Here is a 126,625-nt window from a genome sequence, read left to right as displayed (position 1 = left end):
AACCTTGACTACCCCCTTCTCTGTGACTTCCGAGGACCTTGTCTTAAGAAAGCTTCCTAAATAATGGTCCAATTTCAACTTCATCTCTTCTTGAAGAGTGCTTTTTGCAGTCCATGTTGATGGTGACTTACCACGGCCCCCGTGTTTATCTCCCGTGTTTATCTGGATGGTGCTGCTGAAATTTCTGGTGTGTTAAAATACAGAAACTCAAAATAGTGTTAGCCAAAGACAAGGTGGGTGAAGACACGGACACAGACTCTCGAGCAGAGGTTCCCAAAGTTGTTTCCTGGGCCCCTTTTCAGGGAAAAGTAAAATAAATAAAAAATATATTTTTTTATGCTCTCCCTTGGAAATTATTTTCTCTTGAGGTTGCCAAACAAAAAAGCAAACGAATGAACTTCTAAGAATAAACTTCTAGAGTTTAGATATCTTCAAAACTCAGATACCTAGAAAGATGCTTGCAGTAGTTGACACTATATAGTAGATTCAGCTGATACATGCCACCCGTGGCCCACACGTGAATGTGGCTTAATTAACACGATTTGCAGTACTGCCTTCAAAATGTCAATCCATAAATCTTCCTTTAAAATACAGGTTGGGGCCGGAGCGATAGCACAGCGGGTAGGGCGTTTGCCTTGCACGCGGCCGACCCGGGTTCGATCCCCGGCACCCCATATGGTCCCCCAAGCACCGCCAGGAGTAATTCCTGAGTGCAAAGCCAGGAGTAACCCCTGAGCATCGCTGGGTGTGACCCCAAAAGCAAAAATAATAATAATAATAATAAAATAAAAATACAGGTTGGTGGGGCTCGAGCCATAGCAGAGTGGGTAGGGCTTTTGCCTTGCATGTGGCCAACCCGGGTTTGATTCCCAGCATCCCATATGGTCCCCTGAGCACCGCCAGGGGTCATTCCTGAGTGCAGAGCCAGGTGTGACCCAAAAACAAACCAAAAAAAAAAAAATACAGGTTGGAAAATTAATAGAAATATGGGCAACTCCCTGAAGTAAAACAGCTGACCAAAGTCTTCTTGAAGTAGATGCCGAACTACAGTTTATCGAATAGAAAACCTGTAATTAAAAAAAAATTCCGTCCGATCATCGAAAAAGATTGGGACCGTGCTAGCAAAGCTGTAACAGAATGGAAGAACCCAAGGACCAGGTAGTGGCGGGGTTTAAGGACGGCCTGTGTCCTGCTGTCCCTGGCCTGAAGCACCATAGCGGGCTCCCTGCACACCACCAGGCTCACTTCTCAGAACAAAGTCAGAAATGGCCTCTGAGCACTGCTGGGTGAGTCCCCCTCCCACCTGACCTGAAAACGAAACAGAATTTTTTAAAAAACCCAAGTGTTCATATCCTTTAGCCCAGGAATTTTACTTAATGGAAGTTTCCCCATTTGTGGAGTGGGAGGTGAGACCATGGATCAGACCCACGGCCTTCTAAGGACTGGAGCACTTACATCAGTGGCCCTATTCTCGGAGTTTTTCCTCAAAAATTATCTGCCAGGGACCAAATGCCAAAGGGAAGCGTTTGTTTGGACAGAGTTGATCCAGGTACAACCCCTGACGTCACACAGTCCCCTGCGCCTGCCTGGAGTGATCCCTGAGCACAGCCCAGTGAGACCCCCCCCCCCAAAAAAAAAAATTGCTGTGTACAGGGCTGGAGAGAGTACAGCAGGTAAGGCACTTGCAGTCAAGCCAGCGGTGGTACCAACACAGATGCCCTCCACCCCTCCCCACGTCAGTAGAAACAAGCATGTTGTGGTAAGGAAAACGATAAAGGTAAATGTACAAAAACATGGTTTGGAGGCATCATTTGTGAACAAGTTCAGTGTCGAAACATTTAGAAATCAAATACACATCGTTAAAATATTAAAAACTGCTTTTGAATAATAAGGAAATATTTTTTAATAGTCTAAAGTAATAGTTTGATGCTGGGTTGTAGGGCTAGAGGTGATTTTATTTTATTTTATTTTATTTGCATTTTGGGTCACACCCAGCGATGCTCAGGGGTTACTCCTGGCTTTGCACTCAGGAATTGCTCCTGGCAGTGCTTGGGGGACCATATGGGATGCCGGGGATTGAACACCTTGTCAGCCGTGTGCAAGGCAAATGCCCTACCCGCTGTGCTATCGCTCCGGCCCCAGGACTAGAGGTGATTTTAAACTTCACTGGATTTTTCTGATTTCCACTAGTGACTTGATAATGGGAAACAAAAAACAAGGAAGGGGGGAAACCAAAGGAAAGGAAAGCCTCAGCTACCCGGTTACGGAGGCCCCAGGAAGTTGGGAGTGATGTGTACAAAGTCTTAAATCAAGAGTTCTGTAGAACCTTGAGTTGTCCTTGGGCCCCCTCCCCGAATGAGAAGCTGCCTCTCTAAGCAGCTGCCTTGGCGTTGGCCGCCGAGGAGGGTGTGGGAGGGAAAACGCTCCAACGCACTTATGAATGGAATGTTCGTTTTGCAAGAGGCCAAGTTGGCAGTTTTGGCTTCCAAAAGGTGGGAGCATGGGCCGGAAGACAGAGTGTGCGGACTGGGGCCAGGAGGAGCCTCGTGGTCTGGGTCTCCCTGCAGAATCCCAGAACCCACCCAGAGACGCGTGGGGAAACTTCTGAGAAAACGGTCTTTGTTTTGTTTTTTCTAGCAGCACAGGGAATCCTAATCTGCAGTGATTCTATACTTGGAAGAGGATTTTCGGCATAAATGGTATTTATTGAAAACAATTCGGGCTTTCTTTCACGAGGGCAACCTTATGAAGTAGGTACAAAGGCTCCCATTTTAAAGATGAGGAAATGGAAAATAATTCACATATAATGCACAGTTCTGTCATTTTCTATAAATTGAGTCACTGCAGTTTCACAATGATTAAAAAAAAGATTCTACCTAACTTTAGACAGTTGTGGAAATGGGTTCAAGTCAAGTTCAGTGTTCCCCAAGAATCTCAAGAAGCCCTAGGTCTGAGTAACTTCACAATAATAACACATTGCTAACTATTAATAATAAAAGCATTTCTGTTCCTTTGATAAGTAATATCAGTATAATGTATACTAATAAGTACTCTTAGAGTTTCAGAGGTAAATATCAGCTAAGTTCCCTTAGTGCTGGAGGTCAGCTAAACAAGGAAACACTCAGCAACACTCAATTTCAGATTATTTTGAAGGCCTTGCAGCTGAGGTTAGAAGTACAGCAGGGCAACTTTCCTCTTTACCACGGGTCTTAATTTGTCACGTCTCAATCGGAAAAGCACTCCAGTTCCAGCCCCTGATTGCACCTTGCATGGAGCAGGGTTTTAGGGTTACATTGAAAGAGTTGAATATTGTTTCAAACGCCCTACTTTGCTAATTTTAAGTAGTTTTATTTTCTAATGAGGAAAAATAACATGCTAATTTTAAAAGGAAAAACAAAAAATACCAGCCTACACACCAAATGCAATTAATCTGCCAATCACACCAGCTAGAGATAGTTATTCAGCATTTTGGCACATGGCAGCCTAGCTTCTGTGCCAAGTCTCCGAATATCTTCACCTATTTTCTGTACCAAAATGGACTCAGCTTTACATTCAGATCCCGACTCTGTACAACATATACTGTGAATGTATAAGCCCATAAATTTTCACAACAGTTCTGGAGAAATGTACTAGTACCTATAGACAATAATATGAAGTAATTTATTCAATTTGACACTAAACACAGGAAATCAGAGTCAAAGGCAGTCTAAAACTAGTTAAGAGTTAATTACAGGGGCTGGAGTGATAGCACAGCGGGTAGGGCATTTGCCTTGCACGCGGCTGACCCGGGTTCGGCCCAGCATCCCCAGCATCCCATATGGTCCCCTGAGCACCACCAGGAGGAATTCCTTAGTGTAGAGCCAGGAGTAACCCCTGTGCATCGCCAGGTGTGACCCAAAAACCAAAAAAAAAAAAAAAAAGTTAATTACAGATCTCTTCCACTATAGAGATTTTATTTAGATACATGTTTACATGGACTTTTAAAAAAAATGGTCTGCTAGAATTTCATTGCAGTAATTCTGTCTCCTCCAAACAAGGTTTTGTGATACTATCCTAGAGGGAAGAGGCTCCCAAATTCATGTGGCTTGCTTCTTTTCAGAAAAGGGAACGGCCCACCACCCGGGACATTCACCTTCCTTAAGCAGACAGCCCCCCCCCCCTCGTTGTACCAGCGGCTACCACAGACCCCTGTCTTCCCAGTGGCGCCCCGGGTGGAAAGAGGGGCATCACCACTTTGGAAAGACACTATAGGAAAAGGCTCTACCAGTCTTAAATGCTGGGTCCCAGTGTACAGAGCAATTTACAAGGCATGCAGTATGTTTTGTACATCAGAGTAAAGCATCCTTCATATAAATGGGTGAGTTTCGACGAGTTGTATGCCTATGCCCCTGTCCTTTCGAATCCAGCATGGTAACAGTTTGAGAATTGATGTAGACGACTGGAAGAGAAACTTGCAGTTCTAAAATATGGTGTGGTGGAGGCACCTAGTGGTGAAGGTTGACATTACAGTCTTTTTTTTTTTTTTTAATAATTTCTTATTAATGAATCACCATGAGGTACAGTTACAGACTTACAAACGTTCATGCTTAAGTTTAAGTCATACAATGGTTGAGGACCTATCCCTCCACCAGTGCCCATTCTCCACCACCAATGATCCCAGTATCCCTCCCACCACCATCCCCCCGCCCCACCCCGCCCTGCCTATGGCAGGGCATTCCCTTTTGCTCTCTATCCTTATGGGTGTTGTGGTTTGCAATAGAGGTTTGGAGTGGCCATCGTTTGGTCTATAGTCTGCTTTCAGCATGCATCTCCCATCCCGAGCGGGCCCTCCAAGCACCCTATATTTGGTGGTCCCTTCTCTATCTGAGCTGCCCACTCTCATTCTAAAGGCACTTAAGCATGGGATTGGGCAGGCCACTTGGGAATCACCCATTAATGTTTGTCCCTGTCCCCACATTCAAAGCAAAGCAAAGAGAAATGAGCAAAGAGACATAATTTGTCTATGATATTTGAATTTCAGCTAACAACAGGGCTTTTTTTTCTCTCTTTTTGGTTTTTTTTTTATGCTTGTTTGTTTTTTTAAGTATGAAGCACTAGAGTTAGTTGGTGAGTAGCTCTAGAACTGACCATCGGGGCTCAAATCCTAATTGCTTATTTATTGGCTGTGTAAGTACAGTTATATCACCTAGAAGCCTTTTTCACCACTAGAGAGTCAACAGCTTCATCCAAAAATACGTATAACAGTTCATTAAATATTCTCACAGAGTGGAATTCTTCCACCGATGGCTCACAGCTCACGAATCCTAGGAAGGACACAGGATTTCAATGCTGGGTTGGTAAATTTAACTGTAACAGGCTTCTTGGAGTTTTTTTCTGTTTTAAAATTCTTTATTATTGAAATTTTTCCAATGAAACCCCCCAAATGCATATAAGAGCATTTAGGACAGTATCTGACACTCCATAAAGGTTTGACAAATTAAAGCACTTATTCTCAATTCTAACAACTACTAGAAATATAGGGATTAAAAATGCATAAGAGGGGCTGAAGTGATAGCACAGCGGGGAGGGTGTTTGCCTTGCACGTGGCCGACCTGGGTTCGATTCCCAGCATCCCATATGATCCCCTGAGCACTGCCAGGAGTAACCCCTGTGCATCACCGGGTGTGACCCAGAAACCAAAAAAAAAAAAAGAAATGCATCAGAGTCCATATTTAAGGTGGAACCCATTTTCTTGCTACGACTTCCTGAGCCATTTTTACCCTTCACAGTTTTCTGTTGGCATCATGGAGACAGCTACACAGCCCATAAAGTCAGATCCCACGGCAAGTTTATAGTACAGAGGGTTCGCTCTGGGTTTGTTCACTATGACTACAGAAAGCGAGGCGTAACTTATTTATTTATTTTTTTTTGGTCTTTGGGGCACACCTGACTGTGCTTAGGGCTTACTCCTGGCTCTGTGCTCAGGGATCACTCCTGGCAGGGTTCAGGGGAAGCGGATGTGGTGCCAGGGATTGAATCTAGGTCTGCCATGTGCAAGGCAAGTGCCCTACACACTGTATCTCCCCAGCCCCCAAATGTCACATCTAGACGGTTTTCTCACCGAAGGATGTTTTGTTTCTGGAATTTTCTCCTGATTTAACAAATGTGCAAATGTGTCTTCAGATCCTAAACCTTTTTTTTTTTTGCTACCTGACCGCCCCCCACCCTACCCCCATATGTCTTCCCTCCAAGCCTGTATAACAAACACCCCAGCTACTACTAGAAGGAAATTTTTGGCTTATTGTTTTAATTGACTTTCACAACAGAAAACTGAAATCTAAGTACTCGACCTGGAATCTAAAGACCCAGGTGTTTTCTAACCCTAACCTCTCTGTACGCTGAGAAGTTCTATCAGGGGAAATCTCTTCTCTTCGAGTCCATCCTTTTTATAATGAGAAAGTTCTCTTGGCAACGCTGGGTCACTTTTTAACCTCTTGCTCTTAGCCTACCCACAACCTGCATTATAGACGTCTAAGTTTTTGCATCGAGAGTGAGTACTCTGAGAAACACTAATTTGTTTCTCAGAGACAACAATTCTCTCAAACAGCCTTACGGGAATGGGGGGAGGGGAGCCATCCCCAAAGTAGCTTGAGAAGCATGACACAAGAATTTTTTATCAAGAAATAAATTCCTGATCCAGCCTCCTGATCAAGGCCTGAGGCATATTTTACCAACTGGAGACCTTGGATTTGGGAAAGGATTCTAGAATGTCAGAATCCTTTTTTCTTTGAACTTCTCTTTTAGTTATATATAAGTGAATCACCGTGAGGGTACAGTTACAGATTTACACATTTTCATGCTTGTGTTTCCATCATACAATGTTCGAGAACCCATCCCTCCACCAGTGTCCATTCTCTACCACCAATGAACCCAGTATCCCTCCCACCCTCCAATCCCATCCCCCCACCCCACCCCGCCTCTGTGGCAGGGTATTCCCTTTTGTTCTCCTTCTCCTTTTGGGTGTTGAGGTTTGCAATAGGGGTATTGAGTGGCCATCGTGTTCAATCTATAGTCTACTTTCAGCATGCATCTCCCTTCCCGAGCGGGTCCTCCAACCACATTTTACTTGGTGTTCCCTTCTCTATCTGAGCTGCCTTTTCCCCCAGCCTGTGAAGCCAGCTTCCAAGCCATGGAGCCAACCTGCTGGTACTTATTTCTACTATAGAATGTCAGAGTTTTAAAAGACCTTGTTTTGTTTCCTTTTGTGTCCACACCCAAGAAATGTTTGGGATAATTCCCAGAGGTGCTCCAAGGATCATGGCTCGGGCTCAAAGCCAGGCCTCCTGCATGCAAAGGTTGCATTCGACCTACTGAATTACCTCTCCAGCCCTTAAGGAACCTTCAAACTACAATTCAGTGATTTTTTTAACTGTTCTCAAAAGAGTCACTGCCTTACCCCCAGTTCATCTACCAACTCACTTAGTCTAAAACTGTCTCCTGGGTCCCAGCAGTACTGGAAGCCACCTGGGGTCACATCTGGAGGTGTTTGGGGATCAAATTCAGATTCCAACCCTGTCTCTGAGCTACATCCCTGATCCCTGTTCTAGAATTTCTTGAACATTTTTCCTCAGCGGGGTTAGACAGCTTGGATAAGGAGACTAGCAGCTGATTTTGTCTATTTTTTTAATTTTTTTTATTGAGATACTGTGATTTCTTTAGCCTACTTCTCCCTCTGGGAGAAACTGGCAATCTTCTGAGAGTTTCCTGCCCACATGGGACAGCCTTGCAAGCTTCCCATGGTGTATTCATATGCAAAATCCAGTAACAAGCTGGATCTCATTCCCCTGACCCTGAAGAGCCCCCAGTGCAACATTATATTAATTATATATATACATGTATATATATATATATATGTATATACACTTCTCGGAGAGCCTGGTAAGCTACCAAGAGTATTCCACCTGCACAGAAGAGCCTGGCAAGCTCCCCATGACGTATTCTATATGCCAAATACAGTAACAATAACAGGTCTTATTCCCCTGACCCTGAAAAGAGCCTTTGATTGTTGGGAAAAACGAGTAAGGAGAGGCTGCTAAAATCTCAGGGCTGGGACGAATGGAGACGTTATTGGCGCCCACTCAAGTAAATCAGTGAACAACGGGATGACAGTGATACAGTGATATCCCCCCCACCCCAAAGAAAAAAAGAACAGAAAAGGGGCATTTTAAAAATACCAGTTGAGACTAGACTGTCCTGATTTTAATCAACAATAGCATGCTGATCCCCAGAGCTCGCAAACCATCTGCAGCTAGCCCCCTTTCTTTTCTGATCCCAAGTGACACTCATTCACTTACCTGAAGCCCTAACGGCCTTTTGGACTCAGGCTAACAGTGTCTGAGGCAGCCATGGACAGCCGTAGGGTTAGAGCATCCCTGCCTTTCAGCTCCCAGTCCCCGGCATGGAGAACATTCAGAGCCCATGAAACTGACAAAGGCTTTGAATTCTCAAAGCAAGAATCCCCACCCAACCTGTTATTAAGGGTTAAGAAAGCTAGTCACAGGGCTGGAGCAGTAGTGCAGCAGATAGGGCATTTGCCTTGCACACAACCAACCCACGTTCAGTTCCCAGCATCCCATATGGTCCCCTGAGCACTGCCAGAGTAATTCCTGAGTGCAGAGCCAAGAGGAACCCCTGAACATCGCCGGGTGTGACCCAAAAAGCCAAAAAAGAAAAGAAAGCTGGATCAAAGGGCTGGAGAGCATGCCTTGCCTGCAGGATCCCAGAGTTTGGTTTCTAGCACAGTGTGGTCAGCTGAATCTTACATCAACATATTGAAACTGTGGTGTTTGGGGTTTTTTTTAATTTTTTAAAAAATTTTTTGCTTTTTGGGTCACACCTGGCAATGCACAGGGATTACTCCTGGCTTTGCACTCAGGAATTACTCCTGGCGGTGCTCAGGGGACCATATGGAGGTCTGGGAATTTCTTTATTCTTAACATACACACACACACACACACACACACACAAAAAAAAAAAAAAAAACCCAGAGGGCCCAGAGGGAATACATTATACATCTTGCCTTGCATGCTCTAATCATGGTTCAGTCCCTGGCGCCATCTCCGTTACCCCAAGCGCCTCCAGGAGTGATCCCTGAGCACAGAGCCAGAGTATGTCCTGAGCAACACCAGGAGTGACACGGGCACCTCCCTTCCCCGAATCAACCCTAGAGAGAAAGTCTAACTGCTTAAATAATAAACACAGGGTGCAAATCGGATAGTTTATAACACTTGACTCCAGGAAAGAACACTGGTAACTCAGAGAAGCACCACCGATATGGGAGAGTCAGATAGAGAAGTAGAATCCCATTTGAGATAGTACCGTGAAAGAAAAAACAAATGCCAGCCCTTCCCTATAGTATTAGATATTCCTTTTCCCCCAATGCATCATTCTCAAAAGAGAAAAGATATCTTGAGAGAAAGAGAGTGTGAGAGGCGGGAGGGGGGGGGGCGGCAGAGAGATTCATAAGGCAGAGTTTAAGGAAGCTTAAGGTCCTTGTTATACTACAGTGAGTTTGTAACAGAGACTAGGACACAAAACCCCAGAGACCAGAGGAAAAGATTCTGTGCACCCACACCAACATAAAACCCAGAAACGGTTCCAGGAAAGGGACAAGAAAATTTGTGGAGTTTTGTATGCCATTGGGACTCTTTCCCTGAGTCCGTAACAGAAGAGGAGACCTTATGTTTAACAATTGGCTTATCCACAGGCTGGAAAAAAACAAAAGCAGGAATTGTGTGGGGACTGCCTGAGGGACTAGTTTCTGTCTCAAAGCAGTGACAATACCTTTGTAAAAGCCAAACAGGTTCAGCGCACTTACACACACACACACACACACACACACACACACACACACACACACACACACACACTCACTCACTCACTCACTCACTCACTCACACTCACTCACTCACTCAGATATGATACATCCTCAAAACAGGTTCAAGAGCCCTAGAATTTTAGGGGGGTGACTGGTATAATTCTCCTCTCGCATGAAGTCAGACTGTATAAAGAAGGGAGAGAGAGCATGTTTCTTTATGCAACAAGAAAAATACATCAAGGCTTAAAAGAAATGATGAAAAAGAGCCAAACAAACAAAATAAGACTTAAGAAACATGGGAGAGGGGCTGGAGTGATAGCACAGCGGGTAGGGTGTTTGCCTTGCACGCGGCCAACCCAGGTTCGATTCCCAGCATCACATATGGTCCCCTGAGCACCGCCAAGGGTAATTCCTGAGTGCAGAGCCAGGAGTAACCCCTGTGCGTCGCTGGATGTGACCCAAAAAGCAAAAAGAAAAAAAAAAAAAAAGAAACATGGGAGAGAAGAGCTAAAAGAGAACAAGGGTAGCTCATGAAATGAAGAAATCAGTACATGGGCGAGGTGGGGGTGTGGGGAGATAATCTAAACAACTGTGATATAGACAAAAACAAAACTGAAATCCTGGAGCTAAAAAATGCCGTAAGTGAATCGGAAAATTCACTAATAAGGTTCAACACCAGACCTTACTAGGCAGAAGAAAGAATCAGCAGATTTCACCGCAGATTATTTGTAGTTATCACACCACAGTAAAGGAGTGTGGGGGGGGGGGGATGAAGAAAACAGAAAAGAGTTTAAGATGCTATGAGAACAGCATACTCGGACTGAAGGAGAGAGAAAGGAACAGAGGAACAACGGCTGGCTGAAAACTTGCATCTGTGAGGAAAGAAATGGACATACAAATTCCACTCACAAAACCCCCAACCAGGTCAAATCCAAAATAACCTCCAGAAAGACAGATTAAAAATCAGAGTATAAAAAGCACACACGGCTCAACCTTTTACAACGTGTTAGTGATCTCTCAGGGAAGGGCTTTATGGCTCCTGGGTGAAGTACAACAACCTCCACACTCTTTCTTCTAAGGATACTTTTTTGTAGCATTTTCAATGGTTTTTCTTTTGGTTTTTTGGTTTTTGAGTCACACCTGGTGATGCTCAGGGGTTACTCCTGGCTCTGCACTCAGGAATTAACTCCTGGACAGGCTCAGTGGACCACGTGAGATGCTGGGAATTGATTTTTTTTTTTTGCTTTTTGGGTCACACCTGGTGATGCACAGGGGTTACTCCTGGCTCTGCACTCAGGAATTACCCCTGGCGGTGCTCAGGGGACCCTATGGGATGCTGGGAATCGAACCCGGGTTGGCCGCGTGCAAGGCAAATGCCCCACCCGCTGTGCTATCACTCCAGCCCCTCAGCGGTTTTTCATAACAAACAATACAAAATATATTATTTTAATTCTGCTCTGGGGCAGGGGTTGGGGTTCAGGATGGAAACCTCCGAAATATGGTGGTGGGAAGGTGTCATGGTGGCGGGATTGGTATTTAAATATTAAATGTAATCAAATATTGCGAACTACTTTATAAAATTTAAAAAAATAAAATAAAATAAAAAGTGGCAGAAATTAGAGAAAGGCAAGAGAGAAGCTTCCATAAGATTTTTTTTTTAATTTAAATTTTATTAAATCACCATGTGGAGGGTTACAAAGTTCTCATGATTATGTCAGTTATACAGTACTCAAACACCCTTCCCTTCACCCGTGCCCATATTCCATCACCAACCACCCCATGATACCTCCCGCCCCCTCCCACCCCCCCAGTCCCCGCCCTTGTAAGTGATAAGTTTCACTTCGTTTACGCTTTATCTTGGTTACAGTCCATGTTTCAACACATAATTCACTATTGTTGCTAGGGTTTCCCCCCAAAAAAGAGAAGACAGTCCCACTGTCAAGGAAGCATTTGATGGCTCTCCATTGCTGAGAATGTAGAGATATTAAGTCCCGCTGTTTGTTACATAACTTTTCTATTTTTTTCCCCCCTCGTCCCGCGCCACCGAGATCACGCCTGTTTAGTAATCACCACGCTGCCTGACAAAGGGAAACAAACCAAAAGAGATGGTTATTTCTCGTCATCAGCCGGCGTGGGGCTCTAGCTTAGTTGATAGTCTGGTATAATGTCTGCAAGCAGTTTCTGGAACCAAAAGTAATACGCTGGTATCGGCCCCGGCTCAAGGTTCCACCAGCGTCCCGCTGTTCCAAGTACATAATAATTTATTCCCTTGCATCCGATTCCCACGCCACAAGGTCCGTGTCAGCTTAATGGACATCATACTATGGTTAACGCCACGCCGCATTTTTTCCCGAGAAAGAAGGATATTTCTTCTCAGCCGGCGTGGGGATATGGCTTAGTTCAGTCTATAGAGATGGCTACCACTTTGGTGGCCTTCAATATTTCAGCAAAAGACTTACTATTCTTGTTAGGATTTCCCACCAAAGTCCGACCCGTTAAAGTCCAGGGAAAATTCTGCCTAAAATTCTATCGCTACAATCTTTTACCCTTTAACAAAAAACTTAGTACTATTGTTTGGAGTTTCCCCCCACGTTAAGCCCTGCCAAAAAGGAACATTTACATGTTGCTGACAATCAAACAATCAAAAGATATTAGGTCGCGCGGCTGCCATAGCAGCTGCGCGGTTTTGGATTTCCATATGAAGTCCAAGGAAGATTCTTTTGGTAATTGCATCACTCGCTGGCAACGCCTGGGCCAGAAGCTCCCAGCACACAGTTTGGAGGCATTTTGGGTGTGCCGCTCGTGTCCAAAGTGGTTCAGTTGCCTCCGGGGTCGATCTCGCATGGGGCCGCAAAGGAGCGTCCCCACGTGGCTCTGTGCTTAAATGTCGGCCTGCACAGGGCGGATCCGGGGGTCCCGCCCATCGGCTATCCCGGGCTTCCTGTAGAGTCTAAAAACCGGCTATAGCCTCGCTGCGTTCAAACAGATAGAGTTGAGAGAGAAAAGAGCATACCCTGCCGGCAGCGCCTGGGCCAGAAGCTCCCAGCACACAGTTTGGAGACATTTTGGGGGCGCCGCTCGCGTCCAAAGTGGTTCAGTTGCCTCCGGGGTCGATCTCGCGCGGGGCCGCAAAGGAGCGTCCCCACATGGCTCTCTGCTTAAATCGCTTCCATAAGATTAACAGGAAAATTTTCAGCAAAAACCATGCAGATCACAAAGACATGGTATGTTCAAAGAAAGATAAACCAAGAAGGCCATGACCAGCAAAAAATGTGCTTCAAATATGGATGGAGAAATCAAGATTTTCTTAGCTTGGGGGGCCGGAGAGATGGGGCAAGAGGTAAGGCACTTGTCTTGCTTCAGGCAACCCTGGTTCAAGTCCCCGGTACTACATATAGTCCCTGGGCACTTCCAGGTAACTCCTGAACATGAAGACAGGAACAGCCCCTGAGCACCTCTGGGTGCGGCCCTGAACCCCCCTTTGTTGCCCCCACACACAATAAAAATGAAGGACATTAAAAAAATACTTATCCTTGGGGCTGGAGAGATAACACAGCGGGTAGGGTGTTTGCCTTGCACGCGGCTGACCAGGGTTCAAATCCCAGCATCCCATATGGTCCCCTGAGCACGGCCAGGGGTAATTCCTGAGTGCAGAGCCAGGAGTAACCCCTGTGCATTGCCAGGTGTGACCCAAAAAGCAAAAAACAAACAAACAAACAAACAAAAAATACTTATTCTTTCATATTGGAGCAGGAAAAGCCAGTTATAGCTAACAATCTGTAAGAAATGCAAAAAGGAAAGAAAATGCAAAAAGGGAGTTCAAGATGAAAAGAAAGGAAGAATATTAGATATAACATAAATCCATACAGATATAAAATCCTCCAATAAAGGAAAATGTGCAGACATAAAAAGGTAAGTGTAAAAAACTAAAGCATGCTAACGGGCTTGTGCACTCACGGGCTCTCCGGGCGGCTCTGTCTCACCGCCCGTATTCGGTGCTCTGGAATCGCTGTGTGCGGGCTGGATCGGGACGGTTGTTGGCCAAGGACAGGCGAAGGAAGAACGAGGACCAAGCTGGTTGCTGATTAGTTACCGTTTATTCAATCTTCCATCTTTCTCATCTCCTGCACTCCCAGCTCTGTCCTCTCTCTGGGTCAACTGCAGCTCTGGATTCTCCCTCACTAATCTCTCCCCCTACTTGTCTCTCCCACCTTGCCCTCTAGGCTACACACAGCCAGGTAGCAAAATCAACATAAGAAAGCCCTTCCTGAGGGCTGCCAGGTTCAAAGGGAACACTACTAAGGGCATTCCAAAGCCCTTCCTGACTCTTAGGGTGTTTTTCTCCTTTCCTTAGTTCAAACACTTATTAACATTTTAATACTAGTTATTTTTGTATGGACATAGCAAGAGATACTTTGAGGCTTGCAAGGCAGCTCTCCTGGCAACATCTTGCTACAGACTCAGACCACAGCACTCAGGCCAGATTAATCATTCCTCACCCTAGCAGGGTCTGAATGTAGTTATCACTGTTTGGATCATGACAGCATTTGTCCATGACCAAGCTCTCAACTTATAGTTAAGCATTAGGCACTTTGGCCAGGCCCATCTCGATGCCAGGGTAGCACACAGCTCACCGCTTGCCCTGGGTCCATCTTGTCCCTCGGCGGGACCCTGCTTTTGGGGGTGCTAGGAAGTAAGGGCAGCTGAGGCTTAGGTTGAGAGAACAGATGCCCAGGAGGAAAATATCATGTAGTCAAAAGACTCCCAGGTTACAAGAGCATGGCATTTTCTAAGTCTTCCTGTGTCCATACAAAAAGGACATGGCTCTGAATAAACTATGCAAAGGACTCAAGGAGAAGAGAAAACCAATATTTACAAGTCAACAGAACATTAAGAAAGAAACTACAAATAAACACAGAGGAATGGGAGCACTGTGACGGGGGGTAACCCATAAACCTAAACTACCTGAGGCTATGTTATCCTACAGGTAAGTTCAAAATTGTTGATAAATTTTAAGGCATAACTTCACTTGAAGTTCTTTTTCAGAATTTAAATGACAGAAACATGAAAAGAACTGTATATATGGGACTTCATTAAACAAAAGTGTAAGCTATGACATCAGTAATATTTGCTTATGTAAATTATTAACAATAAACAATAAAACTAAGCTCTTAAGTTCCAATAAATGGATGGACTGGAACTTAAGAGTTAGGTTTTATTGTTATGTTTTAAATAAAATGTTATAACTTTTTAGCACTTTTATTAAATTTCAATACATCTGCAAAGCAAAGATCTAGAATATATGCGTGAAAAAATGGTGAAACCAAAAATGTTACTACAGAAAATTTTTTAATAAAGGAATACAATATGGGAAGAGAGACATGCAAAAAAAAAACTACAAGACATACAGAAAATTATAAAGCATTAATATCGAATCAAGTCCTCCAGTTCAGGACTTTCTTTAGAAAATGTTTAGCAGACCAAATTCAGGAGGACAAATTAGTGGAAATTACTTATTCTTAGAATGCAAGAGTAGCTCAACAATGAAAATCATTCCATCTGACATAGCACATTAACAGAATAAAGGACAAAATCACAGGATCATCTCAATTGATGCAGAAGACACATTTGGTACAATTCCATGCTCTTTCATAAGAATAATAAACAAACTAGGAATGAAAGAAACTACCTTGACATATTAACAGCTGTGTATGAAAAGCCCATAGATGATATGTACCAAAGGTGAAAGATTCAAGTTTTCTTTAAGATCACGAACTTGACAAGTTTCGCTGATTCTCACAACATAGTTTAGGAATCCTAGTCACAGCAATTAGCCAAAATAAGCAGTTGAAGGAGCAGAGATACAAGTAACATAAAAATATTCATATACCCAACACTTTCAGCTGTAGGTGAGAAAGTTCAGAGAACAGAACTGCAAACGCAACTCTGGACTCATTCTATAGTGAGTAGACAAAACTAAATCTATTTTGGATGTAGTTTAGGTTTGAGCTGCATCAAACTTAAATGGACAAGTTGATGTGTTTTGGCAATCAATATTCCCTAGGTGGAAAAGGGACATGCAAATATAAAATAAGGAAAAGGAAGAAAAAATCTTCAATGGGTTAAAATGAAAGATATTGGTAAGTAAATCACTATATCACTGTCATCCTGTTGCTCATTGATTTGCTCAAGTGGGCACCAGTAATGTCTCCATTATAAGACTTGTTACTGTTTTTGGCATATTGAATATGCCACGGGTACTTGCCAGGCTCTGCCATGCGGGCGAGATACTCTTGGTAGCTTGCTGGGTTCTCCAAGAGGGACAGAGGAATCGAACCCGGGTTGGCTGCATGCAAGGCAAACTCCCTACCCTCTGTGCTATGGCTCCAGCTTAAGGTAAGTAAAAATAGTCCTAAATTTTATGTGTGCCTCTGTGTACAAAGTGTCTATATGCACATATATTTATGTATGTGTATCTTTTCTAATTTTTTTCCATAAACAATTCAAAAGTAAACAAGTAAAATACCTCAAGTAGCACTGCACTGTACCACTGTCATCCCGTGGATCATCGATTTGCTCAAGCAGGCACCAGTAACATCTCCATTGTGAGACTTGTTGTTAATGTTTTTGGCATATCGAATACGTCATGGATGGCTTGCCAGGCTCTGCTGTGAAAATACCTCAGTAGCAACATACACAAACAGCACCCAGATCTTGGAATTTGTTTTTTTTTTCTTTTTGGGTCACACCCGGCGATGCACAGGGGTTGCTCCTGGCTCTGCACTCAGGAATTACCCCGGCGGTGCTCAGGGGACCATATGGGATGCTGGGAATCGAACTCGGGTCAGCCGCGTGCAAGGCAAACGCCCTACCCGCTGTGCTATTGCTCCAGCCCCAGATCTTGGAATTTTAAAGCCAAGAAGAACTTGGCTTCATTGTTGTACCAAAAAGATAATAATAAAGAAAGCTAAGGGAGCATTTTACAAGAACAGAAGGCTAATTTTAAGAGTCTGTTACTAGTCAAATTTGAGAAATTTGAAAACTGAAGCAATTCAGTATAATCGTAAACCATGTATTATAAAGAATCCATAAGTCTATACTAAATAAATAAGCATGGACTGAGTAATAATAAAGCAGGTAAAAGGTTTGCCTTGCACACAGCCCACCTGGGTTCAACATCTTGCACCCTAGATCGTCCCCTGAGTCCACCAGGAATAGTCCACGGGTTTTTACTAAACCAAAGGGCGCCTGTTTTCAGTCTCAGAGATCTCTCTTGATGGGGCCCAGGGGATCGAAAGGGATGCCAGGGATCAAATTTGAGTTGGCTAATGTCATGCATCCTACCTGCCATACGATCACTGCATCTGTCACTGTCACTGTCATCCCGTTGCTCATCGATTTGTTCGAGCGGGCACCAGTAACGTCTCTCATTGAGAGAACTTATTGTTACTGTTTTTGACATATCCAATACACACGGGTAGCTTGCCAGGCTCTACCGTGCGGGCTCCATACTCTCGGTAGCTTGCCGGGCTCTCCGAGAGGGGTAAAGGAATCAAACGTGGGTCGGCCATGTGAAAGGCGAAAGCTCAACTGCTGTGCTATCACTGCATCATTTTTATATTTAGTTTACTCTCAACTGGTTTAGAAAACAAGATGGTACAGAAGGAGAGAGAATCGAGTGAGAGCATAAGCCAACTAGCACACACACACACACACACACACACAGACACACACACACACACACACAACAAATGGGCCAGGTTATTAACAGAAGATGATTCTAGACAGAAGGTCTCTAGAGGTTCCTTATGAGTCATAAAATATTTTATAAATGTGAAATTATGTCCAAAATATTAAAAAATAGAGATCTTTAACAAGATGACATAAGTTTATGCTTTAATGTATCACTGATTCATATACACATCAATTATATATATAATGAGAAAACCAATATATGAGTCAGCCTTCAAAAACAGACAAAACATCTTCATGAACCCGAAATAGCAAAGAATTTCAAGATGATGTATAAGGTTAATGCCACAAGCTTACTGGGCTCTGGAAGCAGAATCTGGCAGCTGAAAGTTCTGCGCAGAAGGATTATTAGGACTAAAAGTATTTTTTGCAATCTATGACAGAGAGGCCAAGTTTGCTTATATGGTAGCTTGGAATACAGGTGAAAACAAGCTTGACATTTTTTCCCCAAGGGGAGGTTGTTTTGTTTTAGGAGGCCACGACCGGCAATGTTCAGGGGTTACTCCTAGCTCTGTACTCAAGAATTACCTCTAGTGGTGCTTGAAGGACCATATGGGATGTCAGGGTTTGAACTCAGGTCAGCCAAGTGCAAGGCAAACGTCCTATCTTCTGTACTATTACTCTGGCCCCCCAAGGTGACATTTTAAATGACTTACAGGCGATAACTGCCCTCTGCTCTGAAAGCAGTCTCCAGGGAGAGAGCAAGTCAATCACCTCTTTATTTGAAAGATACTTAATAGACAATTTTTGGAAGATGGAGCGGGTTACAAAAAGGAGATGCTGACCCATCAAGTCTAAGCATCTTAAAAACTGCAAAGAGGAGAGCAAAGTTAAGCATCACAGATTTTCAATAACCTGAAAAATTTCTCTACCATTACAAGGTCTATATGGTAGGTACTAGTAACACGAGTCGGTTATTAATTTAAAATTCCATTTTCCCCCTTAACATCCTATGACAGTATTACAGGATTTTAGGGCCCTATCTCAACACTTCTACTTGTGTATAGGATTCACTGCACCCACCTCCCACCATAAAGACTCCAATTCTACCCATTCTCCTGACTCGACCTATTCTTCCCTCACCCTCTTCTCATTCTGGTAATCACCGGTTTTCTCTGTGCCAAGGAGTTAGTTGTTTTTGTTTCTTTGTTTGCTTTAGTAATTTATATTTTACACAAGAGTGTAGCAATCCAGCCTTTCATTGCATTTTATGTAATAGTCACACATACTCCATTCTGTGAACCCGACTGAACAACATACTTCATATATTTGTAAGATTTGTATCATATTTCCACCTCTGAGGAAAATCACCCAAGTCATTTTCCAAAGAAAGTAATGTTCTATATATATAAGGAGAGGAATAATTAATAGAAATGTACTCAAAGTTCCCAAGTCCAAGGATCTGATACACTAATTATAGTGTGAAGACAAATCCCTTTTGATCCTTTTTTGTGTTTTGCTATTTTCCCCCAATCTGAGAAACACATAAAGGCTATAATGACTCACTATTCTAGCACCTCTGATAATGTTATTTAGTTCAACACATTTCTGTGTCTTACACTAAACTACTCACTAGAGTCAGAACATTGTAAAAATAGATACAACATAGGGCACAGATAATATTTTCCCCCTCCGTCATTTTTTGTTATTGAAGAATGCCGCCCACATTATTGAAAACTTTAAAAAAATTATTTTACTTTAGTTATCTATTTTTTTGCTTTTGGGGTCACACCTGGCAATGCACAGGGGTTACTCCTGGCTCTACACTCAGGAATTATTACTCCTGGTGGTGCTCGGGGACTGTATGGGATGCTGGGAATCGAACCTGGGTCGGTCGTGTGCAAGGCAAACACCCTACCTGCTGTGCTATTGCTCCAGTCCCTGAAAACTTGTTTTTAAAAAAACTCAGGAAGAAAATAAATCCCTAGGTTTTCTTGTTAAATAAGAAATGGTACTCCTGTCATCTATGCTCTTCTTAAGTACTGAAAAACATTACCTTGTGCTTGGCTGCCCAACTACTGTTGTATTTCTTGGCTCTTCGTTTGTTGCTTTCAATTCTTGTAACTAGCTAGTGCTTTCAGATTTACTTCTGCAATCTTGAAGAAACATGGTAAAGCTCATTTAATTTTTTATTTTTAATTTGGCTTTTTGGGTCACGCCTGGTGATGCCCAGGGATTACTCCTGGCTCTGCACTCAGGATTTACTCCTGGCAGTGCTCAGGGGACCATATGGCCTTTGCAGATCGAACCAAAGTCGGCCACATGCAAGGTCGAGGGACCATATGGGATCCAGGGATCAAACAGGGTCTGCCCGAGTCTGCAAGGCAAATGCACTACCCGCTATACTCTCATTCTGGAACCTCACATCTAACTTCTTACAAAGCATATGACAAGAAGAAAAATCCATGGAAAAAACAAAACCATGGAAAAAAAAAAAACAAAACCATGGAAAAAAAAAAACAAATCCATGGAAAAAAAAAATCCATGGAAAAAACAAAAAAATACACACTCAAATGACATTCTCTCCCACTGCATACAGTGACTTTGCCTGGGCTGGCTTCAGTAGTTACCAGATGGTTTCTGGCTACTTAGCCAAGAATGCAAACTGTTACCAGCTGTTGCATGAATATGGGAGAGGGTAAGCGGTGCTAAATGAAAAGGGATGGCAGTGTGTTTCATCATTCATTCCGTAGCCACCTTAAATTTACTTCTCTGCAAACGTGCAACTTTTGAAAATGATAGAAGAATGCATTTTACAGAAACATTTTTTAAAGTTTTTATTTTATTGAATCATCGTGAAAAAAAAAATACAAAGCTTTCAGGTTTTTTTGTTTTGTTTTGTTTTTATTTTATTTTATTTTTTTTTATTAGTTTATTTTTAATTAGAGAGTCATCGTGAGGGTACAGTTACTGATCCATACATCTTTGTGCTCATGTTTCCCCCATACAAAGTTCGATAACCCATCCCTTCACCAGGGCCCATTCTCCACCACCAGTAAACCCAACATCCCTCCCCCCCTCCCCAGTCCCGTCTCCCCCCACGCCACCCTGCCACCATGGCAGGGAATTCCCGCCTGTTCTCTCTCTCTGACTAGGTGTTGTGGCTTGCAATAAAGGTGTTGAGTGGCCATTGTGTTCATTCTGTAGTCTGTATTTGGCCTGCATCACCCTTCCCCCACATGACCTCCAACCACATCAAAATAACTTTTTAAGGTTGTGCCGGTGCAAAGCTTTCAGGTTTAAGTCTCAGTCATATAATGATTGAACCCCCACCCCTTCACCAGTGCACATGTTCCACCACCAAGAACCCCAAAATATGCCTCTCCCACCCAGCCCCCACCTAAGTAGCTAATGATCTTCACTTTATTCTCTCTATGCTTTGAATACATTCAATATTTCAATAGAGTATTCACTATTATTGTTTGGAATTTCCCCCCAACAATCAGGCCTGCTTTAAAGGTATCATTTAATAATTTCTTTTCACTGCTGAGAATGAAGACTCTATGAGCTCTTCAGGTTTGGGATTTCTGATATTTTAGTTCAGTTCACAATCTAGATGCATTTCTGTAAGAAGCCGCTCTGGGTGCCAAAATGGGTTAGAAGACCTCTTGGATCATAGTCTTTAGGAGCAGAGGGTCCGTTTCACGCTCAGCACCTCCGGATCTTATCTGGGCCAAGGGCGTGCCGGTAACGCCCCCGTCCCATGATGGCCTATGAGCCACAAAACTGCAAAATTCATACCTCTGGGTTGGGAATCTTAGAAGGTGGCTCTCTCCACGTGAATGTTGCCGCTGCCGCCATTTTCCGCGTAGGAAAACAGGATGGAGAGGGAAAATCCATCCCTGGGTGGCACGGAGTTGTAGCACAGCTCACAGTCTAGATGCATCAGAAACATTTTTTTAAAGTCTTTTTATTGGTTAATAAAAATGAAGTCTACTCTAGGTAATTCTATCGCAAGAGACCACTTGGAAGTTGTCATGTAGAAAGTGAGCCACAGACTTTTAATTTGTAATTGTTTTAGAATCACAAATGGACGAATGGGGACCTTACTGGCACCCCCTCAAGCAAATCGACGAGCAATGGATGACAGGTGATACAGGTGATTTAGGATTACAAAAAAATTATGAAAATAGTAGAGATCCCATATACAGCACACCCACTTTCAACTATTCATAATATCTAAGCTAGAATGGTAATGGTACATTTGATACTAATAATCATTACTGACCCAACTATTAAAGTTCATGCTTCACGCAGATTTTTTTAGTTTTTAACAAGGTTCAGATATGACCACTAGAAATTAAGTGGTAGCCTAATAGAATGCAATCACTGTCTCTCTCTTTTTTTTCTATAGAATCACCGTGAGATACAGTTACAAAGCTTTCATGTTTGAATTTCAGTCATACAATGACTGAACACCCTTGCCTCCACCTGTGCACATTTTCTACCACCAATGTTCCCAGTACCTGCCCCCCCATCCCAACTCTCCCCGTGTCTCTATGACAGACAATTTTCCCCATACTCTCTCTCTACTTTTGGGGAATGCAATCACCTTAAAATGTCATCCCATTGCTCATCGATTTGTTCGAGTGGGCACCAGTAACGTCTCTCATTGAGAGACTTATTGTTACTGTTTTTGGCATGTCCAATACGCACAAGTAGCTTGCCAGGCTCTGCCGTGCGGGCTCCATACTCTCGGTAGCTTGCCAGGCTCTCTGAGAGGGGCGGAGGAATTGAACTCGGGTTCGGCTGAATGCCCAACCGCTGTGCTATTGCTCCAGCCCACCTTAAAGTGTAATTTGATCAATTGAAGGAGTGCCAGAGATTGTTTTGGAAGGAATACTTACGGTTATTCCTCTGGCTCAGAGAGAGAGCTCAGCAGATTAACCATGTGCTTGGCAAGTGCAAGTCTTGGGTTTGATCCCTAGTACCACATGGTCCCCAAGCACCACTGGGAGGAGCCCCTGAGCACAGAAGCAAGAGCCACCCTGAGCACTGCTGAGTGTAACCTCAAAACAAATTCCTGCTTTGAAAATACGGTCCTCCCTTGTCCTACTTATATAATAGAACAGATTAGATATATAACTAGATATGAAAAAATGACTATCTTTTAATAAGCTAGATATTTAAAGATATTCACAAAGTATGCAAAACTATTCTATCCCCCTTTTTTGGGGGTGGGGGGGTGGGGTGACGCTTTTTATGATAAAAACGTATTGTGTTGGGGCCAGAGAGGCAGTACAGGAGTTAGGACATTCGCCTTGTACACAGCTGAACCTGGTTTGATCGCCCATACCGCACATGGCCCCCTGAGCATTGCTGGAGTGATCTCTGAGCACAGAGCCTTGAGTAATCCCTGAGTACAGCTGGGTATCACTGTATCACTGTCATCCCATTGTTCATCGATTTACTCGAGTGGGCACCAGTAACGACTCTATTACACTCAGCCCTGAGATTTTAGCAGCCTCTTCTTACTCGTCTTTCCCAACAATTGGAGGCTCTTTTAGGGTCAGGGGAATGAGACCTATCGTTACTGTTTTTGGCATATTGAATACGCCATAGGTAGCTTACCAGGCTCTGCCCATGCGGGCGGGATACTCTCGGTAGCTTGCCGAGCTCTTTGAGAGGTATGTATATATCTTTTACTATATTTGGGATATGAATATGCCATGGGGAGCTTGCAAGGCTCTCCCATGCAGACAATATAGACTCTTGGTAGCTTGTCAGGTTCTCCAAGAGGGAGAACAAGGCTAGTAGATGTGGCCGCACGCTTCCAGGAGCTTGGTCTTATAGTCTCTGGATGTTGGCCATTGGTGGGATTATACGGCACCAGGTGCAGTTTGTGAGTGTGGCTGCCAAGCTACTGGAAAATGGGGGATCTGGGTGGAGAAGGCCCAGTCCCAATCTGAGCAGGCTTGGAGATCTCAGCCCCGGGTCCCGCACACCTGGGTTCCTCTCCCTTCATGCTGAGGTTTGTCTGAACATATGGAGAGTGGCCTAGAGCATGGTGTGAAGTGTCAAATCTTAAGCAAATAAGAGAGTATCCATACAGTGGTAAGAAGAAAACTGTAAGGCCTGGAATCAGATGTTTGCAGTAAAGGGTCATTTATGCTGAAGGATGATTGGGACAACACATAATTCAGAGCTTGAACAGGGTGTCCATGGGAGAGAGAAAACTTACATAAGCGAATGATTTACATCAAGGTACAGGATAACAAGAGGGCAAACAGCATAAGGAGTATGTGAGACAGTGGCAGCAATTAAGGACAGATTAAACATATTGAACTTAGTAGGAGTCAGTTTTTTCATAGATACATGAGTCATAAAAAAATGGAAGAAGAAAACTTGAATGACCCCTGTGGAATTGAGAGTGGAAACACTGAAATGAATCTGTTTTCACGGTTATGAACAGATGCAGAAAGATGTTCAAATGTAAACTTGTGTACTTTATGTAAATATTTTCTAGCTCTCCATTGAGTACTGACATCCCAGTAACAATAAGCACATCTGAAAGCCAGATCTTGAATTTTTAAATCTCATTCTCGTTTGACAGCCAGGGGGTTGGGGTTGTTTCAAAAGCAGTGTTGATATGAGGGCCTGAGTCAAATCCCCTGCTCATGCTTCTTCTCTACCACCACGACCTGGTATAGTCCCTTAAAAAAATAAGTAAAATTTTAGGAGAAATGACTGATTTTTTTGACTGAGTAGGAAGAGCACAAATGAGCCTAGAACATCTTTTTTTTTGTCCTAGAAAATGGAAATGTGCTAAGAATGATGGGATTATGTCAGAAAGAAACAGAAGTTGACTTTATGATCAAATCTGAGATATTTTAAGCATTAAGAAAATAGTAATAAATTATAATTCATTTTATAAAATAGATAATGAGTTCATGGTGATTTAAAAATGAATTGTAGGGCAGGAGCGATAGTACAGCGGTAGGGCGTTTACCTTGCACACAGCCAACTGAGTTCAATCCCCAGCATCCCATATGGTCCCCCAGCACTGCCAGGAGTAATTCCCGACTGCAGAACTAGGAGTAACCCCTGAGCATCGCTGTGTGTGACTCAAAAAGAAAAAATATCATAACTTTAATGAGAAAATATACCCCACAAAATTACAGAATAACTTTAGAGAAATTTAGTACATACAGCATCATCAAAGTATCAAGGGAAAAAATCAAAATTGTGTACAACCCAATAAAATGCAACAGTACAGAGTATTGCTTCTATAAGATTTGTACTAAAAATGTCTAATAAAATCTAATCAGTGACAAGAAAGATAATCTTGAGACAGTCTACAGAATAACTGACCTTAGACTCTGAAGTAGTAAGCTTATAAAAGTGTAGAAAAAGACAAATTATTTGAATTAAAGAATAGATGGCTAAATCTAACACCTGATTCTAGACTAGCTTTTTCTAAAAAGAACATAATGGGGACAGAGAGAAACTCGAGTGGGTTTTGAATAGCAATATACACATGCTATTTTCTGATTTTGATGGTTGTGCACTGTAGTTATATAGGCTTCTTTGTTGAAAATATATTCTAAAGTTGGAACAAATATACACTAAATTATAAGGAGGGAGTTGAGGTTGGTTGAAGCATTGTGTCTGTCTAATATTGGATGAGGGTCATCTGTTCTTGCAAACTTTGAGTGTGAAAGTGATGAGATTGTCAAGTTCCTCTACCCTTCTAAATCTTTTTAAAAAGGAAAAGAAAATATAGTTTTGTCAGTGTGATAAGAAGGGGGGAAATCCCATTTTTGTTTTTGGGCCACACTGGTAGTGGTTTTGGGGCAGGAGAAAGGAAGAAAGAAGAAAGAAAAAAAAGATAGAAAGAAAGAAAGAAAGAAAGAAAGGAAGAAAAGGAAGGAAGAAAGAAAAAAAGAAAGAGAAAGAAAGAAAGAAAGAAAGAAAGAAAGAGAGAAAGAAAGAGAGAAGGAAAGGAAGGGAGGAAGGAAGGAAAAGATGGAAAGAGAGAGCGAGGAAGGAAGGAAAGAAAGAAAAGAAGGAAGGAGAGAGGAAAGAAAGAAGGAAGGGAGAAGAGAGGAAAGAAAGGAAGAAAGAAAGATGGAAGGAGGGAGGGAGGAAGCAGAGAGGAAAGAAAGAAGGAGAGAGGAAAGGAAGGGAGAAGAGAGGAAAGAAAGGAAGAAAGAAAGATGGAAGGAGGGAGGGAGGAAGCAGAGAGGAAAGAAAGAAGGAGAGAGGAAAGGAAGGAAGGAATAGAGCAAAGAAAGGAAGAAGAGGAAAGAGAGGAAAGAAAGAGGGAGGGAAGGAAGGGGAGAGAGGAAAGAGAGAAAGGAAAGGAAGAAAGAAAAAAGAAAGGAGGAAAGGAAGAAAGAGAGGGAAAGACGGGGAGAGAGGGAGGGTGGGAGAGAGGAAGGAAGGAAATGAAATGCGGAAGGAAGGAAAGAAGGAAGGAAGGAAGGGAGGGAGGGAGGGAGGGAGAAAGGAAGGATGGAAGGAAGGAGAGAGGCAAGAAGGTAGCTAAGACAGAAAAAGAAAGAAAAAGAAAGAAAAGAAAGAGAAGAAAAGGAAAGAAAAGAAGAAAAGAAAAGGAAAGGAAAGAAAAGAAAAGAAAAGAAAAGAAAAGAAAAGAAAAGAAAAGAAAAGAAAAGAAAAGAAAAGAAAAGAGAAGAAAAGAAAAGAAAAGAAAAGAAAAGAAAAGAAAAGAAAAGAAAAGAGAGGAGAGGAGAGAAAGGAAGGAAGGGCGGGACGGAGGGAGGAGACGCCAGGGGTGCCCGGGAGTCCCCCGGCGCGGGCTTTTTGAGAGGCCGGAAGTGGCGGCGGCTTCCGGCGGGCGCGCGGCCATGGCGACCAAGAGGCTGGCGCGGTAGGCGGCGGGGCGGGGGGTCGCGGCGGCCCTGACCCGGCGGGTGCACCGTCCAGGGGGAGGGAGCCCGGGGCCGGGGACCGGCGCTCCGGCCGGGGTCCTGGCGGGGGCGCGGGCGGCGCGGGCTGCCCCGGCCGAGGGCGGCGGGCGGGGGTCGGGGGGCGTCTCGGGGGGTCCCGGCGTGCGGGCTCGGGCCGCCTGCGGGCGCAGGCAGCGAACGGTGAGGAAATCAACTTTCCTTCCTGGCTCTGCTCGGGAGCGCCGTCAGGGAACCGGCGCAGAGGGTCGGGGGTGATTTTCTTTTTTTGCTTTTTGGGTCACACCCGGCGATGCACAGGGGTCACTCCTGGCTCTGCACTCAGGGATTACACCTGGCGGTGCTCCCGGGACCATATGGGATGCTGGTTTTGTTGTTGTTGTTGTTGTTGTTTTTCTTTTTGGGTCACACCTGGCGATGCACAGGGGTTACTCCTGGCTCTGCACTCAGGAACCACCCCTGGCAGTGCTCAGAGGACCATATGGGATGCTGGGAATCGAACCCGGGTCTGCCACAAGGCAAACGCCCTACCCGCTGTGCTATTGCTCCAGTCCTTTTTTTTTTTTTTCTTTTTAATGATGCCTGGAGCCATCCGGGTTCTCAAGCACCCACCCCTCTCCCCCAGGCGTCCCTGGTGACATTCCACATTGATGATCCTTTCGCTTAGGGCCCCGCCCTGGCCCTGCCTTGTCCCCGTTTTGTCCAGCCTTATCTCCCTCTTTGGGAGCAGGCACACGCGGTGTGCAGTACCAGCTTCTGTCCTTTTATCTAGGAGCACCCTATGAGCGAGTGTCTTCCAGGGCGTCAGGGCTGCGGGGTCCCGCGTTCGCACAGCAACTCTGTGGTCTTTGGCAATTTGCCGCCTCCGTTTTGCCCTTCCATAAGGCACAGGTAGCAAAAGTGACGGTTCCCTACAGTTGTTGAAGGAGTCCTCAAGTGTCAGTGCTCTCTGTGTCGGGAGCAGTCACCTGTCGGCTGTTCATTTCCCAGCTCCACTTAGTAGCTGTCATCCTTTCTTTCTTTCTTTTTTTTTTTTTTTTTTAAATTTTATTGAATTGTGGTGAGATAGTTACAAGCTTTCATGTTTGGGTTACAATCTCACAATGATCCAACACCCATCCCTCCACCAGTGCACATTCCCCACCACCAATATCCCGGGTATACCCCCCTTTCCCATCCTCCCCCTGCCTCCGTGGCAGACAATATTCCCCATACTCTCTCTCTACTTTTGGGCATCATGGCTTGCAACACAGACACTGAGAGGTCATCGTGTTTGGTCCATTATCTACTTTCGGCACACACCCCCCAACCCGACTGATTCCTGCAGCCATCATTTCCTTAGTGATCCCTTCTCTATTCCAGCTGCCTTCTAGAAGCTGTCAGTCTTAGACTCCAAAAGGTGTCTATCTCCATAAACTACCCACTTTACTTTTCAAAGTAGTTTGTCACACCTGCTCTGTGTGTGTATATGTGTATATGTGTGTTTGTGTGTGTGTGTGTGTGTGTGTGTGTGTGTGTGTTGAAGGGGTGGAAGGGGGTGTGAGGAGAGGGACGATATTGGGGCGTGGATAGGCCACACTTGGCTGTCTTCAGGGGTTACTCCTGGCTCTTTGCTCTGGGGTCACTCCTGCCAGCTCAGAGGGACCTTATGTGGTACCTGGGATCTAAAGCAGGGTTCGAAGTGTGCGAAGAAAATACCTTCCCCTCTGGACTGTCTCTGGCCTGGCACAGTATGAGGTCATTCTTTGGACTCCTTAGCCTTTGCTTTGGGGGATATTTATCATGTTACTTTATCTTGGGTCTGTACTTTATTTTTTTATTTTTAAATTTATTTCTTTTTAATTAGTGAGTCACAGTGAGGGTACAGTTACAGTTTAACATATTTTCGTGCTTGAACCGGATGACCACTCAAGACCCCTATTTTGGAATCACAACACCCAAAAGGAAAGAGAGAGATCAAATTGGAATGCCCTGCTACAGAGGCGGGGTGGGGTGGGGGGGATACTGGGTTCATTGGTGGTGGAGAATGGACACTGGTGGAGGGATGGGCTCTTAAACATTGTACTTTATTTTTGTTGTTGTTAGGGGGTCACATCTGGTGGTGCTCACTCCTGGCTTTGTGCTCAGATCACTCCTTTTAGTGCTCAGGAGACCATCTGGGGTGCCAGGGATCGAACCCAGGGCTGCTGTGTGCAGGGCCTTCCCCGTTGTGCTATTGCTGTGGTCCCTTCACTCTCTGCTTACTTCCTCATCATTATTATGAAATAGGGGAAATAATAGCATAATTATGCAAATGTGAACTTTGAGGCCTATGCAGATACAACGATTACTAAAACCAAAGGAGGGTCATTTTCCTCAAAGTCTGATTCCATTCTCTCCTCCCCTCCCGACCCCCCACAGACACATACACACAGTCCCCAATCGTGAATATGTTATTTTTTCAGTCTGTTCAAACAGGAGTGTGAATGAACATCTTGGGATGTTTTACATTTTTCAGGCAGCTTGGATTAATTAGGAGAAAGGCAATTACACCAACAAATGGAAATCAAGGGAAAAGCAAATGCAGTAAGTATAGTGTGCTTTGTTTACATGTTGTAACTGTGCAGTTTTCAAACAGGTAAAGCCTAAGGTCACCCTGATCTTTTGCAGGACAGTTGTTTGACTACTTAATAGTCATTGATTTTGAATCGACATGCTGGAATGATGGGAAACGCCACCATGACCAGGAAATAAGTAAGTCTGATCCGCCAGTGATCTAAGCTAGCATTAGATGTGTCACTTTAAAGTTTGCAGAGACAAACCACTCAACAGTTAGTTTAAAGAATTAAGATCGCTTATGAATTGGTACAATATTAGCACTATTATATATTGCCATACTTTAAAACTTGACTGGACAAGGAAAGGGAACAAAAATCTAAATAAATGTCTCATAATTGTTTTAGATCATGATCACGATCACGAAATCCTGTTAATCACCGATTTCTTGGGTGGGCTCAGTAACATCTCATTTCGTCCTTTCCCTGAGATCTTAGAAGTCTACCTCAATTCGACCCTCCTAAGGACATTGCACTGGGGGCTCTTCAGAGTCAGGGGAATGAGATCCAGCTTGTTACTGGATTTTGCATATGAATACACCATGGGAAGCTTGCAAGGCTGTCCCATGGGGGCAGGAAACTCTCAGAAGCTTGCTAGTTTCTCCCAAAGGGAGAAGTAGACTAAAGCACTTCTAAGAGCTTGCTTTTAACATCTCTGGATGTTGGCTGTTGATGGGATTACACACACCTGGGTTCCTCTGCTGGTACCTTCATGCATGAGGCCTGTCTGAACGTGTGGAGAGGGGCCTCCAGCATGGCTGTAGCTAGGTTCCAGTGGTCTTCGGCCACCGGGAGCTCTGCTCGGGGTGGGGAGGGAAGCTGGAGCCCATCCCCGTCCAGGGGCCCCGGGGAAGACAGCCAGGTGTTCGGGCAGGAGACTGCATCACTCTCTTCTGAGAGCTTGCTTTTGTAATCCCATCAATTGTTTGAGTTACTTTAAATTTCAAAAGCATATGACAAAATGCTACTTGACTATGTATTCAAAAGCTTTCTTTTTAGTCGTTATAATTTTAATATTTCTTTCCTTTTTTTAAGATGCTAAAACTGCATCATGTTGCTTTGGTCATTTTTATATGCCCTGACTAAAACAATGATTGTTAATGCTATATGATAGCATTTAATTTAAAATGATTATAGCATCAATATAATAATTATATATCGAAATGTCAATTAAACATTTTTCATTTAGTTGAATTTCCAGCAGTATTGCTGAACACATCGACTGGAGAAGTTGAATCTGAGTTCCATGCTTATGTTCAACCTCAGGAACATCCAGTGCTTTCCACATTTTGCATGGAACTGACAGGCATCAAGCAGGTATGATATAGATATCAAAATTCAGAAATCAGTTTCGAAAGGAAAATAAAGACTCTAACTAAGTATATATCTGCAACTTAGAATTAAATATATTCAGTGTTGGCAGAATGTCTCCTCCAGAATTCCAATGAGGCTCTTAAATATTACAGTAATGTAAAACTAATAAATTTGTTTCTGGAAATTAAATAACATTAAATTTCTGCCTAGATTTAATTATTACCTTTTTAATCTTTTTATGTTTTTATTCTTATAAGTTGTCTACGATGATTTATTATGTTCATTATTCCAATGCCAATCCCACCACCAATATTTCCAGCTTACCCATCACCACCCAAGCCTGCTCCAATAGCAAGCCCGAAATGATTTATTTTTATATTGCTTGTTAAAAAAATAACTCACTAAAATGGTCAAAAAAGATGTTCTAAGAAGAAAGTGTGTGAAGATTGGTGTTTCTCACCCTGGAGCTATTAAGCCCTTATTTAAGAGATTACTAACATGTTGTTACGGGTTAAGCCTGGTATGTTAATATTTTCTTAATCGAGGTTGGTTGCTTTCTGCTGTTCATCCCATCCTACATGGTGTGCTGCTCCTGGTATATCAATGGTGTAGAGTCATTATTACCTCTTTTAAAATCTGATTTCAGATTGATAAGCCTAATTTTTCTCAACTTGAAAAGGTCTAATCTTATTCTCTCTCATGCATTTTAACATATTCGTTCTTCATTAGACCTTTTGTTGTATTCTCCAGTGGTGCTTAACTATGTACTCAGTATATGCTCAACAATTATGGAATTCAGTGGTTGAATTTAGATTTTGTGATTATTCAGGCTCAAGTTGACGAAGGGGTCCCTCTGAAGATTTGCTTATCTCAGTTTTCTAAATGGATTCATACAATTCAGGAACAGAAGAAAATTATTTTTGATACTGGAGTTTCAGATCTTTCTACTTCTGAAGCAAAATTGTGTGCATTTGTTACTTGGTCAGGTAAAAATTAAGTTACACCTAAATCGCTTAATCACTGTGTAATTCTTTACTTTAGTAAGAATTGTTAGTATTAATCTCCTGAGCCAGGAAAGAAATCCCAGTTCTTAACCAGATGTTAACTATAAATTTATGTTTTTTAAATTACCATTCTGGGATGTTTTAAAAATGAAAGCCTTAATTTTAAGAATTTTTAAAGATTGTTTCTCTCTGTTCTTCTGAATCCAAGCAAAGATGATTTTGTAAAGATTGTGTTATTTTTTTGCAACCTTAAAAATAGAGTCCTCATTCAACTCATATTTTTTCTATGCTTTTGTGTTTTGACACATACTGATACAGACATGAAGGAAAAAATGAGTCATTTAAAGTAGATCTTTTATAGTCTCATGACATAGCATTGCTATTAGTAGTCATTGATAGCATGGTTGTGCTATTGATAGCTTAGCATTGGTAGTCATAGTTGATTTCTAAAGATAGTAGATTGATGTGCCAGAGTGATAGCACAGCGGGTAGGGTGTTTGCTTTGCACACACGTGGCCGACCCAGGTTTGATTCCCAGCATCCCATATGGTCCCCCAGCACCGCCAGGAGTAATTCCCGAGTGTAGAGCCAGAAGTAACCCCTGAGCATCGCTGGGTGTGACCCAAAAAGCAAAAAATAAATAAATAAATAAATAAAGATAGTAGATGCTAAAAGATCTTTGGTTTTCCTATTTTTTTCCTTAGAATGTTGGACGAAGATTACCTCCATGTTGACCATGCAATTTAGCTCTTTTTGGAGAGTATTCTGAGATACTTAGTGTACTTCATTAAGTATTCAGGAAATATTATGAAACTTAGATACAATCTAATTTTTAAGAGGTTATTTACAGTGAATAGTTGTTATATATAGCAAAGTAAAACATATTGGGATCATTAACTTTGTTTTAATATATTTCATGCAGATTGGGACTTGGGGGTTTGCCTGGAATATGAGTGTAAAAGAAAACAGCTCTTAAAACCCACATTCTTAAATTCTTGGATTGATCTTAGAGTAACTTACAAGGTAAGAGTCAAAGATGGAGATACCCTCATGTTGAAAAGTGATTTTTAGTTTTAAAAAAATGATTAAACCTTTTTCCATAGAAATCATGGATTTTTTAAATAAAATATTTTCTTTTGAAACATTAATTTTAACACATCTTAAAATATGTATTTTTTGGGGGGTGGGGGGTCACACCCGGTGGTGCTCAGGGGACCAAATGGGATGCTGGGATTCGAACCTGGGTCGGCCGCATGTAAGGCAAACGCCCTTCCTGCTGTGCTATCACTCCAACCCCTAAAATATGTATTTTTTAAAAAAAACAAAAATGTAGGAGCTGGAACAATAGTACAGTGGGTAGGGTGTTTGCCTTGTATGTGGCGGACCTGGCTTCGATCCCCAGTATCCCATATGGTCCCCTATGCACCGCCAGGGGGTGAGTATCCTGAGTATCTCCAGGTATGATCCAAAAAAAAACAACAATAAGACCCACAAAAAAGTATATTCTAGTTAATAGAGCTAAAAATTATGAAAAATAAGACATTAATCAAAGTCTTTCAAATAGTGATAAACTTTTTAGAAATTGTCTTCTTTTATTCTATTAGCAATTCTACAGGAGAAAACCAAAAGGACTAAGTGGTGCCCTGAAGGAAGTGGGAATAGAATTCCTAGGACGAGAACATTCCGGTTAGTATAATGACGTTCACCTCATTTTTATAAAAGCTAGAGGAATATCTTCTAGCTTTTATAGAACTCCTGCTGTGTGCAATTCAAATTGTTTCTAAGGCTTTCAGATGACCACATTCATAAGTTAAACACTGCCACCTAGTTTCTTTTCAGTTGTGTGAAAGAATGAAAATAATTAGACAAATAATGTCAGTTAATTAGTGGAAAACTGAACAAGACTTATGCTAGAGAGACAGTTGAATACATATGGGAAGTGTGGGTGTGTTCCCTGACACCCACCAGCGCTACTGGAAGTGACCACCAAGCGCCACTGGGTGTAGGTAGCCCCCAAGCAAAGAAGCCAAAAAACCCAAACAAAAAAATAACAAGACTCTTAAATTATTTACAAATCATGGTCCCTTCAGGAAGTTGATGACATTTTTGAGTCTAACAGATTTTTACCTCCTCTTTAAATGTGGGAGGTCACGTCTTTCATTGGGTAGTGTTGCCACAGCTTTCCACATGACCAGCTTACCATCATTAAAACTAACCATATGTCCTCACTTATGTTTAAGTGATGGCTTTTCCCCCCTGCAGTTCTTTATACTCGCACCACTTTAATTCAGTGCTGGCGATATATTTCTTTAGGGTTGGATGATTCTCGGAATACTGCCCTTCTTGCTTGGAAAATGATCAGGGATGGCTGCCTAATGAAAATAACAAGGTCCTTGAACAAGGTTAGTATTGTTTGTCCCTTTGTTCTGACTTTTTTTTTTTTTTTTTTTTTTGCTTTTTGTGTCACACCCAGCGATGCACAGGGGTTGCTCCTGGCTCTGCACTCAGGAATTACCCCTGGCGGTGCTCAGGGGACCATATGGGATGCTGGGAATCGAACCCGGGTCGGCCGTGTGCAAGGCGAACGCCCTACCCGCTGTGCTATTGCTCCAGCCCTGTTCTGACTTCTTAAACTGCTAAAGTTACCATAGGTTCATTGACATGATTTCATATGTGCAATCATTTGTAAATCAATTGCACTTTTTTTTTTTGTCTTGTCGTAGGGGTATTAAAGAAATGATGAACACACAGATTTTAAAATTGATAGATCTGTCTGTGTAATCACAGGTTCCCACTAAGAAGAATTCTAACATTTTGGTTAGAAATTTGAATGCAAATCACGTTGACGAAACTTCAATCGGCAAAAGTAGCATTCAGTCCGTAAGCGTAAATGAAGGGGAATCAAAAAATGAAATAAGTTCTCATAAAGAAGTTCGGATGAAGTCAGTTGGTCTGAATTCTCCTATCAAGGTACAGCAAGATCAGTTACTACTAAAAAGCAGTGTAAAAACAGGTCTTCGCAGTGTCAAAAGCGGCTTTTCTCCTTTTAACACTGTATCCTCTGCTCCTCCGGGGCAATTGCAGTCTACCAGAGTGAATTTACCTATTTCTCTGCGGAAGCAAGAACAACATGGACATCTTGCTTTTAATACCAAATGTAAGTCTTCAACAGTTGGTTCAGAATTGGTACTTGTTTCAACTACCCTTTCATCTGTCAATCATGTTTCTGATGTGGAAATGAGTTCTGCTTTTGATTGTCTACCTATGTTGGCCGATTGGGAGGACGTTGCTTTACTTCCAGCCTCTCAGCCTGAGCAAAATACAGACTGTATGCCTCCCATTAGTGACTCAAACATAGATGTCTCATTCAATTCTGGAGAAGGAGTAACGGTTTTAAAAGATTTTGAAATGCCAAATCATGAAAACTTTCAAGACATGGAAGAAACTCCTCAGGAATATGAGACTTCTAAGTCTATTGTATATAAAAGTTCTCACACAACTATTTATAATGTGAAAGAAGCCAAAGATCGGAGTTCAGATGTTTCTGACTTTAAATTACCGGAATGTAAATCAAATACTCTGAACAGTGTTCACACTGCTATTTCTTGTCCTTCAATTTTGGGAAATCATCCTGGAGGTATGAAAAGGAATTCATCAAATCCCCCAGCTTTCCCCCCAGCCAAAAAACAGACCTTCACTATTCATGAAGAAAAGCCCACAGCACATGAAGTCTCCCAAGTGAGAAATGCGGGCAAGAAGATTGTCCCCTCTGTCTTAAACTCTAATGTTCATCTACGAGATCCTTGGAAGCTTGGGAAAATGACTCCTCCTTTATGCAAATGTGGCCGAAGGTCTAAAAGACTTGTTGTTTCTAATAATGGACCAAATCATGGGAAAGTCTTCTACTGTTGCCCTATTGGGAAACACCAAGAAAACAGAAAGTGTTGTGATTATTTCAAATGGGAACATACGCTTCAGAAGGAAAAAACCAATAGCAGAGTTCTTTCTCATTCCCCCAGGGGGCATAATTTAAGTGGTCCAGAGACGATGTGTAACAGAAGTTTGAATTTGTCTACCCCAAATTCATTGAGACTTAGACCTTCAATGAGAAATTGATGCACTTTTTTTATACCTCAAACTTTTTTATTTGTGATTTTCAGTGTGGTTAAAAAAATGAAAAAAAAAAAAAAGAAAAATTGTGTGGGGAAAGAGCTCGGAGCATGTGAAACACAGGCTTGGCAGGCAGGAGGCCCTGCCAGAGCGCCTCAGATGTAGCCATGGGGCCCCCTGAGAACTTGGTGTGGCCCTTGTGACTCTTCACACCACTAGGATGGTCCCAGGAGGCCCCGACACCACCAGTTTGAGTAGCAGAGTATCACCAATTTGAGTATTAAACTGTCAAGCCAGTAATTCTAGACTGAGCATTGGCAGAAGTGGACCCCCTCCCTCCTGCCCCGAGCACTCCTGGGGAGCGCCTCTTATTTATTTTTTTAATTTATTTTAAGTGAATAGACCTTCAGTATGAGGACTTACCATTTATTATACTGTACTGTCAAACACACGTAGGGACTGGAGAGATAGGACAGCAACGAGGGCACTTACTGCATATATGGCCAATGTGGGTTTGATCCCCAGCACCCCATAAGATCCCCTGAGCCCCACCGGGGGTGATCCCCTGAGCACACAGCCAGGCATAACCTCTGAGCAGGGTTGGGTGTGATCCCAAGCCAAAAAACACATAAATTGAAAATAAACTTAACAGGCTCCTAATTTTATTTATCAGTTATCTAATATGTCTTCTGTTTATGAATTCTGGTTGTTCCTGAAATTCCTAAACATGAGTATTTTGATGTCTTACATATTTATATTTCATATATTAACATTTGCCGATTGTATCATGCACTTTTAAAAAGAATCAAAGGATTTAGGTTGTAAGCAAATTTAATATGTATTCTTTTATAGTTAGCTTTGAAACAAATATTTTTTGTTTGGGGGCCACACCCAACTGTGCTGAGGTCTTATTCCTGGTTCTGTGCTCAGGGGTCACTCCTGGCAGTGCTCAGGCAATTATATGGGGTACTGGGGATTGAACCCCAGTGGCTGTATGAGAAGCAAGTGTTTACTTGTACTATCTCTCCGACACCTGAAACAAAATTTCAATTATTTTACAGAGGTTTGAAAACTAACGGGTCAGAGATTTGGTTGAGAAACTGCTTTTATAGCACAAATTTAAATTTTCCTTAACAATTGATAGCACTCTTTTATGACCAAATTATAGAAGCACTAATGCAAAGGAGTGTACTGAGTGTTTTATTTCAAAATTCAGACTTTGATGTCATAACCACAAGATTATAGATCGCCAGGTTACTGGCATATTATCACCTCTATATGATCTTATGGTCTTCAGGGTCCGTCTTTATCTTGTACCATGATAATGGAATGAATTTAAATTGTTCCCCATTCTTTCTTCTTCAGTTCTTTTCTTTTTATCTTCCCACTGATCGTCTTTGGCAACTCTTGGATAAATTCTATCTATCAAGGGAAAGAAAATTAGAACAGAAATGTTTTATCTTTAGACAAAGTTAATTACAAGAAGTTCTGCTGTGAATTTTAGGTGAAAGGATTAGGGCCCCCACTGGGGTGAGTTCTTTGTAAGAAATTAAAGAGATATAAGTCTGGTAAGCCAAAAGACCCAACAAATTTAGCCAGGGAATTCATCTTAATATCAAGATTCTGACTTCTGTCTATGTCTTTAGTTCACTTTGGAATATCTGGTACAACGTGCTTTGAGAGTATTGATAATAATGAAAATACAGATAATGCTCTCCTGAACAAATATAATTAAGTACCTACCTTTCTGGGGTATTTGTAAGGTGCTGTAGATTTTTTTACATGTTCCTGAATCTCTTTTTTCAGTTGTTCTTGATCATGTGACTTGTACTCGGGGTTCAGAACAATAAAAGCCTTCACTACCTAAAGTGAATATATAAAACAGGAGGATGAATTGTGAATTTTTATTTTGGTCTGTCTCGTGTGCTTTCCCTGACTAGGACTCTAAGTGCCTGGTGGTGTGGCCCAAAGGGTTTAAACAGGCATTGAGCATAGCTTCTTACTCTTCCCCCTGCCACTTAATCCCAGAACTCTGTTTCTGTTCCTGGTACAGGAGACCTTCTGGGACTCCTACTTGACTCTCCACACTGTTCACTTTCTCACAGTCTGCACTCGATTTTCTGACCCGCTTCTGATTACTTCTGCTCAAAACTTGCAGAAACTTGGCAGTGTGCAAGCAGTGTTTTTATCTAACAATCTGGCCCTATCTAGCCAAGTTCCTAGATTCACATCCCCCCTGTGGTCCTCTGATATCCCTTTATTCACAATTTGCCATATCCTTGCTGAAGAAAGCAGCTGAAACCAGGAACTCTATACCCGACACCTGTTGATTTAAGACTGTATTTTTGAAATGCCACCAATGCCTGGGAAATCCAGCCTAGTAATGGGAAAAACAAAAAGGTCATGGCTCCTGTAGCCACTATTTTGGTTTAAATAATCCGATTACAGTAGATTGCATTGATGTGCAAAGTTACTGCTTACAGCTGCCACTGAAGTACCCATGACCCCCAGCCCTGCCATGCCACCTCTGGTCTGATCTTCCTTCTCCCCCACCCCCCCTTGGTTGACAATTACAGTTTTGATAACCTCACTTTACCAAAACCACCATCACCATAGTCTCCTAGACTCCACCTCTTTTCAGGAAGGACAAAGTTTTGCGTTTTGCTACAAGATGTATAGAAATAAAAGTTTTCAAGTTTGTGAAACAAGTCAAAAGGAGGACAAATACAGATGATCTTATGTGTATGTGTGTGTATTTTTATACATTTAGTTGTAAGCATATAATATCATTTTTTTTTTTTACATAAAGTCACCTACAGCTAGGTCTGCAGATGTTTGTTGTTTGGAGTTTGTGTGTGTGTGTGTGTGTGTGTGTGTGTGTGTGTGTGTTTTGGGTCACACCAAGCCACTCCTCGTGGTGCTTGGGGGACCATAGGGAGTGCTGCGTATTGAACATGGATTGGTTGCGTGCAAAGCAAACACCCTACCTGCTATGCTGTCACTCCGGCCCCTGCTGCAGGTGTTTTAAAATGCAGATAAATTAAAAACTTGATCTTAGAGAATATCAGAGTGGGAGACTAATACCCAAGAACCGTAGAAATAAGTACCAGGAGGTTGACCCCATGGCTTCGCGGCTGGCCTCACGTTCCGGGGAAAGGGCAACTCAGAGAAGCGATCACCAACTACATTGTAGTTGAAGGCCATGTGGGGGAAGGGAGTTGCGGGCTGAATGAGGGCTAGAGACTGAGCACAGCGGCCACTCAACACCTTTATTGCAAACCACAACAGCTAATTAGAGAGAGAGAACAGAAGGGAATGCCCTGCCACAGTGGCAGGGTGGGGTGGGGCGGAGATGGGAGTGGGGAGGGTGGGAGGGACGCCGGGTTTACGGGTGGTGGAGAATGGGCACTGGTGAAGGGATGGGTTCCCGAACTTTGTATGAGGGAAGTATAAGCACAAAAGTGTATAAATCTGTAACTGTACCCTCACGGTGATTCTCTAATTAAAAATAAATAAATTATAAAAAAAAATAAAATAAAAAAAAATAAAAAATAAAAACAAATATTTCTGAAAAAAAAATAAAAACTTGATCTTTGTTTTGTGAATTGTTTAAAACTATGTTCATATACACTTCTGATACAAACTATCAGAACTAGTGTTGATAGTTACCGATTCGCATAATGATGCTTTTGCACCTTGGATAAATTATGTAAAGTCTTTATAAACTATGTGGCTGGAGAGATAGTACAGCAGGTAGAGCATTTGCCTTGCACACAGTTCACCCATGTTCGATCCCTGACATCCCATATGGCACCCTGAGCACCCTTAGGAGTGACCCCTGTGTACAGAGCCAGGAGTATGCCCCCACCCGGCAAAAAAGTATAAACCATTCTAGAAAATGAGAACACTTATTTGATTACATGAATGATAGCACGAACTCTGATAACTTGGGTCAGTCACACATCATTGCGTAATCTTGAGTAAACTAAATGACTTCACTGTTACTCTATAAATAGAGGTTGTGAGGATTAAGGTTGCATAGATACGGGTTTTCAACAATACCCAGAACATAGTCACTCAAAACATTAAATATTAGTTGTAGTATAATAAAAGTACAGAATTTTCAATGTACTCAAAAGCTATAACCACTTAAAACTTCATTGAAATTCTATGCAAAATTTTCTAAGTTTTAGGAAATGAGTTTATGACTGCTATTCAGTGTGGTAGCCACTTGCCACATCTATTTCACTGAAAACAATTTTCCCATTTTCTGTTGTTCGTACTGTTGCCTTACTGGTTATTGTATTCAATGGGCAAGTTCAGAACATTTACATTATTGAGCAAATACAGCGGTGACCTGGGGCATTTCAATTGCAAAGGGGGAGGAGAGGTAGTTGAAAGGACGAGTGCACATTTTTGCATGGGAGAGTCCTGGGGTTCAGTCTCAGCAATTCATGATCCCCAGAGAACCCCCCAGGCCCCAAAGCAAAAATAATTCCCCAAAAGAAGTATCACCCCCACCCCACTCCCTAGAAAATCCCCAATGACCTAGACAAATTTGTCTTGTCGATTTCACCTTCCAATGCAAAAATAGTATCTAAACTAGGTTACTGGGGTTTTTTCCCCAGAAATGACAAAAACCATTCCTTGATCCCTATTAGAAAGAATTCAAATCACCTAAATAAGGCTTTCAGGAAGCACGATTTTTAAATTGCCAAAGTGATAGCTAAATAAATTATGACTCAAGATGATTTTTTAAAATCTATTTATTTATTTATTTATTTATTTATTTATTGCTTTTTGGGTCACACCCAGTGATGCTCAGGGGTTACTCCAGGCTTTGCACTCAGGAATTACTCCTGGCAGTGCTTGGGGGACCATATGGGATGCCTGGGATTGAACTCGGGTCGGCCGCATGAAAGGCAAATGCCCTACGCGCTGTGCTATCGAGCAGGCCCCTCGATGATTTTTAAAACAAAGCAACCCCTATGAAATTCCTAAAAACTATGTTAAAGTGATCCGAAGGAGACAGAACTATGATCCACAAGTTCAATTAGAGAAGTCATCATCTGAGTATAAATGAAATGCTTCTAGCCTTGATACTTAAGGGCAGCCTAGCCTCAACTATTCTAGAGACTAGGTCCAGACCTAGGTAACAAAGGACTAGAGCCATAGCACAGCAGGGAGGGTGTTTGCCTTGCACGCAGCCAACCCGTGTTCGATCCCTCTGTCCCTCTCAGAGAGCCCAGCAAATTACCAAGAGTATCCTGCCCGCACGGTAGAGCCTGGCAAGCCACCTGTGGCATATTCGATATGCCAAAAACAGTAACAACAAGTCTTGCAATGGAGACGTTACTGGTGCCCACTCGAGCAAATCAATGAACAATGGGACAATAGTGCTACAGGTAACAAATGGACTCTTATCTGGCTAACTTTTGACGCATCCATCTTGGTTTGAGCCTGGGTTCTTGGCACTCCCCATCATCTTTGCTCCATAGAAAAGATGAAAATTTTTTTATGTATATTTGCATTCTTACAATGTAGCAGTTATTTCTGGCTTCCATATTCCTGTCAGACTTGTACATTTAATACATGATGTTTTATCTGGAAAAACATGTCAGTCAATCCCTGGTGTAGTTCTGTTTCAATGCATGTGTCAGACTGCCAGTGAATGATAAAGTTGAGATGAATCAAAATTTTTTTTTTTTTTACCTCTCCTCTGAGGGCGTCTGGGCTGCTCACAACGGCTGACTCGACAACTGCAGGGTGCTCAATCAGAGCACTTTCGACCTCAAACGGTCCAATTCGGTAACTGGGAAATGAAGCAGACAGCAGGAATTTATACAGGTCACTCACGGCCTCATTCCAGAACACCGATGATCCATTAGCACGGACATATGCATCAAAGAAGAGCATTACCCAGAGGATAATATGACATCGTCTGCTCTTGCAACAAACCAGAAGTACCCGTCCTCGTCCATATAGCCCTTGTCCCCGGTGATATAGAAATTGCCTCGTAAAGTTGAAGCTGTTTTTGTAGGATCATCCTGTGAGACAAATAGCATTTTGTTAATATTGCGAATGTGAGTCTTCTGTTGAGTTGGAATTTTTTTTTTTTTTGCTTTTTGGGTCACACCCGGCAATGCGCAGGGGTTACTCCTGGCTTTGCACTCAGAAATTACTCCTGGCGGTGCTCAGGGGACCATATGGGATGCTGGGAATCGAATCCGGGTCAGCCGCGTGCAAGGCAAACTTGCTGTGCTATCGTTCCAGCCCCTGGGTTGAGTTTTAGAGTGAAAAAGACAAAGGCATATTAAGAGGCTCCTATCCTCTTGCCTTCACGGGCTTGGAGCTCTAATAATCTAGCCTAGTTCTGGGACAAGTGTATTCCTGTATTTATGCCCTATCTAAGGGATTACATTCAGTACAATGAATTTCTCATTCATTGTACTGAATCTCTCACCCGCACAGCAGAGCCTGGCAAGCTCCCCGTGGCGTATTCGATATGGCAAAAACAGTAACAAGTCTCACAGTGGAGCCGATACTGGTGCCCACTCGAGCAAATCAATGAACAATGGGATGACAGTTCAGTGCTACAATGAATTTCTCAAGAGGGACCAAGTATCTGTCATATGTGTATTTTATGGACATAGAGATACCAAGTACTTCTTAGAAATAAACAGGAAAATCAGAGGTTATTTAATAAGTCTCTTACTACGTAATAAGCAAAAAGGCCAAATGGTCGATCGGGCAGAACTCGAATGCCAATATCTCCTTCTTGTCCAGGAGGGAGAACATTGCCGTTTGCATCTAAAATCTAGGATGGATAAAACACATCAGTTTACTTAAGGGAATTTCAAGTGTCTTTTCCACAAAAATACAACACTCTACCCACCACAGCGTCCACTTCTCTGCTCTAAAGTTCCAGAGATTCTTCCATTCACATCTCTCCCCCATCCAAATAAGCTCAGGTCCGCAGACTAACTCTTTAAGTTTCTGTTGCCCCTTTACTATGTTTCTTTGTTCCCCGCATATAAGGGATCATTCTGAATGTGTCTCTCTCCTTCTGACATACCATCCCCTAGTTCCATCCACATAGTGACCACTTGCACGGTTTCATTTTTCCTCAGAGTTAAGTAGTATTCCATTGTGTATTTTTACCAGAGTGTCTCTATCAAGTTATCTGTTCCTGGGCACTTGGGTGTTTTCCAGATCTTGCTATTGTGGACAGTGTCGTAGTGAACACGGGAGCACAGATGTCTTTTCAAAATAGTGTTTGTCTGTGCTCCTTATGAATGTCATCTCTTGGATCTTCACCAGAAGCCGGTGAAATCAGTTATGTTATCCTTGGGACTGTCAACCATGATGGTGGCCTGGGTTTTAGGCAAAGGGATGCCCTAAGACATCTGATCCTCAGTGCTCAAGTCAAAATGTATCATCTTGTCATAGGAAAATTTGGGACAAGAAGTTATCTCATCCTGTTTAACCAATTAGGAAAATCAGACTTTTATAGTTTCCCCAAACATACTCAGTTAGTGAATGGCAGAACCAGATCTGAACTACTAGGCCCTATAGCAAAGTTAAAGTAAGACGAAGGACTGGTTCTTCTCCAAATAGTGACATCGACATTCATTCTTATCTGAACTTCCTCAAGATATCTAATCATGAGAATGACTTGTGGTGTTTGTTTAAAACACAGGTTTCAAATTTCCCCTAAATCTGTCCAATCAGATTCTCTAAGAAAAGGGTCTGGATATTAGCATTTTTTTTTTTTTTTTTTGCTTTTTGGGTCACACCTGGCGATGCACAGGGGTTACTCCTGGCTCTGCACTCAGGAATTACTCCTGGCGGTGCTCAGGGGACCCTATGGGATGCTGGGAATCGAACCCGGGTCGGCCGCGTGCAAGGCAAACGCCCTACCCGCTGTGCTATTGCTCCAGCCCCTGGATATTAGCATTTTAATAAATGTCCACGAGATCAGATAAACTTGGAAAATACTGACCGAATCTACAGCTATCTCCCAATGAGAGGTTTAGGCTCTCTATTCTGAAAACTCTATTTTATGTTTATTCTTATTCTGGTTGTCTGCTATGTATTAGTGTAAGCTCATTTGGCTGGGTTTATTGGAAAATAACCATAATCCTAAACTGAGTTCCATAGGATATTAGGATGCTGATGGGATTGTGTTCCCCAGGGATTGGTGGCAACGCTATCAGTGTTTACATAGAATCAGGAATTGTCTGGCCGTCTTAAGAGAGAAGTCTGCAGTTACTGGAAATTATGACTCGTCTGGTGTGTTTGATCTTTTAAAGAAGTCTTGACCTCCAGCAATAGAAGGGGGGCTGTGTGACCATTTGGTTAACAGTTAAGTGTACTGCAATCAAAAGCTTGAGATTTAGTTAAGGAGGCAAGGTATACAATCCTTGCATTCAATTTATCCCAGGCATAGCATTTAGTCTCTGCATCGCCACCAGGGGTCACTCCTGAGCACAGAGCCAGGATTAGTCCCTGAGCACCTCTGAATGTGGCCCCAAACCTACAAATAATTGCTTGAGATTGAATGCCAGTCCTAGCCGCTACTGAGTGCGCAACTTGGGTGAGCTCCTGACCCTTTCTCAACCTAATCTGTAAAATGTTTCTAATTTTAGTATGCCTCAGGTTCCTTCTGGGAAATAACATGATTTAATATTTATAAAATATTGCATGCTGCAGGCACTTATGCCCCCCAAATGAAAAATAAAATAAAATAACATTTCTAATCCATTTTTATTTTTTACATGGAGATATTATTAACATATTATATTGTGAAATAATTCCTAATACCATGAGTCTGATGGAGAGGAAAGGTAGTAACAGTGGTAAACAGATTGGATTATAATTCTCCTAGAAAAAAATTAAAAAGAAACAGAATATTATCCTAGAAGGGGATATACAAACCTTCACATCAAAAGCTGGAGAAGGCTTTCCCATTGAGCCAGGCTTAATTTTCATTCCCTTAAAATTCCCACAGATTAGCACCTAGTTAAGAAGAACAAAATAATAATGCCAGTAATTTAAAATGTATTCATTAATTCACCATGCCACCAATCATCAAAGAATTACTGAGCACTTACTATGAACCAAACTTGAAATAAAACAGAGATATTGTGGGCCATAAAGATATAACTGGGGCTGGAGTGATAGCATAGTGGGTAGGATGCTTGCCCTGCATGTGGCCGACCCGGGTTCGATCCCCAGCATCCCATCTGGTCCCCCAAGCATCGCCAGGAGTGATTCCTGAGTGCAGAGCCAGGAGTAACTCCTGTGCATCGCCAGGTGTGACCCCCCCCCCAAAAAAAAAGCAAAAAAAAGCTATAACTAAACAAATATATAATAGTTATAGCATAATAAATTCATAATTACTAAAACATCCATATTCATAAATATATTTGTACTCATATCAGCTTGTACTTGTTATGCTGCTTCTTTTATAAAGATGTACATTTTGGTTTCTATTTTATTAGTACTATTATTAGTACTGTAGCACTGTCGTCCTGTTGTTCATCAATTTGCTTGAGCGGGCACCAGTAACATCTCCATTGTGAGACTTATCGTTACTGTTTTGGGCCTATCAAATACGCCACGGAGAGCTTGCCAGGCTCTGCCATGCGGGTAGGATACTCTCGGTAGCTTGCCATATTAATTGTTTTTTTCTTTTTGGGTTACACCTGGTGATGCTCCAGCCCCAGTAGTATATTATTTTTTAACGAGGCACTGTGTTTTCATTGTTTAGAAACGTACACATTAAGAAAAAGCACTTGAAAAAAATTTTTCTTTCATCCTTTCCATACTTGCTTCATCTTACCCTTCCATTTTTATCATAATAATAACTTTTTCTTATCTCCACAAGATATTTAAATCGTCTTTTTAGAGTATTCTTGCCAAGGAGACGTTGTCTAGCAAACAGCATCTGAGGTGACAAGAAGCTCAGTCTTCCATATTTGAGGCAGCCATGAGGAAGCTCCCAATTATTGAGGCGTCGTCTTCCTGCAGGTGTTTATTTTTAAATAGTTCCATCTCTTCACCCTGATCTGTATTATAATCATTTTTCTCGATGCATTTACACAACTATCTGTCACAGATCATTTTTTACAACTGGTTCCCCTCAAACTTTTTATTTTTCAGTTGTTCCACTCCTCAGCTCCTGGTTTTGCTTTTTTTTTTTTTTTTTGCTTTTTGGGTCACACCCAGTGATGCACAGGGGTCACACCTGGCTCTGCACTCAGGAATTACCCCTGGCGGTACTCAGGGGACCATATGGGATGCTGGGAATTGAACCCAGGTCGGCCGCGTGCAAGGCAAGCGCCCTACCCGCTGTGCTATCACTCCAGCTCCCTGGTTTTGCTTTGAACAGCTGTACAGGTACAGTACACACGTTGGTTCTCCTTCCCTTGACTGGGTTGGCCTGGCCCTTCTCCCCCGAGAGGTCGCCTACCGTTTCAGTCTGTCCGTATCCCTCATAGATATCCAGACCGGTCCTCTGCTTCCACTGCTCGGTCACCTCAGGGTTGATGGGCTCCCCGGCACTCACACAGTGCTTTAAGTGTTTGAACTTGTAGCTTTTCAGAAAAATCAAATAACAAGTGAAATTCAGGAGGAGAAATGTAAATTAGGATTCCTTGTGAAATGTGTTTTCGTTCTTTTCTCCCATCCAAGTACTAGCCAGGCCAGACCCTGCTAAGCTCCAGAGATCAGACGAGATGGGCTCATTCAGGGTGGTGTGGCGTAGACTTTAGTTCCTTTCTGACTCTCTCAAATACAAAATAAACAAATCATCCTCATATCATACAATGGTCCCTTGGACCCCACCCCCTCCCTACTTAGCAGCCTTTTTATTGGAAAGAGCCTATGTGTGTGTTTATATGAGTTATTGAAAAAGAAAAGAAAAAAGCCACACCATCCCTAAAAGGCACCACCTAGTGGCATTTAAAACCAGTCCTAATAGTATTTAAAATCAGTGATTAAGGAGGGTGTTTGTGTTGCACGCGGCAGACCCAGGTTTGATCCCCAGCATTCCATATGGTCCCCCAAGCACCATCAGGAGTAATTCATCAGGGCAGAGACAGGAGTAGCCCTGAGCATCGCCAGGTGTGATCAAAAAAGACAAATGTAATAATAATACATAATCAGGGATTAAATTAGCCTATTGTCTGTTTAAACGGAACATTAGGGATCAGAGAGTTACTACAGGTGCATGACCTACATCCCATTGACTGGGTTCAAATCCCCAGCACCACATATCATCCCCTGTGCACAGCCAAGGGTCACGCCTGAGCACAGAGCCAGAGCCAGGGCTAGCCTCTGAGCACCGTCAGGTTGGCCCAAAAACGAGAAAGAAAGAGAGAAAGGGAGGACAGAAGGAAGGAAGGAAGGAAGGAAGGAAGGAAGGAAGGAAGGAAGGAAGGAAGGAAGGAAGGAAGGAAGGAAGGAAGGAAGGAAGGAAGAAGGGAGGGAGGGAGCAGGAGGGAAGAAAGAAGGGAGAAGGAGGGAAGGAAGGAAGGAAGGAAGGAAGGAAGGAAGGAAGGAAGGAAGGAAGGAAGGAAGGAAGGAAGGAAGGAAGGGAAGGAAGGAAGGAAGGAAGGAAGGAAGGAAGGAAGGAAGGAAGGAAGGAAGGAAGGAAGGAAGGAAGGAAGGAAGGAAGGAAGGAAGGAAGGAAGGAAGGAAGGAAGGAAGAAGGAAGGAGGGAGGGAGCAGGAGGGAAGAAAGAAGGGAGGAGGGAAGGAAGGAAAGAAGGAAGGAAGGAAGGAAGGAAGGAAGGAAGGAAGGAAGGAAGGAAGGAAGGAAGGAAGGAAGGAAGGAAAAGGAAGGAAGAAGCTGGCTGTGAAACATTTATACACCGAGATACTATACAACTGTGAAAAACTGAGCAAGTTACTGGAACATCCTGCTGCTATGGAAATGTTCATTAACATGCCCTTTCCATTACATTATTCTCTAGCACGATATGGTTACTGAGCACTTGAATAGGGTTGATGCAACTGAGGAACAAAATGTTTTATTTAATTAATTTAAGTAACTATATGTAGTTTGTGATTACTCTATTGTATCCCATGTTGTTAAATAAAAGGAAGGTATGAGAATAGGGAAATACAGGATTCCATTTATGTTTAAAAAACGGAGGGAGAACACAGGAAAACTGGCAGATATAATAACAGATTTCAGAGAGAAGTGAGATTTAGGACAAGGAAGACTCATCACTATATACACTCATAGGAACCAAAAGTTTTATGTCACACAAAATATTTCCTATTCAAAACTTAAGTAAATCAATTTGAATATTTGCCAATCTACCTAGTCAATGGAATCAGTCACTGTTACTGTCACTGTCATCCCGTTGCTCATCAACTTATTGAAGCGGGCACCAGTAACGTCTCTCATTGTGAGACTTGTTGTTACTGTTTTTGGCATATCCAATACGCATGGGTAGCTTGCCAGGCTCTGCTGTGCGGGTGCGATACTCTCAGTAGCTTGCCGGGCTCTCCGAGAGGGGCGGAGGAATCGAACACGGGTCGGCCGGGTGAAAGGCAAACGCCCAACCACTGTGCTATCGCTCTAGCCCATGGAATCAGTATTAGAGAAAAAGACATACCTCTCCTTTCCTATTTACTGGTAGAGAGTTCTGACTAGGGGCAAATTCTCTGCATTCTCAGCCCAGATAACAAACATCATCCGAAAGATAAATACTTTGGCATCTATAACCATGGAAGTTATATAGACCTGAAGCTTCTGTTTCTTCTCCTGACTTAGGGGTGCTTTCCTTCGACATAGAATTATCTTTTTTTTTCCTATTCTTTTTTTTTATAATTTATTTATTTTTAATTAGTGAATCACCGTGAGGGTACAGTTACAGATTTATACATTTTTGTGCTCATGTTTCCCCCATACAAAGTTCGAGAACCCATCCCTTCACCAGTGCCCATTCTCTACCACCAGTAAACCCAGCATCCCTCTCACCCTCCCCAGTCCCATCTCCCCCCCACCCCACCCTGCCACTATGGCAGGGAATTCCCTTTTGATCTCTTTCTGATTAGGTGTTGTGGTTTGCAATAAAGGTGTTGCGTGGCCATTGTGTTCAGTCTCTAGTCTACATTTGGCATGCATCACCCTTCCCCCGCATGACCTCCGACCACATTTTACTTGGTGTTCCCTTCTCTGAGTTGCCCAGAATGAGAGACCAGCCTCCAAGCCATGGAGTCAGCCTCCTGGTACTTATTTCTACTATTCTTGGGTGTTAGTCTCCTAGTCCATTGTTCTATATTCCACAGATAAGTGCAATCTTTGACATAGAATTATCTTTTTTAAAAAGTGGGGCCTGAGAGATAATATGGCCAATAAGGCACTTGCCTTGCATGTGGTCATTACTGGTTGGATCCCTAGCAGTCCATTGGTTCCCTGCTAGAAGTGATCGCTGAGCACAGAGCCAGGAGTAAGCCTTGAGCACAGCTAAGCATGGCCCAATTCACCCCACCCTCCGAAGGGAAAAGAAAAAGAGGGTGTTAAATCCCATTCCCTAGCCTGGAGCTTCTTTTGTTAGGCAGAGTTTTTATTTTATCGCTTCCTTTTTCCTTTCCTCACCTCCCTCCACTAAGTACCTATATATCCACCTCGCTTACCTGCTCATATCATCCTGTACAAGCATGCGGTACCCAGTCGGCGCTGAACAGAAGACTGAGATCGGAAACTTGGAAAGTGTCTGCAATTTAGAAGTACATTCTCAGTCTTACTAGAACGGAATACCTCAACATCTACGGAAGGCATTGAACAACTTAAACATTTTAAAATTCCAACACAGGGGCTGGAGCAATAGCACAGCGGGTAGGGCATTTGCCTTGCACGTGGCCAACCGGGGTTCGATTCCCAGCATCCCATATGGTCCCCTGAACACCGCCAGGAGTAATTCCTGAGTGCAGAGCCAGGAGGTAAGCCTGGGCATTGCCGGGTGTGACCCAAAAAGAAAAAAAAATAATAATAATTCCAACATAAATGTGCTCACACCATTCCTCTCTACATCTTTGGGGGCTTATCAATTCTAGATCATGTCATCTGCTCTGACTTCTTCAAGTTACCTCATTTGCCTGTACTATCGGTGCCACTGTCAATACATTTGCTAAATGTAGATCTTAAGCTCTGCCTTACTTCCAGGATGTCAGTTGACTCAAAACGTGGTAAATAATGGGTAAAGACGCATGCTCCCTGGGTCCATGGAGCAAAGACACTGCTCCACGCTGACTTTGCCCAGCCCGTGTCTGCAGTATTCCACATCACATCTGAAGGTGTCAAATCCAGCCAGAACCTGGGAAAACAACCAACAGCCCTGACGTGCATAGGGAAAAATACCAAGACCCATAGATATTTATCACCACCTTTGTGCTTTCAACACTTCAAGCTGTGGTTCAGTAGAAGTACCTTCCATTTATCGATAATCCTAAACCATAACTGCTGTGAGTGTGTCCAGTCATTTTAGGAGATCCAGTTGTTCCACTGGTAAAGTAAATGGCCATGAGCTCATCGTGCTTTGTCTTCACACAGGTGTGGGTATCACTGACATGCCTGCAAAAGAAGAACTGCAGTGATTACAAAAGTCATTCAAAGGTAAAAGCCGTTGCTCTCAACACATCTCTAGGTACTTCCTGGAATCAAGTTCAAACTCCCTTCAAGAATTTGAACTTGGTTCAAATTTGTAACAACTGATTTTATCACTTTTCACTATATAATAAAGAGGAGACAAAGTACTTCAAGGTTTTATTATATTACCAGCTGAACGGATTCCTCTGTCCCTCTCGGAGAGCCTGGCAAGCTACCGAGAGTATCCCGCCCGCATGGCAGAGCCTGACAAGCTACCCATGGCGTATTCGATATGCCAAAAACAGTAACAACAAGCCTCACAATGGAGACGTTACTGATGCCCGCTCAAGCAAACTGATGAACAATGGGATGACATTGCTACAGTGCAGTGTAATCGTATGATTATAAAGAACTGTTCCTTCCCCTTCACTCTAAATATTTACAAATAGGACTATGTTAATAGAAGTCTTGAATAATTGTGCAAAGCAGGAGTCAGTAAACTACATCTTACTAGTTATATTTAGTATGCTTTTTAATTTTTATTTTATTTTATTTTTTGCTTTTTGGGTCATACCTGGCGATGCACAGGGGTTACTCCTGGCTCTGCACTTAGGAATTACCCCTGGCCATGCTCAGGGGACCATATGGGATGCTGGGATTTGAACCCGGGTCGGCCACGTGCAAGGCAAACGCCCTACCCGCTGTGCTATCTCTCCAGCCCCTAGTATGCTTTTTAAAATATAAATAAAGTTTTATTGGGATACATCTCTGTCCATTAACTTACACATTGTTTATAGCTGTTTTTACTCTAGGACAGCAAAAATAAATAAGTTTTGGCAGAGACTGCATGGTCTGTAAAGTCTTAAAAATTTACTACTTGTCCCTTATATAGAAAACATTTGCTCACCACGGAAAGGAAGTGGTTATTTTCCTGTCAAAGAGAATCTATGTAATTCTGAATACAATTAGCGATACTGAAGAGGATAAAAGTATTCATCCAGGGAAGGAAGGATGCCGCTTAGAGAAAAAACACATTTTTGTTTTCTGAAGGTTAATTGGGCTTCTCTTAAGACAGATATTAAGGAAGTTGAGAACTGGTAAACTGCACATTCATTGTGAAGGAAACAGATTTCTGGCACTGATGGCGAAAGAATGAGTAAATAAGAAATATCCAGGTTATAGTATTATAAACAAAACCGTTTTTAAAACCTAATACAGCTAGACTGAGTGTTTAGTCTATGATTCCATAATTATGTTTTAAAAAATAGTACTTATAGCTGTAGACCTATTATAGATAAGATTGTGGCAGCCCATCGTCTCTAAATAGATAAACAGATAAGATTGTTTTTGAAAAATCCTTCAAGACAGGGTTATTGTAAATCTTTCACTACTAATGCCACAATTTGAAGTGTGGGTTCAGAAGACCTATAGCCTATGATTAAAACCCAGCTCTGCATGATACTTATTTATATGTATAATTACAGGTATAGTTACAGAATTTTAATAAATTTTATCTGATGTTCTTGGAAAAGCTTTTGACCTCCAAGAGAGCCATATAAGTGCTAGCAATTATTGCAATTATAACATTATTTTTATTTGTATATTAACCCGCCTTTGATAAGGACTCAATAAATGTTAGTCATTATAGAAGAGACAGGGACCAGCCTGTAGTTGCAAGGATGTTTTCAAATTCTTGAGTAAAAGTAGAGAGCTCATTTCATAATTAGCTGCCAAACTGAAACTAAGATATTCCCCATTGCCCGAAAAACATTTCAAATGAGACAAGGAAGCAATCCATTAGCAAGGTTTGAGCAACAATATAATTCAGTTTTATAACTATACCCTTTAGAACAGGAAAAACTGTTCTTTTTCCTCCTTTTCTCTTTTGTTTTTTGGGCCAGGAAATGTAATTGGGTCACTCCCAGTTCAGTGCTCAGGGAATGATATGATCCTGCGAATGGAACTGCAGGATAGTATGTACAAAGTATGTGGGTTAGCAAGCTTAACTCTCTCATCAACCCTGAATTAGGAGTTCTTATTAGAAACCACTACAAATGCTGCTTGTCAGCAAGGAAATAACAGAGCTTACACAAAAGGACTAACGGTGACATTTTCTCTGGGAATCCGCTAGCAGCTCTGTTTGACAGCTTGCCGTATCTCCTAGATTCTACTGCAGAAATAAAGGTGCCGTAGAAAAAGGAGCCCTCTTTAAGAACTTGGTTTGCGGGGTGCTTGCATGTATCCTACTCGTTAAATCCCTGGTACTGCTTATGGTTCTCCGAGCATCACCAGGACTAACGATGGGACACTATCCTGTGTGGTGTATACGAGCCACACTTCTGCCCCCAGTCGCCAATTAAAAATAAAAGAAGCTACCTCGGCTGAAGAAAGCTGCCTTCCTCAGGCTCATGCCTCTTTCTAGGGTCAGGCTATACCCACTTCCTGATCAACGTGGGTATCTAAAGACCAGTATCTCTTTTTCAGTAGGGAGCAGCTTTGAGAGGGTATCCAAACTTCCAAAGCAGCCCAAAAAATTAGGCTGAAGGCTTTTTTTTAGGGAATACTCCCAGATATATTTCTTCCTCTGCTCTCTGCTCTCTATCCTATATCCATGTCCTTCCATCAACGACTTTTATTCCAAGAGAACGCCTCCAAACGACGGAAAACACCCCATCCTCCTTCCTGCTTCAGAGTTTGCACAGTTGGTGCTGAAATATTACGCGTTGCCCATTGTTTTAATGTTCTCTTTTGTGATCCTTTATGGGTTGACTATTTTTCCATTGTTTCTTCCCCCACCCCCTCTTTTTTTTTTGAGTAGCTTTCCACAATTATACTCACTTCATCATCTCCTTGAGATTCCCCCATCCCTCTCTGGGGTTCTGAGACACAATTAGCTTAGAGTGAAGATCTTCACATTTAGATGCAATAGCATCCACAGCAGGGGCTAACTCTTCATTTGTAATGATACACTTTGCTTTTGCAGTTTGCAGTCTGTAAAGGACGTCATTCTGGGTCAGCTGAGTGGTTCCTGGAATCATGACTGTCCCTGAAAAAGAAGAAAATAAATGATTTGGAGGGCTTTTCTTCATCCTGTTAGGCAGGACGTAGGTAGCTCATGCAATCTTATATTTTTAAGAATGACTTTGTCTAACAGAATGGGAGACTAGCACCCAAGGATAGTAGAAATAAGGACCAGGAGGTTTGTTCCAAGGCTTGGAAGCCGACTTCACATGCTGGGGGAAAAGGCAGCTCAGTTGAGAAGGGAACACCAGGGAAACGGTACTGGGACAGCCCGCTCTGGATGGGAGATGCGTAGACTATAGACCGAACATGATGGTCACTTACTACCTGCATTGCAAACCACAACCCCCTAAAGGAGAGAGAGAGTAAAAGGCACCAGCCACAGAGGCGGGGATGGCGGGGTTAGGGGGGAGATGGGGGTTGGCAGGAGGAACACTAGGAACATTGGTGGTGGAGAATGGGCACTGGTGGAGGGATGGGTACTCGATCATTGTATGACTGAAACGTAAGCATGAAAGTTTATAAGTCTGTAAAATTTCATTAAAAAATAAAAAAAAGTTAAGATTCTATATCTTTAGAAAAAAAAGACTTTGTCAATTTACCAGGCAATGTGTCTATTAGTCTCTTTCATTATTTTGTTTTAGCCTTTTAAGGGATATCACAGTCTATGGCCCTTTTGACCTAACATGAAAAGAAAGGATGTTAAACGCTTGCTGTCATTAGGTTATTCAGAACATTCAACTAGAAAAGAATTTTGATTGAAAAGTAGTTATTACTCAGTGCATACTGAATATGTGAATGCCAGGAACTATTCCATGTGTTCTTGCACATTTTTTAAATAATTATTTAAACCAACATCTGTATATGTTTATTATCAGACTTCTAATTTCTATCCATCACTCTATAGTTACCCCTTTGGTGAAATTTACCCACTTCCTTCTCCATTTCTTTCCCCTTAAATACTAATTTGTTCTTGTAATGTGAAATTTTGTTTTTGGTTAATTCTTTACTTTATGGTAACACATCAATGAAATTATATGGTGTTTGTATTTTGCTAAGTGCATATATTCTCTAGTTCTATCCATGTGGAATATATGCACATATATAACAAATTTAAATGATAGGATTCCATCTTCTTAAATAGCAAAGTACTATTCTATCATGTGAATATTCCATATCTTCTTTACCTAATTACCTGTTATTAATAGACATTTAGGTTGTTGCTAACACTTGGCTATTGTGAGTTTATTGTGATAAACACAAGTGAGTGCATCGATTTCTCAGAATTGGTGAGGTTTTTTTTTCTTTTTTTGGGGGGTGGGGTCATACCCGGCGATGCACAGGGGTTACTCCTCCTGGCTCTGCACTCAGGAGTTACCCCCTGCGGTGCTCAGGGGACCACATGGGATGCTGGGAATTGAACCTGGGTCAGCCACATGCAAGGCAAATGCCCTACCCGCTGTGCTATTGCTTCAGTCCCAGAATGGATGTTTTTGTATTTTTCATATAAAACCTAATATTGGGATAAGATACAAATTCTTAATGTTTTAAAAAAATCTCCATGCTGTTTTTCATGATAGCTACATAATTTACACTCCCCAAATTCTGTTATTTTTGTTCTGTTTCTGTGAAGAATGCCATTGGAATTTTGAAAGCAATTGCATTGAATACTGGCATTGCTTTGGGTAAAGTGGCCACTTTAACAATATTAATTTCTCCAATTAATGAGTATTTGCCATATGTATTTGGTTTGGGAGCCACACTCAATGGTTCTCAGGGGTGATTCCTATCTCTCTTTTTCATGTGTTGGCCCTTGTTGGTGCTGGAGGAACCGTGTATGGTGCCTGAGACAGAAGCAGGTTGGCGAGGCAGCTGTACTATCTTTCTTCTCCCCCCAAAGCATTCCTAAGTTTCTTAAGAATAATAATATATGCTGGGCTGGAGTGATAGTACAGTGGGTTGGGCGTTTGCCTTGCACATGGGTTTGATCCCCAGCATTCCATATGGTCCCCCAAGCACCACCAGGAGTAAATCCTGAGTGTAGAGCTAGCAATAACCCCTGAGCATGGCTAGGTGTGACCCAAAAAGCAAAATAAATAAATAAATAAGATGTTTACTTGTAGGCATTTTTTTTAAAAAGTATATTGTAATTCAAATAATTTACCCAGATGGAATGTCTTGTAGTTTATTAGATGTTTTGGAAAATCTCCCATCCAGTCTCCCTGTTCTATTTTTGTTGCTATTGGTTTGCTTTCTGTGCTAGGGATAGAACTGGTACTTCATACATGTGAGGCCTGAGTTCTAGCACTGAAATAACATTCCCAACCTGGTTTAAAGATGATCAGATTAAAAACTTCACTTACCTGTTCTCAGACAGGCTACATTGGCAAGCCACCATTCGGGGATCTTGGGCAGAATCACAATCACGCGATCTCCCCTTTTAAGAGCACAGGCTTCTGTAAGGATATTGGCAAATTTCCTAGACAAGGACCCCAGCTCCTCAAAACTCCATCTGACTTCTTCTCCTTTTCCGTTTATCCACCAGAAGGCTGGATTGGAAGGCTTCTTTCCAGCCTGAGGAATGACAAACCAGTGATGGATTTCATTTTATTTATTAATTTTATCAAAAACTGAAACCTGTTTTATTCTAATACCAAAAAAATACAGTACAAAAATAAAAATAAATTTTAAAAAGCACAGATCACTTTTTGCTGTTCATGTTGGCACCTATGTTCACAGCACTTTTTATTTAAACAAATTAAAAAATTTTTTGATTTACTTATTTCTTTTGCTTTATGGGTCACACCCGGCGATGCACAGGGGTTAGTCCTAGCTCATGCACTCAGGAATTACTCCTGGCGGTGCTCGGGGGACCATATGGGATGCTGGGAATCGAACCCGGGTCGGTGGCGCGCACGGCAAACGCCCTACCTGCTGTGCTATCACTCCAGCCCCTCACAGCAATTTTTAAATGCTTCTAATGCCCCTTCTAAAGCTTATCTTTTCCCTGAAGCATGGTCTGTATATACCAGGGACATATATGATTATCTCTCACAGCTCCATTTAATTTTTTTTTCCTTTTTGGGTCACACCCAGAGATGCACAGGGGTTAGTCCTAGCTCATGCACTCAGGAATTACTCCTGGCCGTGCTCAGGGGACCATATGGGATGCTGGGAATCGAACCTGGATCAGCCGCGTGCAAGGCAAACGCCCTACCCGCTGTGCTATCGCTCCAGCTCCCTCCATTTAATTTTTGAAGAACAGATCCACTTTGGGGTGCAGTGATGAAGCTCAGGTAGTGGACCACATCATCTGCATATGTAAGACTCTAGGCCCACCTCACACTGCCAAATGTGCTCTCCGCAACAAGAAAATGAAATGAAACCCACTATATTACTATCTTAAATCTTCCTACCCAGGGATTTATTAAAATTATGTTCTTTAGTGGAGGCTGGCTGTAGTAATTTTGCATATCATCATCATAAACTTTAAGAGTACTGTTACTAAACTATAGTAAATAAAATAATTAAAACAAAATAAGGGGCCAGAACAATAGTACACTGTGTAGTGTGTTTATCTTGCACGCAATGGCCCTGGTTTAATCCCTGGCACCATATACGGAGTGGTATATGGTGCCCACCAGGAGTGATGCCTGAGCACAGAACCAGGAGTAAGTCCTGAGCACTGACAGGTGAGCCCCCAAATCAAAGACAAACAAAATGAACAAAATAAAATTATGATCTTCAGAAACAGTTGTGAGGGTGTCCCTGTACACACATTACAGAAAAGTTGTAAAATAACTGCCTCTTTTCTATCCTGTACTAAAATAAAACAAAACCTTCATATAGCATCTTTTCTGATCTCATAACTTCTAGAAAACCTTCAACCTCCCTGAAAAATCTGAATAAACTACATCCAACCATATAACCATATAAAGAAGGGGTTGGTGATCTCATTCCCAAGTCATAATGTATATATATATTTATGTATATCCCTCTCGGAGAGTCTGGCAAACTACCAAGAGCATCCTGCCCACACGGCTGAGCCTGGCAAGCTACCTGTGGTGTACTCGATATGCCAAAAACAGTAACAATGACAGTTCTCACTCCCCTGTCCCTGAAACCCCAATACGTCATCAGGCTACACTAGCAATTGATAGGGACAAATGGAGACGTTACTGGCACCCACATAAGAAAGTCGATGAAAAATGGGATGAGTGATACAGTAACATATATATATATCAGTTTATCAGTTTTCTTATAATCTTGAGAACTTTGGCTTTTATCAGATAGCATTCAGTCATGGATTTAAAGGTGGTTATGCAGCAAAATTCTATTTTGCCTAACTTACTGAAAGTTTTCTCTGAAGAAAATTCACAGGTCGTGAGTTATGACATATGTGAAATACTTGGAAATAACCCTGGGATCCTCATTTACGGATATTGGGAATCATTATTTCTCCTGGTTCATAACATTTCTTTTGGGAATGGTCGTGTTTCTTTTCAAAATGTTAGAATTCTTGTACCTCTTCATGAGCTCTATTTATATGTATTTCCTTTCATTGATGCAATTTTTCTGGGGGAGAAGGTTGGGCCATGTAGAGGAATTTCAGGGACTATTCCTGGCTCTCTGTTTAAGAGTGACCTCTGGTGACACTCAAGAGACCATATATAGTTCTGGGATTCCAACTAGGTCATGTCAGCCAAAGTCCCAGTCAAGGCAAGTGAGTTACCACCGACCCCTGGGGCCCCTCCCTCCCTCCCTCCCTCCCTCCCTCCCTCCCTCCCTCCCTCCCTCCCTCCCTCCCTTCCTTCCTTCCCTTTCCTTCCTTCCTTCCTTCCTTCCTTCCTTCCTTCCTTCCTTCCTTCCTTCCTTCCTTCCTTCCTTCCTTCCTTCCTCCCTCCCTCCCTCCCTCCCTTCCTTCCCCTTCCTTCTTTCCTTCCCCTTCCTTCTTTCCTTCCTTCCTACCTTCCTTCCTTCCTTCCTTCCTTCCTTCCTTCCTTCCTTCCTTCCTTCCTTCCTTCCTTCCTTCCTTCCTTCCTCCCAATGTGGGTTTTCATAATTAAGAATTTTTTAAATTGAAACACAGTATTTTATTTCTTGGGATGCTTTCCACAATATGCATAATTTAGAGTTGACTGTGCTTATATAATAAAACATACTAGATTTTCTTTAGTTCATAATTCAGATTTGCAAGTATTTTCACTATTACTTCCCAAAGAGTCTGGCAAAAATCAATATACCCAGAGTAAGATATATGACTTTGGCTTAATATTCGACGTTTTTTTAATAGGTATAATTTATAGTAGAGGCATCAATCATGTAACCTTTGTGCCTGATGATACTTCACTGTGAGGGCCCATTGTAGGAGATTCACCAGCATCCCTGGCGTACATCCTCCTTCAAATCATGGCAACAAAATCATCTCCAAACATTACCAAATATTTCCTGAGGGGAAATTGCTCTCAATGAAGAAACTCTGGTCTGGTCCTTTCTCCATACCTTTTCTGAATTAGTCCATTGGTCCAAGACATCATGAGCAAAGTTGAAATACTCTGGAACCTTGAGTTTGAAGTCACGTCTCATAGATTCATAATCAGAGAAATTCTGGGGGGTCACTGATTTATAATCTTTATGCAGTAATCTGACGACGCTTGGGATTGCTAAGCGCTGAAAGCACTTGGCTTGCAGTAACATCTGCGTGTTGACAAGAGCTAGCATCAGTCTTGCTGGTTGTCCTAGCACTCAGAATTTCCAAAGAGACTGATCCATCTAAAAGATAAGCAAAAAGACATGTGCTTTTTTTCTCATCCTGAAAGTAAACAGTCTCCAAATCTATGTTTTGTGACTATCAGTCATTGTAATAGCACCAATTCTGAGTACTTGCCAGGTTCCAAACACCTTATTCAAGTGTTTTATTTACATCTGATTCAATCATTAAATTCCCATAGGGACCAAATCACTTGGCACCTTGTACTTCCCAGCCTCCAGAATAATAAAAACTAAAAGCTTTTTACACATCGCCATGCTGGAGGCCTGGAACTCCACGGGGCTAAATGACGGGATTTCCCAGTGGCTTTACAGATGGCTGCCTTCTCTCTGCCCGTGCATGGTGGAGAGAGTGAGAGTTCTGTTCTCTTTTCTCTTCTTAAAAGGACACAAATCCCTCTGTGGGGACCTCACCTTCAAGATCTCACTGTAGCACTGTCATCATCCCGGTGTTCATTGATTTGCTCGAGCGGGCACCAGTAACATCTCCATTGTGAGACTTGTTACTGTTTTTGTCATATCGAATGCACCACGGGTAGCTTGCCAGGCTCTGCCATGCAGGCAGGATACTCTTGGTAGCTTGCCAGACTCTCTGAGAGGGATGGAGGACTTGAACCCAGGTCGGCCGCATGCAAGGCAAACACTTTACCCGCTGTACTATCCAGTCAAGATCTCAACTAAACTTAATTACCTTTCATAGGCCCCACTTCGATATACCATCACATTGGGAATTAGGGTTTCAATGTATGAATTTGGGCGGGGGGGGATATATTCCGTCTGTAGCAGAGGGATCGACTGGATTTGAACCCAGAACTCTGTTCCAGGTCATTTCCTAACTTCTATATGTCACTGCTTCCTGTGCACATTTCTAAAGAAGAAAAGATCTGGGTCACCTAGTTACTCTTGGCGAAAGCAAAAGCCTAAACCTTCTTGCCAAATTCATCTTTCACCTAGAGATTTCAAAAGTAGTGATGACATGCTAAGGAGAGTTTCTCACAATGGGTAATCCCATAGATGAGGAAACTGAGAGTAACCTACTACCAATTATGCATGAAGGCGCTATGAAAATCCCTCTGATGTATATATAAGTTCCCCAGAGGAGCCCACACTGTCCTTGAATCCAGGCTTGGAGCTGTATTTACCAGAGGTGTAATAATAGGCTTTAATCTTTAGGACTTTCGTGGGGGTTGTCCCTCCAGGCCTCTCAGCTCTCCCAGTTTCTGTGGGAAATGATTTGATCATGGTGTCATTTATTTGGCTGAGATTTCCTAAGTGAAGCTGTCAACATACAGAGACTATATAGTTCTAGAGATGGTAGAGTTCCCTTCTTTATATTTTCAACAGTTTTCCTAATCTCCTACAGTAAAACACTCCTGTCATCATTATATCATCATCATCATCATCATCATAATCATTAAATCATCATTTTAAAAAATCAACATTTTAAGCAGTAGTTCTAGCTGTGTGGTATATAAGGCAGATGGTTATATAAAATTATTGTGTTGATACATCACTGAAATAATAATAATGAACAGATTCCAACAATTGTTTTTGCTCTAAATGGACAGATGAGATTTGAATATTTGAGGATTGTGTTGCTTCACTCAATGCATTTGGGAGACCTGGATACTTCTAAGTTTCTCAAGTCAGTGAACTTGAACCCTCTGAAATTGTCTGATTCAAAAACTCCTTTTCACCTGAAGAGAAAATGGAACCCAAAAGGGAAAAAACATTTTTTAGTGTGTGTCAGATCAGAGTCAGAAATCTTGTTTTACATCTCACTCCCTTTTTGCTTTTTGGGTCACACCCAGTGATGCACAGGGGTTACTCCTGGCTCTTCACTCAGGAATTACCCCTGGCGGTGCTCAGGGGACCGTATGGGATGCTGGGAATTGAATCCAGGTCGGCCACGTGCAAGGCAAACACCCTACCCGCTGTGCTATAGCTCCAGCCCTGACACCCCCTTTTGGGGAGGTGGCTCACCTGGCTGTGCTCAGGGCTTACTCCTGACGGGCTAGGGGGACCATATGGGGTGACCAGGAATCAAACCAAGGTTGGACATGTGCAGAGCAAGCACCTTCTGTACTGTCTTTCTGGCTTCTAGAAAGCGTGTGTGTGTGTGTGTGTGTGTGTGTGTGTGTGTGTGTGTGTGTGTATCACTGTCACTGTCATCCCATTGCTCATCGATTTGCTTGAGCGGGCACCAGTAACGTCTCCATTGTGAGACTTGTTGTTACTGGTTTTGGCATATCAAATATGCCATGGGTAGCTTGCCAGGTTCTGCCGTGCGGGCGAGATACTCTCGGTAGCTTGCTGGGCTCTCCAGGAGGGGCGGAGGAATCGAACCCGGGTCGGCTGCGTGCAAGGCAAACACCTTACCGTTGTGCTATCGTTATACATACATATATATACATATATATATATATACATATGTATACATATATATATATGGCCTTGGACTAATTAAGAGACTCACAGCAGGAGAGGTCAGAGCTTCCGATTCTTTTTAAATTTCTCGCGAAAATTCTAGTGTTCAACCACACTTGAGACTCACTGATATCGAGGCTGTGGTGTGTTAAGTAGCAGTGACAGCTTCACCAGGAAGCTAGCTGGGAACTCAGGTGCTCAGCACCCAGGTCTACATCTCCCTAACTGAAAGACTAATGCATGCTGCTGGAGTTACCCCATCTTTGGGGGAATTCCCCAATATTTCAAAGTGAAATAATGCATGAGAAAAGGGCTTTTCAGGATGCCTCACATCTTACTATGGTTAGCAAGCTCTTCTGCAATGGGCCACACAGTAAATATTTTAGGCTCTGTGGCTCATGTGATTTCCACTGCAGCCATTTAACTCTGGTGCAGGTAATTGCCTTGATAGCCTTGACAGTGTATAACTGAATAGCCATGGCCCTGTCCCCCACTCCACACCGTCATACACAGACCCCCTGCAAAAAAATCTTTTATGGACACTGAAAATTGAATTTCAGGTAATTTTCATAGGTCCTGGGTGGTTATTTCTCTTTTAATTTTTTTGGGGGGGCAGGGTCTCCCAAGGGGTGCTGAGGATGTCCCAAGGGCCTATGGTGGGTCTTGGCCACCCAGTCTGGTTGTTCAGTGCGAGAGTCCTAGGGTAACCTGCTGTTTGGACCTTGTGCTGTGTACCTGGGTACTGCTGGCAGCCTCTGCGGCTGCACTCAGTGATGCTTAGAGGACCACATTGTACAGGGGATCAAGCCCAGTAGGCACTGAATCAGTCTTGGTACTGCTGTACTATCTATATATTCTACTATCCCCAGGCCCATTTTCAAAAGCCCTTGGTTTGTGGGCTATAGTTGTGTTGATCTCTGCACTAGCACATAAGTTCTTCTGAGGATGGGGAATCTTGTCCATAATGTTCATGGTCTTGTCCCTGGGAATTATAATAGCTTTTGGTCCATAATAGATGCTTGTAGCACTGTCGTCCGGTTGTTCATTGATTTGCTTGAGCGGGAACCAGTAATGTCTCCATTGTGAGACGACTTGTTACTGTTTTTGGCATATCAAATATGTCATGGGTAGCTTGCCAGGCTCTGCCGTGCAGGTGATATACTCTCAGTAGCTTGGCGGGCTCTCCGAGAAGGACGGAGGAATCGAACCTGGGTCAGCCACATGCAAGGCAAATGCCCTACCTGCTGTGCTATCGCTCCAGTCCAATAGATGCTTAAAAAGTACTTTTTGAGCTTTTGGACCCGGCTGTGGAAGGAGCATGATGGAGGGGCCCGAGGGAGCGCCCTCGGACTCCAAGCAGCCCACTGAACTAATTCCGGCATGGGACCAGAGACCCCACGGCGTGCTGAAGCTGTGGGACCCGGGCATCCCCCAATTCTTTTAACCTGTCTCTCTCTCAACTCCTCCCTCCTGAGCACAGCGCAGGGGCCGCGGTTTTCCTGAGCGCAAAACGGAGACGCCGAGCCTCTCTCTAGGTTTCTCCATCTTATGAGCACCATAAAAGGGTAAAAGTTTGTAGTGATGTTATTTCTGGTTGTACTTTCCCTGGACTTTATACAGAAACCCAAAACCGCGCGGCTGCTGCCGCGGCCGCGCGACTTAATGTCATCGTAGTATGAGCAATATGTAATGGTTCCTTTCTAATGGGGCGGACTTTTGTGGGAGATCCTAATAGTAAGTCTGTTGCTGAAATATTGAAGGCAATCAAAGTGGTAGCCATCTCACTAGACTGAACTAAGCTATATCCCCACGCCGGCTGAGAAGAAATTTTCTTCTTTCTCGGGAAGAAACGCGGTGTGTCATCAACTACAGTGTGATGTCCATTAAGCAAACAGACCTGGTGGCGTGGGAATGGGATATAAGGGGAAAAATTATGTACAAGGAACAGCGGGACGCTGGTGGAATCTCGAGCCGGAGCCGATACCAGCGCAAGACCTTCGGTTCCAGAAACTGCTTCCAGACACTCTACTAGTCTATCAACTAAGCCAGAGCCCCACGCCTGCTGATGACGGGAAATAACCATCCTTTTCGGTTTTTTTTTTCCCTTGTCAGGCAGCGTGGCGATTACTAAAACAGGCGTGAACTCGGTGGCGCGGGGCAAGGGGGAAAAAGAAAAACTATGTAACAAACAGCGGGACTTAATATCTCTATATTCTTAGCAATGGAGAACTATCAAATGCCTCCTTGGCAATAGGACTGCTTTTCTTTTTTGGGGGAAACCCCAACAACGGTAGTGAGTTGTGTGTTGAAACATGGAATGTAATCGAAATAAGGTGTAAACGAAGTGAAACATATCATGTGCAAGGGTTGGGACTGGGGAGGTGGGAGGGGGCGGCAGGTATACTGGGGGGGTTGGTGATGGAAGATGGGCACTGGTGAAGTGAAGGGTGTTTGAGAACTGTATAACCGACATAATCCTGAGAACTATGTAACCCTCCACATGGTGATTCAATAAAATTAAAAAAAAAAAAAGTACTTTTTGAATCAAATGCATTTAGAAGGGAGAACTTTGAAAGCAATTTACTTCAATAATTTAGGTCTATAGTAGATCTATCAAGTGTCCCTACTGCTTTAACCAAAATATGTTTTCACGTGGCTATTTTAACTTTAATTAATTAATTAATTAATTAATTTTTTGCTTTTTTGGGGGGTGGTCACACTGGCAATGCACAGGGGTTACTCCTGGCTCTGCACTCAGGAATTACTCCTGGTGGTGCTCGGGGACCATATAGGATGCTGGGACTCGAACCTAGGTCAGCTGAGAGCAAAGCAAATGCCCTCCCTGCTGTGCTATCGCTCCAGCCCCTACTTTAATTAATCTAAATGAAATTTTAAAAATTAATTCCTCAACCCTATCTCTACATTTCAATTGCATGAGAGTCACATGTCCCAAGTGGCTACAGTATACAAGTCTGCACAAACAGAACATTTCTGTATTTGCTGAATACTGCTGTGAACAGTGCTTATCCATATGATAATCAATCTGCTCAAGAGTGGTAAAGAGCCGGGGCTGGAGCGATAGCACAGCAGGTAGGGTGTTTGCCTTGCACGCGGCCAACCCTGATTCAAATCCCAGCATCCCATACGGTCCCCTGAGCACTGCCAAGGGTAATTCCTGAGTGCAGAGCCAGGAGTAACCCCTGTGCATCACCAGGTGTGACCCAAAAAGAAAAAAAAAAGATTAGCATCAAGGTTCCTTCAACTGAAGGAGATACAGTAAACATTAAGTTTTTAGATATTACTTTTAGTTTTTGATTAGTCAAGTCTTCATATGGCTCAAAAATATGTAAGGTGCAGAGTGAAAAGTTATCATCCCCATCCGCAATTACACAGCTGCCCAGATCTATTATTATAACTTCTATGTAACTTCTCAAAGTATCTTATATGTATTTAAGCAAATACAACTTTAGTAGTCTTATTTCTCTACCACTTTTAGATGACAGCCTAGACTACATAGAAGTTTTGCCCAGATTTTTTTTAAGAATCTTTAAAGACTTTTTATGTCATTACAGAGACAAAAGTACTCACTGTTTTTATATTCCAAACAGCTTCGTGATATTCTAAAGAAGACTTGCACTCCAATTTCACAGAACAGTCCTCTGTCTGTGAGTTGTTTCCATTATTTTGCAAGCTAGATGAAAATTTGAAATTATATTGTCTACCACATTTTTCTTTTTGGCTTTTGCTTTTTGGGTCACGCCCGGTGATGCACAGGGGTTACTCCTAGCTCATGCACTCAGGAGTTACTCCTGGCAGTGCTTGGGGGACCATATTCTGCGAATCGAATCCGGGCCCTACCTGCTGTGCTATTATTCCAGTTCCCTGTCTACCACATTTTAAATCCTTCAAACACTAAGAAGAAAATTGACCAGTTTTTTTTTTCCCCTGGTGCTTAAAATCAGCCATTATATTGTAAACATTTTTTGTTAACGTTTCATCAAACTATAAGATTGCCTTTTTCTCCAAAAATTCTGCCTGTCATGTTTTTCTTTTTTTTTTTTTTGGTAATCTTAACATTTCAAACATTCATTTTTCAAACTTGCCAACATTCTCTGTAGGTGAAAGATAACTTTCAGTATCAAATAACCTTCCTAGTGTGAGCTCAGATTTTTACACTGTCATGGAAAATTCTTTCCACATCAGTGTTGATCAGAGGGCTTCTGCACATAGCTAAAGTTTCATCTAATACATATAAATACTGTCCATGCATTTAACATTAGTGTGATGGGGGTTTCCCCACACCCCCATTGGTACCCTACCCTGTCTCACTATTCTGAGTAATAACTGTGATTACCCGTGTAATCTTAAAATCAGGAAACTCTCTCAGAACCTTAAATCTCTTAAAATCTTAAGGCAAGGCAAACTTTTCTCCCTGACCTTTCAAAGAAACTGACTTGAACTTCTGTAGGTGCTTTTTACCCTTCACCCTTTCACTGAGCAAAGCGCCACCCCCGGATTAATTCCTTATATTTGCAGGTAGGTTGCCCACAGTTTCCTAAAGGTAGTCTGCATATACTCCGGATTTGGAGCAGAAAATAGATTTCTATCTGCCACTGAACCAAGTACAAGGCAAAGCTCGGCTCTTCAGATCCAGTTAAACTTTTTCAAAACATTATATCAAGTTAATATGTGCAGAGTTTTTAACAAAAGTAAATGACACTAAGAGACAAATTAAGGTGAAAAAAACCTCAGTGACTATGTTTACAGTTTTTTTTTTTAAATGAACACGCTCCTGGGCTCTTCCTAAATAAACATTATGCAACAGATCAAGAAAGACTGGTAGTCGCACTCGTAGTCTTGGTTTTGTAGAAAGCCGCTCAAAACTGCAGGTGCCAGCACAGAAAACCTTCCATAAAGGGTAAGATAATCAACTTACCAAGAGGACAAAATTTCAGTCAAACGGGAGAGGCAGCGAGACCCGTTTCTTAGAGGCGCAGGTCTGAAACTTTGCCCTGGTCCAGTAGAAGCGGAACCGTAATCTGACAACTGGAAGGAACGAGCGCGGCTGGCACAGCCTTTCCCTGATTGGCCGAGGCGTTCTGGGGGGTGGAGCTGGGGCCCGGGGTTAAATTGACAATCACAGGGCATTTATTTCCTTTCGTCTTCCCCCGTAGAGCCGACAACTTACTACACTGCACACTCCGGGCAAGCTGGAAATGTTCATTTACGGGAAGGAAAGTGTTTAAGGAGTTGCTGGCAGAATGAGTGCAGTGAAGGGTTAGACCAAAAGGTTTTTCTCTTAGAATGAGGCGGGGGAAAAGGATGAAAACAAAGGAGCAAAAAAAAAAAAAAAAAAAAAAAAAATTAAAAAATTAAAAAAATAAATCGCCAGACCAGGGCTTGAGCTCAGTGGCAGAATGTACCTGGAGATATTGGAGGCCCCCTAACCGGTTTCTGTGTTTATGTGTTGATCTATCAGGTGACTTCTAGGCTTGAGTTCCTCAGCACTGTCCAGCTACCTCCAGATAAGAAAACCTCAAATTCTTGCTTGGATTACAAGGACCTGCCGTGTCTAGTTCAGGTTCTTTCTGCCTCGCTGCCCCACTCTCCTTCACTCCGTCTATCAGCATTGCCCCTGCCCCATCCCCAACCCCCTTACCCGCCCCCCCTTACCATTTCTCAACACACCAGCATGTTCACCCTTGGGATATCTATATATACAGTTTTCTTTGCCGAAAATATTTTTCTGTTACATCCCCTTGGCCAAAGTCCTTATTTGAGCAGGTATCCTATCAAAGGTCTTCCTTTTCCACGTTTTCTAAAATACTACCCAACACTTCTCCCCTCTTTAACCTGTTTTGACCTTAATGTTAAAAAAAAACATTAGGGGCTGGAGAGATAGCACAGCGGGTAGGGAGGGCGTTTGCCTTGCTCGCGGCCGACCCGGGTTCAAATCCCAGCATCCCATATGGTCCCCTGAGCACGGCCAGGGGTAATTCCTGAGTGCAGAGCCAGGAGTAACCCCTGTGCATCGCCAGGTGTGACCCAAAAAGCAAAATTATAATAATAATAATAATAATAACAAATGATAATAATAATAAATAAAAAAATTAAATAAGAAGGCAGTATGATTTCCATAGTTATTCATAGTTGAGTTTTAGGAGCATAGTGTTTGAACACCCATCAGTGCCGACTTCTCTCCACAGTGTCCTCAGGTTCCCTCCCAGGCACTGGTCTGCCTGCTTGGCATGCACGTTTTAAAGTTTGGTTATTGTCTCTTAGATCTCATGCTTTCGGTATTGCTGGCTCTGCACTTTAAAGATGCGTGCAAAGTACATACATGTACTTACATGTACACCACACATGTACATGTATGTGCCTATACCACTCCTCTATACCACCCATTCCTTTTCATCTTTCTTCTTACTCCCCTTCCCACTCAGATTCGTCCCTTCCCTGTCTTTTAGTTTCTTTGATCAAGGGTAATTTGGCTATGTCCCCTGTTGCAACCACAGCTTCCCTCATCCTGATATTCTTCTATATACCACAAGAAACATATGTGTATATATATATATATATATATATATATGCCTCTTGAAGAGCCTGGCAAGCTACCGAGAGTATCTCACCTGCACAGAAGAGCTGGTAAGCTCCCCATGGCATATTCGATATGCCAAATACAGTACCAATAACAGGTCTCATTACCCTGTCCCTGAAAAGAGCCTCCAATTGTTTGGAAAGGGAGTAAGGAGAGACTGCTAAAATCTCAGGGCTGGGACGAATGGAGACGTTATTGGCACCTGCTTGAGTTAATCGTTGAACAATGGGATGACAGTGATACAGTGATACCACAAGTAGGTGAAGTCAGCTGATAGTCATCCTTCTTTTGGCTCACGACTCAATATGATAATCTCCAGTTTAACCCAAGTTGAAGTGAATTGCATGATTTCATCCTTCCTTGCAGCTGTGTAGTATTCTCTTTTGTATATACACCGTATTCTTATCCTCTAATCATCTGTTGTTGGCACCTAGGTTGATTCCATATCTTATCTATTGTGCTGAGTGCTGCAATGAATATTGGTATGTATATTTCCTTTAAATTAATATTTTTGTGCCTTAGGGATAGATACCAAGAATTTGAATTGATGGGTCATACGGCAGCTCCATTCTTACCTTCCTGAGAAACCTCCATACTTTTTTTTTTTCCAATCAGGGTTGAACCAGGCAACGTTCCCACCAGCAGTGGATGAAAGTTCCTTTTTCACTATATCACCACCAACATAGATTGTTCTAAGGTTGGGTATTCTTTTGTTTGTTTTTTAAGTGTATGCCACTTTTACTGGTGTGAGATGATATCTCACTGTCATCTTGATTCAGATGTCCCAGATAATAAGTGATGATAAGCATTTTTTTTTCCTGTGTGTATTGGCCATTTGTCTGTCCTCTTCAGAGAAGAGTTTTAGGTTTTAATATCTATTATCATCACCTTGGTGGTAACAATGTTAATTTTCTCACTTCTCCTTTCTCCTTTTTCACTGGGATTCATAAGTAGCCAGATGAGAAAGTCTTCAACCCTGTACCACTTAATGAACCAATATTATTGTATTTCTCTACATTTCTTCCAGTGACTATTGATTATCCAAACTCCCGGCTGTGCTAAACTTTCCACTGTGTAGTTGACATAATTTATTTTCCCCTATTGAAGGACATTATTTTTCCTCTCTCCTGTATCAGAAATTTCCTCCCCTTAGGCATTACCATCCCCAACCTCAAACTTTACTACAAAGCAGTAACAATTAAAACAGCATGGTACTGGAACAAAGGCAGAGCCGTAGACCAATGGAACAGGGTGGAATATCCCTACACACAACCCCAAATGTATGACCATCTAATCTTTGATAAGGGAGCAAGAGATGTGAAGTGGAGCAAGGAAAACCTCTTTAACAAATGGTGCTGGCACAACTGGACAACCACATGCAAAAAAATGGGTTTAGACCTTGACCTGACACCATGCACAAAAGTCAGATCAAAATGGATTAAAGACCTCAACATTAGACCACAAACCATAAGGTACATTGAATACAAGGTCGGCAAAACCCTCCACGATATTGAAGATAAACGTATCTTCAAAGGTGACACGGAACTAAGCAATCTAGTAAAAACAGAGATCAACAAATGGGACTACATTAAACTAAAAAGCTTCTGCACCGCAAGAGATACAGTGACCAGAATACAAAGACTATCCACAGAATGGGAAAGGATATTTACACAATACCCATCAGATAAGGGGTTGATATCAATGGTATATAAAGCACTGGTTGAACTCTACAAGAAGAAAACATCCAACCCCATCAAAAAATGGGGCGAAGAAATGAACAGAAACTTTACCAAGGAAGAAATACGAATGGCCAAAAGGCACATGAAAAAGTGCTCTGCATCACTAATCATCAGAGAGATGCAGATCAAAACAACTTTGAGATACCACCTCACACCACAGAGACTAGCACACATCCAAAAGAACAAAAGCAACCGCTGTTGGAGAGGATGTGGGGAGAAAGGGACCCTTCTTCACTGCTGGTGGGAATGCCGACTGGTTCAGCCCTTCTGGAAAACAATTTGGACGACTCTCAAAAAATTAGATATTGAATTCCCATTTGACCCAGCAATACCACTGCTGGGAATATACCCCAGAGAGGCAAAAAAGTACAATCGAAACAACATCTGCACATGTATGTTCATCGCAGCACTGTTTACAATAGCCAGAATCTGGAAAAAACCCGAATGCCCCAGAACGGATGACTGGTTGAGGAAACTTTGGTACATCTATACAATGGAATACTATGCAGCTGTTAGAAAAAAGGAGGCCAAGAATTTTGTAGTCAAGTGGATGGGCATGAAAAGTTTCATGCTGAGTGAAATGAGTCAGAAAGAGAGAGACAGACATAGAAAGATTGCACTCATCTATGGTATATAGAATAACAGAGTGGGAGACTAACACCCAAGAACTGTAGAAATAAGTACCAGGAGGTTGACTCCTTGACTCCATGGCTTCGAGGCTGGCCTCACGTTCCGGGGAAAGGGCAACTCAGAGAAGCGATCACCAACTACATTGTAGTCGAAGGCCATGTGGGGGAAGGGAGTTGCGGGCTGAATGAGGGCTAGAGACTGAGCACAGCGGCCACTCAACACCTTTATTGCAAACCACAACAGCTAATTAGAGAGAGAAAACAGAAGGGAATGCCTTGCCACAGTGGCAGGGTGGGGTGGGGGGGAGATGAGATTGGGGAGGGTGGGAGGGACACTGGGTTTACGGGTGGTGGAGAATGGGCACTGGTGAAGGGATGGGTTCCAAACTTTGTATGAGGGAAGTATAAGCACAAAAGTGTATAAATCTGTAACTGTACCCTCACGGTGATTCTCTAATTAAAAATAAATAAATTAAAAAAAAAATAAAAATAAAAATATTTTAATTATGAAAAAAAAAAAAAAAGAAATTTCCTCCCCTTTTTTGAACTAGGAGTTACCTCAGAGAAAGACAATTAACCCCAAGTACTTGGCAATATTTTCCTTATTAAAATAGCTTAAACCATTTATATATTTCTCTTTTCTCCCTTTTATAACAGACATTTCCAAAAGTAAATATCTATTACTGTAGTCTTTTCTTCTCTCTTTGTCTCTTGCTTATCATGAAAATTTTTAAACAATCATACGCACACAGCTAGAATAATATAAAGAGCCCTAAGAACCATCACATAATTCTAAAAACTTGTCAATGCATATTTAATCTTATTTCACCTATATCCATACCTATTCTTCTTTTTCTAGGCCTTAATTTTACAAAATTATTTAATTCATAAGTACTTCCTTATACATCTCAATAGTGACTCAAACCTAATTACAGTAACAGTATAATGATTGAAAAAGCCACCATAATTCCTTATCACCAAATGGGTATGAATGAAAGACTGCCCCTCCTTGTACTCTAAAGGCTGAAATATAACATTGTGGTGGAGGGTAAGCAGACACCTTGGTGGAGGGTGTGTGGTTGGAACTTCTGAATGAAACCCCACCATTAAAGGCATTGTCAATCATGGTGGCAAAAACAAAAGGAAATAAGAAAGGAAAAATGGAAGCAACAAAAAGAAGAGGCAATGCCTGCCTATTTTAATTTCAAAAACGGAAGATCAACCAATGTCGTTCTGTCTGGAAATGTCGTTGTCCAGTATTTCCAACACGATTTATTAGAGAAAGTGGCTTTACTGATGTGCTCTTAGGGTTTTTTTTTTTGATCAGAAGAAATTTTCTAAAGGAATTTAATTAGACAATCTTATGTGGTTGTATTTCTAACAAACTTTCTACTTGATCACAGACATGTTGCTTGTGAGATTGGGGGTAAGCCATAAAATGTTTTGTTGCTGGGTCTTTTTCTTTTCACTTTTATTAAAGTATTAATGGCTTGTGACATTAAAAACAAGAAAAAGAAGCTCTGGCTAGCCCTAACAATGTGAGCACAAAGGATATCTAGTTTTGCCTGTGACCCCAATTTTAATTCTGGGAGAGATGGTCTCCAATAAGAATTACTGAGCACACAGTTGCTCAATAAATAAAATGAAAGTTCACAAGTTTGTAACTATTATAACTCATGGTGATTCACTAATAAAAAAATTTTTTTAAAAAGGGAAGGGAGTTGCGGGCTGAATGAGGGCTAGAGACTGAGCACAGCGGCCACTCAACACCTTTATTGCAAACCACAAGAGCTAATTAGAGAGAGAGAACAGAAGGGAATGCCCTGCCACAGTGGCAGGGTGGGGCGGGGGGGAGATGGGATTGGGGAGGGTGGGAGGGACGCTGGGTTTACGGGTGGTGGAGAATGGGCACTGGTGAAGGGATGGGTTCCCGAACTTTGTATGAGGGAAGTATAAGCACAAAAGTGTATAAATCTGTAACTGTACCCTCACGGTGATTCTCTAATTAAAAATAAATAAATTATTTAAAAATAAAAAAAAAAGAATCGGAAAAATAAATAAATTGATAAATAAATAGATAGATAAATAAATAAATAAATAAATAAATAAATAAATAAATAAATAAATAAAATGAGTAGGAGAAGATGAAACGACCCGCCAGCTTTCAAGTCTGCAGGGCGGGTACATCCCGAGTGGGCACGGTGGAAGGAAGAGACTTGTCAGCGGGGTCCGGATGGAGCGCGTTAGGACCCAGCGCAGCGCGGCCTGCTGGGGCCTGGCGGGGGCGGGGCTAGCGGCGGCCGTCGCGCCCGCCTGACGTCATCCGTCCGCGCCGGCCGCTCAGGCGAGGACGCCGACCGAGGTTCGGAGAAACACGTTTTCTCGCTTCTTTTTTTTTTTTTTTTCCCCTTTCCTCCTCCCCCAGCGCTCGCGCGCCATGGCGACCCCGTTGTTCCAGCCTCCCATGCCCGGCGGGAAGCGCAAAGGCAAGGCGCAGTACGTGCAGGCGAAGCGGGCGCGGCGCGGCGAGGGCGGCGGGCGGCGGCGCCTGGAGCCCGGGCTGCAGGGCATCCTCATCACCTGCAACATGAACGAGCGCAAGTGCGTGGAGGAGGCCTACAGCCTGCTCAACGAGTACGGCGACGACATGTACGGCCCCGAGCAGGTAACGGCCCCGCGGGGGGCTGGGGGGCGTCGTCGGCCCTCCGGGGTCTTCCCCGCCTGGGCCCCGCTCTCCGGTCCGGCCCACTCCGGCCCGCGTGCTGGTGTTCCGTGGCTGTCGGTGGCCCCAGCAAGTCTTTTGTCCCTGTTCGGGCCTTGCCGCCGCTCCCCTCAGGCGGGCCCTTTGGGTCCTCTCCTGCCTTGTATTTTTTGCAGAATCATGGGCTGACAGTGACGTGGCAAGTCCTCGTCATTCCCATCTCGGTTTTCGATCGGAAAAGTTTCCAGACCCCGTTGCCCAGGGCGCCCCTCCAGGCCACCCGCCCACCTTGCTGCTCGCTGATCCGGGTCTCGGCGTCGCTCTGAACGGACGTGTTGCCCTCGGCAGTAATAGCGCCACACCTGGAGATAATGCATGCATGCATGCAAAAAATAAAAGCCAAAAAAAAAAAAAGCGTTTTCCAAAGTTAAAACTTAGGGACCCCGGGAGATAATGGCTCAGTGGTAGAGTCAGTGCCTTGCATTCACGAGCCCCCGGGTTCAGGACCCCCGTACCGTACAATAAAGGAAAATGTCGGTGCTGGAGCACCGTGATCAAACTTGCCTTTCACGTGGCCAACCCAGGTTTGATCTCCGATCACCAACACCAACACCCCATATGAGATCCCCTGACGCCCGCCAGCAGCGACCGGTAAGCGCAGAGCCAGGAGTAAGCCTTGCGCATTGCTGGCTGTGGCCCCCAAACAAGTAAAAGCTTGTATCAATGCCGTGTAAAATCAAGTAGTCCCATTACAGATAGGAATCATTGTGTTATTGGCAATCGGCCAGTATGCATGAATTAAGGTAATGGGAAGAAGCAGCAGGTGATTGACTTCAGACTATCCTTGACTAGATCTGACGCTTAGGCATGCTAATTATGTAGAGCTAGATTTTTTTTTTTCCCAAAAAAGAGGAACAGTAATGTTACCTAAAATGTTGCCTTTATAATAAAGAAACATCTTTGGTATATAGTAGAGGCTCCATGGATAAGTCTAATTTAAAAAAAAAAAAGGGAGGCTGGAGCGATAGCACAGCGGATTGGGCGTTTGCCTTGCACGCAGCCGAGGGGCTTCGATTCCTAGCATCCCATACAGTCCCCCGAGCATTGCCAGAAGTAATTCCTGAGTGCAGAGCCAGGAGTAACCCCTGTGCATCGCTGACCCAAAAAGCGCAAAAAAAAAAAAAGTCTAGTTATTACTAGTAACTTATTTGAACCCCACTGATGGAGATAACAGGGCTGAACCAGAAGTGTGTGGTCTCTTATTCATGTGCTCTGTTCCTCTGCAGAGCAGGGAATTAAGAGTTCTAATTTCTAATTTCAGAACTATTTGGTCTGACCTCTGTCGCTGATGTGCGTGCGGAGGGACCTTGCATGCTGTGTTAGGGCTCAAACTCCCGCGCCCTGTGTATGCAGGTCACGTGCTCTAGCTGTGAGCCACTCCCAGGCCCCCTTCTGCTCTCATCTCACCAGGAGAGCTGTCGTCACGCACAGGAATATTCAATGGGGAGAGGGAGATGAAGATCCACCCTGACGAGATTCATCTGGTCAACACCGTTCCCTCTTTTCAGACCGCCAGAATGCTATTTTGAAAACACTTTTCAAATGATACGTTTCACAGCCTGTTAAACTCCCTTCTTCCTGCCTGTCTCTCAACAAAAACCCTTGTTGTCAGTACTGAGCCATCTGCCAGTGGGGGTTTCACAGAAGTAATTATAGCTTCTCCTATGAGCCGTTGTGGCATTTCTGCTCATTAATTCTGCATAAACAGTTTACAGACACGGACCAGCAGCCCTCAGAAAAGGAGGGGGAAGATGACGATGTGGAGGCAGCTTTGAAGAAAGAAGTTGGTGACATTAAGGCATCTACAGAAATGAGGCGAAGGAGATTCCAGTCTGTCTACAGTGGAGCAAATAATATTGTTTTTATCAGGACACTTGGAATAGGTACATCTCTGACTAATAATATGCCTTGAGATTGTTCGTTAGTGATATCTTCACATTCAGGGAGCACTGCCTACGAAATGGCTCCGTGGGGGCCTGGCTTCATCACTTAATTGCATTTCTTTTTACACAGTGTTAACACTAGGCCTGCAAGTAATTGGAGCGGGGTGGTGGACAGCATTGATGAAAGAGTAGGTTAGAACCTGCTTTCTCACTTATTTTGTATGTAACTTGCAACAAAACGAGGGCTTGTTGGATTTTTTGTTTCTGTTTTTTCGTTTTTTGTCTAAAAGGAATAGCGTCAGCCAGTTGGGAATAATACCATCCATTTGAGAATGTAATTGATATAGGACAAGATCGTCTAGTTTTTTTTTTTTAAAAAAAAACAAACAAACCCAAACTGGAGAAGTTTCTGTATTTTAAACACACAGATAACATGAACGTATTGAGAACCCTGAATAACCACTTACAGACTTATATATAGATGGTATAGATCCGACCCAAAGCCAGCATTACGACCCTGTGCAATACACACACACACACACACACAGATATCACACAGATATATATATGTAATATATATACACACATAATTTTTCTTGTTTTTCTTTTAGAACCTGAGAAATTGGTGCATCATATTCTGCAGGACATATACACAACCAAGAAGAAGAAGACTCGGGTTATTCTGCGAATGTTGCCCATTTCAGGCACATGTAAGGCTTTCTTAGAAGACTTGAAAGAATATGCCGCAACGTTTTTGGAGCCCTGGTTCAAAGCTCCAAACAATGGGACATTTCAGATTGTATACAAATCTCGATATAATAGTCATATGAAGAGAGATTTAGTGATCAAAGAATTGGCAGGTAAGTTTCTCTTAATGATATTCTTAAATTTGCAAAGGTAAATACTTGTTTTTGTTTGTTGGGTTGGGGGGAGGTCACACCCAGCTGTGCAGTGTTTGCTCCTAGAACCCAGCTGTGCAGTGTTTGCTCCTAGATCTGTGCTCAGAGATCACTCCTGGCAGGGTTTGGGGACCATATGAGATGTTAAGGATTGAACCAGGTGGGCTGCATGCAAGGCCAGTGCCCTACCCACTTGTAGTGTCTCTTCAGCCACTTGTTCTTATTTTCAAGAGTATTTTTCTTTATGTGTTAGGTCTACATCTTTTAGTGCAGGATAAACATATTTTAACCATTTTTTCAAAATAACATCAAATCTGGTACTAGTATGGGGCTAGGACTCTTACCTTGCATAACAGGCATATTTATTGAAAAGCTTCAGAGAACTTGATTTGAAGCCTGCGTAAGAGTGGACTATTAGATACAGCTCTAGCAAGTCCCCGAAACAAAGAGAGTCCATGAAACTTAATGTTATCCTAAATGATTTCTTTCTCTCCCGCCCCAGGAATAATCTGCAGCCTCAACTCAGAAAATCAAGTGGATCTCACCGACCCAGAGTATACAGTAGTCGTAGAAATTATTAAATCCGTCTGTTGCCTGAGTGTTTTGAAAGATTACATGTTGTTCAGAAAATACAATCTCCAGGAGGTGGCGAAGAGCGAGAAGGAACTCTCCCAGTCTACCGAGCAAGCAGAGCAAGCGGGAAACGGGGACGAGGCGAAGTTGGAATCTGAAGACAAGTCGAATCAGAATGATTCAGCAGACGGGACAAATAGCCAGCAGGTGGCAACAGAGAATAGTGAGGAGCCCGGGGAGACCAAACCAGCAATCGAGACCACTGTGCTAAACGCGGGAGATGAACCTGAACTTGTAAGTCAAGCTCCAGAAGACTCCAAGGCAGAGGGAAATGACCCCAAGTAAGAAAAACTGTGGAGGTGGAGGGAGGTTTCTGCAGTTCTGTGAGATGTTGCTAGAGTTCTCTGTACAGTTGCTACTGAAAATAATGGTTTGGAACTTAATTTGCTGCATATGTGGAACCCACAGAAGGCGAGCCGTGATCGAGAGCCCTGTGAACAGTTTTCTTCGAGCTCTTTCCCCCTGCTTGGCGTGTGTGGTAGGCCTGGATCATTTAGCTAGGAGAAACTTGATCGTTGATGGCCTCGAGAGCGAAACAACACTCGGGAATAGAAACGGAGAGGGAAATTTTTATTCTAAGGAAGGATATATATATTTTTTAAAGGCACATTTTTACTCACCACAGGCCAGCTACCCCTGCCACTCTATTGTGAGCCTTGTGAAAACATGGGCATGGAGATAGGTGAAGTGAATTGTTTTCATGGAGATTTTGTACTTTTTTCGTGTGTGATTGTCTCATTATGCCCACTTTTCTTATATTTCATTACATTTGTTACACACAATTTGATGCTCGAGTGCTGGAATTTTTAAAAGCAAAGTATAAAATCGAAGAGAATCATTTTAGACATAGCCCCACAGACTTCTCTGGTAAAGTTAGTGATTATAATCTTCATGGTTACTTGGGTATGCTAGTGAAACAAGGAACACAAATTCATAGCAAGGAAAGCTATTTCTCAGTGTACTTTTTTAATGAATTCATAATTCAACCTGTTTTACACCATTGTGCGCTGCCTGTACAGTGTAAATTAGGCGCCTAGTACTTGCTCCAGCAATTGTATAAACCAGAACTATTTGGTGAGTCAAGATGTTGGTTATTTTAACTGGCTCTTAAATAATTAAAATGGTAAAGCAATTTTTCTGTAGAGCTAAAGTTGAGGAGGCAGATTTTTTTTTTTTTTTAGTAGCAGAACTTACTCCAGAAAAAAAAAAATCTATATTGCTTTTAAGAAATAATATCAGCATAAGCACGGTAGGACATGATACCTAGTAAGAAGTTGAAAAGACAGCTCGATGAGTTGTACTAGACCAGCATTTCTCAATCCTGAGGGTCCTTAGGATACTCCAAGGAGACCCTAGGTGAGTCACCTAAATAGGGTCAGTTGCCTGATACTAGGGCCAACCTGTAGTGTTCTAGAGAGGATCAGAAAGGGGCCGAAGTTAGAAAAAGGTTGAAAAAGACTACTGAATATTTTGTCACATGATGCTAAAGAAGCGCGTGTAATTAACTGAAAAGCAGCCATTTCTCTAGCTCGATAATTAACATCACAGATATTTGGCTATCTCATTAGTGAGGTCGTAAGTGATGAAATTAAAGAAAACTTTCGTTGCCATTTGGAACCTTCCAAAATAAAGGCCAAAATATACGCACAACTTCATATCCAAAAACCAGAAGGGTTCTGTCATCCGTACTCCTTGCCCATCTGGACATACTTCTTGTTCTCACTGATAACTTGCCCTTGCTTAAAATCTAGAAGTTGATGTTACACTACACAGAGAGGTGTCAATCTAAAATATAAAACCCAATAGCTTGGAGATGAAACTTTATGATGATAAGAACCAAATTAGTTATGTTCTGTTTCGTGTTCTTTTCCAACACTCAAAAATACACATTCTGAATAAAGGGCATATGAATCATGGCTAGGAAAAGCAAACAACTCCTGTTTAACGGAGGAAGAGTTCTAGGCAGGATGTTGAATCAAAGGTGCTTTGCCGGAGCATGAGCAGGAAAAAGCAAGGACAGACTTGTCACATACATTGAAGCTGAAAATGGCCATAGATTCTTCAAAAGGAAGTCATTGGAACACTCATTTTGCCGCAGGAGCTCTTAAAATAATTCCATATCCTCTGAGTTGGAGACTTAAGAAGAGTAGTTACAAATCTCAAGTCATATTAAAACTCTCCTTGACCCTGCACAACCCAGTTAGCATTTCTCCTCCTTTCCTCAGCGCTGGGGACTGGGGGTGTAACTGAGGAGCCTGGTGTCCCCTTAAACCCTTTTATTGGGGGGAGGGGCACTTTTGGGCCACAACCTGCAGTCTAGAAACATTCCTGACAATGCTCAGGGACCATAAGGGATGCTCGGGATCAAACCCATGTCGGCTGCATGCAAGGCAGGCGCCTTCTTCACTGTACGCCTTCTTCACTGTACTACCACTCCAGCCCTCTTCCTCTGAATCTTAACCCCAGATGTTGTCTTTGAGAGGTGAGGAAGAAAGAACTCGGGCCTGACAGTTTTGGATTTCAGTGACACAGCGCCTGCTTTTTTTTTAAATTTTTTTTTTTTTTTTTTGCTTTTTGGGTCACACCTGGCGATGCACAGGGGTTACTCCTGGCTCTGCACTCAGGAATTACCCCTGGCCGTGCTCAGGGGACCATGTGGGATGCTGGGATTTGAACCCGGGTCGGCCGCGTGCAAGGCAAACGCCCTACCCGCTGTGCTATCTCTCCAGCCCCCAGCGCCTGCTTTTTAATGCCCACTCGCATACCTTGGGGGGATAGGCAGGGGAGGTCCTTTAACCTGAAAGCTTGTCAAGGTTTCTCCAGGGTAAAATCATAAAAAGCTAGAAGAGACAGATATCAAGGAGGACTGCAAAAAAAAAAAGTTCAGATTGACGGTGTTCAAAGGGGATGAAAATAAGCTTTTGGAGAAAGGTTTATTCTTGAGTTTTTTTTTAAAGTTCAGCAGTATTGGAAATGTCTTTTTGCCTCAGAGGTTATGTTTACTTAGTAGTAGGGAATATGGAAATACATTCTTATCCTAGCTATGGATGATCCCTGTTGGTAAACCGCACTCAAGGATGTGGGAGCTACACAGAGAATAGATAGGGCCTTTCCAGTATAGATGAGGCTGGGACTTCCCATTAGGGTCTAGGTATTTGGGGTGTTCACTCTTAGTAGGTCATCCTTAGGATATGAGCATGGCTAGTGTCGTTTGGAGGAATGCAGCGTAGGATTCCGGTGCCTTCACCAGACTTCCTTCAAGACTAAGATACTTTGATTTTGGTAGTGGAAGTCTGTGGGACTTGGAGAATGAAAGTGACTGTATGCGTGTGGGACTGAGAGCCCTGCGGAGCCGGCTGCTTTTTCTTTGTGAGAGCTGCTACCTCTACAGAGATAGTTTTGACTTCCATGTTTGTTTTTAATCCTGTTTTGTATTTATTTTGTATTTGGCAAGCCTTGAGTATGACAGAAACTTAATCTCCATATGTAAGAACCTGTTCTGTTCAACAGATCCTCAAATCCAAGTTCAATATTTGTTTCTCAAGTTCAATATTTGTTTCTAAGTTTATCACCCATTTTTCATTAATATTTGAACATGTTTTATACATGAAGAAATTCCAGTGTGAAATTGACTTTTTAAAAAAAACACAACAACCCTGAGTCAATGAAAAGCACTTCAGTGTTTTGTTTGAGTAAATTTCTTTTCCTCTGTGAAGGAGTGTTAAACTATGTATTTTAAAACTTTTCTCATGATTCTAGATGTTAACTTGTATTTGCTTTTGGTACTTCCAACTCTCAGCTTGATTTTCAAAGTCCCTGGTATTTTCAGAAAAATAAAAATAATTTTGTTCCCTAAATTTGGCGTTTGGTGGTTTTTTTTTTTTTTTTTTTGCTCCTTATAAATCTCTTGCTTTATGATTAGTAGATGCATAAGTGAGCAGGCACTAGAAACTCCATCTTCTTCTCCACAGGATTTTTAGACCTATTGAAGTCCTTATTTCTCTTTTTTTCCTCTAATGTGTTGCATAAACTCTTTAGTGTTAAACTCAGAGCCAATCACAAATGGAAGTAAAAGAACAGATAAATGCCCAGTCCTTGGTGATTCACAAAGAAGGCTGCATAGTGGAAGTATCTTAATTTTTAAAAGAATACATGCCACAGTGGATTCAACCAAGTTGCCCTCAGCAGGATGCCACTGACCTGCTGGATTAATTACTTCCTCCAGCAGCTGTTTATAAAACCCATGTCCTAATCTGAGAGTCGGAAAAAAGGCTTTGGGGGGAACAAGTTCTTAGGTTCCCTACCTCCTGAAGAAACTTAAACCAACTCTTATCTCTTGAACATTAACCAAAGGATTTTGTATTCATAACAAATATAAAAGATTAAATTATATATCAGGAAATCTCATGTCAGGACCTAGAGAGAGTAAAGAATTTGTTAGTTGCTCTTGAATATATATATTAAGCTAAACTGATGTTTCTTGATGAATTTGCATCAAATTGAGTTAGAGTAATATAGTATTTAAATTCACTATTAAATTACTTAAATGTCTCATTGTAATTCATGAAAGTTCTAGTAATATATAAAGATGTTAAGCAAAAATTCTTGAATATTTGTTAGTATCATTTATAATATTTATTTTGAATTAATCAAAATCTAATGTCCCCTCTGCATTTTTTAAATTAAAAAAATTTTATAAAGTAGGTCACAATATTTGATTACATTTAATATTCAAACACCAATCCCACCACCATTATACCTTCCCACCACCTTATTTTGGATGTTTCCATCCTGAACCCCAACTCCTGCCCCAAAGCAGAACCGAAATAACATACTTTATATTGTTTGTAATGAAAAACTGCCAAAAGTGCTACAAGAAAGTTTCCTTAGAGGAAAGAGTGTGAAGACAGTTGTATTTCACCCAGGGACCATTAAGTCCTTCCATAAGAGATCGCTAACGTGTTAAAGGTTGAGCCTTGTATGTTTTTATATATATATATCTGTAAAAAAAATATTTCCCTCTAAGATTGGTCGCCTTCTTTGAACCCCATCAAATGTGTGGTACTCCTGGGGTATGGGTTGTGTGTCGTATGAAGTGTCAGGCGGCTGCATGAGCGGCTGTACCGTCCAGGAATAGATTGACTCGTGGGTGAGGCCAGGCCTGAGCCTATGGAGGGTGCCAGTGAGCATGGCAGCGATTGAGTTCTGGAGTTTTTCAGCTGCCCGGGCTGGGCCCCTTGGGGCGGGGAGGGCTCTCACCCACCTCCCTCCGGGGCACCCTGAATGAAACAACCTGGCGTGGGGTCCAGCGGCCTGGTTATAATGAGTGTCATGTTATGCTCCCTTCCGGGAGAGAAGGACTGCATTTTTTTTTTCTTTTAATTTTATTGAATCACCATGAGATGGTTACAAGCTTTCACGTGTGGGTTACAATCACACAATGATCAAACACCCATCCCTCCACCAGGGCACATTCCCCACCACCGATATCCCGGATAAACCCCCCCTTTCCCACCCTCCCCCTGCCTCCTTGGCAGACAGTATTCCCCATACTCTCTCTCTACTTTTGGGCATCATGGCTTGCAACACAGACACTGAGAGGTCATCATGTTGGGTCTGTTACCTCTTTTCAGCACACATCTCCCATCCCAACTGATTCCTCCAGCCATCATTTCCTTAGTGATCCCTTCTCTGTTCCATCTGCCTTCTCCCCTCCGCTCATGAAGCAGGCTTCCAGCTATGGGGAAATCCTCCTGGCCCTTGTCTCTACTGTTCTTGGGTGTCAGCCTCATGTGATGTTATTCTACACTCCACAAATGAGTGCAGTGAAGGACTGCATTTTTATATACTCATCTGACTCCTGTTTTAAGCAGTATTATCAGTGTCTTTGTTAACATGGTCATCATACCAGTTTCCTTCCCAAATAAAGTTTGTAATTTACTTTTAGACTAAATACAAAACAAAAAGCCAGGGAAAATGGGAAGCATTTGGTGAGTGGTTACTGAAGCTGGAAGCATGGTCTTAGACTAGCCTTCTAACTACATCATCACTCAGTTTCCTATTAGGCTATTTTCGTCCCCATTCATGATCTCTTAAAACGTTGCGTTTGATTTTTCCAGTGATTGTCTTTGGAAGCTCTTGAACAAATTCCACCTAATGAATAAAAAAATATATATATTATGAGACACTTGATTCCACTTTAATTATCCCCACAAAGTACAGTAAGAGTTTTCACGAAACTGATGTTGAGTTTCTGAGTCTGACTTTGCTCAGTGTCTTGCCCTCACTGGATTTCTTGAACACACATGACTTCTGTTCAATTTTTGTTTATTTGTTTTGGGGTCACATCCAGCGAAGCCCAGGGCTTACTCCTGGATTTGCACTGAGGGATGACTCTTGGTGGCTCGAAGACCACGTGAGATGCTGGGGATAGAATCTAGGTCGGCCGTGTGCAAGGCAAATGTCCTACCTGCTGTCCTCTCCCTCCGGCCCCATATTTTTAAAGGATGACAGAGGAGCACCAACACGTAGAACTTGAGTATAAATTCTCTTACACTGGAGTGTTAGCTGAGCAGGCAGAGGAAGCCAGACCCTCCCTGACGCTTTTGCACAAGCAAGGCCTGGCTTTGATCCACGGTACCATATGGCCTGAGTACTGCCAGGTGATGCCTCAAGGCAAGATCAAATCATTTCAATCCTTTGCTACAAGAAAACATCCTAATTCCTTTACCCCTCCACCCCCCAGCCTCCCCCACCAGCCCGGGTTTAACCTACTGTTGCTGTAAGAAGTTGAAGCCACACCTGAATGAAGCAAGAAACAGCAAGTTCATTCTTGCTTTTTTTTTTTTTTTTTTTTTTTGCTTTTTGGGTCACACCTGGCGATGCACAGGGGTTACTCCTGGCTCTGCACTCAGGAATTACCCCTGGCAGTGCTCAGGGGACCATATGGGATGCTGGGATTCGAACCCGGGTTGGCCGCGTGCAAGGCAAACGCCCTACCCGCTGTGCTATCACTCCAGCCCCCTCATTCTTGCTTTTGAGCTTTTTTCATTAAAAAAAAAAAATGGAATCACTCTGACATAGAAATTTGCAGAATTGCTCCTGATTGAAATTCAGTCATAGGATGTTCCAACACCCATTGCTTTAGTGTACATTTCCCACCACTAATTATCCTCCTGCTACCTGCCCTGGCCTGCCTCTATGGCAGACACCTCCCTCCCTCCCTCTCTCCCTCCCTCCTCCCCTCCCCCTCTCTCTTTCTCTCTCTCACTCTCTCTTCCTCCCTGTCTCCCTCTCTCCCTCTCTCTAGCCTCTCTCTAGACTCTCTCTTGACTTTCTTTCTCTCTAGACTCTCTGTCCTCCCTCTCTCTGTCCTCAACTCTCTCTCTTTCTTTCTCTCTCTCTCTCCTCTCTCTCTCTCTCTGGACATTATGCATTCTGGTTAACAATATAGATGCTGAAAGGTTATTATGTATATCCCTAGGTGTCCCTGACTTTACAGTAAAAACCAATTTCTTATGTGACTATTTTTTAAAATGTCTTCAAAAAGCATTTTGGGGTGTGTGTGGGGTGGTGGTGATGGTGGTATGATTGTACCGCAGGTAGAGCGGGTAAGGCACTTGCCTTGCACAGAGCTGACCTGTGTCTAATCCCCAACATTCCAGATGGCCCCCTGAGGCTGGCCAGGACAGTCCCTGGAGGCAGAGGAAGCCCTGAGTACCACCTGGTCTGGCCCCCAAACAAAACAACAATGAAAACTTCAAACAAGCTTTTCTGAAAATTAATTGATAACCAATTTAGAGAATTTAATGGAGAAAATATAGTTAGCTGGCAGTGTACTACCTTTTGATTTAAGTGTTGCCAATTGAAATGAACTTCTTAAGCCAGGTAGTGTAGAGGTGAGGTAAATGTATATATCTAACCTAGAGACAACAACATTGCAAGCAGGAGATCCAAAGAACCTTAAAAATGTGCCTGCTCACAAAAGTCAGATCAAAGTGGATTAAAGATCTCAATATCAGACATGAATCTGTAAGGTACATAGAGGAAAATGTAGGCAAAACTCTCCATGACATTGAAGCTAGAAGCATCTTTAAGGATAAAACAGCACTGACCATGCAAGTGGAAGCAAACATAAACAAATGGGACTACATCAAACTAAGAAACTTCTGCACTTCAAAAGAAACAGTGACCAAAATACAGCAAGAGCCCACAGAATGGGAAAGGATATTTACCCAATACCTGTCTGATAAGGGATATTTACCCAATAACCATCTGATATTTACCCAATACCCATCTGACAATGGATAATATCCAGGATATACAAGACACTAGTAGAATTGTATTAAGAAAAAAACCTTCAACCCCATCAAAAAATGGGGAGAAGAAATGAACAGAAGTTTCCTCAAAAAAGAAATACAAATGGCCAAAAGGCACATGAAAACTGCTCCACATTGCTAGTCATCAGGGAGATGCAAACAAAACAACAATGAGATATTATCTCACACCACAGAGACTGGTACACATTCAAAGAACAAAAGCAACTAGTGCTGGTGTGGATGTGTGGTACACATTCAAAGAACAAAAGCAACTAGTGCTGGTGTGGATGTGGGGAAAAAGGGACGCTCTTTCATTGTTGGTGGGAATGCCGACTGGTCCAGCCTTTCTGGAAAACAATATGGGCAGTCCTTCACAAACTAGAAATTGAGCTTCCATATGACCCTGCAATACCACTTCTGGGAATATATCCCGAGGATGCAAAAAAGCAGTCGAAATGACATCTGTACCTATATGTTCATTGCAGCACTGTACACAATAGCCAAAATCTGGAAACAACCCAAATGCCCTAGAACAGATGACTGGTTAAAGAAACTTTGGTACATCTACACAGTGGAATACTATGAAGCTGTTAGGAGGGATGAAGTCATGAAATTTGCTTATAAATGGATAGACATGGAGACTATCATGCTAAGTGAAATGAGTCAGAAAGAGAGGGACAGGCATAGAAGGTCTGCACTCATTTGTGGAGTGTAGAATAACATAACATGAGGCTGACACCCAAGAACAGTAGATACAAGGGCCAGGAGGATTACCCCATAGCTGGAAGCCTGCTTTATGAGCGGAGGGGAGAAGGCAGATGGAATAGAGAAGGGATCACTAAGAAAATGATGGCTGGAGGAATCAGTTGGGATGGGAGATGTGTGCCGAAAATAGATAATGGACCCAACATGATGGCCTCTCAGTATCTGTGTTGCAAGCCATACTGCTCGAAAGTAGACAGTATGGGGAATATTGTCTGCCATGGAGGCAAGGAGAGGCTGGGAAAGGGGAGTTATACCGGGGATATTGGTGGTGGGAATGTGCACTGGTGGAGGGATGGGTGTTTGATCATTGTGTGATTGTAACCCAAACATGAAAGCTTGTAAGTATCTCATAGTGATTCAAAACAAAACAAAACAAAAACACCTGCTGGGGCCGGAGTGATAGTACAGCAGGTAGGGCGTTTGCCTTGCACACAGCTGGCCCGGGTTTAATCCCCGGCATCCCATATGGTCCCCCAAGCACCGCAAGGAGTAATTCCTGAGTGCAAATCCAGGAGTAACCCCTGAGCATCGCTGGTGTGACCCTAAAAGAAAATAAAGAAAGTGTGCCTGCAGAGGAGACAGCTTGGGGAGTGGGAAAGAAAGCCTGGGGACATTAGAGGTAGAAAGGTCACACAGGTATGGGGTTGGGGTGGGAGCAATGGATGTTGAAACTCTATGATGAACAACTTTGTAAATTAATCATGGTGCCTTAAGTTTTTTTTTTTAAATAATTTTTTTTAACTTAACTGTTCATGCAGAAGATCAGTAGGATCCTAGGTTTAGGAAGTTGCAGTCCAATCTTTATATAAAAGTATTACTAAATCCTATTTGTATAAAATCTCTATACTTACTATTAATAGGCCCTACTGTAGTGGTATCATTAAGCAAATTACTTGCCTTTCTTGGATATTTGTATGGAGCAGTTGATTTTTTCACATGATCCTGAAGTTCAAGAGTTAGTTTCTCTGGGTTGGAAGATTGAAAGTTTGCAGACAAGACAACAAAAGCTTTCACTACCTGTAGGGAAAAGACAAGTTATATCAACACCATTTAAAAAAAGTTTATTTATTTTTTATCAACGCCTTTTTTAAGAGGGGTAGTGGTGGACTGCATTCAGCTTTCCTGAGGGCTCTGTGCTCATTAGATCACTAGATCACTCCTGGTGGTGTTTGCGTGATTGTATGTAGTAGCTGGAGCTCAAACCAGGGTTGTCCACGTGCAAGGTCCTTCTTGCCTAATCATCATCATCATCATCATCATCATCATCATCATCATCATCATCATCATCATCGTCATCATTCTGTTGATCGTCGAATTTCTTGAGTGGTCTCAGTAACGTCTCCATTCGTCCTAGCCCTGAGATTTTAGAAGCCCCTCTCTACTCGTCCTTCCCAATGATGCTGCATTGGAGGCTCTTTCAGGGTCAGGGAAATGAGTTACTGGTTTTGGCATATGAATACACCATGGAGAGTTTGCGAGGCTCTCCCATGTGGGCAGGAAACTCCCAGTAGTTTGCCAGGTTCTCCCAGAGAGAACTAGGCTATAAGATATCACACAGTCACTTTGCGGCCATGCGCTTCCAGGAGCTTGCTTTTTTTTTTTTTTGCAATATTTAGAATCCACCAATAAGATACTTTTTGACAATAACACCCAATGCCAGTGGTATAAATATGGCATAACTTGTTCAGGTTTAGGAGTACATTATAGATAGGTATGAATATGACATCCACAGTGCCACTATAAGAGGTTATTGTCTGTGAACAGGAAGTGCAGACACTGATGAGAGGATGCTTCTAGACAAATTGTTCCAAAATTTCTGTCACTTTCTGAGTCCAAAGGAAACTTTTATAAGAAAACCCCCTTTCATACTATATGGTGTCCTCTTCAAACTAAGGTTATTTCTGTCAATCGCTGAGTTCCCTTCGGGATCCTATGCAAGCTTGTAGGTCTTACTGAGAACCTGGCCACAGTCTCCTATTTGCGTTGTATTTCTGTGACAGAATGTATTCTGAATTGCATGGCAAATGTATGATAGAAACTGCTGCTTTTGTGACACAACATCGATTTCTTCACTTTTCATCCTGCTTCCTATAATTGGGTACCCCTACCTTCAAGGAGTGGGCCAGCCAGTTAGCATATACTGTTCTCTAGATCATGTTAGATAGATTTGATCTGATCTACAGCAGGCAAATACAATGTTGGAAGTAACTTGAAACTCTTGGGAAAGGGACAGTGTCACTACAAGAGGTTGATCTGTGTATGTGTGAAACGGTCGCTCTCTGGTATGAGGAATCTGTCCTATTGGAGCCAACATAGAGAATACCAGATTCCAGAAATGGAGGCAAACCATTTTGTTAACTTCACATCAACCCTTGAGGGCATCTGTCCCTAAAAACCTCACCCACATGTATGTGAGTCAATACATTCCATACTCCATCGCTTTTGGCCTTTTGGCTTAGATCAAGTGTAGTATCTGTTCTAATCAGTTTAATATATTCCATACTCCCCGGCACCTCCCTTTCTGCCCCAAACATCCCTCTTTCCCTTCCCCCCCATACCGATGATTTGGGTTGAGTTTCTGTCATTTGCACCAAAAAAAGAATCCTCTTTGGAACTCAACTCACTTGCACTTGATTGACACTTCTGGACATGTGTGTGCCTCATAATGAGAATAATTTTTCTTTTGGAGCCATACCTGGTGATGCTCAGGAGCTACTCCTGGCTCTGCACTAGGGAATTACTCCTAGCAGTGCTCAGGGGACCAAATGTGATGCTTGGGATCGCTACCTGGATTGGCTGCATGCAAGGCAAGTGCTCTACCCATCATCTAGCCCAAGCTGACTATTCTTGGTTAATTCTAAAGTGTCAGATAAACTGAACTTGAAAACACAGAATTGCTTCCTCAGTTAGTGCCATTCACGCTACCTCTCCTCGGATTGGGTCTGGACTGCTGACGACAGCTGATTCAACAACGGCTGGGTGCTCAATAAGTGCGCTCTCCACTTCAAATGGGCCAATACGGTACCTGGAAGAGGAAAAGAAGCCTTTTATTCCTCCACCATCCAAGAAGGAAATCTCTGGTGAATTATTACTTTTAAACCTGGCAAATGTACAAACCCAGAAGAAATGATGACATCATCAGCTCGGCCAACAAACCATAAATACCCGTCACTGTCCATTACTCCTCTGTCTCCAGTGACATAAAAACTCCCTCTGATTGTGGCAGCAGTTTTCTCTGGATTATCCTAGAAATCAAAGATGACATTTTAGGATTAACATGGTCAGAATAGAAAAAGGGATCTACTTCCATAGACTAGTAGATGGTATTTTCTATTTTGCAGGAAATTTAGTACTGTCCAAGAGTATTTTTTAAAAAGCTAGCTTTTCAGTACAAAAGAAGAGTATGGGGGAAATTTTCTGCCATAGAGGCAGGGAGGGGTGGATGGGAGGGATACTGGGGTTCTTGGTGATGAAAGATGTGCACTGGAGGAGGACTGGGTAATAGATCACTGTATGACTGAAATTCAAACAGGAAAGCTTTGTAACTGTATCTCACGGTGATTAGAAATAAAATATAATAAAAGAAAAAAAAGCTAGCTTTTCTTCTACCTGTATCATTCCCCATCTACACCTCACCTAGCTTCACAATTTGCCGAGTTCTCTTTTTCGAACAATCACAACAATCAACATCTCACACTTAGGAAACTTGTAGAGACAGTGAATAGTCTATTTTATAGTTGAGGAAATAAACTTGAACTTTGTGACTTACAGCAAAACATGGTGGACTTGAAGTTGAATCTAAGTCTGTATGCGCCTTATGGCACCCATCACCTTTTCTATTAAAATATGAATGGGGGGACCGGAGCTATAGTACAGAGGGTAGGGCGTTTGCCTTGCACACGGCCAACCCAGGTTCCATCCCTGGTATCTCATATAGTCCCCCTATCACCACCAGGAATAATTCTGAATACAGAGCCAGGAGTAGCCCCTGTGCATCGCTGGGTGTGACCCAAAAGGCAAAAAAAAAAAAAAAAAAAGTGAATGTGGGTGTGTCTAGCAATGGTATAGCAGGTAGGGCCTTGCATGCAGCTGACCTGGGTTCAATCTCTGGCATCCCGTATGGTCCCCTGTTCATCACCAGGAGTGATTCCTGAGTGCAGAGTCAGGAGTAACTCCTCAGCATTGCCAGGTGTGGCTCAAATTCCCTCCTCCCCTGATGTGTGTGTGTGTGTGTGTGTGTGTGTGTGTGTGTGTGTGAGATTAATGGGCAAAAGAGGTAGTACAATGGATGAAGCGCTTGTTTTACATGCAGCTGACCTGGGTTCAATCGCTGGAGCCCCATGTGGTTCCCTATCACTTCTGACACTCCTCCCTGTACCTGTCAGGAGTGATCCCTGAGTGCAGAGCCTGGATTGAGCCCTGAGCACTGCAGAGTGTACCTCCCCCCACCCCACCCTCCCCCCTGCCTAAAGCAAAGAAAGAAAAACATTAAAATGTGAATAGTTAACTCTAATCCTCATACCACATATTCAGAGAAGAAACAGAAAGGTCGTGTAGATTTTAGTCGAAGGGCAATTTCCCCTTCTTTGCCATTTGGTAGAATGTTGCCATTTTCATCTATAATCTAGGATAAAAGAAATGATTTTAGTTCTTATTTCTTTTCCCACAAAAAATCAAACCAGGTAATGAATAATTATATAAGTATGCCAGAAAATGAGAACATTCTCTTTTCTTTATTAAACCAGTCGTATGTTTTCAACCCACCTGGACATCATATGGTACTACTCCTTTCCCCATGGATCCGGGTTTAATTTCTTGTCCTTTCTGATTGGCACAAATTATTCCCTGTTGAGAGGACATATTTTATGTAAGCATATAAACATTTACTTACCATAGCTATTTGTCACACGAAAATGAAGTTTTTCATGGTATTCTTTTGAAAGACTTTCAAGTCTTTCATGGCTATCACTGAGTTTCCAAGAACTCTTGTTTGCTGGGGGTTACTTGTGCTGGAGGAACATTGCAGGATGGGGATCAAAACCAGGTCTTTTATTTTATTAAAATTTATTTATTTATTTATTTATTTATTTATTTATTTATTCACTGAATCACCATGAGAACAGTTACAGGACTTTCAGGATCAAGTCTCAGTCATACTATGCTCAAACACCCATCCCTTCACCAGTGCACATGTTCCACCACCAAGAATCCCAGCATACCCCCTTCCCACTCCCCCTCGCCTGTGTGGCAGATGATTTTCACTTTACTCTCTCTTTACTTTGACTACATTCAATTTTCGACAGAAAACCCACTGTTACTCTTAGGAGTTTTTCCCCAACAATCAGACCTGTCGAAATGGTACCATTAGATCATATGTTTTCTATTGCTGATAACAAAGAGCATATGATGTTGCATGGTCGCGAAAGCGGCCGCCCAGTTTTGGGATTCTGGTATTTTAGTAATTAAGTCCAGAGGTATTTCTGCCAGCAGCCACTGCACTTTGAGATTGGTTTATGTGCCTCTGGGACCGTGGCTGTTCAGGAGTGGAGGAGCTGTTCGTGAGCGGCCGCTCGGGGTCTCATTTGGGCAGGGAGCAGGGCTGGTTCTCCCCGCCCCCATCACGAGATTCCCCATGCACCCCATCACTGCAAGCTCCTACCTTTCTGTCCAATTGGCTCTGAAAGGTGGTGGTCGCCATGCTGCCACAATGGGGAAAGGCCGAGGGACAAACACCCTTTCCCTCCCCGGGCTGCACGGGGCCGTAGTTCACAGTCGAGGAGTATATCTGCCAGCAGCCGCTGCGTTCAGAGATTGGTTTCTGTACCTCTGGGATCATGGCTGCTCAGGGGTGGGGGAGCTGTTCCTGAGCGTCTTTCTTTCTTTCTTTCTTTCTTTCTTTCTTTCTTTCTTTCTTTCTTTCTTTCTTTCTTTCTTTCTTTCTTTCTTTCTTTCTTTCTTTCTTTCTTTCTTTCTTTCTTTCTTTCTTTCTTTCTTTCTTTCTTTCTTTCTTTCTTTCTTTCTTTCTTTCTTTCTTTCTTTCTTTCTTTCTTTCTTTCTTTCTTTCTTTCTTTCTTTCTTTCTTTCTTTCTTTCTTTCTTTCTTTCTTTCTTTCTTTCTTTCTTTCTTTCTTTCTTTCTTTCTTGCGTCACACCCGGCAATGCACAGGGGTCACCCCTGGCTCATGCACTCAGGAATTACTCCTGGTAGTTCTCAGGGAACCATATGGGATGCTGGGATTCGAACCTGGGTCAGCCGTGTGCAAGGCAAATGCCCTACCCGCTGTGCTATCACTCCAGCCCTCAAGCCAGGTCTTTTAAATGCAAAGCACACGAGCTGTTTGAGCTCTCTCCCTGGACTAGACCAGTTCTTATGAACTTAACATATTCATCATAATTAACTTGAACTTAACATATTCATCATACTCACATGTAAGTTTAAGAACCAAACTTAAAGGCATCACAATTACCTATGTTTCTAGTTGAAATACAGATTGCTGGGACCTATTCCAGTTTCTCATTTAATAGATTTGGGGTGGCATCTTTTCTTTCTTTCTTTTTTCTTTTTTGGGTCACACCCAGCGCTGCACAGGGGTTACTCCTGGCTCTGCACTCAGGAATTATTCCTGGCGGTGCTTGGGGAACCATATGGGATCTGGGGATCAAACCCTGGTCAGCTGAACACAAAGCAAATGCCCTATCCGCTTTATAATAGCTCCAGTCCCAAATAGATTGTGATTTTTTTTTTTTTTTTTTGCTTTTGGGTCACACCTGGCAATGCACAGGGATTACTCCTGGTTCATGCACTCAGGAATTACTCCTGGCAGTGCTCCATATGGGATGCTGGGAGTCGAATCCAGGTCAGCTGCGTTCAAGACAAATGCCCTACCCTCTGTACTATCACTCCAGCCCTGAGAATTTATATTTTCTACCCAAATCTCACAAAGTGCTGATACTGCTGGTTGGAGATTCATACCATGAAAACCCCACCTGTAGACTAGAGGGTCTCAATTTTTCCTTCTATTTGAATCTTGGAGAGCTTTAAAAATTTCGAATGCCTTTTAAATACTGCTAGTAACCTAATTGAGGGACGTACCGTAACCAACTTTGACAACCACTTCTTTAGACTAAGGTTGTCACTACGGGCACCTGTAATAAATTCCCTACCGGAGAGTTTGGGTTTTCCTCATGCATTGGAATGATAAACTGTCAACTTTGGACCTCCCCAGCCCCTAAGACCTCTGAGATCTTCTGTGTGGGAGGCAGCAGGGGGACAATGAAATAATCCCAATCCCCCAGTATCTAAACTAGTGAATAAAGGGCCAAAGAGACAGCATATTGGGCTGGATGAAAATGTTTCGAATATAGGAGGCCCAGATTTGATTGCTGGCACCACATGGTCTCCCAGACATGGCCAGGAGCAACCCCCCAGGCACTGAACTGGCACTACTCAATGTTCTCCCCAAGAAACAAAGCAAACATAACAAGCCAAGAAGCAAACTGTCAACTCAGAGATTTTAGTAGCTATTGGTGAATAAGAAGTAAGATCTTCTGCAGAACACCATAAAAATTTAAAGCTTGGTGTGGTTGGAGCGATAGCTCAATGAGTAGGGCATTTGCCTTGCATGCGGCCAACCCAGGTTCGATTCCCAGCATCCCATATGTCCCCTGAGCACTGCCAGGGGTAATTCCTGAGTGCATGAGCCAGGAGTAACCCCTCTGCATTGCCGAGTGTGACCCAAAAAGAAGAAAAAATTTTAAGCTTGGGTCAGAGAGATAGTATATAGTAGGTGTTATTATCTAAAACTTATCTTGCATGTGACTTGTTGGATGTTTGGTCAGTCCTTTCTTCTCTGCTACAAGGAGCAAAACCCATCACAATGCTTCCTAAACACTCCCATTTCCTTGGTAGCATTGTAGCGCTGTCGTCCCGTTGTTCATAGATTTGCTTGAGCGGGCACCAGTAATGTCTCCATTGTGAGACTTGTTACTGTTTTTGGCATACAAATACGCCATGGGTAGCTTGCCAGGCTCTGTCATGTGGGCAGGATACTCTCGGTAGCTTGCCGGGCTCTCCGAGAGGACGGAGGAATTGAACCCGGGTCGGCCGCATGCAAGGCAAACGCCCTACCTGCTGTGCTATCTATCCAGTCCGTCCATTTCCTCGGTATTCATCTTTAACTTCTCCTTTGTGCTCTGCTTCCCCTATCTGTTAATCACTCATTTCCCCTAACCAGAAGCTATGATTTATAAAGTCAGATTCTTCAGAGATCTCTGGATTTTGTATTTGTAAGTGAAATATTGCTTTTCCCTTTCCTTTGTGTCCTTTGCAGTTTACTTTAGAGCAATGTCCTTTTTGTATAGACACAGGAAGGCAGTTGATGCTCTGCTCTTGTTACTTTGGAGTTAATTGACTCCAAATAATATTTACTCCTGGGTATCTGTCATACTTACTTGACTTAAGCCTCAGTTGCCCTTGTTCCTAGCACCCAATAAAGAGGGTTCCAATGAAGGGACTGGATGGACCCAGGGCAAGCTGTAAGCTACCCCGGCATTGAAAAGGGACAGGCCAAGCACCATAAAACTTATAATTATTAGAGGTATCATGGTTTTTTTTTTTTTTTTTTTTGCTTTTTGGGTCATACCTGGTGATGCACAGGGGTTACTCCTGGCTCTGCACTAAGGAATCACTCCTGGCGGTGTTCAGGGGACCATATGGGATTCTGGGAATCGAGCCTCGGTTGTTTCGCATGCAAGGCAAATGCCCTACCCACTGTACTATATCATGCTTGGTCATAGTCTACTTTCAGCCTGCATCTCCCATCCTGAGTGTACCCTCCTAGCACCCTTTACTTGGTGGTCCCTTCTGTATCTGAGCTGCCTTTACCCCCACGATGCGAGGCCAGCTTTATTGCAAACCACAACACCCCAAAGGAGAGAGAGAGCAAAAGGAAATGCCCTGACATAGAGGCGGGATGGGATGGAGGGGATGGGATGGGGGTGGTGGGAGGGATGCTGGGACCATTGGTGGTGGAGGATGGGCACTGGTAGAGGGATGGGCATTCGATCATTGTATGACTGAAACGCAAGCACGAAAGTTTGTAAGTCTGTAACTGTACCTCACAGTGATTCACTAATCACTGTATCACTGCCATCCCATTGCTCATTGATTTGCTCGAGTGGGCACCAGTAACATCTCCATTGTGAGACTTGTTGTTACTGTTTTTGGCATATTGAATATGCCACAGGTAGCTTGCCAGGCTTTGCTGTTTGGGTGAGATACTCTCAGTAGCTTGCCGGGCTCTCCAAGAAGGGCGGAGGAATCGAACCTGGGTCAGCCACGTGCAAAGCAAACGCCTTACTGGCTGTGCTATGGTTCCAGCCTGATTCACTAATAAAAAATAAAAAAGCAACAACTTGTAATTATTATGAGTTAAAAGCACAGTCATGGAGGAAGACTAGCATGAGGGACAGTGGGAGATGGGAATGAGGGGCAGGGACAAGCTGGAATGGGGGACATGGTGATACAGGAAGGCACCCTGGGAGAATGGAATAAACGGCTACTGATCACCAACCAGCGGGACAGCCCTGTTTCCTCCCTCTTGCACCTGTGGGTGGCTGCCGGCCGGGGTAGGGAAGCGGCTCCTGACCACCTAACACATGCACCACAGAGCATGTCTACACATTTTGCAAACACACAATAGCCCAGCCTAGTTTGATTCCCAGCACCACATATAAGCACCGTCAGGAGTAACCTCTGAGCACAGAGTCAGGAGAAATTCCTGAGCACAGCTCCACGTGTTTCTAATACCCTTTAGACCCTGCTAAAAGCTTAGAGCTAGTTGGATACTTCAGGAGCCCAGATGACAGTTCTGGGGCTGAAAGGCTCCCAGTATGCAAAATTTAAACTTCAGCCATGAAACATACCACTTCTGTCTGTCCATAGCCCTCGTAGAGCTCCAGCCCAGTTTGTGCCTTCCACTGTTCCATCACCTCGGGGTTCAGCGGCTCCCCTCCCGTCAGGCAGTGTCGGAGCTTCTTGAATTTGTAGCTGGAAAGACAAGGTTGAGGAGGGTCTTAGGGGAAGAAGTGTGTGGGACTTCTGTTGCAAGATACTTAGGATGCGTTGGGGCTGGAGCGATAGCACAGCGGGTAGGGCGTTTGCCTTACACGCGGCCGACCTGGGTTCGATCCCTGGCATCCCATATGGTCCCCCAAGCACCGCCAGGAGTAATTCCTGAGTGCAAAGCCAGGAGTAACCCCTGAGCATCGCTGGGTGTGACCCAAAAAGCAAAAAAAAAAAAAAGATACTTAGGATGCGCAAGGGAAAACATTCACTGTATCACTGTAGCACTGTCATCCCGTTGCTCATCGATTTGCTTGAGCAGGCACCAGTAACGTCTTCATTGTGAGACTTGTTGTTACTGTTTTTGGCCTAATGAATAGACCAGGAAAAGAGAAGATACAGATCTTCCCATGTACCTCTTTTTAAATTTTTATTTTATTTTTTCCCATGTACCTCTTAAGGTCTTTTTGCACAAGCATCCGGTATACGGTGGGAGCGCTGCACAGCGTCGTGATGGGGTACGTGGTAAGCGTCTGGATGGTGGAGAGAGAGACACTGACATCAGGAGCGGTTAACTAAAGCCCATGATGAGCTGATGTCTACCACCACTCGGTCTCTCCCAATCACGTGTCCATCTCATAGTCGCATAAGAATAATAGAGTCAATATTACCCCGTTGCCAAGAGTGACTCTATGCCTGTTGGGAAATTTCAAGTTTTGGAAAGAATATATACATATATTAAAAGAATAGACAATCAAATGAACAAAAGGCAAACTGCTGAACTTGAGAATAGGCTCCAAGCATGAGCTAGTTATTTCACTCACATCTGCAAATTATATTACCTTGTGTGGTAGAGTCCTGAAAACTCCTGACTCTAGACGCACCAAGACAATGTTGATTATTTTGTTTGTTTGTTTTGGGGCCACACCTGGTGATGCTCAAGGGTTCCTCCTGGCTCTATACTCAGAAATTACTCCTGGTGGTACTCTATGGATCATAGGGAATGCCAGGGATCGAATCTGGGTTACATGCATGCAAGGCAAGCACCCTACCTGCTGTGCTATCTTTCTGGGCCAACAATTATTTTTTAAAAATCAGTCCTTTGAGTGGACTAATTAAATACATAAGATGTGTGTGTGTGTGTGTGTGTGTGTGTGTGTGTGTGTGTGTGTGTTTGTTGAGGCCTGGTGCCAGCTGGCAGTGTTCAAGAGCTACTTCTTTTTTTTTGGGGGGGTAGGGTCACAGCTGGCAATGCTCAGGGGTTACTCCTGGCTCTGCACTCAGGAATTACTCCTGGTGGTGCTCAGGGGACCGTATGGCATGCTGGGAATTGAACCCGGGTTGGCAGAGTGCAAGGCAAATGCCCTACTGGCTGTGCTATTGCTCCAGCCCCAGGAGCTATTTCTGTCTGTTATTCTGGGTTGTGATTGGGGAAAGACTACGTTTTATTATATAATTAATATTTGTGTAAATATTTCATGTGTTTATATTATTTATGAATATTTATAATGATTATGCTATATTTATATTATTGATATAAATCTAAACATTTATGTTAATTATAAACCAGTGTTCACTGCATGTAAAGAAAGCTCCTTAACACCATATATCTTCAGACCCATCAGTCAGACTTTTTTAAAATTCCTTTTCTTAATGGTTTAAGGTTTGTTGGGCTCATACTGTTAGTTCCTTAAAATCAAATAATGAGTGCAAGAAAGATTGCATTCATCTGCGGAATATAAAGCAGCAGAATGGGAGACTAACGTGCAAGAGTAGTAGAGATAAGGGCCAGGAGGACTGCTCCACGGCTTGGAAACTGGCCTCACATGCTGGAGGAAAAGGCAGCTCAAATAGAGAAGGGAACACTAAGTAAAGGATGTTGGGAGGACCCATTTTGGTTGAAAGATGCGTGCCAAAAGTAGACTATAGACCGAACATGATGGCTGCTCAATACCTCTATTGCAAACCACAACACCCAGAAGGAGAGAGGGAGCAAAAGGGGATGCCCTGCCACAGAGGTGGGGTGGGGTGGAGGGGACAGGGGGTGGGGGGTGGGGAGTGATGGTGGTGGTGGGAGGGATTCTGGGACCATTGGTGGTGGAAAATAGGCACTGGTGGAGGGATGGGTACTCAATCATTGTATGACTGAAATGCAAACACAAAAGTCTGTAAGCCTGTACCTCAAGGTGAATCACTAATTAAAAAATAAATAAATAAAATTAAAAAATCAAATAATGACTATTATTAACTATCTCTAGAGAAATACTCATGATTTAAAGAGTAGGGCAGTTGCCACCTCTTCCTGGAAGCCTTCACTGAAGACTCTGGGCCCGTGATGGGGTGTAGAGCTCTAGAAGAATATATCCCAGTGTATAACCTGGTGGGTTCACCTTCTGCCCACAGTTGACCTTAAGGAGAACAGCATGACCATCTAACCAGCCCATTCCATAGGTGAAAATGGGAAGATCACTGAATTTTAACGGTTAAGGATAATACTAAGGGGCTGGAGAGATAGCACAGCGGGTAGGGCGTTTGCCTTGCACGAGGCCGACCTGGGTTCAAATCCCAGCATCCCATATGGTCCCCTGAGCACCGCCAGGGGTAATTCCTGAGTGCAGAGCCAGGAGTAACCCCTGTGCATCGCCAGGTGTGACCCAAAAAGAAAAAAAAAAGGATAATACTAAAGGAGATCTTTCTAGGAAAAAAAATTTCCTTTCAGAGAATTTCTGCTTTGGCACTTTTGTGAATATGAATTGGCAATTCATATTAGATATCAACATTTAAGAGAATGTTGGGGCCAGAGTAACAGTACAGTGCAATCAGAGCAATAGTACAGAGCAATAGTACAGTGGGTACAAGGTACCCACCCCTTGTACCTGGGGTTGATGGATCCAGGTTAGATTCCCCAGCATCCCATATGGTCCTACAGGCATTGCCAAAAGTGATTTCTAGGTGCAGAGCCAGGAGTCACCCCCGAGCAGCACCAGATGTGGCCCCCAAATGAAACAAACAAGCCCCACGTCCCCCCTAAAAAGATTTTAGAGAATGTTTTTCAAGAGGTTCGTCTAAGCTATCAAAATTTCCATGGACCAGGAATCAGTTTTAGTCTGTAAATGAGAATTTTCATGTGTGTGTCCTGGCTCCCTAGATTTCAATAGTATAAATACAAAAGGGTGTTAAGTCCATAAAAAGTCTTATAGCACTTTATTTGGAAAATAAAAATATTCTTACTTTAACATCTATACTTAACATATTAAATAAGACATATTAGTATTATATAATAAACCTATTAGTCACTATATTGATATGTTTAATATCACATTAAAGGTATTAAACATTTTTGTTTAAATGTTATAGAATCTTTCATATTTAAAAAAGTTATTCTTATTTTACAAATGTAGGTTTTGAAATGACTTTTCTATAAAATTATAAAATTTTATAAATCTGATCTAGAGAGTTTAGTTCTTATTATTACCCTCCATTTCTCTTAAGATCCTCAAGCCACCTTGTCAGACCAGTTACCAGAATAAGAGGTGAAGAGAAGTAAATAGCTTCTATTTACACACAGGTGTGGTAATAATTTAATAACATGCATTTTGTTAAATGTGATTGTTTTTCATGGTTGAAAATAATGGCTTTCACTGCCTATTTCTAAAGAAATCAGTGTCATCTGATACCTCTACCTACCTGTCCGTAGCAGAGAAGGAAGGGCATGCTTGCTTTCCAGAAGAATGTTGAGTTTGGAGATCAACAAAGTGAGAAACATGTGAGCAGAATGGAAATTTTTCAGGAGAAAGGTGAACCTACCTTCAGCGTCTTCAAACGGATTCTGATTTATTGGCTATTGTCTTAGTTTCACTGAGTCAGGAACCAAAGGTTTGTGTAGAGTTGAGATTCTAATCGGTTATTTAGAACCAGACTTTTAAGCAGTCACAGATTTAGCAACATTAGAAAATCCTGAACAATGTAAAAAACATGGGTGGATTGTATGCCTGCGAATCTGGTGCATATTCCCTCTCCACTCAGTTAAATAGATTCAAAAGCCAACTCTGGGAGACTTTGTTTCCTAAAAAGAGGAAGGAATTCCATAATCCCAGGATGCCCCGAATGCTAAGGAAGCATTTCTGTGTTGTTTGGAGGAAGAAGGGAAAGATGCAGTTAGAAGTCACGACTCACATCTAGAAAGATGTCAGTATCAAACTGAGCCATCCGATGCACAAAGACACAAGCTCCCTGCAGCCAGGAAGAAAACACACTGCCAATCGCAGCCTTGATCCAGCCAGTGTCAGACATGTTCCAGATGATATCGGAGGACTTCAGGTCTAACCAATACCTAAATGATATGGAGAAGGAATAAGTCAGATGAAATAAATAAACAAACAAAGAAAACCTTCAGCAATAGGAAAACAGTAAAAAATGGTGTCTTTGAGGACAGGTCAGAACCTAATTATTACAGAAGCCCTGAAGAAGTTTGAGGGAATTCTACCTCTCATTTTGATTTTTCAGAATCCTACTGGAACTCAGAGTGGAGTTAAAAGTTGCACTGGGCACAATTTTCCAAGTTTTTCCTTTAATGCAACAAATGTTCATTGAGCAAATATTGTACGCGAGTGACTTTTCTACCTAATGTAGTGCTCACGACAGATGGGTCTGCTCTCATTTTAGGCAGGCGAACGTCAATAGGCATACAATAAAATGAACAGGAATATAAGTGAATATGATTTCAAATTGAGACATGTGGAATAAGGAAAAAATATGGACATTTCTCAAATACTAGAAATTGAGCTTTCCCAAGCTATACCGCTCCTGAGGAATATACCCTATGACCCAACAATATAATGCAGAAAAGCCATCTGCACTCCTATGCAGAACCCCACAGACAGATTTAGGAAGGATTTTGAGATGTTAAGATTTAAAACAGAGGGACTGGAGAGATAGTACAGTGGGTAAGCATTTGCCTTAAACAGAGCTGGCCAGGTTTGGTCCCCGGCACCATGTATGACCCCTGAATCTTTCCAGGAGTGATCCCTGAGCACAGCTGGGTGTGCTGTGCTACCTCAACACTCCCCAAAAAGGAAAAGTGGCATAGACTTTCCATTTTACAGTTTTTGGACCAAGGATAGACACATTTTTCTCATTGAGTGACTGAAATTCTAATTAAACACTTGACATCTTTCTGGCCTTTGGAAATCGTAAGAGTTTGAGTCAATAGAGCAACTGAAAATTTAAGGTATTTCAGTAATATAGAAGGTCAGTAAACAAGATAGAGGGAGAGAAATGACAAGTTTATTATGTAAAATATGCCTAAATAGCTTAGTTGCCTAAATTATAAATGCACAAGTCAGAGTCAAAGCATATCAATAAAAATTCAAAGAACTAACCAGAAATTTGAACTGATATCTAAGAGAGACTTTGCAATGTGACTCTAACCAAATTAAAAGCAGAAAAATAAATAAAAAGCAACAGTCTTTAGAGGAGTAAAATAGGATCTCTAGACTCAGAATAGAATATATTAAATATCTGGCTTTTGAGAAAATTAATATAAATATATTACTACCAATAAATGATAAATGTACTAATGGTAAATGGGCTGGAGCGATAGTGCAGCGGGTAGGGCGTTTGTCTTGCACGTGGCTGACTCAGGTTCGATTCCTCTGCCCCTCTTGGAGAGCCCGGCAAGCTACTGAGAGTATCCCACCGCACGGCAGAGCCTGGCAAGCTACCCGTGGCGTATTTGATATGCCAAAAACAGTAACAACAAGTCTCACCATGGAGACGTTACTGGTGCCTGCTCAAACAAATCAATGAGCAACCGGATGACAGTGATACAGTGACCTGGCAAAAAGAAGACAGAGATACTGTTCTGGGGATTGACTAAAGGCTGATTCCTAAGTTCTTGCCTGGTAAATTGGTTAGATGAAGCTATTTACCGACCTGAAGTTGGACAGGAAGACCAACACTTTTATTTAGTAGGTGTTACCTTGGATGTAAAGAAAAGTCAGCCAAAATAGAAGTGTTCACTAGGCAGTTGAAGATAAACCGGTAACTCAGGAGAGAGTGTAGCATAAACAAAGTGAATTTCCTTCATACCGTCCACAGAGGGTGTACCCAATTCCAAGGCTGCTCTGAGAATGCTGAGCCATCTTAGGGGAGCCTGTGGTCCCACTGGTGAAATAAATGGCCATCGGTTCTTGACTTCCTGTATCCACACAGTTGTGCTCTGAAGAGGCAGATCTGTAAAACACGAACCCACAAATAATGGCAGATCAGTTTGACAATGATATTTTTCTTGCTCTGGTACTTAAGACGTCATTATCTTGGTACCAGATTATCAACAGATGAAGAGAACTGAATCCAAATTCACCCTGATTTTAAGGACTCTTAGAGGGAATTTTCAAGCTTAATATTAAGAGGTGACAGCTCAAGTTTCCCTCTCATTTTAGAAAGAGCCACCTCCAAACTAAATAGCTAAGCCATCTTTCAATATCATTAACAATAGTATGAGCATTAACTTCTCAAATATTTTTCCCAAGTGCTTTTGCTTATACATTTTGAAAGTCAGTATAAAATCCTGTGAATTGTTAATAAATATCTGCATATCATATAAATAGTTAATAAATAGCATCCTTTTATTCTTCTTTGTTCTATAAAATTGATTTTGTTCATGAATCATGTGTTATCATATACTTCAGGGAAAATTGTTTCCTATGTAGCTCCAGAGTGTGACCCTTTTTTTTTGGAGGTCCCGCACCTGCCTGTGCTCAGAGTTTACTCTTGGCTCTGCACTCAGGGATTACTCCTGGTGGGCTCAGATATGGGGTGCCAGGGATTGAAAACAGGTTAGCCATATACAAGGCAAGCACCTTACCTGTTGTAGTATTGCCCTAGATTGATGTGAGAAAACCATAGCAATCCCTTTCTTGCATGTAAGTGATTTAGTTTTTAGCTAGTGACCAAGTCATGATTTTAAAGGTTGAAGGGAAGTGTTTAATTTAGAAGTCAGTCATGAGAAGGAAATTCTGCCTTCCCACCCATCTTGTTTTCTATCCTTTCTGTATTTGTTGGGAAAGTAGTTGATGTTTGGAATTACCCTAGCCATTTTGAGACAAATGAATCTGGGTTCTTGCTAACTTCGCCAAACCACTGAATTAGCCTCTCTAATTGCATCCTATAGCTTTGTACTTCTGATTTGCCATATAATAAGATTGTATGGTTCAACTCACTCCTATTCCTAAAGCCAAGAGCATCCTAATTGCTAACAATGTCTGTGTAAGATTGTCTGCGATGCCATGTCTCCAATTCCTTCCCTTCCTGTACAGACCTGCTACTCTGAGTCTTGGAGTCAGTGTCCTTCTCTCCTTGAATTTTGAATTTCTTCTGTCTTGAGTCTCCTTGAATGATTTTCTTTGATGACAGTGGCAGAGGCTCTGAAATGTTCACCGAGGCTTCAAGAGGCTTTATCATTTTTAGTTTCACTGGGTGTCTCTATGGGAATGAGTATGCACGGCCCAGACACTGTATGGAAATGTTCAGATTATGTTGCCAGAGAGAGAGGTTATGTGCCGGATAAGTGAGGGACTTTAGTCAACCAGAGCCTTAGACTTGTCAGTGGACCCATTTGGATCCTCCAGATCTAGTTAAATTTATGTATATCACTGTATCATTGTATCACTGTCATCCCATTGCTCATCGATTGCTCGAGCAGGCGCCAATAACACCTCCATTCATCCCTGTCGCATGCTAGTGTAGCCCAATGGTGTCTGCTAACTCAGGGAACATGAAGAACATGCTATTGTTACTGTTTCTGGCATATCGAATATGACATGGGTAGTTTGCCAGGCTCTTCTGTGCAGGCAGGATATCCTTTATAGCTTGCCAGGCTCTCCGAGAGGTATGGAAAATGAGTAGGGAGTGTCTTATGATGTGTCCAGGAATATGTTCACTCATATATGAAGTCTGGCCCAAGCATGTGAGAAGAGGCCTGGAGTGTGGCAGCGGTTGGGTTGTGGAGGTCGGCTGCCGGGACTGGGTCCCTTGGGACGGGGAGGGCTCTCACCTGCCCCCCTCCGGGGTGCCCTGAGTAAAAACAGTCTTATGTAAATATATCAATTTAAAAATAAGTATTTATATCGAGTTGGTCAAGCAGGCACCAGTAACGTCTCCATTGTGAGACTTGTTATATAGATTTATATATACACACATACATGCATACATATATATGTATATTTATATCAGAGACAAGTGGCCTCTGCTGAGAAATGCATGAACTTCTAACCCACAGAATCATGAGCAAATAATAAATTGCTACTTTATAAGACTAAGTCTGGGGATAAAAATGCCTGAGTTTTAAAAATTATTATTATTATTATTATTATTATTATTATTATTATCTTTTGGGCCACAACCAGCCATGCTCAGATAGCACTCCTGGCAGGTTCAGGGGGCCATCTGAGGTGCCAGGGATAGAACCTGGGTTGGCCACATGCAAAGCAAAAACCCTATTCTCTATACTGTCTCTCCACGCGCAGCCTGAGTTTTTTAAAGTCATGTATCTATTTTTAATTTCCTGGCTCGAGGGAAATAGGATTATGATGTTTTAATTCATAGCTTTTTGAGTTTTGGGGAGGGGTGGGGGTACTTTTAGTGGATTTCCTCCTGGCTCTGTGCTTGGGGAAAATCTTTGGGGACCATAGGAAGTGCTGGGGAATCAAACCTGGGTCTGTGAATGCAACGTAGCTTGCTGTACTACTCTCTGGCTCTTGCTCTACTCAATTAATCTTGAATGAGTAAGATTGCCATAAAAATATAAAATGGTGTGTATTTTTATGTGTCTTTTGGCCATTTGTATTTCTTCTTTGAGGAAGTTTCTGTTCATTTCTTCTCCCCATCTTTTGATGGGTTTGGATTATTTTTTTCCTGTAGAGTTCTACCAGGGCCTTATATATCTTGGATATTAACCTCTTATCAGATATGTATGGGGTAAATATCTTTTCCTTATCTGTATATCTGTGGCTTTCTTTGTATCTTGGTCACTGTTTCTTTTGAGGTGCAGAAGCTTCTTAGTTCAATGTAGTCCCATTCGTTTATCTTTGCTTCCCCTTGCTTGGTCAGTGGTGTTTCATCTTTAAAGACGCCTTTAGCTCCAATGTCATGGAGGCTAATACCCAAGGACAGGAGAAACGAGGACGGTAGTAACAAGGGCCAGGAGGGTTAGTCCACAGTCGGAAGCCTGCTTCAAGTGCTTGGGAAAAAGCTGTTAGGATAGAGAAGGGACCACCACGACAAAGATAGTTGGAAATGATCACTCTGGACAAGAGCTGCATGCTGAAAACAGGTAAAGGAACAAACATGATACCCTCTCAGTATCTGTATAGCAAACCACAATGCCCCCAAAGAGAGGAACAGATGGGGGGCAGGGAGAGAGATAGAGAGACAGAGACAGAGAGACAGAGACAGAGAGGGACAGAGACTGAGAGACAGAGACAGAGAGACAGACAGAGATAGAGAGACAGAGACAGAGATAGAGAGACAGAGACAGAGAGGGACAGAGACAGAGAGACAGAGGCAGAGACACAGACAGAGAGACAGAGGCAGAGACAGAGACAGAGAGACAGAGACAGAGACAGAGAGGGCAAAGAAAAGTGCCTGCCATAGAGATAGACTCAGGAAGGGGAGTGGCAGGAGGGAAACTGGGGTCACTGGTGGTGGGAAATGGAGGGATGGGTGTTGGAACATTGTCTGACTGAAATCTAACCACAAACAGCATTGTAACTGTGTATCTCATGGTGACTCAATAAAAACAAAAAAAGAAAAAGAAAAAAACCTTTGTGTATATCCATACACATCCTATTGTTATAAAATATTAATGTGGTTTCCTAGGAAACTTGCCTCAACTTGCCCCAACTGTCCTCCCTCAAAGAGCAAGCTGATTCGATTTTTAAATTTTTTTTAAATATATAAGATGACTTTGATATGTATCAAGTTGGAGAAATGCAGATATTTTTCCCTAGGAAAAACTCAACACACCAACACTCTTATATTGAATTATCCCTGATCTAACATAAAAACCTTTAGGTAAAAGCTTTACATTTTAATTTTATTTTATTAAGAGAAGAGGCATTCCAATCTCTGAGTCACAAAGTAATTTTTCAAGCAGTCACCGCACTATCTGACTTGTCTCTCTTTCATTGGCTGAGTTATGCTGCTCCGGATTTTTCAGAACTGATTTGAATGCTGATGACTTTCAGATTTTTATCTTTAAGAATTCTGAACCTGAGACTCAACGGTCTGCTAGACATGTGGACATTCTTAGACCTCTTCATCGCCATATGTCTAGCTTTATTTATTTAGTTGGGACAGATCAGACTGGTTTGGCAGCTGCTCCCAGAATGGTGATGAGGGATCAGGTAGGGTTCTTGCATGCAAGTCATGAGCTCCAGTATTGTTCCAGTCCTTGGAATCTTCTCTGGACTTCTTTAAATCCAACTTTAAACTTCCTAGCTACTGGGTCTTTCTCCTGAGTAAGCCCCGCTAACTGATCCAAATTAAAAAGCTAAGGACTCCTTCCTTAGTCCTCACATACAAAACAAATCTCCAAGTCTTTCTGGTTCTTTAATTTGCCTCTTTTTCTGTATTCTATTTGTTAGAGCTCAGATTTAGACCATAATTAGTGTCCAAGATTCTCCCTCCCTCCCTCCCTCCCTCCCTCCCTCCCTCCCTCCCTCCCTCCCTCCCTCCCTCCCTCCCTCTCTCCCTCCCTCCCTCCCTCCTGCCCTACTTCCCTCCCTTCCTCTCTTCCTTCCTCTCTTCCTCTCTCTCTCTCTCTCTCTCTCTGCTTTTGAGCCACACTCAGAGGTGCTTGGGGTTTACTCCTGGCTCTGCACTCAGGAATCACTCCTGGCAAGCTTGGAGGACCATATGGGATGCCAAGGATTGAACCTTGTTGGACCGCATGCAAGGCAAGAGTCTTGAACCTCTATACTTTCTTTCTCCTCCAGGATTGTCTTTCTGATTCCAATCTGGTTATTTTCTTGTTTCCAAATAAATCCTCTCAACAGTTTCCAAATGGATCCTTAAAAACTTCAAGTAGGCTTTGACACTTCCCTTCTTAAAATTCACCAATGGCTCCCCTTGTTTACAGGGTTCATATGAAAGGGTTAGCATTGACAAGAGATGTTCAGTTATTTAGTTAGTTTTGGGGTCACACCTGGGCTACTCCTGGATTTCTTTTATTAGTTTTCTGGTCACACCTCAGGGGCTACTCCTGGATTTCTGCTCCAGGGTTGCTCCAGCTCTGAGGGCTACGCTGAGGAGCCAGGAGCTGAATTTGACTTTTCAGCAGAGAAAGCATGAGCTCAGCCCTTTGAACTGCCTTCCCGACAGCTGTACAATATCTAGAAGAGGATGCCACGATCTGGCCTCTGCTTGCTCTTGTGGCCCTTATCTGAATTCATATTCTGGGGGCTGGAGTGATAGCATGGGGGATTAGGGCATTTGCCTTGCACGCAGCCAACCCAGGTTCAATTCCCAGCATCCCATATGGTCCTCCAGCACCACCAGGAGTGCAGAGCCAGGAGTAACCCCTGTGCATTGCTGGGTGTGACCCAAGAAGAAAAAAAAATGAATTCATATTTTGTCCTCCAGGCACTCAAAAAGGCTCAATTCCTGTACTGTGTAGGGTACATTTTGCTTCTATATCTTTGCTCATACTGTTTTTGCCTGAAAAAAATGCTCCATGCCTCCAAGACGAAACTCTAAGGTTTTGGACTCCCAGGAAAGAGTAGTTGTTTTTTTTTTATGTGGTAGGAAAAGAGAAATTTCAGAGTGGCCCATCAGTTTGACCTCTTGCACATCCTTTATCAATTTCCAGAAAGTGTTCTTGGACTTGTATCTTCAGCAGCCGAAAGAAGAGAGAGAAACCTTGGGGCTGGAGAAATAGTACAGTGGGTAGGACATTTGCCTTGCACACGGCTGACCCGGGTTCAATTCCCAGTATCCCATATGGTCCTCTGAGCACTGCCAGGGGTGATTCCTGAGTGCAGAGCCAGAGTAACCCCTGTGCATTGCCAGGTGTGACCCAAAATCAAAAGAGAGAGAGAGAGAGAGAGAGAGAGAGAGAGAGAGAGAGAGAGAGAGAGAGAGAGAGAGAGAGAGAGAAACCTTAAATTCCAGAAAATAAGATTGACTTTAATAATGTGAACTCTCTGCTGCTTATGTTTTTCTGGAAGACTACTAGAAACAACAAATCCCCTTTTCTCAGTTTGTGGAGAAACAATTGGTGGAGTCGTGGATTTCCTGCTTTCTGGACTGGGGCATGCATTCACCCTGAAAACCACACCCCACCAAATGTGCACATTTAAACTTGAAATTCACTTGAGTACAAAGGTTTTTATATTTGTTCTTTTGTGAATTTGTGGCATCTTTGTTGTTGAGTCTTTAGAGACCAGGAGACTCTGAGAAGTAGCTATGATCGGTGTGATTTTTCACTACAACAGATTAAGCAAGGGCAAAGACTCACTGGAATAACTCCTGGAAGTTGAGCCAACCATCGCGGTGGTGTGGAGACACCAGGAGTTTGGTTCTCAAGTCGGGACACTCAGACACAATAGACTCCACTGCAGGGACCACCTCCTCGCTGATCACAATGCCCTTGGCCTTGGACACTTGCAGTCGGTAGAGGATGTCTTTTGCCGTCAGCTGGATTGTTCCTGGCATAAAAACAAGCCCTAGGAAGGAGAGAAGGACTTTGAACAGAAGTGCCATCTGGAACAATTGGCGTGGAAAGTTTGTATTTTGTGCCCGGGTTGTGAGAATTTATAGAAAGCATCTGCAGCAATCCTTGATTGGGTTCCCCAGGGTTGTCCCATAAGAACCTGATCACCAAGAGAGGATTTTATCATCATTGACTTATCTCACGGGAGAGCCTGGCAAGCTCCCTGTGGCATATTCATATGCCAAAATCAGTAACAATGATGGGTCTCATTCCCCTGACCCTGAAAGAGCCTCCAATGCGGCACCATTGGGAAGGATGAGTAAAGAGAGGCTTCTAAAATCTCAGGGCTAGGACGAATGAAGACATTACTGAGACCGCGTGAGAAAATTGACAATCAACGGGATGGTGATGATGATGATGATGATGACGACTTATCAGGTAAATGCAAATCAGAACATGAATAAGATATCATCTCATATCTGTGAGTCTGGCTTACACCAATGAAAAGAAACAGCAAGAATTAGAGAAGATGGAACCCTCATAGACTCTTGGTGGAACGTACACTAGTGGAGACAGTTTGAAAAGCAGTATAGTCTCCCATCTCACCCAAACTAAAAACAGAATTACCTCATAATCCTGCAACTGCATGTAGCAGTAATTTGAGAAGAAATATGCAAACCTATGTTTATTATAGCACTATTCACAGTAGCTAAGATAACTGAATATGCCCACTGACAGATGAATGGATAAAGTAGTGCTGGGAAGATAATTCAGAGGACTGGAAGCCAGGATTTGTATGCTGGAGGCCTGGGTTTGATCTCAGATACTGTAGGAAGCTATATGGGATGCAGAAATAAAAAAAGTAAAATAGAAAAATGTTTTCTTCATAAAGAAGAATAAATGTGGTATACACACAATGGAATACTGCTTAGCTATTTCAAAAAAGACAACATTTTGCCATTTTTGACAACATGGATGTAAGTTGAGTGTTTTTCTAATTGTATGTTGAAAAAAAAGACAAATACCTTATAACTTCCCAAACTTGTGGAATATTAAGAAACAAAGCAAAGGAATAAAACTAAATGAGCCTTGGAATCTGATCACAGAATCATGATTATGGGGCAATAGGAGAAGTGGCAGACATGGCAAGAGTGATTGATAAATAATGTCATTTATTTGAAGATATACAAAGCAGTACTTATACAACTTATACAGCTTTGCAAACCACTGTTACCTCAAAAGGGGAAAAATAACTTTAAAGGAGCATCTCTAGGAGAATTAGATGAAGGATAGAAGAATGGTAATTTAATACAGTGCCTAAAGTGAACTCAAAGGGGAAAAATTAAGGCATTAAAAATCGCCACTACCTTTATTGAAGTACTAATGTGTCTAGTATCTCATTCTTTACAGTATTATATGACAGTGTGTGCTTAAATGCTGACTTGTAGTAAACAACAAAGGTAACTAGCATTTTTCTCTTTTTGGGTCACACCTGGCAATGCATAGGGGTTACTCCTGGCTCTGCACTCAGAAACCACTGCTGGTGGTGCTCAGGGGACCATATGGGATGCTGGGAATTGAACCCGGGTCAGCTGCATGCAAGGCAAACGTCCTACCCACTGTGCTATCGCTCCAGGTCCCAGTTACCATTTCCAGATTACCCAAACTTGAGCTGTGAACCAGACTACCTCCTCCTTAATGAGTTCCTGATATCAGCTAAGTCCTGAGATATACAAATAACTCTGTGGTTCTTACAGAAGTATATCCTTTGGAATTCTCGTTACTTTTTTGTTTTTGGGTCACACTTGGCTGTGGTTCGGGCTTACTCGAGTGGTGTTCAGGGAACCATATGTGATGTCAAGGATAAGGCAAGTACTTTGCCAACTATGCTGTCTCTCTAGCACTGTAATTAAAAAAAAATTTATGTGTGTACTTTGGGTCACAACCAGTGGGACTCAGGGCTTATTCCTGGCTCTGTACATAGGAATCATTCCCACTGGGCTCAGGGGACTAATATGGTGCCAAGGAGCACCATAGCCTCTGTACTATCTTTCGAGCTCCTTGCCTCGTCCTTCTAAAAAGGATTCATAGGGGCCAGAGCAACGAATAGGGTGTTTGCCATGCACATCGCCAATCCAGATTCTATCCCCAGCACCCCATATGGTCCTCTGAACTTGTAAGGAGTGATTTTTTGAGCACAGAGCCAGGAGTAAGCCCTGAGCACAGAAGCACCCCCTGGCCCCCCAAAAATGTCTTAAAATAATTTATAAATCTTTATGTCCTGCTGGGGCTAGAGTGATAGCGCAGTAGAAGGGCATTCCTCTTGTATGCGGCCGACCCGGGTTTGATTCCACCCCTCTCGGAGAGCCCGACAAGCTACCGAGAGTATCTCGACCCTACGGCAGAGCCTGGCAAGCTACCCGTGGCGTATTCATATGCCAAAAACAGTAACAATAAGTCTCACAATGGAGACGTGACTGGTGCCCGCTCAAGTAAATCGATGAGCAACGGGATAACAGTGCTACAAAGATACAGTGATATGTCCTGATAAAGAGCAAAGTTGGACAAGTTTTTGAAATAAAGAACTAGCAGCAAATATTTTAGGCTTATGGCAATACAACCACTATCTTAATGTACTAGGGAACTAAAAGAACATAAAAAACGTATGAGCAGAGCTTTACTTCATCAAAGATTTACTTATTTCTTTTTTTATTGCCATATTGTTGCTGTGGGAAGAGGCAGGGAGGCCCAGCCAGGGGTAAATAGAGGCGCATGCTCCTGGGGGTGAAACCCCAGACCTCACACCAAAGGCAAAGCAGGCACCTGACCTCTTCAACCTCATCTCCCGCCCAATTAGAAACTTTATAAGACATAGAATGCCAGTGTGTAAGCGCATGGATGTTGCTGATAACTACCCAGGGAAGGAAAGAGTGCCATAGAATATTATAGATAAAAAAATATCTATATTTGGGAGACTAGAGAGACAGTAGAGAAGGTGGAGCAACGTTAAATATTGGCACTAACCTGTTCTCATACAAGCCACATTGATGAGCCACCACTCTGGAATTCGGGGCAGAATCACAGCCACTCGGTCTCCTCTCTTCAGGCCACAGGGCTTGGTGAGGACATTGGCTGCCTTTCGAGACAACGTCCCCAGTTCTCCAAAGCTCCACTTCACCTCGTCCCCTTGGCCATTCACCCACCACAGAGCTGGGTTGGCTGGTCTTTCTCCTGTCTGGGAAAGAAAAAATGCATGGAAAACAGGGGAGAAAGCTTACTTGGCCCGTCACCAAATGTTTGAATATATGCCTTTACTCTCTCTCAGTTGGGCTGGAGCGATAGCACAGTGGGTAGGGCTTTTGCCTTGCACTCGGCCCACCCATGTTCGATTCCTCTGTCCCTCTCGCAGAGCCCGGCAAGCTACCGGGAGTATCCCGCTCGCACGGCAGAGCCTGGAAAGCTCCCCATGGTGAATTCGATACGCCAAAAACAGTAACAACAAGTCTCACAATGGAGACGTGACTGGTGCCCGCTCGAGCAAATTGATGAACAATGAGATGACAGTGCTACTCTCTGTCACAATGCCAGCAGGTTCTGTGCGCATAGAATTCCAGTTGTGCATGCATGTGTTGGCTGTTTATTTCCCAGCTCCACTTATTTCCTGTCCTTCTTAGGCTCCAAAAGATGTCTGCCTCCTTAAACTACCCACTTTTCTTTTAAAAAATTATTTATTCATTTTACAAAGCCATTCATGATTGGATTTCAATCATATAGTATTCCAACATCCATCCATCTCTCCACCAAACTACCAACTTTTCAAAGTAGTTTGTCTCCCTTGCCGTGTGTGTGTGTGTGTGTGTGTGTGTGTGTGTGTGGTGTATTTCTTCTATTAAATAAATGTGAGATAACTTATCAGGATACTCATCCTTCCCTGATCAGGCATATGATATCATTTTGGTCAATCAAATCTCTTTGCCTTGGGGTTTTCCATAAGGATAGAAAGTGGTCACAGCAAGAAATCTGTCGGTGGGCTCTTGGAGCTTAGGTATCCTCAGGGAGCTATCCCGATTCTTGTTTGTGCTGAGATCAACTCTCCAGCACCCAGTTCAATTTTGCAGGCTCTCCTCACTAGGACATAATTTTCTAGGTTAAGTTAGATTCTGATGTACCCAAGTAACCCTAGTGAATGTTCTAACGTTGGTTAGGAATGTAACATCGTATTTTCATTCCAAGAACTGAGGTGTGGGCTCAGAGGTAACAAAGAACAGAGTAGAGAGACCTGGTATGTGTGTTTGGAGTGTGGAGGAAGGGTGATATCAACTTGCTTGACTGGCTAATTAATGGAATTTCTAACCTACGAGTCTGCAGTGCATGCCATTTATATCAAAAAGCCTCATTGCTTTAGGTATTGGATAGAAAGCATATTATTCTGCCTTTCTTCCCTATCTGGAATGTTCCTTTTATATTTGCTGCTTGAAAAAAATATTTGAGGGACTGGAGCAATAGCACAGCGGGTAGGGCATTTGCCTTGCACGCAGCAGACCCGGGTTTGATTCCCAGCATCCCATATGGTCCCCTGAGCACCACTAGGAGTGATTTCTGAGTGCAGAGCCAGGAGTAACCCCTGTGCATCACTGGGTGTGACCCAAAAAGAAAAAAAATATTTGAGTCCAATTTCTTTTTTTTTTCAAATTTATTTTAAGAGTCCAATTTCTATTTCTTCACTTCCTAGGAGCTTTTAATTTTGCCATAGCCGGCAGTGCTTAGGGGTTCTTCACATTGGTGTGGGAATGAATCTCGGGGCTCCCATGGATTGTGCACTTGAACCCTTTGAGCTATTTTCCTGGCCCCGGGAGCTGTTCATGACTTCCTCTCCCCTCTGACTTCTTCTGTGCTCACATTCCAGGGAACTCCGCTCTACAGTGCTGTATTCAAGCTGTGTTCCTGCCGCGTGCAGATGACGTCTCTAAGATGAGGGATGAGCTGGGGGGCTAGATGGCTTACAGGGCCGGAGTGTATGCTATCCACACCAGAGCCCCAGCTCCAAACCCTCTAGCACTGCTGGGAGTCGACTCAAAGCTGGCCAGGTATAGCCCCTAGAACTGCTAGCTATGATCCAAACACCAGCCAGCCCGACAAGATGAGAGGCTGGTTCTTTTACGTTTGAAACTGGTGACCTTGGATAAGTATGAGGTTATGTTCCCTATTTGTATCCCCCATGATGGTGATGGGGGGATTTGTTGAAACGATATAGGGGGTATTTCTCAATCGTTGGTCACGTGACTTTCGCTATTTTTGCCAGAGTTGTCTACACCTGTGCTATTGTTCTTTGTATTTTTTTTTTATATCAGCTCCCTTTCATTTGTATATATTTACTTAAGGAAAAAAATGTAATCACCGCACAGTGAAAAGATAGCTATCACTTGCTAACTACAGGTACTGAAAACTAAGTATTTATATTCATGTAATGAATATGTTAAAAATGAAGTTTCTTTAAAATTTTATAGAGAGATGATAAATGTCTACTAGAGAGATCTTTAGAAAGCTTTTGAGAAATCTTAGTTGCAGTGAAAGGAATTGAAAAACTTCCTCTACTTAGAGGGAGGGTCAGTTAAACATTATTTATTACCTGGTAGAACTGAAGAGGAGGGCAAGTTAAGAGTCAAGAACTGAAGGGCAGGTTAAGGGTTAACCGCTGAAGTTGCCCTTTGTAACTACTTGACTGCTTTGAAAGATGTCTTCAGGACCTTCCCCTGGGCAGGACTCTGTCACCAAATGGGCCAACAAACTGCCCCGAGGAACTGTAAACAAACATCTGCTCTGAATGGTCAACAAATGTTGAAATTAGCATATTAAGTGAAATAGGTGTGGTTTTCCCTTTTGTATGGTTTTCCTATGGTTTCCTATGGTTTTCCTATTGATCCAATACCTGTGATTTTCTTTGATATGTATGATTCTCCTTTGATTCAATACATGTAATTTCCCCCCAATATATCCCCTTTGATATGTGAGATTTTCATTTGTCAACAAATGTTTAGATATGCAAATTAAGTGACCTATGTGATTCCCTTTGATATGTGAGATTTTCATTTCTCCCCCAGAAGGGTATAAAAACAGCTAGCTTTTTGAGTTCGGGGCCTTCAGTTATGCCACGCTATTGAGGCACAATTGAAGGTCCCAATATAGCTATATTGGCTTAAATAAACCCCATGCATTTGCAGAAAGAGTTGTCTTGGTTTTGTTCTTTTGTCTCTCCGAGCCTCCCCCGGGCAGAGATCTGCCGTCCCTAACATTTGGAGGTTCCACCGAGATCTGACTCTGCCTGAGGGACGCCGGACAGTCCCGAGCTTCTCTTTGGGGTAAGTACTGGCGCCAACTTTTTTCGGTACCGACTTTATGTGCACAATTATTCTGTATCTGTGTATCTGTGGTATACCGGTCCTGGGATCTGAAGTAGCTTTGTGTCTGACAGACGTGTCCGGTTGACATTAGCTACAGCCCTGGGGGACGCCCCAGGATGATAAAGGGAGACCCAGGGACGCCTGGCTTGCCTCCATCTGGTAGGTCCAGAGGATCTACGTCTGGTCTATCCCAGGACATCGGCCGCTTTAAATCTGAACATCGGCCGCTTTACTATTTGTCCCTCCTTCTGGCATTTGGGTTTGTTCTATCACATTCGGACTCCTTCTCCACAGAGATCTCCTGAGGATGGGACAGTCCACCTCCACCCGGCTGTCTCTGACTCTCTCTCACTGGTCTGAAGTCTGCTCAATGGCCAGAATCTCTCTCTCTCTCTCTCTCTCTCTCTCTCTCTCTCTCTCTCTCTCTCTCTCTCTCTCTCTCTCTCTCTCTCATAGTTAACTCTTTGTTCTGCTGAATGGCCTTCCTTTAACGTTAACTGTCCCCCTGAGGGATCTTTTCACCTCCCCCTTATTTTGCAGGTGAAAGGAGTCATTTAAACCTTTCTTACCCCCTCTGGCATATTGACTCCCATACCTGCTTCTTGCTTCTATCTCAATTCTGAGATTGACCGCTCCACAAGCTTCCGGCAACCTCTATATTCTCAGCTAAAACTCCCCTTTCTCTGCCTCTGCACCAACTGTTTCTCTCTCCTTCTGAAGTCCCCTAAGGGATAAGCGCTTGCGTACTGTTTTGTTTTAGGCTTGATTGCAGGAATCTTCCTGTACGTCGAGATGGGACAAAACACATCAACTCCCCTGTCCCTAACCCTAGCACATTGGTCTGAGGTTCGGGCTAGGGCTCATCTCTCTCTCCCTATAAAAGAAGGCAGTCTATCCCTATGGTTGATAAGAAGAGACTAGCTCTCTGCCTCAGAAGTAGTCTTGACCTTAAAAGGGTAACATCTGACAACCTCAGGTTTCAGCAACTTTGTCATAATTTGTTGTTTTGCCATTGTATATCAACAAAAGCGCTTTCTTGACCCGTTTTTAACAAGCAGGAAACTGGCTGGTCAGACAGAGAAACGGGGAGCAATGTTCCCAATCGGCCGACAGGGCTCAATTTGCCCTGGGGACTGCTCTTTCCTTTCTCTGTCTATCAGTTTTTCTCCCTGCCCTTTTTGAAGGGTCAGATCGATCGATCAACTGCAAATGTGTGCACGTGTAGTGGTGTTTTTTAGTCAGTTCATTGTCTGTCTGTCTGTCTGTCTGTCTGTCTGTCTGTCTGTGGAACACTCGAGTGTTAGAGCTAGTTTGAAGTCATTAATTCTTAGAACTGAGCAAACAAAATCAAGGGAGTCAGAGTGATATGTAGTCCAGCAATTTAAAAGATTTAGGTATCTTTGGAACTTGTTACATCAGGTTTAAACAAAGATTTCTAATCAGAATGTGGCGACCACGAAGGGACTGAAATTCTCAATCTAGATTTCTTATTGGAAGAACATTAATGTTTATTAACAGTTGTAACTCTTCTGAAATTCGTAGTCTGTACTATCTAGGAAGAACTGAGGAAGTAGCTCCTAAAACTAGCCTAAAACTAAAGTGAAATAACAATTCAGAGGATGCAAGGCTTTATCTTACAAGCCTCAGCTAATTTTAATGAGGAATTTAGCTGTTTTTAAAGCAACAGAGGTATATAAACCACCAAAATAAACAAAGTTTTCTTATGTTTCCATAAACATTGATGGTCTGAGTGTTTTTCTGTGCTAATATCAAAGGTTGGTTTAAAAAAAAAAAAGGGGGGGGGTGGAGGCTCTCTCTCTGCATTTGAAAGCATGTCTGTATGGTGGACTTGTTTAAAGTTAGAAAGCTCATGATTTGAACTAACTAAGGTACGAGAACTATTGAACTTAAGTCAAAGAAGGTTTTACTGTGTTTCACAAAAATTGATGGTCCAGAGGTCTTATGCTAGAATACCAATGTATATATTTGTATCTGCACTGGATTAGAATTATTTGACCTAGAGAATCTTGTGAGTTGAAATAACTGATATATGAAAACAGGCTCAAAGAGTAATGCTTAGGTTTAAAATATTATTTTCTAGAGTTGCAATATTGGTTGAAAAACTTATCGTACCTGTGTTTTATTAGATCTCTGAGATTTCCGGTAACAAAACTTTTTAAAGCTACTTAGCTCAGGGTAATGAAGGGTTAATCCTAGATGTCAGTTTGAGAGATTTTTTTTTTTTTAAGATTTTCCCTGGGTCTACCCATCCCCCTGCTTTTCCAGCTCAGCAGGCTCTGCCTCAGTCGGACTGGATATGCAGACCCTCCCTCAACAATGAATTCTAATTACAGGTTTGCCCAGCAAATAAGACTTGCTAATCGGGTTTCTTAACTCTTCCAGGTATCTGGTTCTTGCAACTTTGTGAATGAGAAAGGGTCTGGGAAAATAATTGATTCTTATATTTGCATTAAAATCTGACAAACACACAAAAAAGAAATAGTGTGAAACCCCTTGTAGGAGGAAAAGTCTATGCTTATATTTTAACAGATAACACCTACTAATGTACTCTGGGTCCTGCTATGGCTTGGCTTCATCTGGAGTAAACTTCATTTTCCTGATAAAGACCCCAAACCACCTCAAACAGATCTCAGCTGGAAGTCACAAGGAAATCTGAGGAAGAAAGGACAGGCCGAATTGGCCTGAGGACTTAGTCTGGGTTTTACGGTACCAACCTTATCCTGAACCTAGAGAACTTTGTATGCAAGTGTGAGATCCTTAATGTTTTATGGTAATCTATGAGTGTTTTAATCTTTATATTCGTGTTTTCCTAGAAATCAGAATTCTAGGATGTCTCCTGGTTAATTTCTAATGTGAACTGAACCTTTGCCCAATGAATATGTTTTAAGAACTTTAGGTGTGAGCATCTTTAAAGTTTTTTTTGAATATCTATAGAATTGACCTAATGCTTTTGAAATAGCACTGCAAGTAATTTTGTCATGTTAAATGACATTGGTAACTAGTGTCCAAATTTGGGAGATTAGGTTGTACTAAGTTCAGTAAAATGAATATCTATAGAACTAACCTAATGCTTTTGAAATGGTACTGCAGAGTAGTTTTGTCATGTTAAATGAAATGATTGGTAACTATTGTCTAAATTGGGAGATTATGTTGTACTAAGTTCAGTAAAATAAAAGTTTAAACTTATGGGATGACTATAAGGAATATAGATGTATGTCTTAAGTCAGAAAGATAATGGATGCAGATATCATCAGTTGAAAAAAGGCAAGGAATCCTGTTAAAGTGAAGTTGATTTTGAAATGAGTTGAAGGAAAGTTACAGGACAGAATGAATATAGAGGAATGTGTAGAAGGTTTGAAGTTGTGTTTGAAGGAAAGAAATTGATCACTGTTTTAAGAAACTCTTTAAATCTCATGCGGAATTGTTCTAGTACTCCCAGTACAGTGCTTTTATTAATGGGAAGTCAAGGTTCTCAACATAGAATTGAATGGGTTAAATACGATGTTAAATTGTACACTTTTCCTCTACAGATTTTAGCTCCTTTGACTAGGACCCACAACAAATGGGTGTGTTGCATCTCACTGTGAGTAAAGTAAAACGTTTGCTTTTCTCTTCTTTTGTACCTTCAGTATGTTTTTGATGTTTCATGGCACTGTGTTGGTTTGCATAAATCCAGATAAAAGTCTTTCCTCTCTGTAATAGGGTCCACCCCTCATGCAGACAGGAAAATCAGTTATGGGACCCCAAAACCCTCTTCCAGGGAAACAGCAAGGGATTGGTCTAAATGACAGGAGCATGTATTTAACAGGTACTGTTTCAAGTACCCTACAAACCTCAGGGAGACCCTAGAGGCAGGCCGGCTCAAGGAAAGAATGGAAATCATCACTGTTATGGAGAATGAGGAATCCGGAAATCTATGTGACTGACATGGCCTGGCCTACTCTCAGCATCAAGAAAAACCCTGGAAACTAGGATCTCTCCCAGCCCTGAAGAAGGGAGGGGAGGGACTCCTTTCTGCCAGGATGCCTCTATGGCAAATGAGGCTCAAGGTCACCTCCAGTTCAACCTGAAGACCTGAAGCAATCCAGTTCATCGTGGGACATTTATGGCCAGGCCTGGGTAACTCTGACGTGCCACATAAGATTAATGCTGTTATTGGTATGCCTCCTGTCTTTAGCCAACCCCCAGGACTTCTCAGTAAATAATGGGGTACCCCAAATGGAGAGTTCTCCAATCTTGCTGTGTTTATGCAAAAGAACAAGTCAGATTTGTTAAGCCGTCAGGCAAATTTTTAAATGAAGGTGAAGAGAAAACCATGTTTCTGTAACTTGCTTTTTAAAGAATTAGATTCAAATTCTATAGAGTGATCTAGTAAATGTATTCTAATCTTGATCTATAAGGTATCCCTTTTGAGTAATTCAGGTACAATGTGTTTTGCTGACTGTAAAGTAAGCAGTCTAGTCTGTGAGACTCAATGTTGAAGATGCTGTCACTAGTCTGACCAGGGTATTGGAAGCCAGAGCTTTAGTGGGGGAACCTCAGCTCAAAGTGCAGAATTAATTACTTTCCCCCCAACCTGTCAATTGGCTACAGTGCCAAGAGTGGGCATCTAAGTATTCACTCTTAGTTCTATGAACACAGTCATTTGGAGAGAACTAGAATTTTAACAGCTCTTAATTCTCGTTCCATCATGGGATTAATACCCCATCCAGAGAATACTCATCTAAAATACTCTGCAAAAGAGGGACAATGGGCATTGGAACAATGTTTTCAAAAGGAAATTGATAGATAAAGGGTTTCACTAAGCTTCAAACCCTAGTGAAAGCCATCTTTCATGGAAAGGAACTCAGAAATGTGCTTTCTGTTTCATTAATGAATCGTGGGCTGTGGAGAGCCGCCACGGGACCATGCTTCGTGGACACCTGTTTCTTGTTAATTATACCCTGCTTTGTAGATAACACCTGATAAGGAATCAGGATGTCTTGTCATGCCACGAGCTGTAACTAGCTGCAGACACTTGGGCTTACGCAGGCAGCGAGTGGTAGATAAGGAGGGAAGCTGCCTAGCTAGGTATGGTTTTCTTCTCATTCGTCCCTCGGTCCTCTTTCCCGAGAAGGTCTCTGAATAAATCACTGCAAGAAGAATCTCCGGGTTGCGTGATTTCTTACAGTGGGCCTCCTTTCCTAACACTTGTAACTTCAAGGAACTTATCAAGGAGAGGATTGGCAGCTTGACATACAAATGATCAAACACTTATATTCAAGGTATCTACTGGCTCCAACTGATAGTTTCAGTGAATGGATGGCTTTTCCTATCTGAGAAGTAGCTTGGTGCTTCTATGTTACTAGAAAAATCTGAACATAAGAAGTCATTTTCTATCAACCATGGGTAAAGCAGTTATTCCTTTCCATTGCTTTTATGATAGAAATGGGTATGGCATTACGTTGCTTTGGTTTCTGTTGCTTTAACTCTTATGTTTTCTAAGATAGCAAACTATATTGTTGTTACTATGTCAGAAAAGGACCTTCCACATCTCCAGGGTCTAAGTGCCATCCCTCCGTCTAATTGATCTGATCTTTTCTTTCAGATAACTTGAGGAACCCAACAAATTCATTGCCTGGGGCACACTAAATAAGGTAGCATGAGATTTCACCCCTTGTGCAGGCAGGGCCAGCGCCCCTCTGTCAGCATGAAGCAGCTCCAGAAGACGGAACTTCGACCACTTTCCCTTTAAGGATTAAAGGTGGTGGAATCTCTAGGGGAATATGAAGTAGGTAGCTAGATTAAGGAAGCCCCTCCGGCCTTGAAAATCCCAACTGCCCTGTTGTGAGTGTGAACCCCATTAATGGAGGAACTGTTCTCTTTTAAAAAATTTGGGGGGGAGGTCAACTGCCACTGTTCCAACTTAGCCTTGAAAAGGGAAGTGTAGGCCAGAATATGATCTCTCTCTCTTTTCCAGTTATTACTAGTCTTTACAGGTATCAAGGCCAAGCTCCATGGGGGCTGGGAGCACACTGCCAGAGTGAACTCCTCATCCGTATGCATTGAGACATCTGGTTTCAATCAGGTGATAAAAACTGCCACCAGAGAACCCCATTGGAGAGGTCTGTGATCCTGAACACACCAACTGCTTTGAAGGAGGATGGAATCAAAAAGCTGCCTCCCCTCTTGGAACCAGAATGACATCAACTAGTGGCATGTCCAGACAACGGGAGACACCCCCTCACAATCTCTAAGATTAGAGATATTCACAAGGAGAAGTGGGGATTGAAGAGGAGGGCAAGTTAAGAGTCAAGAACTGAAGGGCAGGTTAAGGGTTAACCGCTGAAGTTGCCCTTTGTAACTACTTGACTGCTTTGAAAGATGTCTTCAGGACCTTCCCCTGGGCAGGACTCTGTCACCAAATGGGCCAACAAACTGCCCCGAGGAACTGTAAACAAACATCTGCTCTGAATGGTCAACAAATGTTGAAATTAGCATATTAAGTGAAATAGGTGTGGTTTTCCCTTTTGTATGGTTTTCCTATGGTTTCCTATGGTTTTCCTATTGATCCAATACCTGTGATTTTCTTTGATATGTATGATTCTCCTTTGATTCAATACATGTAATTTCCCCCCAATATATCCCCTTTGATATGTGAGATTTTCATTTGTCAACAAATGTTTAGATATGCAAATTAAGTGACCTATGTGATTCCCTTTGATATGTGAGATTTTCATTTCTCCCCCAGAAGGGTATAAAAACAGCTAGCTTTTTGAGTTCGGGGCCTTCAGTTATGCCACGCTATTGAGGCACAATTGAAGGTCCCAATATAGCTATATTGGCTTAAATAAACCCCATGCATTTGCAGAAAGAGTTGTCTTGGTTTTGTTCTTTTGTCTCTCCGAGCCTCCCCCGGGCAGAGATCTGCCGTCCCTAACAGAACCAGTGTCTAAGGTTACCTCTGAAACAGGAGTCCCTTAAGTGCATTTAGGTAAACAGGGACTGGTGAAATGTTTAGTTCAGTACTTGGGGGTTGGAGTCAGTTAACACCTAAGGCTACAGTGCAAACACTCTGTGAGTCTTCTTTTATTCTCATTTGGTTACTCCAACAATGGCTATATTTTTATTTATTTTGCTTTTTTGGGTCACACCTGGTGATACTACTCGCATCTAGTGCTTCTGGGCTAGAGACTTCACACATTAAGCCTGATGAATACCTGCATTGTTTTACTATTGTGACCTTTGTGTATTGTAGTTGTTTCCCGTGTGTGGTGGTTAGGCCCCTAGAGTTGGGCTGTCTTTGTGTGTTACCTGTGATTATGGAGAGGTGAAGTGTGAGGCCTGGGCTCACTGGTACCTCGAATATAGAAAAAAAAAGATGAAATAACTTCTTCCTTACAGATTCCAGTTTTGAGGTTAGAGAATTTTGAAAGAATGTCATGAGGGGTGGTTGCAGGGGCGTGGGGGATCAGATTGCAGGCGGGGCGATGGAAGGAAGCCAGCCACCACCACCACCACAGTCCACACACCTGAGTTTGAGAAGTTAGATTGGCATGTTGGTGATGCCTAACCGGGAAGTCAATTCCCTGACAAGACGCTGGGGTCCAGGATTCCCTTTGTGTGTGGGGCCAGATTTCAGGCTGGGGGATTAGGAGGCATCCCACCGCTGCCATCGCTTTATGATGACTTAATTAATTAAATAATTAATTAATTGCTTTTTGGGTCACACCTGGCGATGCACAAGGGTTACTCCTGGATCATGCACTCAGGAATTACTCCTGGTGGTGCTCAGGAGACTATATGGGATGCTGGGAATCGAACCTGTGCTGGTCACTTGCAAGGCAAATGCCCTACCCACTGTGCTATCGCTCCAGCCCAACAAAGGCTATTGATAAGCCCAAAACTCAGATGGCTGCTTTTTTTTGATAAGCCGTTGACCACTTAGAACAGGAATGAACAGGAAAGATCTGCTGTCTATGATCTGGATAAAAGAAAAGGAAAAGAGGACTGGAGAGTCAGTGGAGAGGTTAAGAGCTTACCTTGCATGTGGTTAAGACAGGTTTGATCCCCTGCACCCCATACGGTCCCAGCCTGAGCGCTGTTGGGTGTCAGTCACCCCAAAACAAAAACAAACAAACAAACAAACAAAAACAATAATAAAAAGAGATGCTACTCTGTGAGAAACAATGGAGGGTCAGGATGGGGTTTGAGGAAGCTCCAAGGAAATGCAGTCAAAAGTAAACAGAGCATCAGAAATCTTCCCTGAAGAAACAGGAGGGCAATTAGAAAACAAAAGAAACCAATTAGAGAAACAAAATAAGAGATTTGAATAAAAGGTGACAGGCTGACTCCTTAAGCCATTCGAAAGCCATAAACAGTGGACCTCAAAGATCTAAAAGAAATACCCGTCATCTTGTACCTTTTCCTTTTGGGACCACTGGTCCATAACATCCTTAGCAAAGTTAAAGTTCTTCGGCAACGACATCTCACAGCGATTTATGGCTTCAAAGTCAGACAGGGTTAGTGGCGCCCAAAGCTGGTGATCTTTGTAAAAGTGCCGGCTAGAAGGCTTGGCAAGCCAGACGTATCTGAACGCCGTCGGGGAGCGGAAAAAAATCTTCATGTTTCCGGAATAGTGTGGTTTATGGGGATGGAAGAAGTGACGCAGCCTGTGTGGAGAGAGAGTGGAGAGTGTTGTTAGTGTCTCCTGAAGCTCTTCGGTGAGAATGGGCTATGTGCTTCTGAGAAGCTGGGAGACACCTTGGACAACCCATCCTCTCCAGCTGCCTCTTGGCCACTTAGCCACTGACCAGTCTCCCTGCTATAGGACCAACCTACAAGGATAGAACTATCACACTCACCTTCCCCAAAACCAAACAATAGACAAAAGAATACTTCTTGGGTTGCCAGTCAGGCTTTGTTCTGACTGTATTTGCTCACTCCTTACTTGACTGACTGTTCCAGTAAGCAGTCCTTTCCATTTTTATGAGTATCTCTCCCCCCGCTGACATTTGGCTTGCTGTTCTCTGCTTCTGGATTCACTCTTAAAGTTCTGGACTTTCTGGAAAGGTACATTTTGGCTCTAAGACTTGGGGAAACTTTATTCTTCCTGCACCTCATTTTTAAATCTCTGAAAAGGGAAATGTAATTATTACCTATCTCTTAGGGATGTGATAGGGATTTATTAAGATAATGGACAAAAAATGCCTAGTATGTAGCACGTGACTTCAAAGTAGTTACCGATGCTATTGTTATGATTCTGTTTATTAGCACTATCATGGTATAGTCTCATGAGTTAGTATTATTTAACCAACAAGGAGACCTGGAATTTTATTCCCAACTCTCTCAGAACTTTTGCTTAGTGAACTTGATAAAGAGACTGTTCCTTTCTGGACTGATAACTGTCACCTAACTTTTTTTAGGTGATTCTGTGTAATTCCTGTGGATTTATATAACATCATCTATATTATCTATATATAGATAATGTATAGATTATACACAGATTATATTATATATAGAAAATATATATTCTATATAGATAATACATCTATATATCATGCAACAGTTATCTACTTTATGATACATATAATGATACATATAATGCATATATATCTATATATATTGACCCCCCGATTCTACTTAGTGTGTTTGATTATAAGCACTTTTAGCACTTCACATGACTCATGAAGTTATCTTCAGTAATAAAGTCAATGTTTCTTTGATATGAGCTGTAGACTGTCACTGTCACTGTCATCCTGTTGCTCATCGATTTGCTCGAGTGGGCACCAGTAACGTCTCTCATTGTGAGACTTATTGTTACTGTTTTTGGCATATCCAATATGCCACGGGTAGCTTGCCAGGCTCTGCTGTGCGAGCGCGATACTCTTGGTAGCTTGCCGGGCTCTCCGAGAGGGGCGGAGGAATCGAACACGGGTGAACACCCTACCGCTGTGTACACAGTTTATATCCCTGACACCTTTTAACATTGCAACAGCTTGTGAGGTTGTTGCTATTAATATTTTCATTTTACAAGCGGAGAAACCAAGGGCTACGTAAATTAAGTAATTTTCCCAAGGTCATTTGTCTTTGATTCAGTCACCGTTGGCCTTCTACAGTAAATGTTTTTTTGTTGTTGTTGTTATGGTGAGTGAACTCCTTCACCTATTTTCCCTTCAGTCCTTAGTTGCCTTGTATGGGGTGGAAAAATTTGCAGGTGCAAAGGGTATCTGTGTCTGCAGCATGGTGACGACAAATAAACGCTAGAACAAAGGGTGCAGGATTGATCCTTATCCTCGTTGTTGCTGTCAAACTCCCCTTACTTTTCAGTGACACCTGATGAAGCGTGAGGCTCATTTGGTGTGAGTGCAGTTCATTATTCCCAGGAAGAGTTATTTCTGGTGGTGCCATGGGTACTAAACTCTTATTATGTCATTGTGGAAAGGAGATCATTTCTAACCTTGGAATTTTTCTGAAGTGTGATGGAATAGTATACAATAGTATAAAAAGGGGGCCATATTTTAGTTAGCAAATGCCTGCATTTTAGTATGAAAGCCATGAATTTGACCAGTGGCACCGAACCACATGCTAAGCACAATCCTTGTGGCAATTTGACATCCCCATTTGACATCCCCATTGCCACAACAAAGCGCATAAATTTCAGTTCACTGCAACCATGTCTGAGAGCATCACACATCACAACTAAAGTGCCCGACCCCCCAGTCCTGCTAAGCTCTTAAACCAAGTGTGTGAGCATCACAACCAAGCATATGTTACTCTTGATGATAGCAAACAATAAACAACAACAAAAGAGAGTAGGAGGGATAGATAATAAAATAAAATTTATTTTTTACAAGAGAACAGGAAGTTTATGGTCATGACTTAGAATTCACTGAAAGTGAGACTCTCCTATACAGACATGTGTGTTGGTATACACACACACACAGACACAGACACACACAAACACAATGCCCTCATGTGATGATCCCATTGAAAATTGAAAATATCGTAAGTTGAAAATGGGTTCAAAATGCTTAACCTACCAAATACCATCGTCTGCTTTAAACAGTTAAATCAGTCTAAAACTGGGCAAGATTATCCAACACAAAAGCTGTTCTATAAAAAAAAAGTCTTAACATCTCTCATGCACTGTAGCACTGAGTGCAGTCCTGTCGTTCATGGATTTGCTCGAGCGGACTCCAGTAATGTCTCCATTGTGACACTTGTTGTTACCGTTTTTGGCATACCGAATACGCCACGGGTAGCTTGCCAGGCTCTGCTGTACGGGCAAGATATTCTCAGGAGCTTGCTGGGCTCTCCATAATTTATTAAATACGATATTTAAAGTGAAAAGCAGGCACAGATGTGAAAACACAAAACAAGCATATAAGTATATGCAGCACAGAGTATCGGCTGTTTACCTTCACAGTGGTGGGACGGACAGGAGCTGTGGCTCACTGCAACCTCCCAGCGTCACAATATCTCAGTGTTATGCTAGACTGGGAAAAGACCAAAGCTCAAAGTCTGAAGGATTATTTCTACTGAGCGCAAATCGCTTTCAGATGATCATGAAGAGAAAAAAATGACAGAACCAGTCACTGTAAGCAGGGGACTATCCGTAATGGCCGGCCGTGCTTTCTTCATTGGTTGTTTGCAGGGTTAGTATTGACTTTGTGTTAATAAATGCGGCACATTCAGAACAAAAACTCAGAACTGTTTATGGCAGAAGGCTCTATCCGCTGACACTCACTAACAAGTAGAACAACTTTGGGGTCAGCGTCACCAACTTTCTGATGGTTTATTGTATTTCTGCCTCTTTTAAATACTCTGTCACTGTGCTCCAGACTCCATTTTTGAACTGAGCCCCATCAGTCTGAAGCATGCTAGCCTTTATCCTCAACATTCTGA

At 42.6% G+C, this 126,625-nt stretch overlaps 4 protein-coding genes and 1 non-coding gene across 6 annotated transcripts; 3 read left to right on the top strand and 2 right to left on the bottom strand.

Annotated features, from left to right (window-relative positions):
- The first annotated feature begins 26,396 nt into the window (after positions 1-26,396).
- On the top strand, positions 26,397-35,519 carry ERI2 (ERI1 exoribonuclease family member 2). Of its 2 annotated transcripts, none has more exons than XM_055137133.1 (9): positions 26,397-26,438; positions 28,973-29,040; positions 29,125-29,208; positions 30,259-30,386; positions 31,213-31,369; positions 32,310-32,410; positions 32,992-33,073; positions 33,701-33,789; positions 34,175-35,519. In XM_055137133.1, exons 1-9 carry the CDS (start codon positions 26,416-26,418, stop codon positions 35,501-35,503), a joined length of 2,061 nt encoding a protein of 686 aa, XP_054993108.1. In that variant the 5' UTR covers positions 26,397-26,415; the 3' UTR covers positions 35,504-35,519. The 2 variants fall into 2 exon arrangements, with proteins under 2 accessions (XP_054993108.1, XP_054993109.1); XM_055137134.1 differs by having other exon boundaries at positions 26,413-26,438; positions 29,130-29,208.
- A 1,269-nt stretch (positions 35,520-36,788) lies between these two features.
- ACSM3 (acyl-CoA synthetase medium chain family member 3) lies at positions 36,789-58,846 on the bottom strand. The gene is made up of 13 exons (XM_055137135.1): positions 58,625-58,846; positions 55,486-55,696; positions 52,940-53,147; positions 49,943-50,086; positions 49,673-49,829; positions 49,150-49,229; positions 45,972-46,095; positions 44,435-44,515; positions 42,213-42,314; positions 41,417-41,544; positions 41,210-41,309; positions 37,241-37,360; positions 36,789-36,919 (listed from the first exon to the last, which is right to left on the bottom strand). The coding sequence occupies exons 1-13, from the start codon at positions 58,841-58,843 to the stop codon at positions 36,833-36,835; spliced, it is 1,761 nt and encodes a 586-aa protein (XP_054993110.1). The 5' UTR covers positions 58,844-58,846; the 3' UTR covers positions 36,789-36,832.
- A 13,776-nt stretch (positions 58,847-72,622) lies between these two features.
- THUMPD1 (THUMP domain containing 1) lies at positions 72,623-80,111 on the top strand. The gene is made up of 4 exons (XM_004604272.2): positions 72,623-72,949; positions 74,754-74,928; positions 75,540-75,788; positions 76,330-80,111. The coding sequence occupies exons 1-4, from the start codon at positions 72,722-72,724 to the stop codon at positions 76,743-76,745; spliced, it is 1,068 nt and encodes a 355-aa protein (XP_004604329.2). The 5' UTR covers positions 72,623-72,721; the 3' UTR covers positions 76,746-80,111.
- A 2,415-nt stretch (positions 80,112-82,526) lies between these two features.
- Positions 82,527-123,344, bottom strand: ACSM4 (acyl-CoA synthetase medium chain family member 4). Its single transcript, XM_004604100.2, has 13 exons — positions 123,141-123,344; positions 111,342-111,552; positions 108,123-108,330; positions 101,696-101,839; positions 99,782-99,938; positions 96,059-96,138; positions 95,467-95,590; positions 90,308-90,388; positions 90,066-90,167; positions 88,661-88,788; positions 88,469-88,568; positions 86,441-86,560; positions 82,527-82,613 (listed from the first exon to the last, which is right to left on the bottom strand). The coding sequence occupies exons 1-13, from the start codon at positions 123,342-123,344 to the stop codon at positions 82,527-82,529; spliced, it is 1,746 nt and encodes a 581-aa protein (XP_004604157.2).
- On the top strand, positions 87,979-88,168 carry LOC129404457 (U2 spliceosomal RNA). Its single transcript, XR_008629885.1, has one exon. It is a non-coding gene; the product is annotated as a U2 spliceosomal RNA (small nuclear RNA).
- Positions 123,345-126,625: the final 3,281 nt, after the last annotated feature.

This window comes from Sorex araneus, chromosome 4 (assembly GCF_027595985.1).
Source record: "Sorex araneus isolate mSorAra2 chromosome 4, mSorAra2.pri, whole genome shotgun sequence".
NCBI lineage: Eukaryota > Metazoa > Chordata > Mammalia > Eulipotyphla > Soricidae > Sorex > Sorex araneus.
The sequence above is the reverse complement of the archived record's forward strand: the minus strand, read 5'-3'. Positions and strand labels throughout refer to the sequence as shown.

What these genes read in the sequence shown, in the direction of transcription:
- ACSM4 (XM_004604100.2), bottom strand. Translation starts at nt 123,344, where the DNA reads ATGAAGATTTTTTTCCGCTCCCCGACGGCGTTCAGATACGTCTGGCTT. An exon ending in TGTGGCTTGTATGAGAACAG is followed by an intron (nt 108,331 to 111,341) that starts GTTAGTGCCAAT and finishes TCTCCTTCCTAG; the next exon opens with GGCTTGTTTTTATGCCAGGA. An exon ending in GGGTACACCCTCTGTGGACG is followed by an intron (nt 99,939 to 101,695) that starts GTATGAAGGAAA and finishes CATATCATTTAG; the next exon opens with GTATTGGTTAGACCTGAAGT.
- ACSM3 (XM_055137135.1), bottom strand. Translation starts at nt 58,843, where the DNA reads ATGCTAGCTCTTGTCAACACGCAGATGTTACTGCAAGCCAAGTGCTTT. An exon ending in GGATTATCGATAAATGGAAG is followed by an intron (nt 49,830 to 49,942) that starts GTACTTCTACTG and finishes TTGTTTTCCCAG; the next exon opens with GTTCTGGCTGGATTTGACAC. An exon ending in AGTCAACTGACATCCTGGAA is followed by an intron (nt 49,230 to 49,672) that starts GTAAGGCAGAGC and finishes TCTAAATTGCAG; the next exon opens with ACACTTTCCAAGTTTCCGAT.
- THUMPD1 (XM_004604272.2), top strand. Translation starts at nt 72,722, where the DNA reads ATGGCGACCCCGTTGTTCCAGCCTCCCATGCCCGGCGGGAAGCGCAAA. An exon ending in TATCAGGACACTTGGAATAG is followed by an intron (nt 74,929 to 75,539) that starts GTACATCTCTGA and finishes TTTTTCTTTTAG; the next exon opens with AACCTGAGAAATTGGTGCAT. An exon ending in AGTGATCAAAGAATTGGCAG is followed by an intron (nt 75,789 to 76,329) that starts GTAAGTTTCTCT and finishes CTCCCGCCCCAG; the next exon opens with GAATAATCTGCAGCCTCAAC.
- ERI2 (XM_055137133.1), top strand. Translation starts at nt 26,416, where the DNA reads ATGGCGACCAAGAGGCTGGCGCG. An exon ending in GCGACCAAGAGGCTGGCGCG is followed by an intron (nt 26,439 to 28,972) that starts GTAGGCGGCGGG and finishes TACATTTTTCAG; the next exon opens with GCAGCTTGGATTAATTAGGA. An exon ending in CCACCATGACCAGGAAATAA is followed by an intron (nt 29,209 to 30,258) that starts GTAAGTCTGATC and finishes TTTTTCATTTAG; the next exon opens with TTGAATTTCCAGCAGTATTG.